Source organism: Schistosoma haematobium, chromosome ZW (assembly GCF_000699445.3).
Source record: "Schistosoma haematobium chromosome ZW, whole genome shotgun sequence".
Classification (NCBI taxonomy): domain Eukaryota; kingdom Metazoa; phylum Platyhelminthes; class Trematoda; order Strigeidida; family Schistosomatidae; genus Schistosoma; species Schistosoma haematobium.
This window is the reverse complement of record NC_067195.1, coordinates 61,954,773-62,088,433: the sequence shown is the minus strand read 5'-3', so window position 1 is coordinate 62,088,433 and position 133,661 is coordinate 61,954,773. Positions and strand designations below refer to the sequence as shown.

At 31.7% G+C, this 133,661-nt stretch overlaps 1 protein-coding gene across 1 annotated transcript; it reads left to right on the top strand.

Annotated features, from left to right (window-relative positions):
- Positions 1–35,039: 35,039 nt before the first annotated feature.
- On the top strand, positions 35,040–114,493 carry SYDE2 (Rho GTPase-activating protein syde2). Its single transcript, XM_051211983.1, has 5 exons — positions 35,040–38,399; positions 57,060–58,268; positions 93,161–93,321; positions 110,639–111,113; positions 113,739–114,493. Exons 1-5 carry the CDS (start codon positions 36,071–36,073, stop codon positions 114,239–114,241), a joined length of 4,677 nt encoding a protein of 1,558 aa, XP_051072114.1. The 5' UTR covers positions 35,040–36,070; the 3' UTR covers positions 114,242–114,493.
- The last annotated feature ends 19,168 nt before the right edge of the window (positions 114,494–133,661 follow it).

The following is a 133,661-nucleotide window of genomic DNA, read 5'->3' as shown; positions in this document are numbered from 1 at the left end:
AGAAAATTCAGCTAGCTTTGATGTCTCGAAGAACATTCTCGTTGTTACTCCACTCCGTCTGAGTCACATTTATAGTTTGGAGGCTGATGATAATGTCTGATTGAATGGATCAAAGTACATTAAGCAGGTACGTATACAATTTACAATGGTTAGAAGGCGGTTATTTGCTGCTCTGAGCCAGAACTCTTCGTTAAGTTACAGGACTACATTTCCAGTTGCGAAAGAACAAGTAACTCTGTTAAGTGTTGCTTTATGGTTTATCATAGCAGCACTGTATTAGGTAATCGTAAATTTTAATATACTTTTCAAAACTACGCTCATATACTAAAGTGATAATAAATAAATTTTACATGAAAGCCTTCTGTATAGAACCTTTGATACTGTTAAGGCGTTGTTTCTTTCCTAATGAAACAAGTTGAGACTAAGAATATACATTTTCTTTTAAGTAGGACCTTTCTGTTTTTATTTAAAAAGTAGCATATCCTGAAATTTAGTAATGATTAGATCAACACGGCAAACTGGTCTAAACAGTGCATAAAATACCGTTTTATCCCAATAAAAATACGTAAGTTTTGTTGATGTTTCAGTGGAAAAATTAAGAGTAATAAGAACATACCGATCTAATGAATACTAAATAGGGTTGAACATTTGTTTTATACATCACTATTAATCGTCAAAAATAACGAAAATCAAACAAAATCTCGATATTTTATCTCAATCATCTTAAAGAGATCAGGGTTAATATCCATATAATTTTCACCAAAGATTATCAATTCCTTTCGTGAAATGGTGGAGAAAATATAGTCATAATATTAAATTATCTCATAAAACAGTCGTTTTCAATTTTTCATTTTCATATATTTTACTAGAAAACAGATCTGAAAATTGAACGGGTTTCTTTTGGATTAATCAATAATAGTATTAGATTGAAGAAAGAAATTATAGCATAGTTACTTCATTCACTAATTTGAATAGGTTTTAATTAGTTTCGAATGAATTCTTTAAATACGCATCTTTTGCCGATATGATTTGTTTACTACAACTAGATTTATTCAGTGAACGACAAATGCTTAGTATTATATGAATAAGAACTAGAATAATTAAAATAGAGTATACATAAGGTTAATAAAAGAAATGAATTCATTTAATTCATGAATATTGATACTAAATCCTATATGGTGCAACAAATATCAGCTGATTGACACAACTAAACTACATACAACAGATACATAGCAAAATCTAAAAAGAAAACTCAACGTCCGTTTACCTAAATTTATTAGATTATTATTAACTTAAATTTGATAAACATTGTTAGGTCGAGATAGTGGAGAATATTTATAACTCAAGTGAATTTGAACTTCGAACGGTTCACTTTTACTTAAAGTTTATGCTGATGATGCTGTTCAGAAGAATGGTGAAACTTTCACGACCAAACCAACCGGCTCAGTGAACAAAACACCATTAAAAATTTATAAGTCGGAGCAAGTGGACAATCTGTCGAACATTGGATTTCTACTGCTCAAGATTAGTGATTTCATTCACCAGATATGATAGAAAAGCGAGATCACATATTTGCTTAATTCAATATGTTTCTTGTTCAACATTACTTCTTTTTTTAATTCAACATGATGATTATTCAGTGTAATATTTGTTTAATTTTCAATGTGTCATTTTATTTAGTATGATATTCTTTATATTAAAATAACTTGAAGCATGTACAGTATGACATGCAGCATGCGACTTCGGTATAATTCTGCTCATTCTTTATAAATGTACCTTTAAAAAAAACTAATAATCAAGTGGATGTATAAATCAATATATAAGTTAGTGTAGCTTTCAACTAGAGTCGTCATGTCTTATAAGTGAATAAATCCTTACTTGTACTACTCTTTTGTGTTCTCATTCCACGTCATAAGAATTGTAATGCTTCTTTTTTTTTTGAACAAGCACTACAGCAGATCTATTTCTAACCTATTGAATGACTTAAAAAAAATCAAATATCAAAAGTTTCCATTATTCTTTTTCAAGAAATATCACGTTTTAATAAGCTTTTAATGCATCTAAGCATTCAACATGAAAATAAGTTTGAATTTTATTCTCTATTTTTCTGTCAAAATATTAATTTTGTAATTTTTTTTTTACTGATCTTTATCGAATGTTCATAAGTTAACTTTCTTCTTCTTTGATCTTTGTTTCATTTTCAATGCCAAAATGTTTATTTTCTTTACAATAATAGTAAATTATTGATTATTCAAATAAATAAAAAAACAACCTTATTTTGAAAAGTACAAATCATGCAGTTAGGTTGAATATTCTTTTGTTGTTGTTGTTTGTTTGATGTAATCAGTTATCTTTAACTTTATCTTCTATTTCTAAACTTTTTCATGTTATATGATCATGATCATGATCGTCATCATTCACAAACCATCCGTCATATTTGGTTGTAAGATAAGAGAACAGGAAAATAAAAGGCATAAAGATATATATATAATTATATGTAAGAACTCATGCATACTTTCACATCTACAAACTTTCACTCACTCATTCACTCATTCACTCACGCATACATATACACATATGAAAATAAGAGCAAATGGTACATAAAAGGAAAACAAAAGTTTGAGCTTAAAAAAATGTCTTATTTTCTGCCTTTTTCAACCTTTTATTATATATTTCAGAAAGTCATAGAGAGCTCACACCCCATTTCATGTTACAACATATTTGCTGAGTGTATCAATCAGGAAATAAGCAAGTTAAACAACTGATGAATAAGTATTAGGATGATACATAAGATAAAAAAGTGAAATAAGTGCATATGAATAATAAATTTCATTCAATTGCACCAATTAATTCAACATCAGATTTCTTTTCGTTTCTTTATTTTGTTCAAAAACTATGCATTCAGTAAATGATCATAGTTGAAAAAAATAATAAAATATACGTTTGGTTGAAATTTATATTTATTTAGAAATCAAAAATTAATTTTGCACTTTTAAATTTGTATAGTCGATAGTGGTAGTTACCAAGGTGTTTAGTGAATCTTTCAAGATCTTAGTGAATATAGTTGTGGATAGTCATTTAAAATGTTGCAAACTCCTAGTAAGTTTTATCTTATAAGTTGCTAACCATCCACTTTGTTTACATTTTCCTCCTTCTGATAGAATGAGACGTCGTTACATTAAAATCCATGAGTACAGGCAAAAGTGTAAAAGCCTTGCAATACCATATCTAGCATATTTATTATACGATAAACAGGTTGTAAGAGTTAACCTAGTCAAAATCTTATATTCTTCAACAAGTTACTAATACACAGTTATATAGATTTCCATACTCTCGAAATTATTCCTTTTACTTTTAGATCATTCATTTACTTGGTTCACGTATATATGTATGGAGCTGTCGATCGCTTTTTGTTTTGTGAAAGAAACCTGTTGAAATACTGTGTGCCGAGAATTCTACATTGTACTAAACATATATTAAATAAAGCCATTAAAAATACTTTTCCAGTAAAATAACAGGAAAACGCTTTCTTGTAAAATTAATTTTATGACGGGAAAGTTCTTATGTGTTGTCAGTGTATCATAGATAGATTATCCAAACTGCGAATATTTATTTTCCTAAAATATTTGGTGGTTATCTAAATACATATACGTATAACATCATGTATTACAATTTAAGAAAATCAAGACAGTTCTACTGTACGGAGCTGAAAATTTGGAGAATTACTACAACCACCATAAAAAAAGTACAAGTATTTATAAACAATCGTCTTCCCGAAATACTCCAGATCTGCTAGTGGATATCATCAGCAACAACCTTCTGTGGCAGAGAACAAGCCAGCTCCCACATGATGAGGAAATTAGGAAAAGACTGGATGTGGATAGAGCATTCGTTGTGGAAAACAACAAGCTGCATCACGGGCAAGTCGTAACTTGGAATCCTGAAGGCAAGAAAATTAAGGAAAAGAGGAAGGCCAAAAAACACATTTTATTAGGAATCGGAAGCAAACATCAAGAGAATGAGTGCCAGTTAGAAAGAAGTAGAAAGGACAGCCCAGTACAGAGTTGACTGGAGAACTGTGGTGAGCTGCATATGATTCTCCACTAGGGGTAACAGGCGTAAGTAAGCAAGTAATCAGCTAGTAACTAAGTCGATGTTAATGAGTAAAATTATGGAAATTATATCTTATTTATATGGACACAAAATTCATTTATCTTATAGTGAAAATGAATTTAAACCGTTTAGAAGGTAAAGAATTTGGAGTTGATGGCAATTTGAACTCAGGAGCGTTTCCTAAATACCAGAAATTCACTTTTGACTAACTGAGATTCCAAAACACGATTCTGCAATTGACAATGACATTCGTCATTGACGATTATGACAGAAAAATGACTGTTTTTCCTTATCGAACAGTGCTTCTGAGAATTTCGCTGGAGAAAACCGAATAACAATCGATAAGAAGTGAATAACTTCCTAGTTGCTTGAAACATTTATTTCTGCTTCTGCTGATCGTTCTTTAATACGATCAACCAGGTTGAGATCCACACGGACATATATTCAGGGTCCAGTTAGCTTGTGTGAATTTTTTGGTATTAGGTTTCTTTCCTCAAACAAAGCAGAAGTAACCATTAAGAGGCGGCTTGCCTGCATACTTTCGGAATTCTCTCTTTATCTTATTTTGTAGAGCTTATATATACTAAGTCTTGTAACTGTTTCCGGCAGCAGCTTGCTTATTGAAGACTGTGTATCACTTAGGTCGCCTTCAAACATTGTCGTTGTTCCTTTACTGAAGAGTCTCTTAATTTATGGGAGATTTATTTTGAATTGCTTTTATGTTTTCTTTCCTAATTTCATTTCATTCTCACAGTTCAATTCGGTTGCAGACTTTTAGGTTTTACTTCTTTGATTAGTTTTTTAGATGCTACTGTAAGCCGATCATTGACTTTATTTTGTTTCATAATTAAGTCTTTTACAGCGTTCAGACTTTACTTCTCCATAGGCTATTTTGAGTTGGATTAGGTCTACGTAGCTGAGAACTTTGACTCATATTTTAGAGCTGTCAGTAATTTATTTCTCCTCTATGTGCTTTCTCTATTTCCTTGAAATCTTCCCTACATCTATTCATTTCTCATCCACTACTTTTTGAGGGTTTACTTTGATGGTTTCACTGAGATTTTAAGCTGGATTCATAATGATACTTATTGATTCCTCAAGATCTAACAGCTGCTCATCTACTGCTGGCTGTCTATCTGAACTCATCTTTCTAGTTGTGTTTAGCAGTTCAATCGCCTCAAGAATCAGCAGAGACTATTGAGCAGCATGCTTTTTACATCCAACCTGATAGTGGCTTGCAAAAGCTTTAACAATGGATGAGTAACATAAACGTTAGGTGCAAAATATTTATAATATCTAATAAATATGCCAAATGAAAAGGTTCCACTGTATTTAAAATAAGTGTTCTGGTCATTTACACAGTAGTAACAGTTAAAATGTGAAGAGATTAGTAAAAAACGATCAGTAAAAATTGAATAGTTACTTTTCTAAAACACTCATAGGGTTGATAATACATTTTTCATTATAAATATAGCTGATTTCAGACTATAGCTGATAAAACTGGAATAATATGATAAGATGGATCTTCAAACACTTTGTCTTCAGAGTTGTTTTTACCATTCTGAAATTATTGAGCATGACAACTTGAATCATTTTACATTTCCACTATCTTCTTAATTGATTAATCTAATTAATCTATTTTATAATAAGTAGTTTTTGTTCCTAAAACTACAATCAACGATTGACAAATGAACAATATTGAATGGTCCAAATAAAAAATGAAATTATCAATCAATATATTTCTACAATTATTTAATGAAAATATAAAAAAGTAAGTGAGTAGAATCTGAGACTTACATATCCCATGATTTAGTCTAGAAGCTAACTGTAATAAATGTAAATATAGTCTTCCATAAATTACTGACATCACTTTAATGCATAATGACATCTATTTCAGAAATCTCAATGATGGGTAGTGAAAAAATCTAGTAATAATGTTCTGAATTTATAGTATCGACATATTACTGATGTTCAGAACGTGAGTTTTATTCTGTTTATAGTTTAATAAACGGATGTTTTCGCTTTTTAAATTGCAGTAAAAACCAATGAATAGTGACTGGAAATCGCAGTCTGATGCAAAAAAGACTATGTTAGGCGGCTACACGAAATAAGTAGTTGTCATGGCACATCTATAAATTACTTCAGAATCTATTCCTTATATATGTGATTGTCAAGAAATAGTAGACATTAGTTAATTTAAAACATTTGGTTTAGTAAAAAAAACTGACCAAAACTATGTCCAGGGTATCTTACATATATATCAGATAATCATTCAAAATCAAAGTACCACCCCGTTAATAAGATACATAAAACTTGTTGAAAGTTACTGTAAATTGAATAACAAGTAAAACAATATTTTATAGACAATATAATCCATTGAAAATTTACGGTGACTATCAGTTCTCATTAGAATATTAATTTACAATTGATATGGAGGAAAACTTTCTAATTTTCAAAGTCTTATAAATAATAACTAGCCTAATTTTGAAAGCTTTATTTATTTGATGTGTTTTCAGAAAAATAGGGTGACAGTAATTCCACTAGTATAGAGGATATTTTTACCTCAGAATGAGAATGTGGGAGTTGTGGTCTGTGAACTGGATATTTTGGTTAGTAAGCTTTCATCAATAAGTCGTTTGAACGACATCATCAGCACGTACTATCACAATTAACACATAAAACACTTTTAAGTAAAGAAGAATTTAAGTTCATAACTTAGTTTGGATACATATATGTATTCAGATTGTGGAGGTTACAATCTCGCGAGGGAGACTCTAAAAGTCTCATGTTCTCCGGGCTAGATAATTCAATCTTGTTATCTAGGAAATATGATGGCTAACTAGGTTACAGTTTATGTCGAGGAATGAAGCATTTATGGAGAAAACGTAAACAGTGGCAGGGAATTCAATGAAAGCATCCAGTCATGTTCGATATACCTATAACTAGCTATTAACCATTTGTGGAGAAATTTTATTACCTCACATTTTTTTGTACTCTGAGTTGATGATATTACCTGGAAAGATTATGTTAACCCTATGATTAAACTATAAAGGTCAAAGCATGCAATACTTCGAGTATGTGCAGTCGAGGAACTTACCAATTTAAACAGTCTGACAAAGATTTACATATAGTTTTTAGCTTCTTCTTCTGAATAATTTTGTTCAGTCTAACTAATAGAAACTTTATAAGATAGCATTATCTGAATTAAAGAGGTTATTAACAATCAAATGAACACTTCCACTTCCTTTTTATCTGACTTTCAATCCATCAATATTATGAAAACAAAATACACTGTCTGAATAGTTATTATAATGAACTGTTTGTCTTCATCCTGTTTTCTAGGTTGATAGATTCATGACGTAATCCATTTATAGAGTCTTACTGAATGAGGAGTTTTGCTAGATACTTCTTATTTCCATAACACAAAAAGTAATCTAGTTTTTCGTTTATGTTAAAATATACTAAACACAACTATTCATTGTAAAATAATGAATTCAAGTGTATAGTTAATAAGTAATGTATGTTGAATGAAGTTGATTTGTTATTGTTCTGAAAACACACGTGACTAATTATAGGTAACATTTTACTTCTTATCATTTCACTTTGATAATAAACTATCTCTTGTTATATATTATCGATAATGAAGCTCTTACAAGTATTTTCAAGAGTTAATTTCTATTTGGGCGTTGACTTTTCTCAAATTATAGAATTTATCCATGTCTTTTGTTACCTTTTTTTTAAAAATATCGAAATTAATTATTCAACTGTTATTACTTACTTACGCCTGTTACGCCTCGTGGAGGAGTATAGGTCACCCACCAGAATTGTCCATAGAACTCTGTCCTGGACAATCCTTTCCAGCTATTTTCAGTTGCTATTCATTCGCTTGATGTCTGCTTCCAATTATTGACGCAGTATGTTCGTTGGCCTTCCTCTTTTCTGTTTCCCTTTAGGATTTCAAGCAAGCGTTTACTTCATGATGCAGTTTGTCCTATCCACTTCCAATGTCTTTTCCTAATTTCTTCTTCAGTTGGAAGCTCGTTCGTCCTCTCCCATAGTAAGCTGTTACTGATGTTATCCGAGCAACAAACGTTGTGTATCTTGGATAAACAATTGTTTATAAATACTTGTACCTTTTTGATGATGGTTGTAATAGTTCACGAAGTTTGAGCTCCTTACAATAGAACTGTCTTGACGTTTGTATTGAAGATTCTGACTTTGATATTGATTGTTTTGATTCCTATATGTCCTTCAACTATAGGAATGCTGTCCTTGTTTTGCCAAATCTTGCCTTTATGTCTACGTCAGATTCTCCTTGTTCACCGATGATGCTGCTGCCCAGCTACGCGAACGTTTCCACCTCTTCCAGAGTTTCTCCAACAAGTGATATTGGGTTGGTGTTCTCCATGTTGACTTTGGGGATCTTGCTTTTTCACTTGGGTATGTTGAGCCTCAATAATGCAGAGGGTTCTGTTACACTGGTTGTACAGACCTTTATTTATTCATGTGTACGGGATAGAAGGGTTAGTTCACCTGCAAAGTCCGAATCGTCTAGTTGCATCCAAGCTGTCCATTGTATTCCGGGCCTGCCTTCAGATGTCGAGGGGTTCATAACACAGTCGACCAACAGAAGGTAGGGGATGGGTGAGAGTAAGCAGCCTTGTGTGACTCCGGTCCTCACATGGAATATGTCTGTCAGCTGTCCTTCATGCACTACTTTGCACTGTAGTCCGTCGTATGAATTCCGGATGATATTTTCTCATCTACTCACTCCATAATGTCGAAGAAGTTTCCATAATGTTCTCCTATCTACACTGTCAAACGCCTTTTCATAATCAATGAAGTTGATGCATAGTGGCGAGTTACATTCAGTTGATTGTTCAACAATGATCCATAGTGTGGTGATTTGGTCTGTGCAATACCGATCCTTACGGAATCCGGTCTATTGATCTCGAAGTAGAGCGTCTACTGAATCCTTCATTTGGTTCAGCAACACTCTGTTGTAAACTTTTATGATACCGTAGTGTGATACCTCTGTAGTTTGCATATTTGCTCAGATCTCCTTTCTTTGCTATCTTGATGAGATATCCCTCTTTCCAGTCCATCGTCACTTGTTCCTCCTCTCAAATCTTTTGTATCGGACGTGTAGCATGTCTGCGGTCGCTTCTATGTCTGACTTCGGCGATTCCGCTGGAATGATGTCAGGTCCTGCTACTTTCTCACTGTTGATTTGTCCAATGACCGTCCTGATTTCTCAAATCGTTGATGAAGTGACGGCTATAAGAGGGTCTGTAGGTGCTGCTTCGATATCCAGTAGGTTCAGTAGACCTGGCCCATCTGTCCCTTTGTCCTTGAATTTCAGTGATTGGCTTGCCTTTTTTGTCCTTGACTGGTTGCTCTGGTTTACTATATTTCCCTGTTAGTTTGTTCATTGTATCATATAGTTGTCTCGTATTTTCTTTCCGTGCAGCTTTTTTCCTCTATCGTTGCTAGCTTTTCCATGTATTTCTGATATCGGCTCCAATGCTCCTCTTTACTTGCTTGTTTGCTTCTGTGTATTCTGCCTTTGCCTTAACTTTCTCTACTCTTGTTTACTTGTTGTTAATTGTTGTCTCTCTATCTTTCCATTCTTGAATCTTACCATGGGAATCAATAGAGATTCATTCTCTATGATGGTGCTTGTTGCGACTCAGAACCTCCTAACATGAAGTTAGTGCTTCTTTGATCCCTTTCCAGTTGTTCTTCATAGTAGTTTCCTCCTCTTTGATTAGATATTGTAAGGCTTGGAACCTGTTGTTGACAGCTATCTCGAATTTGTTAAGTTTGTCGGTATCTCGAAGGAAAGTTGTATTAAACCTACGTAATGCTGTTTCCCATGTCGTCCAGTGTATTTTTTAGCTTATTTCAGCCTGGTCACAAACAGGTGGTGATCTGAAGCTATGTCAGCTCCTCTCCTGGTCCTCACGTCTTTCATTGTTCTTCTGAATTTCCTAGTGATGCAAATATGATCGATCTGGTTTTGTGTACTATGATTCGGTGAAACCCATGTAGCTTTGTGTATGCGTTTGTGGAAGAATATTATGTCGCTTATAGCCATTTTGTTGAATGCACACAAATTTGCAAATATCTCCATTCTGATTCCAATATCCCAATCAGTCCATATCGTCCCATGATATCTTCATACCCGGTGTTGTCCATCCCGACTTTGGCGTTTAGGTCTCCCGTCATGATGGTCAGGTCGTTTTCTGATCACTTCGCCGTAATTGATTGCAGCCCCTCGTAAAACTGATCTTTCTCGTCGTCATTTCTATTATTGGTGGGTGCACAGCGCTGGATAATATTCATTGCGATTTACACTCTCTTTGTTTTAAAAGATGCTTTGATGATCCAAAGTCCATGGGATTCCCATTCTGTATGTCCCTTTGTGCTTCTTCGGACAGCAACAGAGCAACTTCCTTAATGTGAGGAGTATTGTCTGTCCCGTTTCTATCCTTTTCTAATTGGTTTCGCCGATTCCGAGCACCACTAAGTTTTATCTCCTCATTTTACTGGTCCTCCTGGTCTCTCACATTGTCTGAAAATTCCAAGTACCCATGTTATTTGTTGATCTGGTTTTCAGAAAACGTGACTTCCGAAGAATCTTGGCTTTCACCATGAGGCGTTATAATTTTTTCTTGAACTCAGGAGGCAGATTTTAAATAGTTTAAATTGTTTATTCTGGTCAGTGATTTTTTAGCAAGGTTGTTTTCTAAGCATGGGAATACAGCACCCACACCCAACCCTGCTTCTAAGTATGCTCTTAAGACCGGCAGTAGCTATAGAAGAGTTACAGGTGGGTTTATTTAACCATTATGCTATTACATATATAAATAACTCCTTTGTTTCATATTCATGATTATACAGTCTTATTAGCTATTCGTCTCTTTATTTCAACCATAGAAATATTTTTGAGACTTTGTACAGTAAAAGAAACATAAGAAATTTTGTATCAGTTGACATTTTTATTACTAAATTTTTTATTGTAATTTGCATTTTATGAGATTTATTTTCAACAAACACAGTATTGAATGGAATTTCATCTGTTACATATTTATTTCACAGATAGTTATCAAGAAACGTACTCCAATTCTTTATTCATTAATTTTATGACATTTTAAAGCTGAACGGATTTAATTTTTGTTTCTTATATTTTTCTTGTTAATGTTAAATTGCAGAACAGTTGTTTCTTTCAATGATTTTTTAAATCAAGTGCTTTTGTGGATAATATAGTAATTTTAATAGTTGAGATCATGAGTCGATTGAAACTAGACCGTCACAGAAAACCTGGAAGAAATGGACGTCCATTTCGTCCTATTGTGGGACTCCCAGAAGTGCACATCCACAATCCCGCCCCGCGAGATTCGAACCCACGACCTATCGGTCTCGCATGGGAACGCTTAACCTTTAGACCACTGAGCCGGTGAACGTGTCGCCCAATTTTGTAGATCATTTGAAGTTAGACAATAATACCTTTGGATGCCGGCTCAGTGGTTTAGAGGTTAAGTGTTCGCATGCGAGATCGATAGGTCATTGGTTCGAATCTCGCGGGGCGGGATTGTGGATATGCACTGCTAGGGAGTCCCACAATAGGACGAAATGGACGTCCATTTCTTCCAGGTTTTCTATGATGGTCTATTTCCAATCGACTCATGATCTCAACTATTAAGATTATTTAAATGTTTCTTTACACAACTAATTAATTGAAAGTCATCTGTTGTTATTTTAGTCTTAAAAATTTTGTAACGCAGTAATATACATATGAAATCTTTATAGTTATATTACAATTTAATTTTATTTGAGTAACTCATTACATTATTATCGTAAGATATATAGAGAAGAAATGTTTATTTACCACAAGATATTCAGAATAACTTCAGTACATCATAAAACTGTGAAGGAATGAAAAGAAGCCATTATAAAGGAATATTAAAAGGCAAAATTGTTTAAGAGTAAAGTGACCAAAAAATATATCATAATATGCCGAATTATATTTCATGGCCTCTCTAGTTAATGGTTTACACTGTCTCAGGAATCACATTCTGGAAGCCTTGATAGATCAACTGATAATAATTCGCCACAAGCTATTATGCATCTTAAGGTGAGACTTCTATGCTACTCTCCTCCCCATATCTTTCTTATCCAGTTTATGCGTTAGAGAAATAATACGAAATGTGAAAGATTATGAGAATAAATGTTTAAAACGTAACTGAGTAGCTGGTATCGGCATATTAAAATGAATTACCTTAATAAAATGTCATCTCCACTATGATGAAACAACCTTTTTCAGTCTAATTATTTCTGTGGGGTTTCTGATAATCAAATACGAGAATTCGTTCAACATTTCCTCCTTGGAGAAGCCAATCATAATCCCCAACTGTCCATACTAAAGTTATATGGATGCAACTCATTATAGAGAAACTAACGTCTTGACGCTACCAAAACTGACTCTGATTGGGATAAATAAAAACAGGTTCCCTCTAAATCTAGATTGATCTCATGAAGTTGATGGGTACAAATGTTTATCTTCGTTGTCCTCCTTAGTTACTTGACTGTTTGTTTATTTAGATTTTACTAAGGGTATAAAATAAACAAGAACATAAAACGAAAATCTCTTTTGATTTATTGTATTTTGTTCACTTTTTTTTCTCTTAAAAACATTGTTTTTATAATGGTGATGGTATCTTTCTAAGTGATATTACAAAATTTACGAAATGACTTTAACTTCACTTCCTACTATTACTATTATTACTTAAAGTATAATTGTACATTATCTTATTTCTTTTACCACTATTTCTTCTTTAATACATTAGAATAAATAATGATATAATGTGTTTACATAGGGGAAATCAAACAAACAAACAAACAAACCATAAATAAAGGTTCACAGAGATGAAATGGCCTTGTTTTTTTTTCTTCTTGTAAGATAATTATGGTTTTCATCTTATTGTTGTCCACATATCACTTTATTTGAGCATCTTTTTAACAAGAAAATTAACGCTTACGTGCGCTTAAATAATTTAAAGTTATTTTGATTAATATACTGATTTAGTTTAATAATTTATTTGCAGTTAGAATATATTGAAGAATTTCTTTCTTTGAAATGTTTTGTTGGTCAATATTCCTAATCATCTTTTGATGTTACATCAAATCTAGTTGATGTAATCTATTCATTTTAATCTTTAATGATTTATGTAGTCCTGTAAAATGTTTTTCTTCCTTCTAGTTTCTGTAGTAAATTGAGTGAATAAAATTGTGACTACAGAATTAAATATGGTAGAGTTTCGATTATGATTTTAGTTTTTTCTTCTACAGAAAGTAAAAAAAAGTTTCTTCTTAAGACTAATATTAGTCTGACTTTATCGCTAGATACAGAATTGAACAGAGTTTTTGTTGCCCTAGTTGATGGAGGTAATGAAACCACAGTCGAAGTCGTAAGCTACTAGTATTTGACCACAAATGTCTTAGAAATATTGCTCGCATCTGCTAGAATCACCGGGTAAGTAATAGTGATGTTAGACGTTGGGTATTAAGGAATGGTGGTAAATTGCTTGATGATGATGTGAATCTTCATCGAATGAGATGGTTGGGCCATGTGTGACGTATACCTGAACACCGATTACCACGACGTGCAATGATAACAAGTGTCGGGGATGGTTGGAAGAAAGTTAGGGACGGCCAAACCAAAACGTGGCGTCAGTCCTTGAAGTTACTAACTTCTGGTCTGAGCCATGTTGGTAGATGCAGACTACTTGGTTGGGGTCGTTGTGACTATCGTAACCAATGGTTGGAGACTCTTGGTGACATGACTCAGAATCCATCACAATGGCGTCGGTGTATACACTCTCTGTCTTCCCTTAAACTATGATATTAAAATCGCTTCATATCTTTCTTTATACCAACTAATTCTTCTTTCCCATACTATATCCTTATATTCAACCTTTCTTTTATATATTACTACCACTGAAGTAACTTTCTGTGAATTTGGTGTTCATCTTGCTGTGCTAATGCGGTATGGCAACTTGGACCGATGCATATATGTGCCTGGTCCTACGTTGTAGCTGACTGACTGACTGACGAGCACATCTGAATTGACAGCTGAACATTGTTTTTTTTTGAAACTTTAAGGTTGGTTATTATGGTCTATTAATTTTTGCTTTTATTATTTTTCTAGCGTATGGCGGTCAGTGATATTAATTACATTTAAATTTTTCAAAATACCTAACAACATACTTTCTCAATTGAGAATAGAATGATTAATGCCTAGATGACGTATAAATAAGTGTTATTCATTTTCCAAATACGATTAAATGTACTTAGATCGGATCCATCCTGTACGACAGTCAAATTCAAACAAGAAGCGTACTATCATATATATTTTTACTGATTTATAAATGATATTTGTGTATTACAAGTCTGATGAAGAACTAAATGAGTTTTCATCGAGTCCAGCAAAAACGAACAATCTTGTGACAAGAAAATATAAGCTATATTCCTAAAAATAATGCCCTTTTAATAAAAGAAAATATTTGAGAAAACCATTTATTGTCCTTTCAGTTTATAAAGGATTATTAATGCAAGATTTACTGACTGTTTTGTAATCAGTAAATCAAACCAGTTTGTTTTATAATAAACTAAGTCATTTAGCTACCTTTTCTTAATTGTTAATTATACTAATAACTGAGTAGTAAGCATTTCTCATTACATTGATTGACTGATTGATAAGACTATACTTTGGTTAATTTATACGAAATAACAGAAATATTAAAGAGAATTATAGAGATTGGAATAAATTTTAGGCTGTCTTATACTTATCTATCAAATAATCTAGAAATGATGTCAATGTATACTAAACAGCTACATTTTAAATTTATTGTTATTAACTATGAAATAATTACGAAGACAAAATTTAGTTATGGATGAAAATATGTCATAAATGAATTCGAAAGTACTACCTAGTGTTGGGAACACTAAGTTATAAGAAGAATACTTATCAAATTCTATAACATAGATTTTTTGATTGTCCTATCTGTGTATGTCAATTTACTTGTACAGACAAAATGAATACAAATGTAGATTATATTCATAGATAACTTTTTATTACATTTTATGCATTCAGTTACCATGGCAAATGTTTTTTGAAAGCCAAGCAAAAAGCAGTATATTATGAGAAGAATTTACTTTATTCTGTGTTCTTTGAGTTTTTCATATGTTCACAAACAAATACTATTTAATTTTGATGGAGTTTTGTTCTCTGAGCTGAATGGTTTGGTCGTGGGGCTTTCACCGTCATTCTGAACGACATCATCAGCACAAACTTCAGATAGAAGTCTGAATCTGTTTAATGTGTACTAAGCTTTCCATGGTATGGTTTTTCAAAATATTTTCACTTCATAGACACTTCAACCTTATTTTTCAATTACTATTAAATAAACAAGACTCCTAATAATCGTAAATATTTTTCAGTCACAAAAAAAGACTATCCACCAGCCAAAAGACGGAGGACTTACTTGAAAGCACATTTTGTGTAACTATATATAATATAACTAATGCTGGTAAGTGACCTATGCTCCTTCATGAAGGGTAACAGGAGTAAGTAAGTAAATAAGTAACTAAACTCTCGGTTTCTTTTACACTCCATACTCCCTTTTTAAACTTATTGCTTATCAATGCAGGTTCACTTCTGAATAAAATTTCAGCCTTGAAAACCTTAGCTTTTCTAACTAAGCCTCCTTTCATACTTATCACTGAAAAACGGTGCTCTCAATCAGTATCTGATTCTGATTCAGTCGTGTAATGATGAATTATCGACAACAATTAACATGCACTGATGGTCATAGTGGGTTCGTACCCCAACAAAGGGTGATAATATACTTGATCTAATATTTAGTAGAGATGTCATCCCACTATCTGTACATGTATATAATGGAATTGAAAGCAGTGACCATAAAATAATAGTTTGTGATCTCCCTATCTCATGTAATGGTCTCGTGGATTCCATCGACATTTTCTATCTGATCATTGACTCTTGTCTAAATTCCTGTGCACCTCATAAAACGTACATGTTTAGTAAACCTTACGAATCATATATACCAGCTAAATATCATAATAAACAAAGAAGCCTATAGAAACTTTGTTTTAAGACAAATGATTTCATGGCAGTTGCACAAATAATGATTTTTAGCCAAATTAAAGAGAAACACAGGTTAAAAACCGTTAATGACTAGCTGTTAGCACTTAATACTAGTTCAAAAATACAAAACATAATTCTCCTTTTCAATAAAAGCGATAAAGCAACTCAAAATTTTGATACACCATGCATACTGCATAACAGCAGTTTTACATGCGACTCTAAAACTATAGCAGACCTTTTCAGTGGTATTTTTGCGAATAGTAAAGAATTCTTGAATAGCACTGTTTGGAGAGTCATGTGCGTGACTGGTAACTTAATAAAATCTATCTTCTTCACGTGCTTGAAAATTAGTCAGTCTTTAAATACCCTTAAGGTTTCAAGTGGTCATGGAGTAGATGGAATTTTATCCTTTCTCTTCAAATATGGTGGTCCAGATATTCCATTTCCTCTTCTAAAGTTGTTTACTCTCTCTATGGAATCAGGTACTTACCCTTACTGTTGGAAAACCACGTATATCATACCACCTTACAAATCTGAAGATAATACTGTTATGAACAATCACTCCAGCTATCTCTGGAATAATGGAAAATTTGTTAGTGACGAACTCTCCAACTATTTACTAGATGGAAAATTCATCAATGATTCTCAACAGGGATTTCTTAAAAATCGATCTTGTATGATATACCACTTTGACTTTTGTGTTTTAACCTTTTCTCAACGTAACCAAGGATATCTAGTCTTAGTGCTGTACTTTGACATTTCTAAAACCTTCGACATGGTTAACCACCGACTTCTTATAGATAAACACGCATCTTACGGGGTCCAAAACCCTCTGCTTACTTAATCTGATTATTTCTTAAGCCACCGGCATCAAATAGTTAAAATTGACGCTTCATTGTTGAACACTGTCCTTTTCAGAAGTGGTATAATACAAGGTAGTGTCTTAGTCCCCTTGCTTTTTTTAGTTACTATTAATGATATCTTTGAATGTTTTTGTGTGGGTTATTCCCTTTTGTATGCAGATGATCCTAAAGTAGTGTATTCATTTTTTCCTCATGACCTTAACATTGTGCAAAATTACACCAGAATGAAGCTTAACAGGGTAGCGCAGCGGTGTTCAAAATGGCGGCTGGAGCTTTACGCAGCTAAGTGTGGATGGATATACTTCAGCAATACATCACTCAACTTGAATCTTACCATAAATGGTGAAGTGTTATCTAGGTTACATGCGGTAGTAGACTTGGGACTTAGGTACTCCTAGGATTTGTCGTTTACAGAACAGGTTACATAACTTGAAACCATTGTAACATTGAGTCACGTATTTTGATGTACTAAGTTTATGTTCGACCACTCCTAGAATACTGCACTTTTAGTTTTAGTAGTATGCGCATAAAGGATAGATTAAAATTGGAATCGGTACAGAGACGATTTACACTTCGTATTCTTGGAACTGATTGTACCTTGAATTATAATTCCAGATATAATAAACTTGAAGTCGACCCTTTATGGAAGAAGAGACTCAAACTAAATCATATCTTTTTCTTCAAACTACTTAATAAACTATCCTTTAAATCCATTCACATGATTCAATATTCAGAAACTTCTTATTACGACATCTATAACTCCTTGTCATTAGTGAATCAAATCCATTCTAAATCGTCTGTTTATATGAATTACTTTACCATTAAATTTTCCAGACTCTGGATTAATCCACCATAATATATCCTTAAAATAAAATTACTCCCATTCTTTGTTCACTGCATTGTTACTTACTGCTCCTTTAAAGATGCACTAAATGTTCTATCACCTGTAAATGTGTCTCATTCCACAAGTGAAATTATGGGGACTTTAAGTGTTTAACCATTCTTATTACTGAATCTACCAAGTAAAGCCACCTGTCTACTGTTAATTTACATTATCACTGTCCCTGGCAACCCTAACTAATTTGGATAATATCTAACACGAATAGTAGATCAGAATAGAACCTGACATATGTATTATGGTAAACCTAACTAACCTATCGTAATAATTATTGCCCATTTTGTTCCGTGCTATCTGTTTCTGCTTTATTTTCTCTAGTTACAGATGGTTATAATAAATTCGTTATGGCACAGGAAATGGCTTTAAATGCATCGTTCATACATTAACAGGATGTTCACTTAAAAAGAATTAAAAGTTCCCGTCTAATGCATTTCATTGATGTAATACATGTCATGAATGTACTGCCTAAACAGTTTTTGAGTTAGTAAACCTAAAACAATGTTATATCGCATGTTTGTTCTCTATACTTAGTGTTACTGTTTATATCAAGCTGATCATGCCTGTAAATTGGCATTAATTCCGTAATTATCATCTTCAGAATATATTATCATTATTATAACTAGCTAAATCTCAGTGTCTTCCTGCTGTTCCCATAGCAATATATTAATCATAAGAGTGCTGAATATATCTTAGTGTATGCATCATGTTCATTTATGACAAAAATTTCAATTTCTTAAATAAATCATTCAGTTATCAGGATAATAAGCAACTTTTTGGTTACTACTAGTGAGCAATAAACACCGTTCGACTTCTATTCAATGACCAAACGAAGCATAAGTTCCCTCAAAACCTCCAGTAAAACTTGCCGAGAAAATTTAACGAATTTGTTTTATAAGACAGAAGTTATTTATTGGATTCCATTGTTAACGTCACTGGTTGATTGTAATTAAGCAATCAATATATATATATATATATATATATATATATATATATATATATATATGCATACATACTTATCGAAATTACCACTATTGTTCTTAGTATAAATTGAAATGGGATGTTTCATTTACCCATGTTCTAGTGAGAACATTTATTGAGATAAAAACCATTGGGATTTACAGGATCAAATAATTAAATAAAACGTTTTTATCATAAAAATTTATCATCTAATATTTAAGTAATATCAAACTGTGAATTGCAACTTAAAATATTTGAGTAACTTGATCAATACATCTAGAGAGGTCATCACTTAAAATTAATTTTTGTGTGACAAATGTTAATATTGGTAATATTTCTGTGGTGTGTGCTACTGATGTCGATAGATGTAATTAGTATATATCACCAATGGAATGTGAAATACCTGGCCGCATAAGGTTAATAAGATCGAAGAAAAGAGGACCAAAACAGAATTATTGTTGTGGAAACGAAAGAACAGTGAAGTTTGAGGCGATTGATTAATATTTGCAAAAGGAACAGTCAAGTTTGAGACAATTGATTGACATTTAACAAATTAAGTATTTATTGTATGGTTCTCAGATTTTACTATGATATTTTGTAATTTTGTACTCAAATACACTCAACTGTACCCACTTGTGTTCTCGTTCACTACTACTAACTCTTATCTAGAGTTATATTACTTTAAGTTTCTGTTTTCTTCCGTACATCACCAGTGCGTATAAAAAAGATAAATTTGAAAAGGCTACTTTGGTGGTTTTGCTTTAAGGTTGGTTGGCTTCTGTTGATAACTCATTTCAAACAACGTTATCAGATAATATTGATTTAACACTTGAAAAAATTCTAATAAAAACGTTTTTTTCTGAAGCAACTACTAAGTATATTGTTCAAAATGACAATCTATAACGTTACAGCCATTGTTATCGTCGTTTGATTTATTACTGCTCTGTTGATTAGGTCACGAAACTCTTGGATCATTGACTAGTTCTTTATAAAATTGACATTGTATGTTAACTAGATATTTTTGGTATATTAACTACACGGTAAAGCAAATGTTGTTTCTTCAAAGTTCGATGAAAGATGAGATGGGAGGAATAAAAAGATATAAGAGTTATTTGATTAAATAAAAATTATTGTTCAACAATTTAATCATTATATAAGAGATCATTTTATAATTTATAAGTGCACTTACCACTTATTATTGCTAGAGTCCCCTGTGTATTAAACTAATATATATATATATATATTTTCATTTCTACCACAAGATCATCTGCCTAATTATTTTCCTAGTCTTAATTGTATTAGTTTACTCAAGTATTTAACTCTTGGGATACAATAAGAGTATTAAGTGAAACGTTACATGTTACTCAAGCAAAATCTCTTTATGAAAATTATTTGTTCTAATTAAGATTTTATTGTTATAGATAATCAAACCTGATAAGTGATATGTTCTTTTTCATTTTGAATAGCTAATGTTATTGTTTACCATATAACAATGTGGAATTCAACACTTCTAACTAAAAAAGAGAAATGATGTGGGGTTTTTTTCTGAGTTATAGCCTTTTTGCCGTTTGTAGTTGCTAGTCTAATGCATAATCCGAACATCCTGAAAGAATAATCAAAATTAAATAATAATAATAATAATAATAACACCTTTGTTCCACCTCATCTTCAAAAATATTTATGCAGAAATATATAAATCTAATTCAAGTACTCTTTGTTTCATGTGTATAGTTTCGATTTATCAATGTTTTAATCATCAACAAAAAAGTATGCGTTTTGTAATTTCTACTCATCTGTTGAGAATATCTACTTAAGTCATCTTTAACCAACAAAGTTATCATAAAATATAACAGAATATATTACTTATTTCTGTTAACATTTTAATAAAATAATTTAAAACAGAACCTCTTTTTTTTATATTTGATATTATCTATTTATGAATCAGAATTATTTATTGTGAATTCCCAATGGCTTCAAAATGTTTAACATATAAACTAGGGAATTTAAAGTTTAGAAAAAAAACTATCGAAGAGAATATGTGACTAAGAAGAAAAATAGTTTGAGATTTGCTGAAATGCTTGTTATTAAAAAGCTTTGCTAGGCAATTTTGATTAATTATTTTGGTTTATAATTACTGATTACTTTGAAATGAATTTTTAAAAATTTTGATTAGTTTAAATTCACTTGGTGTTGTTTTACTTGTATCTTGTATCATTGTTATTTAGGACTGCAATTGGTCAGTCTCATGTTGGTATATGTGCATCCTGTCAGGATTGCCTCGCCCTAGATTTCACTGCTAGCCACTATCCATCTTTACTTACGAGTCCTAGAGTGAACATCAACTTTGGGATGTAGATACATCCAGCTCATGAGCTCTAAATAGGACGAAACGCGCGTCCTGGATTCCACTGCTAGCCATTATCCATCTTTGTTTAAAAAGCCTGTAACTTAAGACCATATCGAGGCAATCTGCACAGGGTGCACATAAGCCAACATGAGACTGATCAACTGCAGTCCTAAATAACAGTGAGAAGATACAGGTAAAACAACACCAAGTGACTATACTTCACCCTATTGCACAAGTAGGTAGCTATCAGAACTCAATAGATGAGTGGATAACGCGATGGCGTTTGAAGCGAACGGTATTGGGTTGGAGTTCCAGATCGAACATTAACTCTGAGATGTAGGTACATCCAGCTGACGAGTCCCGAATGGGACGAAACGCGCGTCCTGGATTCCACTGCTAGCCACTATCCATCTTTGCTCTGAATACTTCATTCTAACATATAATTATGATTGAAATGAATGGTGAATACTTCTCTAATATTCTATAACATTAAAGTTTAGATGATTTGACTCAGTTCTGATTAAAATGGATTATAATATTATTTTTACTCTTCAGAAAAGTCTATGCAAATTATCATTGAACACTGTAATCGAGGAGAACATAACTAATTAGTTGTTTTTACACAATGTATTATCTGTTATAATGGATAAGTCGTTCTAGTCAACAAATAGATGACAGTAAAGCAATCAAATCGAAAGGCAGTTTCCAAGGCAAAGTTCCTATAACCATTTTATCTTTATATAAACAATGGTTTATTTGAACCTTTGCGAACTTAATTTCACGAGTAAAGTTCAGTAACTTTGTCTTTTAGTATATACTTATTATTTTGAAATTGATTTAAAAGATTTAGTAAATCTAGAAAGTGCAACCTTTTTTTGGTGGAGTTTTGTTCTCTGAGCTGGATGGTTTGGTCGTGGAGCTTTCATCGTTCTTCTGAACGACATCATCAGCACAAACTTCAGATAGAAGTGAAGTGTTCGAATTTCTCCATATGTGTTTCACAGCTTGTTCTGTGCACCTCGATGTTGATTGGTTCTTGTTGACCTTAAATTTATCATTGTTTACTTCTTTGTTTTGGTTATGTCTCCCATTGGTTTGATTTTTGTTCCTATATTTATGCATGATTTTCCTGATTGGTTGATAAATTGGATTGATTTCAATATGTTTGTTGATTGCTGATTGACATGAGTGCCAAGCTTCTAAAAATTCTCTGGTGTTTTTAGAGTTTCCTCTGTCTAAGATTTCTACATTTTCCCAATCGAATGAATGTCCGTAGTTATCCACGTGTATTGATATAAGTGAAGAGATATCATGGCGTTTGACTGCTAATTGATGTTCATGTAGGCGTAGGTGGAGGGGGCGTCCGCTTTGTCCGATGTAGTGTTTGTCGCAGTTGGTACAATTTATTTTGTAGATGATGTTTGATTTGTTTTCCTTTGTTATTTCATCTTTTGGTTTGCATAGAATTGATTGTAATGATTTTGTTGGTTTGTGTGCCACACCTATCCCGAAGGTTTTCAGCAGTCTCGTTGCGGTTTCTGATATTCCTTGTATGTACGGTAGGGTGATCCTTTTGTTGATTTTTGTGCTTGATTTGGGTTCTGATGCTGTGTGCCGTTGGTGCTTTTTGATGAAGTTGATTGGGTAGCCGTTCTTTTGAAATATGTCCTTCAGGTATTTCTCTTCATTTTTCGTGCTGCCAGTGTGCTGCAGTGTCCTCGCCCTCTTGAACAATGTGTGTACGCAGTTGATATTGATCACTAGAACCGATACAGGAAAACTGGAAACTCAAGTATATAGGAAACCGACCCATACAGATCAAATCCTCAATTACAACAGCAACAACCCAAGAGCTCACAAAATCAACTGCGTACACACATTGTTCAAGAGGGCGAGGACACACTGCAGCACACTGGCAGCACGAAAAATGAAGAGAAATACCTGAAGGACATATTTCAAAAGAACGGCTACCCAATCAACTTCATCAAAAAGCACCAACGGCACACAGCATCAGAACCCAAATCAAGCACAAAAATCAACAAAAGGATCACCCTACCGTACATACAAGGAATATCAGAAACCGCAACGAGACTGCTGAAAACCTTCGGGATAGGTGTGGCACACAAACCAACAAAATCATTACAATCAATTCTATGCAAACCAAAAGATGAAATAACAAAGGAAAACAAATCAAACATCATCTACAAAATAAATTGTACCAACTGCGACAAACACTACATCGGACAAAGCGGACGCCCCCTCCACCTACGCCTACATGAACATCAATTAGCAGTCAAACGCCATGATATCTCTTCACTTATATCAATACACGTGGATAACTACGGACATTCATTCGATTGGGAAAATGTAGAAATCTTAGACAGAGGAAACTCTAAAAACACCAGAGAATTTTTAGAAGCTTGGCACTCATGTCAATCAGCAATCAACAAACATATTGAAATCAATCCAATTTATCAACCAATCAGGAAAATCATGCATAAATATAGGAACAAAAATCAAACCAATGGGAGACATAACCAAAACAAAGAAGTAAACAATGATAAATTTAAGGTCAACAAGAACCAATCAACATCGAGGTGCACAGAACAAGCTGTGAAACACATATGGAGAAATTCGAACACTTCACTTCTATCTGAAGTTTGTGCTGATGATGTCGTTCAGAAGAACGATGAAAGCTCCACGACCAAACCATCCAGCTCAGAGAACAAAACTCCACCAAAATCATCCACCTGAGCTACAAATCTTCTCCACCAAGTGCAACCCTTGAATATGACCATGTTTTGACTATGACAGTAGCCTCTGTGAAACTAATTGATCGTTCCGCTATATTCAAAACAAACTGAAATTAAAAATGAGGGCGATCGGAGTCCTACTAGTGATCTAGAAGTGTCATGTTTGTTGTGAAGCTGTAGTGTCTTGCTGTCGAGAACGTACGGGTTCGTGGGTGTGTATTGTGTGGAGCTTAAATTAAAGGTGAAACGCCCCTTCAATTTCATATATTACCAGTGGTTTGTTAGTCTACAACAAGCCAAAAATACAATGATTTTTCATTTCAGTAATTAGCTGCGAATTGCCTCTACTTCTGATAATCCTGAATTTTCATTGATTACTCCTTGACTTTAATACTTCTGGAATAATAAATAGCGACTCAAACTGGCCTTTTTGGTTAATGGACTAGTGATTAAAACATTTTAACCACTGTTTTACTCGAGTTTCTTTCCTATAAAGTGACATCACTTGTTCATTCCGTTCTTAAATCAAGGAAGTTATAGTAGGTTTTATGTAAATATGGTAATTTAAATGTTTTCATTTGCCTTTTGGCAATACAAGAGTTGAGATGAATATAACTACAGCACTATATCTGAAATTATATATCACTCAGGTACTAAATCTAATTGTTTACTTTAAATGGCTCCTGGAACAAAACTTCATAAAGAACTTACGAAAACTCTATCAATATCTTTGCACTGTTGACCTTTTTGTTATAACTGAACATCATTTGTATATAATGTAAACTATTATCTTCATTAATTTTCAATAACCGAGATCATTAAGACCTGCTAAATTATGTGGAATATTTAGTTTATAGTTAAACTTGTAAACTAATAATGATTATTATATGATATCAATAGTTTCACTAGAATCTGATCACAATTTAGATAACACAAGATAAGTAGCAATTTTTCCAAACTATGAATCACTAGATTTTCATGATAAATTATCAACTGATACATCAATATATGCAAAATGATCAGTTTAGTATTGACATAATAAGTCTCAAGATGAATATGAATTTTATATTAACCGTAAATGATTGACAGATGTGACCTTTTTTTGTTGATATAGTTATAAATTAGTTAGATAAAGCATTTGTTATATTTAGTTTTAACAATTAAAATTGAAATAGTTTCAAGCTTTCTACCCGACTGCATATTCCAAAGTGTTTCATTCTGTTTTGTCATGAGATTATTTCTGTTAAAGTGGCTAACATATGAAACGTGATAAATTCATATTCACAGTTAATGTTATGAATGTTAAGATGTTTTCTTTAGGCATAATTATTGAGTAACTCTAAGTAGTAGTGTATGCAAAATTATACAAGATTTTTATCAACCAGAAGTAAACTGTAAGTACAGTGTTGGGGAGATTGTTGAATTTCGTTGAAATCATGAACCAATCAGTGTTAGACCACCACTGAAAACCTGGAAGAGCTGGACGGCCTTTTTGTTCTAGTATGGGACTCCTCAAAGTAAACTGTATTTTTAAACTTTCCAACGGAAATATAAAAATGAATCAATTTATTCATTGATTACGCCCATTTATTTTTCTGCACATGGCTAGTAACCATAGACTGGTTATATATAGCGAAATTATCTAACAGAAAAGATTGGTTCTTCCAAATGACATCCACCTTCCTAACAAATTTTACTATCACCAATCCTTCAGATTAAGACCGTTTATATTCCTATATAAATTTTCCTAAATAAATAGCACTGTGTATTTTTGTACATTGTAATATATTATGTATTTTTTGTAGGTATCGTTACCAAGGTTCAACTTGGTAATTTTAAATAAACTAAGGATTGAGCAGGTTGCCATTTACAAAAATAATATATTTGTAGTATCAATATGAGTGAAAAAAACAAACTTTCTGAAGTTTCGTGATTCTTTGTTAGTCATTTCTTCAGAGATTAAATGAATAAACTAATCAGACCAACCTAAGCTTAAATAGTACAAAAGAACGATCAATCAAGAATGTGATCTGATCAAGTCTTTGTCATTTCACTCCGGTCAGAAAGATTTATGTGAGATATGCTTGCGTATTCGTGTATTAATGGGTATGTAAAATGTGACTTTCGTAATGTGAATGGGCAGAGTTGAATTCATACTTGTGATAATAGTGTGAGATATGAACAGAGTCGGATGTGGTAGTTCGAAATGATGTTGTAAGTCAGATGAACTGTAAGACCTTCTTTCCCATGGGGGGCACTAGGATTCAGCAATATATGGGAAGCTTTAGCTATTCACTTTTCTTTATCGTTGGAAAAGCTTTTTAGTATCATTTTGATATTATTATCGACTTGGTGATTATAGATGTTTTGCACTGGTTTGACAATATAATTTGGATTTTTCCAAGTTCTCTAGGATTATTAGGTGATTTTATGTATAGTAAAAAGAGACGTCACAATCAACACATTCTAATTTGTAGACATAATTCTGTTTTGACATAAGGGGATGCTATCTTCTATACATATGTCCATATGTATCCTTTAACGTAATGAAATAGTATTTCAGTGTGTGTTAAAGAAATTAGGACTCCAACCTATTAGCACTTTAAAGTTTACAACATAAGTGTAAACCAGTTGATCTTATTCATCTGCTCTGATATATGTTAATAAAAAGTAATAACAATGAAACCTTGCCCTCAGCTAAAAAAAGAAGTACAGCTCATTTACCTATTAATCCCAAATCTACTTTAAAAATCTGGGATACGATGATTAAATAACATCTTATATTCCGTCCCTTGCTTCATAAATACACAATATGAGTTAGTTCTGTCTTATTTTAATGGAAATTGATCAATTTACTGTTGTTTCCAAATTTTGTTTATATCTGAAATCAGTGAGTAATAAAAAAATAATAACTTTTGACAAAATAATCTAGCATCATTCGTTATCTTGTTTCAATTCTCTTGTAAATCACTCAAAAATCTTATTTCTGACAATATTTTGAACTATTTCCTTTTATTCTTCATGTAATGCAATAGGTTTAAGTGTTTGATTTCTAATTATTTAATCCCTGTTTTGAACCTGTTTCCATCTAACACAACTTGGTTTTGTAACTGAAATGTTTCTGAAATTAAAGTACATAAAACATTCACTATTAGGTACATCAGTTAAAATTTAAACTATAGTCTAATTATTTATGTAACGTTTGTTCAATGTCAGTGACTCATTAGTAGTGTTTACACGTTTTAGGAGATTGTTGTTTACATTTCTGTGTTTTATAACTAAATAAAAAAACAAAATATATAAGCGAACAATATTGTTTTCTATTAAATCTTCATCAGGCTTTACTCTAATATACAGTAATATTTATATGCATACAATAACGGCGGCCTGCTTAAGCATCTGGGCTACCTGTTCCTGCCATCTAGATATTTCAACAAGTTATCTATTTTTATTTGTTTTAATATATCATTATGTTTATTATTCACACAACCTATTCTGCTGCGTTTCTGAAAAGTGTACAACCTTTCGTTGTCAAAGTTACAAAAAACTCAATTAGAGCCAATGTGGTTGCTGGCAATATACAGCGAAGAGAATGCACATTATTCAGATGTTCATTTAGTGAACTGCTAACATCTAACTGGAGATCACTCAATATTTATCGCCAGGACCGACGAAGAAGAAAGAAACGGAAACTTGTTGAAATACTTTACGCTGAGAATTCTATATTGTACCAAAAATATAATATTGAATAAAGCTGATAATAATAATAGTAATAATAATAATAATAATATACCAATCAAGGTAGTTTATGCGTCAATGATAACTATGAAAACGATTACACAATAAGTGAAAAGTGAAAAGTACAAATTGGTAGTGGGATAACAGATGCATTAGTTTTTGACAAGAATAATAAAGGCTCAAATCAATGTTACATAATCGGAAATAGGTCAATGATCAGAAAAATATAGACAGTGAGATAACATTTATAAAATTATAAGATGACGTAATAAGAAATGTTCAGATAATTGGACCGTGAAACGTATATTTGAGAGAAAATAAAATAAAATGGTAAGAGGGGGTGAAGAAAAATAATAAACGAAGAGAAAGTTTGAAAAATTAATAAATAAATTCATTTATTAAGGCCAAGGGAGAAATAAGGGTGTTACAAAGTTCTTCTGAATACAAAGACTTGGCTTGTTGGCTCGAATTCCTATGGCTTCTGCTATGCGTAAAAGACGAGATCGAACACCATAAGGGAAACTAGTGGGAATACGATAAATAACTTTAAATGACTTGTTTCTGTCCACTACATGACCGCTATCGATCAAGTGTGATTGAAGCGAGCTGCTTATTGTCTTGTACTTTTCACTTATTATGTAATCGTTTTCATAGTTATCATTGACTCATAAACTACCTTGATTGGTATAATAATTTCATATATTCATATAAATATTACTGTATATTAGAGTAAAGCCTGATGAAGATTTAATCGAAAATAATATGGTTCGCTTATATATGTTATTCTAAATTTACATGGGAATATTTCAAAAAAAATAAAAAACAACAATTAAGATCATGACAGTATGTGGTTCACTAGAAAAATTATATATGTCACCATCACATAGAGATATCCACTGAAGGTTAGCATTTAGGTAAATATGTTTAATAAACTCACCAAAGAGTATAGATAATTCAGTAAATCAAACTTTAGTTGATATGACTAGATCAAAGAGGTAAAATTAAATGTTTTTTCCTACTCATTATGATTTTTATTCAGTATTACTTTTATTGTTCATTCAATATGATAGTTACTCAGTGTAATATTTGTCTTATTTTCCAGGGTGATGGTTGTTGAAGATACGATATTCTTGTATTAAGTAAACGTAAACTATATTCGGCAGGATTTTCAGCATGTGATTTGTTACAACCCTTGGTATTGTTCATATGTGATTTTACTCCAATTAATAATAAAAATGGATGTACAATCAATATATAATGAGTGTATCTTCGAATCGGGTCGTCGTCCTACTCAGGGGTTAATGAATCCTCACTTGTACCAGTATTGGTGTTCCTAACTTGTGTCTTGGAAACTGTAGTGATTCCTCCCTTTTTATTTAAGTATAAGTAATAAGCAACGAGGATTTAACATTAGTCTTTATAATCATATTTTTTACTACATCGAATACGTCTTTAATTAAGTACTTAACAAAGTCTTAGTGTAATGGTTATAATAATTGTACCAACCATTTGGCTGTTGAATGGAGTGTTGAGTTTGACATATCTAAAATCTGATGTGTTAGAGCCATTGGTTTATGAAACTTATGTAAACTATAGAGTCGAGGAGTATGTGTTTCAGAAGGCTTAAGCTCTATAAAAATATACTCAGGGATGTACTGCTATTATTTTATAAATTTTAATGCAGTAGTTACTTGACGTTTAGTCTTTTCATCGAGGTGTTTACATAACTTAAGATTTTGGGGTTTAGTTTGATTACTCAGCAGAGTATTCATCTTATGTACGTGATCCGCCTTGTTTGTTTGATCGTTTATCTAGTTTGGCGATAATAATTTGCTCATCCGATTTTTGTTTATAGATGGCTTTTCGATATTTATCAATCAACATACTCTTTACGTAGTGCTTGTTGGCTTTAAATTGTTTACAGCAATCAACCAGTGTAGTTATGAATCTTTCATGTCCAATCTTTGTCGAGGGTATCAAGTCATATATCTAGTTAAATAGATCCCCAAACTGAGTATCAGTCTTCAAGTGATCCACATATTCACTTTTATCACAAAACATAGATCCTAACAATGAATTTTCTATTTGAATCCTATCTAGGTTAACAGAAGAGTATTCATAAATACACAGGTCACAGTCGTCTGGAAAATCAGGTTTAAATACTTATTTGTCTAATCATTTAATTAAATAGATCTCTTTATGTTTCCTCTTGTGTTTTACAGTTCTTGGTCATATGCCATGCATAAATTCTTTAGATTTTGAGGAATATCTTCAATTACATACAGCATATATATTCTTAGTACATAAACACCAAAAACTGTTTTATGATAAATATTTTCCTAATAAATTCTTTACCATTTAGAAGTTCACTGTGGGGAAATATGGTAGATACAACTCATTAGGTATTTAGAACAAGATATCTTTCGGATCTGTTTTGTTATCTTATGTGAATGTCTATTAACAGTATAAAATAGAAGCCATCAGAATCTGTACAATTTTGAATGCATTGAAAATGTAAATGTTTGGTCAACTGTTAAAATTTTAGTCACTAGTATGAATTAACCAAACAATGTACATTCTACTCAAAATACTAAGGACAATCAGATTTTAAATATTCAGTGAAATGATATATATTTCCTCACTAAATTGACCTTATTTCCAATCTTTGAGTTAAGATGTTGATTTGTTTTTAAAACAATTTCATCAATTCATTTAAATTCAAAAAAAATTTTAATTTTAATAGTTGACATCATGAGTCATTTGAAGCTAGACCACCATGGAAAACCTGGAAGCAATGGACGGTCGATTCGTCCTACTGTAAGATTCCTCATCAGTGTACATCCACGATCCTGCCTCGAGAGATTCGAACCCAGGACCTATCAGTCACTGCTGAGTAGTCCCACAGTAGAACGAGACGGCCGTCCACTGCTTTCAGGTTTTCTATGGTGGTCTAGCTTCAAATGGCTCATGATCTCAACTAATAAAATTACTATAATATCCACAAAACTTTTTCTGATGTTATTTTAATGTTTGATATTCGTCTTGATTCTTATTCGGAAGTTGAAATACTGTTACTATATGCATGCTAATGTAAGTTTACGTGAGAGTGGTTATAGTTATTAGGCGTTTTTATTTTTTATATTCTTGCAAATTAATATAGAATTAATACTGATAGAATATACGGAAGATTACAGAATTCTCAAACAATAAATGATCAAGCTGTTAAAACGTATGATCTATTAAATATTTAACCGTTAAACAATTCGATCTTTGCATGTTTCCAAAAAACGGAAGAGATTAATTGTGTCAATGAAGGAAGAAGAAGGAAATTCAAATGAAGGGAATTTTCTTTTTGAAAACTTTCATTACTTAAGCTGTACAATCGTATTTATAGTTAATTTTATTTGTTTAAATAGTAATCTATAGTAAGATAGAATGGTGCTGAATATTAAAAATAACTTGAAGTGGTATCTTGTCATAAATTTAAAATAAGATATTGAAAGGAATCTATGTAATAATTGGCTAGTGAAGCTAGTGGTAAGCTGAAGATAATTGTCTACTAGATAGCAATTAGGAACAGAGTAATTAAAAGTTTTAATAATTGTGTAGTGAGCACGAACACCCGTGGGGACAATCGAATGCACTTAATGCAAACTTACAGGACTGGTTAATAAAATCTAACAATCAAATAGTAAATACGTAATTTGCAAAATGTCCATCAACTGTCTCATGATGACTCAGACTTAATTGTTCTTGCATTTTCATACAAATTGCATTATGTTTCCACTCTTTACTGTTCGATCATCTTGTCTCTCTGCTGCCAGACATTCTGTTCCTGACCAACATCATATACTACTTATGTCGATATAAGTAGCACACACCACAGTTGCTAATTAATAGTTGTAAAAATAATTGGAAGGGATTAGAAATAATAAAATGAAAAACAATAGATTATGGAAGATAGAAAGGGTTGTTAAGACCATGGAAGAATGAGGGACTGAACATGTTGCTTTTGTGCTCAAAGGTCAGGTTTAAGCTAATGTATAGTAATAGCCTCTGCTTTACACAAGTTTTTCATTTTCATTTCTATTGAACCAAATCTTCCGACGATATGTATGGTTTGAACGATGCTTCTGGTGAAGCAGAGTGAAGAGGATTGACTGGACACCCCATGATTAAGCTTTGATTGACTTTTGTGGTCTTTTGCAAAGCCAGATGGGTTATTGTTCAGAGTGCATTTCTAAACAGCTCGCTTTATACGACTAATATAACCTACTCCACATGAGCAAGTAAACCGTTGGTTTATAGCTATTTATTAACTTTACATATTTCTGAAGTTATTTGTTGCTGTTTTGTGGTACTTCATATATGATATTTGTTTTTCGTATATTGTTCAAAACATTGATTTATTCCGAAATTTTTGAAGTTTAAATCTATAACGTCATCCCGAATTTTTTTCTTATAAACGATGGGTTCTAAAACTTAAGGACCAAATGTTCACACACTAATAATGTCATGTATAAAGCAAATGTTCTCAACTTTCTAATTAAATATTTCAATGAGATTAACTCTGAAAAAATAGTAATAAGTAGAAAAGACCATTTTACCTGTGCAGTCAGCTCTAGCTTGTGTATTAATGTATATTTAAATTATTCGAAATGATTCATTTTGCAACCAATTCTAGACTGATAGCATATACCTTACTCATGCAGAGTGAAATTGAATATGACCTATTCATTAAGTAATAATTTAGTGATTTAAATACAACCTACCCTTTACTGAACTTCGATTCAGATGCTGAAAGATAAAATAGTCTTATGAAGATTATTTCTGATTGTTGGTTGATGGATTGATCTCAATCAAAATCAACCAAAAAAAATCAATAGACTCACTAATCAATTCATTCGATTATTAATTAAATAATTGACCGTATTTGTAAAGGTTAAAAATTAAAAATCAGATTTTCATCATATCAATGTTCATTACGTGACATTATTATTGGTAAACTGAAAATAATTATACAACATTCTTTAGATCATTCATATTTTACCTGATCTAATTTGAGTCTTTTAAAAAGAAGAAACAATTGGATTGGTTGAAGATAGACATTAACATCATTAGATGCCGGCTCAGTGGTCTAGAGGTTAAGCGATCGCGCGTAAGACCCCGATAGATCCCGGGTTTGAACCCCATCGGACGTGGTCCTCGGTGTGCATTGCCGAGGAGTCCTATACTAGGACGAAACAGCCATCTAGTGCTTTCAGGTTTCCCATGGTGGTCTAGCTTTAACTGAATTATGGATTCAACTATCAAATTACTAAAATTTTCACAAAACCATCTTTTGATAATTTGTTATCCATTTGTTACTTGCATCAGTAAATTGTCTTCTAATTTATTTTTAATTTAATAAATGTCAAAAAAGAATCTTATTGCTCTTAAACTAATAGACAATTATTATGAGGAAGTGACGACATTGAAAAATATATTCAAAGTTTTTGTTCTTTTCTGTGTATTAATGTGCATGTGTATGCATTCATGGATTGATGTGTATACATGGGCGGATATGCTAATATATATATACGATTACATATATTCAAATACCTATATACTAATATATAGATGTTGAATGCATCCATATCTTGTTTGACATTATCATCATCTTAATTAAATATATTTATTTAAGTATATATTTTGTAATTAGAGCATTGCATGACAATGTTAGGTTGTGCTTTCATTTTGCTATACTTTTGTTTTATGATGGTGAATTCATTTTAATCGATAATATTAGTTGTACTTGTTTAACAATAGTGAATAAATTAAAGCGATATTATTAATATCAGTTCAATGTAATGCAAGTGTATCAATATATATACACATCAGTAATTATTTGATATTTCTTTCAAATTTATAAATATTTAGTAATTAAACTAAACAGAAATACTAAAACATTGATTTTAGTTGAAGAATCATTTAATTTCAAGAAACACTAAATCGTTATGAGATGGTGAAGAAGATTTGTAGCTCAGGTGGATGATTTTGGTGGAGAACAAAACTCCACCAAAAATCAAATCGTTATTTCATCTCAATTTAAGGTTATTTACCTGTCACCATAGACAACATTCCTAAGGATCGAATTCGAAACATGAATTTAAGTTTATTTCTATATTAAAAGTTAGATATTGAATTTATCAACAAAACTAATATCAAGTATTTTATTGACAGATAATTTATGTTATAACCTGACATCAATTAGTTACGTAATCTATTTCATTGTTATCATTTACTTACAAATTACATTGATTATTTTGATATTTTTCATAGATGTATATAAACTTAACTGTATATTAATGTTGAATTAGGATCCAATTATGATGTCCTATTTGTTACCGAGTAGATAAATATCATTATAACTATTCCGTTCGTTTAAATTTCTTATATCTTTGTAGTACATAGTAAAAATAATCATAATGATTACCATGATATTCTTTAAATTATTTTACTATTTTATTTCAATTATATTCAAATTTAATTTTCTATGATTATCTTTATAATCCCATGAGTATATATAATTACAAAAAAATATTCTAATAAACTAGTCAAAGAAAAAAAAAAAGAAAATTACTGAAACAAGACTTCTTCATATTGTATCTCATTTCTCTTGTATCATTGACTTTACTTTTTTTCTGACAAAGAAATATTTACTTGCTTATTGTATAATTTGATATCAATACATGAGTGTGTAGTTATCATGTTTCACGTGTGTAAATATGGATACAATATGAGTATTGGATTATCGAATAGATTATTGTTAATCAGTCAATCTCTAATATATATATATATATATATATATATATATATATATATATATATATATAAGCGATTGGGTGTGTGTATTACCTGAGAATGAAACTAGTTTTGGTCTAAATTCAACTTTTTAGTTTGTGTGTTTTTTAGAAATTTCAGTGCTCAATAAAATTGACGAGGTATTCATAAAATTTCTACCCGTGTTCATATTTATTGTTGTTACAAACAGCAACATACAGTATTTTCATTGGACTTACTCCCTGTTTGACTGTACATATATATATATATATATATATATATATATATATATATGAAGGTATCTTCACATTGTATTCCTATATTTACTCAGATATGACTAGTTTATCTGAACATAATGCCAAATTTTGTGGATAAAAATTTCCTACTCCAAGCATACATGTATACTGTATGTATATATTTGTGTAATATGATGTGTATGTTTGTCTGCATACATAGATGAATGACAAGTGAGAATAGTAAATTTAAAAATAACAGACAGACATGTTTGTATGCATTTATTGATCTAAAAGATTCCTACTCACCCACTTACTCAGTTTATCCAGCTCTACCCTTCAACTAGATTGGCTGTCAACCCTACTACAAAATAAATCGATTAATTATAGTCTCAGTGAATGCCCACTAAAAGTTACTACTACCACCACTATGATTATTACTTCTATTGCATCAAATATTAGGAATTATTATTACAATCATTTTATTTAATGTTACCGGAAGAGCAGTAAAACAACAACATGGAAAAATAAACATGGATCAATTTACACGTGTATTACCTGTCTATGAATGACAGAGTATTTTATAAAGCAGTAAACGACAGCTGTAACAGTTAACATAAGCGAAATCCTAAATCTTCTTATCTATATATTGAATTTTCATTTATGATCAATGAAATTATATTTCCAATTCAATCTAATTATAATAAGCAAAAACTTCATTCATGCATGGAATTAATATATTAATATCTTAATCATTTTATTCTAATTTAGAAAAAGAGAAAAGCACTATACAATCCAAAATCAAACTTATGTTCTGTGGATCCTTCTAGAAAAGAGAAAAAAGACCATTACTACTTTTGTCAAATAGAGAAAGATCATATTTTCAAAAAACAGAAAAAAAGAAAAAAAAAACATGATTTGAATGTCTTATAACTTATCAATAACCATGACAACAAATCATATAAGTAATCAAAGTGAAGAATAAAATTTTTTTTTACAAAAAAATTCTTTTTAAGATCAATTGAAATTTAATGGCTAAATGTTTGTCAATTTTCTACAAAATAACCTTTCGTTGTGATGATAATAATAAGAATAAAAATAATCATAAATGGATTAGACATGAAAAAAGAACAATAAACTTATTCATAAACAAGAAAGACTTCATTTACTTAATAGAATGTTTAAGTTGGTATTTATTCAGTGTTATTATTTATCTCAGTGGTCTGTATCTATCTCCATCTATTCATTTTATTGTGATTATTATTTTAATTGTTCTTATTGTTATCAATATTTCATTGATTATTTTCAAATAGAAATTGTTCAGAATTTAAAATTAAGTATAAATACATTTTACTATCAAATCAATAATTACTACAATCATAATTCATTCATAATTGAATCTATAAAACGACACTTGCAAAGCATTTCTAATCAATCAAAAAATTATTGGAATTTTAAAAATTGCACGTACAAATTTCTTAAATTATTGAATATTGGAAATAGAAATATCAATATAATCGATCAATTATCATTGAATAACAATCTTCATAACATTGTTAAATATAGTAATATTTTCTTGATAGATCAAATAATACAATATAATACAAGTAAGTTTATTATACATAATCAGCTCCATTTGGAGCATCAGATGGCTGAAGAATCTGTAGACAGTGGAATTTCAAGCGAACTATACACTATAAAATCTGATCAAACCTCTTGTAACTTAAATATTGAGTTACAACAATTAGAGGGGAATAAAAATATTCACAATTTAGCATTAGTTCAATCAGTGGACAATTTTATTCATAATCCTTATCATAATCAATTCTATATAGAATGTACCAAAACAAACAGTCATGTAGGATTATTTCAAAATGCACTTTATAAAAATTCAAACTTAGATTATGATCGTTTCTTACATTCTGTTGATCAAAATTATACAATTAATAATCCTAAATTAAATAAAAAGCAAATATTAAGTAAATTTAAAAAAATCAATACTAGTTCATTTGATTCTGCCTTTGAAACAAGCTCTGAATCAACATTATCACTTGTATCAAATTTGTCTGGATCTTATCAAAAATTGAATTGTTCAATAAAACCTAAATATTCTTCAAATTTCAAAAATTTTAATAACTTCATTGAACAAGTGAATAAAAATATGACAGAAGATCCTAATAAATCAATTATTCAAGATTTTTATACATGTGATAAACAAACAAATAGATATAATATGAATGAAGGTAAAACTTTAAATCCTCGTGTACATTTTGTCCCAGAAGAAGGAGTAAATACATCTAATTTACCTGGACCAAGTCGACCAACTTCAGATTATACTTTAGATTCAACAGGGAATATAAGTGATCAAAACAAAATGTTATCTCATTTACTTTCATCACGTGATTATGTGTATATGCCAACTAATCGTATTGCAACAAGTGGTACATGTAACATTCGTGGTGGACAACTTTTATCTAACTGGCAACGTCAACAACAACCGAATCGGCAACAAGCTCACCTTTATGATGCACATCCTGAAAGTTTGATTCATAATTTAAATCACTTGACTGACAACAGAAGTAGAAATACACCTTATTTTCTACAACAACAACAACAAACAAGTCAAAATCGCATTCAGGGTGACCAAATATACGATCCTGGAAAGGTATCAAATCAATCACAGCAAACACGACTTCAAAACCAACCAAATCAACAGCAAGCAAATTATCAACAGTTAATTTCAGCATTATTAGCCGCTGCTTCTGCTAGTAAATCTCGACTAGAGTCGCAGTCATCACAAACTTCTAATCTTTCACCTATGGGTATAGATACAGTACTGAACCAACAGAAATTTAACACATCTAATCGTTGGTCTGATTCTGAACTAGCAATTAATAATGCTAAAGACATACAATATCAAGTTCAAACGCAACAGATTAGACAACAACAGCAACAACAAGCAACGGCAGCTGCGGCAGCAGCAGCAGCAGCGGCTGCCGCGATGGCTGCATTGCAATGTTCTGCTAAATCTTCAGCTAATATTCCATTAAACATGCAAAGACAAGTTCCTTTTCTGTTTGGGAGTGGTAGCAGTAGTAATACGATTCAAAGAAATCCAGCACAATTACGTTCATCTTATTCTTCAGGAGATGAATCATCAACAATGCGAATTATGAATCCAGCATCATTAGTCACACCAATGCAAACATTACGCAGATTTTGTACCCCTGATATGAATATAAATGAATCAAATCTATCTCAGACTTTATTATTACCTCAACAACCGTTGAGTACAATGTCTGAAAGTGTCCCACTTTCTGAACAAAACAATAAATTACAACGAGCAACTCAACAGTTGATCACACAATTAAATAAATTTCAAGATTTATCTGTTTCTGGAGATGATTATGCAAATTATCAATGTTTAGAATCTTTATTAGGACAAGCTTCTAGGCAGCCACTAGCACCAGCTCCTTCAGTTCAAATGGAAAATGTTCTTTGTACAGGTAGTTAAGTTGGTTTTTTTTGATGTTTGGAATTCAACAAAGGTTCATTTTATATTTTATCTTTAACAAAAGCATGTTACATTAATTTGATTCGGAATTTGTATGGAGCAACCAACGCGTTCTTCTGTGTGGTCAAAAAGTACGGATGTACCCGTTGTCAATACTTCTCTGCTTGATATTAGTTAGTTACGGAAATTATCTCTTAAGCACTCGGTATACCATGGCTTTTATAGAATAATTCTCATTTTAAAAGAGACTTACTATGAAGAATAGAATTATTTAGGAAATGTAGATAATAATTAAGAGTCTTTCATTGTCATGCTAGATAGTATCATTAATATAACCTTCAAATAAAGGTTAACCATCAAAATTTCTCTACAAATTACTGACAGCCTGTATTGTAAATATTAAGTCTGAATGGTTTTGTTCCTTTCGTTAGCATAGAAATGACTGAAGTGACTTTTTAACTCAACCCCAAAGCCTATTCTGAACGCTTCCAATACTCTAGTTTTGTTTGCTGGTATAGAGGAATAATCCGTTTACTGTATGTCATATTTGATCTCGACCTTGTTGCCAATTTTACATCAGGTTTCAGATCAACTCCTACTAATGATGTCAAGAAAGTCCACACTAATCGCTATCGTGATCTGAATATCTTCTCTACCATCTGGAAATCAGTTATTTTGCTTTGATCCCTTACTTTCTGTTATTTCCTTCAAAACAGGGATAAATAACGTCTGTTGACATTTGAGTTCACTGTATACGTTCTTGTGAAACATTTTCAAAAGGTCATTGTAATTCTTAAAATTCGGATTGATAAAGCAAATTTGGAAATATTGACGTATTATAAATCAGACGAGTACTTTGGAGTCGGTAGTTTATCATTCCACCTTTTTATTCATTCGTTTACACAAACCGGTTACAGGGTAGTTGCTGGTGTCTTTTTGTTTAGTATTTAGTTCTGACTAAATTCTAGCAAATGATTTACAATTTTATTATTAACTAGGTTAAACAACAAGACATCGAATCATATTGCTCGAAGTGTTTCAGTACTCTCAATATTCTAGAAAACTTGAATGATGTCTCTCAGAACGTTGGAAAATATTGGTTTAAGGTTTCCTGTCCACTAGTCAAAAAATATAAAATTACGAATCCATGTAAATTCATAGACAATACAAAGACAGCTACTGATACTGCTATTTATCTTGTTTAAACCAATAATTACCCTGTGTATAAAAAAACTAGATTTTAATATGATGCATTTAAGCCTACATTATTACTCTTTTTATTTCAATATGTTTTAAGGTAGGCTTAAGGGTGGTAGCTCAACCCTACCATTTTGCTTAAAAACAAGCCACAGAAGGTTCGTGTTACGGATCCCCGAAGAGTTATTACATTTTTAAAACTACATAGTAGAATTTTATTGTAATTGGCTCAGTAGTCAGATTATTTCCATTTTAAACTGAGTTGGACGGTTGTTAGTAGTGAAATACATGAAACGCGTTTCTTCCTATTTAGAACTTATATGATGGATTTGCCTGTACCTCAGTGTTATTGTTTACATCGGAACTCGTTAAGTCACAGTGCATAAAATCAACGGTTGATTCAAACAAACAAAACAAATTAGTTAAAATACACACCGTACCACAGGCGATTGACTATCTGGACTCTGAAGGTAAATGAATAATTCATTGTGCATTTGAAGCGATGAGTACTGGGTCCGAGTCCAGGTGTGAGCATCATCACATACAGGCACGCCCAGCTGAAGAGTCCCAAATGCGGTGAAATACGTATCGTGAATTTTTCTGCTAGCCATCGTCCTACTTTGTGTGTGGTCATTTTGGTGGTGAGCTATTAGAAGTAGCCGAAAGTTTTGTGTCTGGATAGCTGTGTAAATGGTGGTGATAGTGTGAGTGATGCAACGAAATGGCCTACAGATTTGGTTGTGACAAAATATCAAACCGAAATAGGCTTAAAGCTACCTAACGACTCAGCGAAACTTCGGGTCTCCGTGTTGGGGATAATAAAAAACTCTTTTTGTTCAATTATCGTTTTTGCAGAAGGATTGATGATATCTGGTAGCAACACTGTGTTAGTAATGCGGACATTCAGAAGTGTTCGGGCACTGTAATAATAATCTGACCGGTATCATCATCTTAAAACACCAGCCTCGGTGGCTTGGATAAGCTCTAGGAATGTTATCCTAGCGACTTTTATGTGGTGCTTTAACTGCTGACTCTTGAACTGGTTGGAAAGGCGAAAAGATGGTCAGTTTGTGACAAGATGTCGGAGTATGAAAGAAAACTGTACTGGACTAGGATCTGTTGCTCCTTCATGACTCCCTGATTGAATTCTGAAAAACAGTAAAAATTAGTGGCGTGAAATGCTACCACACGTAACTCTTCAGAACGTGATAAAAACTTTAACTGAGATATTTCTTCCTGGTTGTATTAGTTCGTAAGAACCTCCTCTCCTACCATTAACTACGATTTTTTATTCACCATTCGATTATTATTATTGCCCGATTCAAGCTATTTACTCCTGCAATTATTATTACAACTATTGGAAAAATACGAATAAATAGTGACAATAATAACTATAAGTTATAGTTTAAACTAGGCCTGTTAGAACTTGGCTAATTTTATCATGTCTTTGACATCATTATATAAGCATTTGCAAACATAATGTATTTTTTGTAATGGAGAAAGTACGAAGTTGATTTTATGCTAAATGTTTTATAGTGTATTGTGTTTTGTGAAGATTGTTTAATTTTCATAATGAGATAATGAACTGATTTTAATTAAACAACCAATGAAAACTAGGGAGCACTGAAAATCTGTTTTGTTCTAATATGAGACTTTTCACCAGTTCTCATTCACGACCCTCTAGGAGACTGGACACAGGTCTACAGTCTCACGTACAAACACTTAATCTCTATACTACTGAATGTGCCATCCAATGATTTGACTTTCAATTTTATGAGAAATGTTTTCATCTGAAAAAAACGTGATGTAAAGTGTTAATTGATTTTTATTTCTTCTCTAAAGTAATAAAGCAATTATTGTGTCCTTATTTGTTTTTTTCCTGGAAATAAATGTAGTTTACGTTGTTTCAATAATCAGATCACATGAGGACACGATGAATAATGTTTTTAAATAAACAATTTTTACTTTTATTTAAAAAAAACTAGTTTGAGGCATATACGACTGTGAAATTAATGATCATAGAAAATATACATTATACAATGAATTAAACGGTTCTGTTGTAAAAAAGAAAGATTTTTCACAGGTTGAAATCATGAGTCAATTGAAGCTAGATCACCATGGAAAACCTGGAAGCACTGGACAGTCGTTTCGTCCTAGTATGGGACTCCTCAGCAGTGCACACCCACGATCCCGCACCTCGCGAGATTCGAACCCAGGGCCTATCAGTCACGCGCCAGGCGCTTAACCAACTAGACCACTGAGCCGGCATCCAATGGTGTTAATGTCTAACTTCAACCAATCCACGAAGTTGCGCCACCGTATACCATTGTCTTCAGTGAGCTGGTATCTCACGATAGACCTAGTTGAACTCCACTGGTAACGGCTTCTCACTAGAACTCTAGGAGTATCTCTTGAAGTCAGTCACTAGTGAGCAGACGATTATTATCACAAGAGGTTTGTGGAGATTTTAGAAATTTCACAGATTGAAATCATGAGTCAGTTGAAGCTAGACCACCATTGAAAACCTGGAAGCACTGGACGGCCGTTTCGTCCTAGTATGGGACTCCTCAGCATTTTCATTTGTGTTTTTTATACAAATGTCTCATTTATTTATCTCTATAAGTATGATAATGTTTTATATTACTCATAACGATTATGAATAAAATACAAAGAATTAACGATAATTACAAATTATGAGTCAGTTGAAGCTAGACCACCATTGAAAACCTGGAAGCACTGGTCTAGCTTCAATTAACTCATGATCTCAACTGTTGAAATTACTACAATCTCCACAGAACCCCTTCTGATGTTAATTACAAATTAGTTAAATGTTGCATTATGTCTATAGATTAAATTCTACCAATCAATTTGTAAGAGTTTTACCTACTACATTCAAATAATTATAATCTAAAACATATGACTTCAAGTTATTTAGACTAGTGGTTATAGTACAACTTAATCTATAGAATTTTATTTTTCTTAAGAACTAGATAATCATGATATTGGTCACTACTCAGTAATCAATTAATATAGAATGGCATATAATTCCATATAAATTGAACTTTGTATGTATGAAATTGAGTTAACGCATAACAATTTGATGTTTAAATGTGTTTTGACATATCTACATCAAAAGAATCTCTATTATTCAATATATGATTCAACCGTGAATAAACTATAAATAAACTAAAGTTGCGTTTTTCGTTATTCATTTTAAGTTAACAACACTATTCACATAAGATTCATTGGTCTTGAAATCTCTATAATACCATATCTACATCTTGATGATATATCGGATCCATTTTTCTCCTTTTAAATCCGTCCTATATGTCTTAAAATACCTTCATTTTTGAAATAACTCATTAGTTAACTGATAAGTGACAGTATTTTCTGAATTCCACTTCACGAGTTAAAATCCTCAATTTAGAACCACATTTCTTGGATAGCGTGGTATATTTTTATCGGCTAGTGGATCATAACATTAATGAATTTATACCTGCAAACTATCATACAAAACATTTGAAAAAATAAACATTCAGATCTCAGATCTTTGTAAATTTATCCAAATGAAAATGATCCATTTTTCTATCTTTTGAAATAATAGCGAATTTCTGCTGACCTACCCTGATACTGACATTTCTTATCATTTATTAACTGTAATTTATTTTTGCGACAGAAAAAAGTAAACAATGAAGTACATATGAGTAGAAATATAATCAATTTCTTTAAAGAATAAATAATATCGTATTTTCAGAAGGGGTTTGTGGAGATTTTTAGAAATTTTCACAGATTGAAATCATGAGTCAGTTGAAGCTAGACCACCATTGAAAACCTGGAAGCACTGGACGGCCGTTTCGTCCTAGTATGGGACTCCTCAGCAGTGCGCATCCACGATCCCGCACCACGCGGGAAAAGTAAACAATGAAGTACATATGAGTAGAAATATAATCAATTTCTGTAAAGAATAAATAATATCGTATTTGTTTATTATAGAATCAAAACTGTTTGTTGTGTGTTAAAGTAAAAGCGTGCAGAAATAAATTTCTATGAAACACTATTTTACGTTTTCACGTCTAAAACAAGAGACTCGAGGGTATTTTGGTGATAGTAAAGAAAATATACACTTAAAAGTTAAGTATCATACTATCTGAATGTTTTCTTCAATTCAACATTACAGTTCCATACATTCCTTTCTGCAATCATCGTGAATTAGAAAGGAATATAACTGAATGGTTAGGTATAACAATTAAATAAAAATTAAAACGAACCAAAAACACTATCGGAATCAAATAATCTATGGTGTAGTAAGAACATCTTTTTTTTAAATTAAATTTCATTAATCATACGCGTTCTCTCATAGATCTACACTTTGCATAAAATTCGCATTTGGTTTATATAAATTCTTAACTATATATTCTGCATCAAACAGGACCGTTAAGCATCATCGATTATCATAACACTGCATACATTACTTATTCTATTTTTTTTATTTGTACACTCTTTTTTAGCTTTATTCATCTGTAAATTCTAGCACAGTGTTGTACAGATAATTTTACCCTATCAAGTTCATGACTAATTCATAGTTTTAAGTGATTAGTAGTTACGATAGTAGTCTTGATTGCAGTAATTGTTACATTAGATTCAACTATCCTACAAAATAAACTACTCGAAGAGTTTCTTACATTCTATTTTACTAATTCCTTTACTAGACAGCTTAATAGAATTTTCAAAAAATAAAGATCTGTAGGCTTCTATCTTTAATCTTTTACATAAGTACAAAACATATTTTTATTAATAAGACATACAACTAAAGAATTTCTTGTGATGATTAGTTGACATGTAACTTCTACTGAAAAAAAAGGAAAAAAACGGTGAATACTGAGAACAGTTATATTGACAAAACCTAAAACGAATATACACGTATACATAGAAAAAAAAGATAAATATAAAACTATCGGCCTTATTTAGCTCCTTTTTTTATTTAATGAATCATTTTTCGCTTAATGAGTAGAAATATAGGTCATCCGGAATAGAAAAAATTATGATCAGCACGCCTATAGTTCACACTCTCTGTGTCTCTTACTTTATTTAACTAAACCTCTCTAGTTTTTCACTGTTATACTCTTCAATTCAATTGTCAATTTCGCTTTACTAATTCTCATCATATTTACCTGGTTATGTTGTTGACAGTAACGATAGATTTATGTACTATTATCTTCTTCATCTACCTTTCCACTATTATTCTCATACTTTTATCCTGTTTTTAAAGAAAATAAACAAATTTTTCTGATTGAATCTAAGCAATATGCTTAAGCAATAAATTAGTAAGACATATTATAAGTTAACGACTAAAGAAGAGTAAACAAATGAGAATAACCAATATGACAGGAAAAAAAGGAGAGAATAATAAACAAAAACATCATTAATCTATGTTTACAACTTTCTTATTTTTATTTGTTGATCATTTGTATGTTAGTTGACGAAATCTCGAAATGCTCTAAAATGTCTTGCTAACTAACCTCTATCTATATTATAGTCAGGTAATGGTAAAAATCCATAAATTAACCCAATCTACAAATAAAACCCTTTATTAATAATTTCTGAGTCGACAAATATTTGTATCCATCCGTTTTACAATGGTCAACAAAGAATTTTCAAGCAATTTTCTATTCGTTGTATATTAGAGAACAATTTCCACATGGGACCACATTTCAATCATCTAAAGCTGTCTACATCCGTTTTTTATAAAAGAGCCCCTGTAGTTCATCCCAGCTTATTAGAAAAAAGGTAAATAAAGGGAAAGGAAGAGCTTTGAATGAAATTCTCAGTAGAAATTATACTCTTATATTCAACACTCACCCACTAAATAAACAGGAATTTGTCTGAAAATGCTTGATATCGCACACACATTGATCGTTGAAAAACGGGTGAATTATAAGTTCACGGACCCATATCCTTTAACTGATGCTTTGTCAAACAAAACTGAAAACTTACAACTATTTTTCCTAACAATCCCAGTCTCACATATTTATTTTTTAAAATTGAATTCACCTGTAAATTTTAATTACTGAACATGTGATGCCGGGTTCCACGCTGCATATAACTGACTGACTGATGGACTAACCATAGCAAAACATTATCCAGGTCCTACTGCTAACAAATAGTGTTTAAAATGTGTAGATCTAACAAACGTTTGGCCACGGTACGTAGATGACGTTTTTATCATTAAGAAACGAAATGGTGAAAAAAATTGAAAATGTTGACAACATATCGGATAATATAAAGCTTACCAAAGACATAGAGTCCATTGACCGAAAACTGGTGTTTTTCGACTGCTTGGTTGAAAGAAGGTATAATAATAATAATTTCAAAATTAATGTATTCGGGATATCAACACATTCCGAGAGATACTTCGATTACAGTTCAGCTTATCCATTCTGTACAAAGGTCACAGTACTGAAAACGTTTATTAGCAGAAATCGTAATTCCATTATAGAGATGGAAGACCAACAGATTGAAGTTAACGTAATATTGTCTACACTTAGAATAAAAAATTACTCTAGGTTTTTAGAGAAGATTGTTGAAAATTAAATAAAAACTAAATTAGAATGTAAACCAAAGGAATAAAAGAACACCGCGGTCATCCCACACTGTAAACAAACATGGGAAGAAATCAAGAGGATTCTGAACAAACATAATAGAAGAGTGTATTTTTGGTTTATTGATGTTATAAGACCAGCGTCAGTGAAAGTTAAGGATAGGTTTCCAAAGGAAGAATAGCAGAATATTGCCTATGAGATTAACTGTCATGAATGATACATAAACAGTGTTTGGAACATGTTCTCGAATCCTCGGTTGATCTAACTAAACTTGAGTATAGGTCAGTGATAGCGTTACATGTATTAAAAACAAGACACAAAATCAACTTCGAAGAGGCAATAATACTTAAGAAATGGTTTGGCACGCATAAGGAAAGATTGACAACAGAAGTGCTGTATATATGGGCTAATCAGAACCTACCCTGGTAATACTGATTTATTATCCGAAGTGGTAATAACATTGTTTTTGCGTACTTTATTATTCTTATTATTTCTTTATTACGGCTTACCTTTAATCTGTCTAGTTGACCTTTTAATTTTCATATAAAAATGTCTTAGCAAGTATATGTGTGATCAGATTGTTCGAAATGTATTGCTCAAATATATCACTTAATTCTGATGAACTTTGTTTTCTCATTTTATTATCGAAACTAATCAGAACAGCCTGGACAGAAGAGATTATATTCGGCTAGTTACCCCTTGTCAAATGATCATTAACAAGTAACTGAACCCTATATTTATCCAACCTATTTATTTCCCATACACTGTTCTTCTGACAGGAATTAACTTGTACATTTTATCATTACAATGGTGGTTCTAACGTTATAAACCCATCGACCTTTCAAAAACATTTCGCTTTCAAATTCTATTTTTATTTTTACTTCTTATAAAAAAATTAACACGTAATATAGAATGTTAATAAGCTAAAATTACACAGTCACTTATTCATATATTTTCAAATGATTCGCATCTAACCCACTCATATTATCCTAATTACTAAAGTCAACATCTGAACATGATTGAATAAGCACAGTACATATTTGTTTTTAAATAAAGCCAGAATGGACATGGTAGCAGAATAATATGGGTTCATTATATTTCGTGGTTTCTAATCAGCTGCTTGCAATCAAATATATATTAAAATTTTACATTTTGAGGTAAGATAAAGTATGGAACAATTAGCATAAGTGAATGTAAAGAATTGTAATGATATAGGTTATCAATAATAAATATACAAATATATTCCCTAGATCAATCCTTAGTATACAATTCATAATTTACACAAAACATTTGAATTCTAAAGAAACTTATTCACTATCATTAGTAGAATCGGGGACGTGCGTTTCGTCCTATTCGAGACTTGTCATCTGGATGTACCTGCATCCCAGAATTGATAGCAGGTGGCTCTCAGGACTCAGTAGGTAGGTGGATAATGCGATGGCATTTCAAGTGAATGGTACTGGGTTCGAGCCCCGGAGTGAACATCAACTCTGAGATGTAGGTACGTCCAGATGACGAGTCTCGAATAGAACGAAACGTGCGTCTTAGATTCCACTGCTAGCCACTATCCATGTTTGCTTAAAAATACTTATGTTTTATTTTGTCCCTATCAATTAAAATTTTCTACTTTGTTTTCTACACCTAAATTGTCATTGTAAATATTATTGTTATTATTATATGTACTTGAAAAGTACATATTGTGTTATCAATTCAATTAGATACTAAGATTAGTTAAAAGTTGATTGAATACTTACATTATTGATTTTTTAAATTTTCCTATAAAGAAATTTTATCAGATATCCACAACTTAAATTATATTTCTATTTATTATTACTTTTAATAATTATTGATTATCAGAAAGGGTTTTATAGAGATTTTTAATAATTTCACTAGTTGAAATCATGAATCAATTAATGTTAGACCATTATGGAAAAACTGATAGCACTGAATAACCCATTTCGTCCTAATACTTAATTGAATAAATATTTAGTATTTATTAAGAGTTAATAGTTCAAATTTGATTATCATTTAGGTTTTATTTTCAATTTCATTAATTATTCTCATTTCAATTAATTATTTATTCGTTTATTTGAGTAGAAGTTTTGACCTTTCAAATAGTTAAGGGGAAAAAAAAGGTATTTTCAATATACATTTAAATTAGTTTAGACATTTACTTAGAAATTGTCACTAATTAGGTCAAATGGTAACGTTTTCAAAACCATGATTTTCATATCATTAATTCACAATTTCTCTTTTTTTTTAATCGTTTTCGTATTTATTTTAGTCAAATTTTAGTTAATTAAGGGTAATGAATAAAAATGGATCAATGCTATTAAAAAAAACTTCATTTTATAAATGATTTTTAAAGGACTTAAATTGTAACTCCTATAGAAGTGTATAATGAAAAGAAAGTTAATTTTGATTAATGAATAATGTAAATTATCACTTGAATCACTTGAAAATACAGAATTTATCAATGACTTATTCGGTAGGTAATCAATATTACGTGGAGTAAGATATTGATCGAATCATATATGCGATACGTAATTTTATCTAAAGTGTAAATCAATTTATGTTGATTTCAATATGAAGTTCCGGTTTCGAAAAGTAATTTTTAATGATTCATGGCAATATACACATAAACAGAATCTAAATGTATTTGGTGTTGACCAGATAAAATGTGCGCTGATATTGTTTTTATTAATTTCATCATCGTATTATAAATGGATTAATTAGAGTCGAGTTATAGTAAATGCTTAATCTATGAGTGGTCAGCTGCTCTTCTACTTAGGTCATGAAGAAGTGACATTGTATCCTGGTTATGGAGACGTTACAAACGAAGAATATTGAAACATTAGCTATCAATAGTTTTAAAAGCTTTACGTAATTTAGTTTCTACTGGCTTTAATAAATTAGTTTACTGAATACCTATGTTACAAAATAGAAGCAATGTAGGTTGTTGCTCGTAAGACTTTAAACGTCAACAATAATGTGTCTTTTGTCAGACTTATAATATTCGGTTGTTCAATTTTTAAAGTGAAATCATTAACGACGTAACATATATCCCTACAATAATGGATTGTCATCATTTTTTAACGAACTACAGGCTAAAGCCGTTTGCTAGACGGTCAGTGATGTGTGGGATATCAGGTTATCTTATCAGATTAATCAACAATGGATAATTATGAACATTATTCACTATCAATAAACCTTCCAAAAATAGTGGTTTATAAGGTTGACATCATTTGATTATCAAAGTGATATTAGTGAGTTAAAGTCGCATCGTAAAACATAAACTGTTTTATCTGAATGCATGCAGGTAAGAGACTTCACTAAAAGAATTTAAATCTTTCAGGTTCAGGAAATAGAGTTAAATTATCTATCAAATGTTAGGTGTTTCTATATAATAATATGATTGCCTGTATCTATAAACACCTGATAACAGAGCTTATACCCTCAGAACAGGCTTAACCCTCATTTATTTCTAAACAACCACTTGGCTGATGGACTTTCTTTCCTAGTCAACTGGAGCTACAATTGAAAATTATTTCCCTTATTGAATGTCCAGATCTATTTCCATAACGTGGAAGATCAAAGTTAAGAGTTTTTTTGGTAAAAGTAACTGGTGAAATTTACTTAAATGAAAATGTGACAGCTTCTTATCAAGTACATGAAAACAACTGAGAAGTATTTTCAAGTAAACTAGTGTTCTAAAATAACTAGGCAAGTTTTTGTATTATGATCATATTAAGCCCATGAAAGTCTTGAAATAGATCTTTTATGAGGTCGTGTTGTATACCGTAAATAAATCATTCTGAAATGAAACAGGAGACTAGAGATTTCCAAGTTCTGATAGTACTTCATATATTGTAAATCAGTTGAGAAAATTCGATTTTGATCTTGAAAACTTTCTGTAAAACCACTTGTGTAAGACCTAGGACCTACCGGACTTGCCCGTGAACACTTAACGTCTGGACCACTGGGCCGGTACCAAACGGTATTAATGTCTAACTTCAACCAATCCATGAAATCGCGCCATCGTCCACCATTGTCTTCAGTGAGTTATTATCTCACAACAGACCTGGTTGATCTCCACTGGTCACAGCTTCTCACTAGTCTGAAACTTTCCTGTAATTTCTCTTGACATAGGTAATTATTCAATATTATTTCTGTTGATTGAATTGAGGTAAATAAAATTTTTATTGAATTGAATTTTCTAACAGTAAAACTACAGTGTTATACATTATGATTTTATTCATAAAATGAACAAGAAAACTCTGTGTTCTTGATGCATTTGAGATCTTCCGTTATTTATATATGCTCTTTTATAGGTATTTAAAAAAAATTAAAATGGAATACCTGGAAATGTATCAAAGTGATTAACTAATGATAACAATGATCACTAAGTAACTATTGACCTAACATTTAGTCACCACTATATTATCTCGTTTATGGAAGTTCAGAAACAGTGTCTATTTAGTCAATGAAGTTTATTAACTACTTACGCTAAAATGAAAGGTACTCAAAATGATACATTATCAATATCTGTAGCTTCCTGTAATCGATTGACTTCACTTTAGTGACTTCTATTATTATGTTCTGATCAAATGTTATAATAGATGAATTCATTACTTTTACTCTATCTGATCAACTAGTACTGTGTGACAGCTTATTGCTTGTGATGATCGAACATTATCAACTAAGGTACTTTACTTCTTAGTCAACTATGTGTTTTTTATATTAGGTAGTTGAAGGTAAACAACAGAAAGGTTTAAATCTTGCTAACATTATCTATGAAATTTAAAACTGTCATTTAATATCGAAACCTGTATGTTACCAGCCTGTTCAATATACTTACATATTAGAATTACAGTAGTGAATAAAATCATGTTGAAAATTCGAACTGTAACTTTGAATTAAAAAGTTATCATCTAAACAAAACAAAATAATTCTGTTAATTAATAAACAATCATTTGGTTAATTGAAATAACCCATAGTGTCACTGAATAAGGAAAAGTGAATTCACTGAAGAAAATTTTCGTTTCGACGAAATCACTTACTTAAGCTGTACATTTGATTATTGATCAACTGTTCATCAATTAACTAATACTATTGTGAATAAACTGAAGCGTTTTAAAAATACTAGTTAATGGTAATAAATGAATGTCACAAGTGCAATTAATACTTCTGGTTTTTCACAACTTTTGAACATTGTATATCATCTTTCTATATTATCTATAAATATGATCTTAAAATACACACAGAGACCTTTAAACACCGAGGATACTTTGATCAAATGTTTTTTTACACTTCACTTGGCATACTTCGGATCCAATTTTAAACTAACTAATATTTGTTGTTCTTGTATGGATTAAATTTATTCTTCTTTATCATTTTCTCTCAGCCAACTTTCTATCATTGTACTTGCTTATCTCACACATACATATGTACCCAAATTTCTAATTCGACATAATAATCACAATTTTACAATAATGATGTTAATGATTATTTCCCTGTCTGTCTTTCATTTAAGTCAGTATTCTAACAGGATCTGTATTGATTTATTGTAGCGATGAAAATTTGAGCATTGCGTACCAAATCTTTTATTTGATATTAAGTTAGATAGTTATTACTATTATCATAATTTACACCAGTGTAGACAGAATGGTAAAAAGCACAGTTAGAAGAGAAAAGCTGTAATACATTTTTTTCAAAAGTGAGAGATTATTGTCATTATTAAAAGACATAGAAACATTGAACTATTATTGTCATTTAGGGCTGTAACCAATCGTTGTTGCCATAACAACAGCAAATATAACTGTATATGTCTTTTTTTGTAAATCGTCAACTGTTAAAATATGAACGGCGAGTTTTATTTTTTTGTATTACAAATCTGTGTTTGTATAAAATTTGAACTTAGTGAAACTAATATACAGAAGAGAATAATAAAGTTTTTGAGTGAATGTATAAAGGTAGTATCTTTTCAATTAGCTATATTAGCAAAGTGAATTGATTAAAAATCTTTTACTTTCCTATTTAATAACCAAAGCTAACTGATGTCATCGTCGTGTGATGCAACTAGGGTGGGAGGCATAATCATAGTGATTGACTAATACTTGTCCTAATTAAATCTCCTTTACATAAAGTAATCGTTATAAATCAATATTCAATATATGGTGCTTTAATACACATCTAATAGCTTACTCAGTGAATGTATTTCAATTTATATAAATGTACTGTAAGTCATATGTTGGTAAATAAGAACTGATATGAATCTAAGGATATTTGTCATTATCACTGTATACATATACAAATGTAACGAAACCTAATTTAGCACTTACGGTACTGAATAAATTTATTCCAATAATTTGTGGTTAATAAAGGCATAGATATTTTAAATTCTTTGATTTCTAAATCTAATGTAAACCGATATCGTGTAAACATGTCATCCAATATATAAGATTACTATCAGATTGGGGGTTTTTTGCAGAGATTGTAGTAATAGCATTACTGAAGAGTCTCATACCAGGACGAAACAACCATCCAGTGCTTCCAGGTTTTCTATGGTGGTTTAGCTTTAATCAACTCAGTAATTCGACTATTATGTAAGATTAAATTAAGTTTTGACATTCTTGTAAGAACATTAAAATTATATTATTCTGATTTTTTCCCATTTATTTATGAAATAATTGAGTCTAATTATTAACTTACTATTTTGAAAAATTCTGTTGGCTAAGTATTTATCTTAAAATCAACTAAAAAAAAAAACTTATAATGTTGAATTTTCATGCCCACTTTTCAGTTCAGTTCAACACATATTGACTACTAGGACTAAACAGCAATCCATTGGTTTTTCGTTTTAAATAGTTGTCGAGATACAATCAGTCAATGATGTAGACTATGAAAATGTATTGATTACTAAATTATGCATGAGTATGATTAAATTTAACGTCAGTTTTTTTATTCATTTCGATGGCAGTACGGAAAGTAAAAGTATAAAATACTAGGAAGACAAAAGAGCTTGTTTATTTATAAATCTTTTTTTAAAAAAATATTTTAAGTAAGAGAATCTTGAGTGATATGCAATAGAGTTTTACATTCATTTTTATAACTGTCAGTCTTTTATTTCTTCCGCTAAACATAAACAAAAGGAAATCTTTATTAGTTTCTTTCTAGACGCCTTTCCTAGTAATTCAGATTTTTCTAATTCTACTAAGAAATAAAGTCATGGTATGTAAATATATATAATTGTTTATGATTGACTGAACGAACTGATGAGTAAATAAATATGAATCTGAATAATCTAATTGTTGAGAAATTTAGTTGCGTTGGTCACAAATTAAATATTAATCAGGAAGGATAGATGTTATATTATAGTTAAGTAATACTAAACATTTTGGGTTTATTCACGGAACATTTTATAAGATTTATCGGTAATCAATAAAGGAAATAATATCAATGACTTAAAGCGTTAAATTGAAGTGCAATAATGGACTTTCATCCAACTTTATATAATTCACTCACATAGTTGATATTCATGTTAAACGCGATTATTGTAACTTAAAAATAGTTACTGATTAATTTTAATAACTAATCCATATAAACGTAATCTTCTGATCATAAAAATAAATCTCCACTAATTGTGTTATGCAGAATTTATTCAAACAACACAAATGTCATATACTTCTTAGTTTTGAATACTTTTCTAAAATAGATTTATCACTAAAAGTTACATTTTATAGATGCCAGATACAGTAAGTCTTTTTATGAGGTATATACAGTAGTCTGAATAAAGTATTTAAGTAGCATGTTTCCTGTATGTAATGTCAGTGGTAAATAGTGTTAGCTTATAACTCAACGTATTCTCAAACGTTAAGCCCCTCCAGCGAGCGCAGAAGCTGGTTGTTGAATTCGTCTAAGAGAACTTAAATGTTGTTATTAAATAATTTTTAATCATTGTGAAGGAAGTTGGTGAATGCCAGTTATTTTAAACTTTGAATCAAGGTTCTCTGTCGACCAGCTATCGTTATCAAAATGTATGTACGGTTTAGTGTATCTTTGTAGATATCGAAGTTTTCATCCATTACTAACATCATTGAACGAAATGTTAAAGATTGGAAGATAATATATACTTAGCTGGAGACTCATTAACATTATGCACTCACAAGGTCATAGGGGGTTACATCTAAAACATTTTGTTATCAAAGCAATGAAATTACTTCTAGGCCACTCGACAGGAATCTACTGTTCCATATTTTTGACTTCAGTCAATTTATGATACAGCTTAATTTTTATTAATTATTCTACGGAGCTTTTCTACAAACTAGAACTTTGTTTAATTACTATCTCTAATCTGTGCACGAATACGAGTATGATTAGAAATAAGTGCTTATGTGAAAATTTATCTACAGTAAACCAGAAAATTTTACATTCAATTTCACGAATTTACGTGCTAAAAAGATTTTTCAAGTTGAGTAAGTTTGTGTTATGTTTCTTGGTTTAACAAGTAGATTTAATTCACCAACAGAAAATTTAACGTTTACTTCACATCAGTTTACTTACATTCGCTATCCCTCGTGTAGGAGTATATACAGCCTAACACAATTCCCCAATCAACTCTGTAGTGGGCTCTACTTTACACTTTTTTCCTACTGACACTCATTCTCTTGATATCTGCTTCCGATTCCCAACAAAATGTATTCCTTGGTCTTCATCTTTTCCTTACTTCCCTTGCCTTCAGGATTTCAAATTAGGACTTGCCCGTGATGCAGTTTGTTGACTTCCACAATATTTGTTTTTGTTTAATTGGGTCATGGTCAACAGTGGTATTCAATACGAACGCTTAACATCTTTTGAAACACGTAAGCAAGATCTACCGAGATTCTAATGTTGATGTTTACTCTGAGATTACTCAATTTCAGTCAACAGCGAGATAACTAAAACTCATACATTTATATCTTATCACTCGACTCATTAGCTTGGTTGACAACGTGTTGGTGTTCGTAGAAATAAGTTCTCGATCTCAGTCACAAAGTGAACATCAACATTGAGCTGAAGTCACATCTAGCTAACCAGTCCTCGATGTGGCGAAAAACGAGCCCTGGATTATATAACAGCAAATATATCATGCCCAACACGTGGTTTATAATAAAACTCTAAAATCAATGCCAGATTATATGGGGATACATTGATAGATATGGAGCATGAAATAGCTATTCTTGTTTCTGACTCATCATGAATGTACAAGCTGAGTAGATATCAGGGTACCTAGGACTAGCAGCGATTGTGATCCTTCCAGGTGTACAATTGGTAATTATGCTTATCATTATTAGAATGAAAATGGTTACGAACATAATGTGTGTTTATTAGACAATACGAATACTTGTATTTTAAATGTAAAAATATATCTGTAAAGCTTTCACTGAATGTATTTGTATAGTTCTATCAGATTATACAACTTATGAGTAATATGGATGTTCAGATTAGATTAATGAGAGTAACGTTAGAACTATGTAATTTTACTCATCCAAAGTTTTATCTCTATTATCTTCACTAAATATGATGTCTAATTTCTCTGAAACTAAGACTCCAAATCTCAAACAAATATGAATATATATTCATGTGTGTATGTCTGTTACTTGTGTTTTACAATACATTCAAGTGTTTATACATTTGAAGAATTGTATGTATGTATTTTCACTTGGTTTTCCAAGTCTCATTAAACAATTACATAATTTCTTGTAAATGTTTACTACTTCGACTGATTCGTTATTTATTTATCAAACAAATATAAGTTTAGTAATTGACTTATTTATCCACACGCTATATTCATTTAATTTCAATTCATCATTTAGGGATAGTAACCCATATACTATCTTATATAGATCTCTCTTTTTTTGGAATTGATTTTCTCAACAACAACAACAAAAAGTTTCTTATTTTTTAACTTCACTCACTATTTTCATCTCTTTTCCTTTAACCGAATAATTTCTAATCAATAAAAATCAAATGATGGATGAGTTTTCCATGGAATATAAATATATTTTTTGTTTCTTTGTTTTGAAACAAAAATAGTTGACAAAAACTAAATAAACTTGGTAATACGAGAGAAAATTAGTGGAAACAAAAGAGAGAGAGATATATATAGATAGATAGATTATAAAATCATCTTGTAAACATTGTTTTTCATTCAATATTATCATTTTATTCACAAATTAATCCAGGTGACTTTTTCTTTTTCATTCTTGTTTGTTTTGAGCATTTATTGTTTATAAAAAAAAAATAGTTAGAATGTATAATTATTGAATAACTGATTATGTAGTTGGAGATATGTGCTAACCATATTTATATTGGATATAGAATTATTAGAATAGACTTACCAATAAATAATCTAACAACTATTGTTGGGTGACTGGTTTATGTAGTTCTTTTTATTTCTTACTTATTTTTCTGTCTAGATGAACTTTTTGATATGTCAAGCAGTTCAATAAATGAGCGATGAACATCTTAACTTTGTAACCCAGATTATTAAACAGTTTAAATAACTGAGTATGGTATTGCTAGCTTAGTTTCATTCAGTTAACAAAGAAAAGGTTATAAAATAAAGCAACTGTGTGATGGACTACTAATTCAGCAACCTATTGAAGGTTGGTTTAATAAGAATTAAAGACATAAGTTTCACTTCAGTTTACGACTGATTTTTTTTTATTATAATTTATGTCAAATCTGTCTTTGAAATAATTCATATATTAAACAATAATTGTGATTTTTAATAGTACATAGAGTAACTTGATTCGATAACGTAGTTGTACCATGAAATATTCTAAAGGCTTATTTTGTATAAAATATTTATACAGATCCTTCTGGAACCAGATCATCTTTTCCAAATGAATCCCTGTATATGTCTTCTAAACTTCCTGCCCAAATTCTTGGAAATACTCGAACTTCTACTGCACCAACTAGTCTTTCTGGTCAAGCTGAATTCGAAACGGCCTATTCAAATTTAGATTCATATTCTTTTGGAACGTCAAAAACGTTATCAGATCGCTTTGGAGATTTTCTAACTTTACCAAGTGAAAGATGTTTATCGACCTCTCAGGCTCCAAGTCATCCTTCACAATCTTCTACATACGATTGGGATAATTCGAATACTCCGTCTAGAACAGTGAATTTGCAAAATGTTGATCGTATCCCAAAATCTGGTAACCTTAATGGATTATTCATTTTGCATGTTATTGCAGGCAAAGGTTTAAATTCTACACACATTATTGTCAGAGATCTTTACTGTGTCATCGAAATGGACTCTGTACGTAAGGCACGTTCCATGATACGTACTAGTACAAGTTATTTTGAATGGAATGAGGTATTTGAACTTGATATGGAAGATAATAGATTTTTAGCTGTCTTACTTTATCAGTGGGACCCACGTACCAAGCATCGTTTATGCTTTTATGGCGGAATTGATTTGAAAAATTTGCTTGGTAAATTAACATCAAGTAATATAGAATCAACATCCCATACTTCAACAAGTGAACTTATTCTCAGCCCTTCTGTATCAATTTCACCCAAAAATGTTTATAAAATTGCCCTACAGCTTGAACCAAGAGGTGTATTATACCTGGAACTTGCACATATACCATTGGAAAAATTATTTCATCGTAATCAACATTTGTTAAGCACAAGTGCGTTGAGCTCAACTAGTGCTGATCGATTGTTATTTGGTGTATCGATCGATGAATTGATTGAGCGTGAACGTGTTATATGCCAAATTACTGAATTGTATTCCCCAAAACAATTAGTTTATCAAAATACATCTGATTACATGTTTATACCATTATTTATTAAGAAATGTGTTGAAGAAATTGACAAACGTGGATCAGACGTTGTTGGTGTTTATCGTTTAGCCGGTTCTGTATGGATGAAATTACAAGTACGTGAATTATTTAATCGTGTTACAAAGTCTACACTGAAAGCTATAGTTCATGAAGATGCTAAAGCTATTAGGGATATTATACAATTAGTGGATTTATCAGCCCAGCGTATTCCAGATATTCATGCTATTACTGGTAAGTTATTTTTCAAACAAAACTTTTTTAAATTAATTTCTTTAATATTTATGAATTTATATGATTTTTTATGTTATATATAACCAAAAAAGTCAACCATGAAAAATAAAATAACCACTGGATCATCTTTATGCTTATTGAAGTCTTCGAAAAATCTCGATCCTTACAATGAAGTCATTAAATACTTTATTATTGAGTAACAGTTACCAGATTTACACAAACACTATTCTGTTGTATTAAGCTCATGAACTCATAATTTACTACTTACTGAATTATATTCAATAACTGACCATTAATCTTTTAAAGTCGTTTATTTTTATTTTCATCTATAATTTCCTTTGGAACTTATAAATATCACGTAAAATGTAAGACTGCTAAGTTATATTGTAACTTACTGGTTTTATTCACCATTATTATTACTGTTATTATTATTATTATTATATACTTCGAGTTTATACTAATATTTTAACGTGAACATTCAGTGACCCACAAACCAGAGTTAAAAGCTTTAACATTTCTATATTCTCAAATAGTTCCCCTTATTTTACTGAAAAAAATTGTCACTAACATCATATACAGACTGGAGTTAACCATTTCCGATGGTAGCAAAAATCTTTGCACGCAGTAAAAAAAACATTCATGTTCATAAATTAGTTTATTATTTTCGGTTTATCAAAATATTTTATTTGTAGCCAAGTTAAAATATAAATAAAATAATCTAATCTTTTAGCTTGATGTGTATAATTCAATTGCTAATCTTCACGTTTCAAAATCCATACAACATTCACTATTATGTTCATTAAAATTACTTAGATTTAACAATTAAAAATAATTATAAATTGTTGAATTTTTCTAACTAAATATAGTTTGTAAATGCATTACATATCTAACAAATAGATCGTCTTATTAAGATTTTAGTACACAGTGATTTTAGCATAATTTTACGTAAGAATACTCAGAAAACTTGTAATTTCAATAGTAGAGATCATGAGTCAATTGAAGCTAGACCACCATGGAAAACCTGTAAACACTGGACGGCCGTTTTGTCCTATTGTGGTGCTGGCCATCCGTGCTCACCCATGACCCTGCCTTGCGGGATTTGTACCCAGGACCTGTTAGTCTCGAGAGCGAGCGCCTAACCACTAGACCACTGAGGTAGCCAACATTCAACAATATTAATGTCTAACTTCAACTGACCCACTAAATCTAGCGACATATCTACCATTGTCATCAGTGAGTTACTCACTGACAACTGACTCGGTTGAACTCCAGTGATCACTGCTTCTCACTAGAACTCCAGGATATATCTCTTGAAGCTAGTCACTAGTGAGCATATATTGATTAGTACCAGAAGGTCCTGGGTTCAAATCCCGCGAGCAAGGTCGTGGATACGCACTACTGAGGAGTCCCATAATGGGCCAAAACGGCCGCCCAGTGCTTCCAGGTTTTTCATGGTGGTCTAGCTTCAATGGAATCATGATCCCAACTATTGAAATTACTGTGATCTTCACAACACCCCTTCTGATACGAACTTGTAATTATTAGTAGAAAACTGTACAGTGTAAATCACACCAGATGATTTATACCTCTTCAACCATTGTTAATAAAATTAATACAAAATTTCAATGAGTTTAAAATTGTTGAATTACAACCTATACACTAAAGATCAAGCGAGTTTACCAGAGACAGTACTTTAAGTTGGATTTACCTTGTATAATATAAAGAGTTTATAATAGTTTTTACAGTCATTCTTAAAGCAATCTAATTTACATGCCTTATATAGTTATAACAAGTGTTTTATATCCACACAGAAATCAGTGTTTAAGATGGCACATTTATACTCCAAAGTTCCACGAATTGACCTTACTTCTTTAGAAATTTTGAAAGAATGAATAGAACATGATATGTTTAATTATCATATTATAAAAAGAAATTATCACTGAATTAATAAATCTGCAATTACAGATGAGTTTTGTGTATATTATAGTTGAATTCATGAGTTAATTGAATCTAGACCACTATGGAAAACTTGGTAGCACTGAACGACCATTTCATCCTACAATTGATTAGATCTTGTTATACTTAATTCATAAAACATTTTCTACTGATTTCATTTGTTACTATGGTCAAAAATTTCAAAAATTCGATGAAACTTTATTTATTTTGAAAAAAAATTCCAAGACCCCATTGTGTTTTATTATTTATATAGATTATTTATTTAAATATTAAGCAATATAATTTAAGCTAAACAAGAAAGACTTTCAATTTCTTGAAAATGACTTACATCAGAAAAAGAAAATACGGAAATACAAACGGAAACAATAACACATTGGTACTATTTCTTTTTCATTTGCTTTCATCAATAAATTTTTATATATTTAAAGGAAGACATAAAAATGAACACTCACACATTGTTTCTCTACTAAAGAATCTATTTTACAAAAGTCACATCTTATTATATAAGTTTATTTGAAATGAAAGAAAAATTTGAAAAAGAAAACACCCTACAGTGTGAAAGAAGGAAGAAGAAAAAGGCGAAAAGAATGAAAAACGAGATATAAAAACTGTGATGGTAAAAGAAGAATAAAAAAATTTTGGCCACTTCATAATTAAAAAAAAATTACAATTTGAAGCACAGTAAAAAATAAGGAAAATAGAAAAAAAAAGAAGGAAACAGACGACTAATTCTCCAGAGTCTCATGATATTATAATCAAATAAGTCAGGACACTGAATAATAATGAAAACTAAACAAACACAAAGTCATTGATATGAATTGAAAATGTTTCTTTTTAAGTGTACACTTATATATCTATACATACATAAATATTTACCGAACGAGTGTGGTAGGGTATATATTTATAGTCTGTTACTTATTTATATTGCATTTTATGGGTCTTATATTTGCATTTATTCTAATAGTACAAAATGAAACAAACCAACTGGATAAGGTATACAGAACACTTGGAAATAAATTGTTTCAAGCGATCGATTTTTTATGGTTTTGCTCCTGTTTAGTAGTCTATTTGTATTGTTCCACTTCGTTTCATTTTATTTGATTTCTTATAAAAATCTATTCACTAACTTGGTATTAAATATGCAATAATAATAATAATAATAACAGCAAAACAGCCAAATAAGGATGATGAAACTTAAAAAGACTAAAATGCTCCATAGTAAAATCTAACTGAATACTAGATTCTTGTTATTATGATGAGATTTAAGGGTAGGTTAGATAAATATTTACAGACTATCACAAAAAGGTAATTTATTAATTTTCAACAATATTTCTCATCAAGTTCTACAATTATAAATCTAAATTGCTATTACCATTGTCCTTATTATTATTATTATTATTATTATTATTACACTTGATAACCTTTTTTAGAAATTGATTCAGCATCCAACCCTATCTGCTAATTCTTGACTAATTCGTATTCTCTCTCTCTCTCACTCCATGTTGACCATATTTATTCCGATCATTTATCTCACAATTTCATTTCACTTATAAACTAATTCAAGTTAGCACTTCATATTAGTCAGCCCCAACATTAACGATTTAATTTGATTTTATATGACAAACAACAATTCTTGATTCAATTGACAGATAATTCCCATTTAAACATTAAAATTAAAACACGAAGTTCAGCGAAGGGATCTCTTTTCAACGAATTTATTATCAAGCTGTACAATCGTATATATATGAAAATCTTGTTTTTGTAAAAGTACTAATTCCGTGAGGAAATGTGAACACAATTAACCATGACGTAATAAAGAGATTATAATACTGGATTACGTAATACGAATAACAGCAATAGATTTAGTGAATATAATAGGAGTGAAAGGAAAGCAGTTAGGAGTTCTATACTTGAACACTTAATCGACTGTAACCATTCTACAGATCCACAATTTGATTTTAAGGTTGTTTATATGATTCGTTCAAATCTACCTCGATTTCTTCGTATCGAACTCTTACCATCCAGGAGCTTAAACCAGAACTATGCGTACAAAAGAAGTACGTTTTATCGTTATCGTTACCTTGGCCTTAATTATTTTGATTATCCTATTATTATTATTATTATTACTGCATTCTCCCCTTTACTTATGTCTTATATTCTCATTGTTTTATTCGTAAATGCTCATCATATCACCTTATTTATTTTTTTACATCTCTATGACCTTTAATTATTACGACAAAAGCATTTTAATCATCTTATTATATTCACTAAATCTATTATTATTATTCGTATTACGTAATCTAGTATTATAACCTTTTTTATTAACTGTGTTCACATTTCCTCACGGAATTAGTACTTTTACAAAAACAAGATTTTCATATATATACGATTGTACAGCTTGATAATAAATTCGTTGAAAAGAGATCCCTTCGCTGAACTTCGTGTTTTAATTCTTGATTCACATATTACAACTTCCAAATGATGTACTCTGCCTTAAATCTGATCAATTTTATGGAATATTAATTTACATATGAGATAATTGTAGAGTATCTGATGAGAAATTATTGAGAAGAATATTTTTCGTTCATATAATTGTGTTTGAATATAATGGGAAGTTTTCAGCGACTTCAATAATATATATCAGTGGTAATTAATTAATTTACTTTGGAAGTTGGTAATTTTTTTTTTACAAAAAGTTGATGGTTACGTAACTGTATATGAATTAGTGAAATTTGTTTAGATTCGAATATTTCAGTTTGATCTTTCAGTGATCCAATGTAACAAGTTCAGAATTCATAGTAAAACAAAATCTTCAACTGATCATTGATTTAGAAATCTTAAATTTACTATCATATTTACAAAACTGTACATTAAATTCAGTACTTTAATTTACTTGAATCAAATCTCGAAATTCATAACAAAGCTTCTAATGAATGATAATGATCGTTCTGTATCTTTGGATTGAAAAGGTATAAAAGCGAGTCTGAAATCAATTACAGTAAACCAATTTTATATATCTCCTGAAGTATTTCAGATATTTTCCGAAATACTTGTCAGAGTTTAATTTAAAAAACTTTGCTTCACCGATCCTATCTTGAAAATATGATATTTAAAGGATGCTATACGTATAAACCAAAACACTTTAGCCGGTATTAGATGACCACCATGACGTTTTTGATAGCATGAAACAATGACATTGTTGGGATGCACTCACAAAGACAGAAAATCTGTTACTGATTGAAATCAACCACCACAGTTAGTAGCAAATTCATTTTTACTCATACTCTTAAGATTTAGCATTCGTATGCGATGTATGACATATTACATTTTGATTTATTTAAATATTGGCTTGATTCAATGTTTGGTTCTACCACTTCATTCAATCTCAACTGGAGTTAAAAATTTTCAGCTACCGTGATTATTATTAAACAGCTCATTTAACTAGGTTACAGATGTACAGTCACAAAAGTAATTCTTTCCACTTTCATTCAGAAACTATATAAACGAACCATATATAATAACCACATAAGATCCGAAAACGCCTGTTGGTTACACGGTGTTTTTAAAAAAGAAGAAGGTTCATAGCCTTAGTTCCGCACAGTAGAACTGTCTGACAGTTATTTTGAGTTCCATACGTTCTTCAGTTGTAGGAATGCTGTCATTGCCTTCACATATGTATCAGATTCTCCTTGTTCGTCGATGATGCTGTACAGTTACGTGAAGGTTTCCACCTCCTCGAGAATTTCTCCATTAAATGTGATTCGGTTGGTGTTACCCTTCATTCGGAATCTTGATGAGGTATCCTTCTTCCCAGTCTGTTGTCACTTATTTCTCTCCTCAAATCTTAATAATAACGATGCGGAGCATATTTGCAGCTACTTCTATGTCTTACTTCAGTGTTTCTGCTGGTGTATTGTCAGGTACTGCTGCTTCCCCAAACTTGATTTGTCTGATGGTCATGCTAATTTTTTCGATTGTTAGTGGTATTACATTTATAGGAATGTCTGTAGATGCTGCTTTGATGCCTGATGAGTTCAGTGGGGCTAGTCTATTCAACAGTTCTTCAAAGTGCTCACTCATCGGCTCTGTAGTTCTTAAATCTCAGTGACAGGCTTGCCTTCTTTGTCCTTGACTGGTGGCTCTGCTCTACTTTACTTTATTTCACTGCTAGTTTCTTCGTTGTATCATATAGTTGTCTCATACTTCTTTCTGTTGCAACGTTTCGCCACTGTCATTGCTAGGTCTTCTACGTATTTCCGCTTGATGGCTCTAATGTTCCTCTTTACTCTCTCGTTTGCTTCTATATGTTCAACCAGTGTGTTGATTTTCCCTACTGTTGTCCGACTGTTGTTAATTGATGTCTTCTTCTTCTTCTCCTCTTTTGCCCAAGCTTGGGGCGGGCATTAACCCTAGAAGATCTACATTCGGAATTTGATTAATTAAAGTTGACAGTTAAACATTATATTTCTACTGTTAGAATTGGCGTAAACTTTTCTTTTCTACCTATGTACCATTCTTTATGAAAGCATACTTGGCAGGATATACTTCTACCACTAAAAGTGGTTTAAATTATAGTAGCAAAAATTTTTCTTTACCAGTCAATTATGTTAATAACTATGTTATAAACGCAATAACCAACTAAAACGATTACAAAATTTTTTTCTATTGCAGTAAATCTCAATAAGAATAATAAAATGACCTGATTAATTAACACTGTCTTGTCCATTTTCATTATCCCTTTTGTTTTTATTTGTATGAATGTACGTATGTGTATCCAGGTAGGCATGTATTCAAATCCCCTTAGGCACAATTTATATTATTATTATTATTTATGATGTTCCTATAAAAATGAAATAGAGTTGCTGTGTGATTTTTTTTAGTAATAACAACGTTAAAATATCAAACAAACAAACAATCCCATAATGATGTGAAGTATTATGGGGAGTATTTTGTTCGTTGTATTGTCAGGACTGAACATTTAGGAATAAATATTAATTAGATTCGTTTAATGGTACTTCAGAATTATATAAACAAATGCTCCAATATTCACACAGTGGTACTCTAGCTGACATCAACTGTTGATAAAAACTATAAAATCTGATCGAATCATTGAAATTTACTTTGTATTTTATTCTATTTTATAAGTATAATAATGATTAACAATAGAATGTAAAGCAAATAAGTCTATTCAAATAGATGTTTTCACCATATCTGTATTATTTAAACAGTGTCCTAGATTCGAACAATAAAACATACATAATATTAATTTAATATCTTATTAACAATAAAAAAACGACTTGAAACATCTTAACTAAACAGTTATTTGACGTGAATCACAACATTTTGTTACTTTATTAAAGCAATTTTCTGTAGATTCAAGATAACTTACTCTTAACTGACTGAGCTGATATGTGTATGTACATCGATTCATTTTTGTTCTTCAATTCCTTTATAAGTGTCGCACACGATTGTATGTAAATGTATGGTGAGTAAAAATATTCATAGTTAAAGCCAGATCTTAGTTATTTACATCATGAAATGAGATCAGCTAGAAACGAGTGAAAACTAAAGACTATTGAGGAAGCATTTGTTTCATTGATGATGAAAACGAATGGAATTTCCAGGTCTCGTGATTGGTGAGTATACCATAATAATCCATGATTTTAACTTAAATTCGTCATGTTGAAAATAGGATTTTTAAATTATACCGATTTTTTCTTCCCCATCAAACCGTCAAATCTAATTACAGATTTTCATTCACATTCTTCATCTCATTTCCTATCATACCCATTAACCTATGAAACAAAGTGTACAAATATGTTACCATTATAATAATCATTACCCGTGTAATCACTATTTTGCATTATAATAATATGATTCATAAAAATATTGTAGTATTACTATTACTAGTAACAGTAGTAGTACTAATAGAGCGAAATATAAATAAACAAATTTTCATAATTATTGATTCCGTTTATATTGGAATACATTTTATTTTCCTCCTTTTCTTTTCGTTTGTCCAACTGATCATGACTTTAAAGAAGAAGAATAAGAAGAAAGGGAGCAATTATTAATGTTACATAATTGCGTTAAATTCTTAAGCATTCACTTGGTCAGTTTGTTTAATATTCTACTTGCTGTCTTTTATATACACTCACCCACACACGCACATACCATTTTTTCTCCTTCATTTCTATCCTTCTATCACTCTAATCCACATTAAAAATTACAAATTTTCCGCCTTTTTAACAAAAACAAACAAGTGAGAGGAAGATAGGGAACGTTCTATTCGTATGACTTCTTGATAGTTTATGAGTAAATTATTAAGAAATATTAATTGTGAACGTTTAGTTTAATTTCAACAACTAACTGTAGTAATGAATTATTTATGGAACCTGATATCTCAATAACAAATGGAATATAATTGAATCAACTAGAAGGACAGATACATTTCGAATGAAAAACTTATACACTTTCAAACTACAATTTTAACTAGGTGAAAAATATATTTGTTCTCTGCTATATACCCAACTAATTCTACGCATTCTGTACGTTAGCTAACCAGTTGTTATTCACTGTAAACTCTAACCGATTGATAAAACCTTAAGATTAATAAGTCAGTAATTGTATGTGTCTCTAACTATGATATTAAGGTAAATAATATCACTAACTCTGTAGATAATATATTCCATCAAATATACCTTAGTGAAAATTGATAAAATGACTTATCATAAAATGCTCACTACTAAGTCAATGTGATATGGTATTTGTTACTTATTCTTTTATGAAGAATTTCCATGTAACTTCGGTGTCTTATATAAGTGTATTATAGTAACAAATGTAGGGTTTACAAAAAGTTTATGATTGAAACAGTCTGGTTCACAAACTGAAAAAGCAAATTTTTATAGTACCAACAAACAAAATGATGGTAAAATTAATAATAAACTGATGTTCAAACTAGAATTTTATGAACATTGAAAACTGATCCAAATACTTCGATCTTCTGGCGGTTATTAATAAGATATGGTTACAACTGCTGACTAGCTCAAAACCTATGTTGTGTGGCTTTATATTAAGTGATTTTTAATCACTAAATATCACAAAAATCGTAGCTTGATGTTGAGGTTTCCGACATAGTGACTGAATTTTGAATCGAATGATAAAGGATGAATACCATAAAGGACGGTACTATGTGACATTAATTACCATTTATTAACGTCATGATACATAGGAAAAGATTAGTGAGCGGGCATATTAAGTAACACAATTCAAACAGCATAGGCAAAACATAGGTTCGCACAGATGAATAAGATAACCTCAAGCTGTAAACTCCTTAATTAAAATAATAAGAGAAAACAAATTAAATAACTAGGCTTATAAAGATTCAGGTAGCATTATTCAGAAGTTTAAAGATGGTAGTGAGTATTTTCAGTTCATGCGGATGATTCTGGTGGAGATTTGTTCTCTGAGAATTATGTTTAGTTCAGGAAGTTTTCATTATTCTTCTCAACAACACACTTCTAATGAAATTAAGATATTCTAATTTTTCTCCACGTACGACTTACAAGAAACACACCATAATCTACCCAGTTCATCAGCCAGTTAGGAAAATTAATGACCTATATAAGATTAAGAATCAGGCTGAAGGGAGAAAACAAGTAAAATGAATACGCAGAGAAAATTTGAAAACCTCACATTTGCTTGCAATTTGTGCTGACTGTAATGTTAAGGGAAATAATAGAATCTCCATGAATAAACTATCTAGTTCGACCATCGAAACTCCACCGAAATCATTCAGAAATGTTGCTAAGATCTTCACATCCGACATTTCACAAACCGATATACATATATACATATCGGCGATGAAATAATTACATCAAGCACTCCTGTTCATCGATTAATGTAATAGTTTTTCGTTAGTAATCAAAACGACCTTCTTTGAACGTAATAAATATATGCATAAAACTGTACTCCAATTTTTGAAGCATATCAAAATATTAAAAAGAGGGAGGGGTTGTTGTAGTTAGTTGTACATAGTTGAGTTAACCCCATTTACCCCGACACAGAAAACGTTGTTATAATTTTTGTAAATATTTATTAACACTGGTTAAACAAATAAATTGTTTATAAAGCTATTCAATTAATACATGACAAAGATCTTAAATTCAGATTTTAAAATGTTTGGATTTACTTCACTTTTATTTGACGTGGTTTTTGTCATTAACTGTTATCAGATGGAGAACCCTTAAATGTCTTGTTATCAGAGTTTGCTGTTTTTGTTAAAAATAATGTCTATTCAAGAGTAAACATTGGCAAATAAAAAGATAATGGAATACGGAACTATCTGAACTTCTAATTAAGTCAAACAAATTAAACTAAAAATGATTTTATTCACTTCCCTGTATTGTTTGTCCTTAATACTGAGGTTGGATTTAAAGAAGAGAATTCGACCTCAATTAATATTTTTAAGGTAGTATTACTTACTTTTGCTTTTATTTCAAGGGGGGTCACAAATATTATGACTTATTGTCGACTAAATTTTCGCAAAATTATTCCATAGATCTATTAATTAACAAAATAAATTCATCGTATAATTAAGTTTTTCATCAAATAAAGTTTTCTTTTCGCCTATGCAATTCATTTAAGCTGTACAATGCTAAGCCATCATTAAAAACCTGGAAGTGATGGACGGCTGTTTCGTCCTTGTATGGGACACCTTGACGTTAGGTATTCACGATCCTCTACTCAAAACTCACACAGCATCATTGATTGGTTAAAGTTAGACAATAACACCGTTGGATACCGGCTCACTGTTCTAGAGGTTAAGCGTTTGCGAGAGATTGGAGGTCCTGGGTTTGAGTCCCGCGTGAGGAATCATGGATGAGTCCTATGTTGGGATGAAATGGCCTTCTAGCCCTTCCAGGTTTTTAACCGTGGTTTAGCATCGAAAGGTCCGTGATTTCAATAAAGTAATGAAATATTGAAGAAAAAACCTAACATCGCGTTATACTAAAAATTGTTTTAAGAGAAAAACGAATATTGAGATAAATTTATGTAATAGTTCAATGGCTGACGAAAAAGTTCAAAAATTAGTTTACAGGCAAGTGATAAAGGTTTTCCTCGCTGAGTCCCTTTTAAGTCTTCTTAAACATTATTATTTGTTTACTGAAATAATGTTTACAAATATCTTGTTACTGAGTTCTTATACTTACTTGAAAGCAAATCGATGTATTGCAAAATATAATAGACTTTTTAATAATAATACTGTTTTGGTGAATATATTTTTATAAAAGAATAGAGAAGATTGTATCATTAAGTGGTTTGAAACTCTAAATATAAAAATGAGGTTGCGTAATAATCAGGGGATTACAGAGGAATACAGAGGTGAAAGTAATTTACGGATCACAATTACGAAGGATAATTGTCCGCTTGACAAATATGAAGAAAAAAAAGAAAAACATAAAGGTCATAATAATGACCGAATAATAATCATGAAAATTGTTAAAGGATAATAATAACCTCCTGATTATTACTCAATCTCATTTAATACTTGGAGTCACGAATCACTTTAAAAATAGCTATTTCTTTAAAAATTATTTTAGTCATATTTCGTCTCTCTGTTTAATTTAATGCATTTCTAAGTGAAGTGGACTAATAATAACTCGGATTAATTAATTGAATATTTCTTTTTAATATCTTCATAAAACCTTGAAAATATTCGTCGTTTTGCACCTTTACATTTATCCACTTTTTGGTCGTTTTTCTAGCTTGTTTACGGCCTACTTAACTAACATTCGGGTCGGTTTAAATTCTAATTATGCTATTTCTGTGTGTGTGCATCTGACAAAAAAATGCTCACGGTAATCTAATTCTGCTAGTTTACTTCTCACCTCCTAACTCACTCTCTCTCTCTCTCTCTGAAAAAAGCTCTTTTCCTTTCTATCCTCCTTTTACTGTAAACATTTATTCTTAATGACACTTTTTGTTAGCGAGACTGATCCACATAGAAATTATTGATGAAAATGTAAACGAAATCGGTGATGAAAATATATGATGAAGAAATCCATGATAAATAAAATCTACTGTAAAATTTCATGACTGAAATCTACTACTTTCTTTAATTCGTTAAATTAATTCAATAATCTGTCAGTCAATCAATCAGTCAGCTAGTTGACTTGTTATAGTTCTCCATTGTAATTGATACCAGATAATTCGTGTACGTGTATCTGTACATATTCCAATCTGCATGATTTTGAGTTATCAAGTTTTTGATAGTCTTAAATGAGTTTTGATACATGTGAATTGTACGGATTGCTTTGACATAGCTATTTTCACAAGTTCTCATGAAAAGATTGTGACTAATAATGGAACTTAAGATGTGCGTCTCTTCCTATTCGAGACTCATCATCTGGATGTACCTGTATCCCAGTGGATAACATGTACAGCGTTTGATTCAAAGGGTACTGGGTTCATGTATAAATGTGATCATCGATACTGGGATCCAGGCGAACCCAGCTGACGAGTCTCGTAATGGATGGACCGCGCTTATTGAATTTTACTGCAAACCATAATTTATGTATTCTATGAAACTGTTTGCACATATGTATAAAAGATTTTGTACTGGAAGGGATAAAGAGTGAGGATGAGAAGAGTCTCTAAAGAGCCACCTGAAGCAAATTTTATCAGACACTGACATCCGTGGATTTTCTTCACTTATTTCTGTTTATCAATAGAAATCTATGTCCATTGTCTACAGACCATTAGCATCTTAATAAACAATCATTTCATAAAAATTTACATTTTGTTGCATTCTAGACTAATGTCTTTCTTGCTTTGTTCCATTCGTAATTTTTTTGGGATTATTATTACTTTGCCTGTTAATTTTTTTCTACATATCTATTTAATACTAGACTGATCAATTCATTATGATTAGTATGATTCTTGTATGGAGACATTAGTAACATATTTAGAGGAATCTTATTTACGTTACTTCAAAATACTGAAATCCTAAACTGAATTATTTTTCTACGTTTTTTAATTTAAAATGATTAATTTGGGCTTCAAATAGAAATATCAGAAACGAGAATGTTGAGACTATAATTTGTGGACGACCTTTGAGTGACGCTAGACTGACATTAAGAGTATCCACCTACTTACTAGAGCTAAATGAGGTTTATAAACCTGTGTGAAGGATAAAGATTATGATTTACAGTTGAGGAATTAGATTTAGGGTTTTCATCACGAAATGACATCAGCTATAATGCCAGGATTTATTTAGCCGAATGAATGAGTGAATTTTGCACCAAAATCCGGCACCTGTTATCTTACACTTGATTGGTTCGTCCACAAATTATATTATCGCCATGGAAATTAGTTACAACTAATGTCATACACACTGTTTGCTACTTGAAATGTCGATGAGAAAAAATGGTATGATGTAAGTTTTTTATTTTTAGTGAATATTTTATTGATAATAAAATTAAGTTAGTATGAAAACAATAAAATAGCGAATAACCTTAAAAATGCATTACATTGTTCTTTTACAATTGTCATTATTACTCTATTCAATTTACAATAATGTAGTGGATGTTTATATAACTTAGCGGATTCTGTAAACAATATTTTCTGTGTCAAGTAACTCAAGAAAATTAAATGCTTCTTACTAGCTACTAATATTCAGATTACAACAAGGCTTCTGAATGAACTAATCATGTTACACTGACATTTAACTAATTAGATATCAGTGACAGCTATTCAAGAATATAAAGTGTGTTATCAGCATCCAACTTACTGATAAATTTATCTAAAAAGTAGTCAACATAGTGCTTTTTCGAAGACATAAATGAAATCATACAGACTGTGAGTTCAAAAACTCGCACCTTAAAACGTAGGGGATAAGCACTGTCCATTTTCAATTGTACACCATCACGTCCTAATAATTCACAAAATATAAGTCTAGCACATTTATCCATATTTCTGACTTTTATTCCTTTTTCATAAATAATGCTATATTTCACGACGTGCTGTAGTGTACTCTACTTATGCTGACAAATATAAGTAGTATGTAGCACCAATAGGAAGCGAAATGCATGCCAGCAAAAGATTGAGAAGATCCGACTGAAAAGAATAGAAAGGGAAGCAGAGAGTTATTGTAATAACAACAGAATTGAAAGAATCATGAAGTATGTGAAGGATAAGTGATGAAATATGTACAAATTATATATTTAATATATAGTTTTCATATTTTACGAAAGCACTTTGTAATTTCACATTAAACAGTAAATTGATCTGTCCGCCTGAGTTATTCGGCACTACAGTGCTACTTTACGTTTATCTCTTGTACATGTTCATCATTGCCAGTTTAGCCTTATTACTATAATTTTTGTTCACATAAGTATAATTGTTGTCGATAGCATTATTTTCGGGTAGATCTTAAAACATGAAGCATTTAACATCATAGCTTATATTAAATATTAAACTCACTCAGCTCCAGTCAATATTGGTAGACTGTTTGAAAAAATTTCCTGATAACAATGAGATATTCGTTTTTTTAATGATAACATTAAAGGATTGTGTTAAGCTGGAAGTGGCTTTCGTCAGAAAGTCCTATTAGTAACGAAATCGTTGAGCATCATGTCGTAGTTTGGCATATTGAAACAGGGTAACGGAATTACTAGTATTTATCAAATATTTTTTACAGTTATCTTCAAAGTGTACAATAGTAAAAATACTCAAATATTTAAACTGCCTTCACTGATGGTTTGTGTACATTTGTTGTATATGCAATTTTCAATATAACCAAACGATCCTACATATGAGACCATTTTCACCGAATAACAAACTACTTTATATATGTACTAATGACAATTACTGAAAGGGATACAACATAGATTTATAATAGAGTTGAAATATTCTCTCACATGTGTAATTATATTAAATTGAGCATATATTTGCTTTCTTTTTTTATACTGTCTATATATCATTGAAATAAAGGTTAGTTAAAATTTCTGATTAAACTATTTCATATAGAATTAGGTGATGATACTATCCAAAACAACCTATTTCAGTGAACTCACTAATTCCATTAGAGTCTCAAATCTGCATCACTTCATTAAATTTTTTTTAAGAATTAATTTGGACGTCTGAAAAGAAAAATACTCTGAAATCGAAATCTCCTTACATCAGTCTGATGAAAATGTTATACCTCTGAAATATACCAGTCCAAGATAAAATCTTCAAAGCGGCTTAAAATAAGTGGAACTAAATAACTGTTAAGTGTTCTGTAGTCATCAATAATTTTTAAGTAAATTTACATTTTATCACATTATTTTCTTTTATTTCAATAAACTGTTTTGGGAGATGTAAATTCTTGAATTTTCGTACACAACGACCTGCATTACTTCAAACACACCAACCATATAAGGAGTTTCATTTATATTGATACACTTATAGTAGACTTAAAATAAAGTGACTGTTAACTTGATAGTGATTCATTCGTATAACGTTTTGTGAACTGTTTCATCAGATCTAAATAATAACTAATGATCATAGATTTATACGGTGTAGATATAAATATGAAAAAATATCGGCACACACTAAAAAACATCTTGTAAAGATTAATTTCATAACTCCGACATCGAGCGTAATAATATTAAGCGAGTCTCGTAGTAAACTTTTATTATATTACCGGGAAAATTAACAATTTAATCAATTATTTTACTCTTAGTTCTCAGTATTAGCAAACATATGAGACATCCATTATAAATGAATTCAACAATCCTAATATGAGTCTAAGGATTGTGGAGATTGTTAAGCTTTTGATTGAAATCAGTCTCGCGAGACTGCTAGGTCCTGGGTTCGAATCTCGCGGGGTGCGAGATCGTGGATGCGCACTGCTGAGGAGTCCCATACTAGGACGAAACGGCTATCCGATGCTTCCAGGTTTTCCATGGTGGTTTAGGTTCAATGTACTCATGATTTCAATCAAAAATCCTAATATGCTCAAGAGCTATCTTTCACATTATTCAGATAACGATCTATCTGGTTTCTGATATGAATAATGAAGAAAACAATGTTTCTTATTATCCTTAAGCTTTACTTCTTTTTTTCAAATTTTCTAAATATATGCTTAAACAGGAAATCTTTATCAATTCAGTTATATATTTTTACATCTAAAAAAATTTCTTCTAAATCTAACTTTACTTGTAATTGAGTTTTGTATCATTTAAAATGTATATGAGTGAATAAAAGTTTGTCTATATAAGATTTTCATATATTTCTATATGTATCCATATAGACTGAAAGTTTTAGGTTAATTCATTTTTTCCCGTTTTTAAAAAAAATTATTATTACCATAAACACTGTGTAATGTCAGTTATATAAAGAAATTTTAACATTAGAGATATGTTATTTCTATTACTTCATTATTATATGTACTTTCATTTGTTTAACTTAATTAAAATGTCCTTTGTCCTTTATTCCACTATAGTTGTTATAACAACCAATATATTATCATTACATTTATATTTGTTTATATGTATTAAAAATATTCTAGGTTATCAGAATAGATTAAAACAAAATGTTTACATTTGAATTGTATCTATTTTGAAATCAACTAGGGGATGGCAATTCAAAAGAATGGATAATCATTACAATAGGAGAACATAATAAATTAACTAACTATAGTATAGAAAATCATCTAGACAATAAATTGATTTTTAAAGAATTTATGTAAATGAGATAAATAATAGTAGGAATGTTTTATGAATATCCATGCAGAGTGAAAAAGGGAGTATTTCTATTATATATATATATATATATATATGTTAGTTACTAAGTTCACTTGTCCTATTTTATATTATTTTTTAATTCATCGATTATTTTCAAAACATTTTATTGATTTAAAAAGATAAATAAGTATATTTCTTCTGACTAAAAACTACAAACAAAACTTTGGTAGAAAATTCCCTTTTTTTTAAAAAATGAAAGAAAAACAATCAATATGGCTGAAATCAGACTTAAATTTCTTCTTGGTGGAATTTTGTTCTCTGAGCTAGATGGTTTGGTCGTGGAGCTTTTCTTATCTTAATTTCTAAGAAAAGGAAAAAGAATAAATAAAATAATATTTTTAAGTTCACTTTGTGTTGTTTTACTTGTATCTTCCCATTTGTTATTTAGGACTGCAATTGATCCGTCTCATGTTGGTATATGTTCATCTTGTGCGGAATGCCTCGATACAGTCTTAAGTCGCAAGGTTTTGAAGCTAACGATACTGGATTCGAGTCCCGGAGCGAATGTCAACTCTAGGATGCACGTACATCTAGCTGACGAGTCCCAAATAGGACGAAACGCACGTCCTAGATTTCACTGCTAGCCACTCTCCATCTTTGCCTAAGATTTTTAAGATTTTGATTAAAATAAAAAAAATTATAAGAAAAGTTTACTGTTTAAAAAAAATTAAGCTAATTTTTATAAAATTGGAAGTTGTCTCCCTTACTAAAATCAGTTTAATAATTTAATTATATTTAAATGTTAAATTCATGGTATTTTTCTGATATTTTATTATTTATGTATTAAAAGAAAAACTATCAATTTATCGGAAATATATAAAATAATATTAGATTAATGCCTAAGTTTCTTGTAAAAAAAAAGAAGTTATATGCTTTAATTTGAGACTACTCAAGTATGTATAATGATGGTTTCCTACAAGATTAAATTTAAACCTTCACAATTCGATAACAGTATGTTATCATTAGGTCAGATTTTAAAGATCTTCATTCAGTTTTATTGTTCTTTGTTAATACTCTTCAAAGTATCTTGATAAAACTGAACAACATTACAAATCATGTCTACGTCCTAAAACAATTCCCTTTGAAACTACTTAATAGAAATGATAGAATTATTGTTTAATTTTATGATTTGTGATAAAAACCTTTCAACTTTCTAAGCAAACGAAATAGTTGTCTGTGTTTTAATAGTTCTTTAGTTTATGTCAATCAGTGACTAAAACTATTTGTAAATAAATTCAAATCAACAAGTTAATCAGTCAAATATTCATGAGCAACGTACAACCTAGTACGTAGGTCGATTTGTTGAAATCATCACTCTCCATTAGCATGGTGAGATGAGATTGTAAAAAACAAATCCCCGAGTGTTAGAAGTAGTAACAGTACAAATGCTAATCAAAAGATTAGACATTAAAGATTCGTTCCAGGAAAATGTAAATTAGTAAAAGTATATACGAAGAATTAGGAAACTTAGGATCCAAGAGAAGATAAATAGCTAATGGACCCGTGCCACTGTGAAGGGTTTTTAGTTATGTTATTAACAATTTCTAACCATTATTTGCAATAACCATGAGAACCGCAATCAGGTAGTCTTCACTTACATGCGTGGTTCAGTCCAACAGTCTTCATGGAGTGATGTTATGTCTTGACTTAGCCACTCTTCGCATTCTTTTGACCTGCTCGTACACAAGTCTCTATCGTGAAGTCGTAGATAATACATATCCAAATTACCTCAGCAAATAATGAACCATTACCTCACAAATCGGTTTGCCATTCTTACTTAATACTCAGCGTTTAACATCCGGATTCTTAACTCTATGGTCCTAAAATGCACTAGCAGTGTTTCGAAGGCACGTACGATCGAATACTAGTAGCCTACGAATATGCTTTAATTTTAGAGACCACATTTCACACTGGTAAAGGAGAACAGAGAGAACTGCTGTACAGTATACTCGCCCTGTTGTGGCAGTTGGGCATCTTGTTTGTCCCACAAGTGATGTAAGTTGGAGAACACTAACCAGGCTTTCTGAGTTTGTGCCGATATTTCGCCGCAGATCAATTCGCCAGAACTGTCCTGAATCCCAAGTTAGGTTAAGTGATCTGCACGTTCATCTATTTCACTCCCTACCATCGCTTGAAGCATTTACTCAGCTCAGTCTTACCTTGAGCCCGAAAAATACAACTGTTTGAGAGTCAGTAGACATATTTGTGAGCCAGAACCTGGCGAAGTGTGGATATTTGTATAACAGACTCACGTACAGATCCGATTTTAATCCTCATGGGCCCTATTTAAACGTGGATGATTATTAAAGCTGATATTTTAGACACTATACTAATTAAACTGATTCCTGTGTGATTATCACATATGAACTTTTTCCCTTCCTTATAGACTGGGACGATCAGCGATCAAAACCATATCAATTATATCTAGTCTATAGACTTTAGCTAATATCCCAGTCAATCTAACAACCAAAACTAGACCACCATATTTAAAGATTTTAAGGTTTTCTCCATTATTTTTGCTGTTTTCCCCTTGTTTAGATTATCATCTTCAATGAGATTCAAGGGACATCTCACTCAGGTCACTCGGTAAAAATAGGAAAATAAAAGATAGGTAGGGAGTAGTTTATCTGTTCTTCAAATCATTCTGCTCATCATTCCAGTCTGGTTGGTTTGGAGCTAACTATTAAGTCTGTATAGTTGTCTATTATTCAATATGTCTGCCACCTTTTCCACTATTTTTGCTTTCGTTTATCATCACTCTTGGCGATCGTTGCTCAAACCTTTGTCAGTCTATTTTTTCTCTACTTTCACTTCTCATCGTATTCCGAACCCAATGGTATGAGTTACCGAGCACTTATCTATTCTCTAGACGCTACTGGATTTTTTAACCATTTGGTTACAGCCACTAGCAGATATCACTGATGCTTTCACAACAGTCTGGATATCATGCCAATCCACATCGTTGTGAACAATAATCTGGCAAATCCCAAGCTCCTTCGCTAACAGTTCTTGAAATATATTCACGTTTTCGTCGTTAAGTTGAACTTTAAGTAGTTCGCTAGCTATGGCTTTTCTCTGACCAGTAAGACTAAAACAAACACGCGCTTTTACCACTGGATGATAAACAAATCATCAGAATGTCAGTAATATTTGACTTTCCGAATTGACGTCTAACTTTTAGTTAGCTGCGGACAAGCCTGTAGTAGGCATAAACTAATACAGGCTGTTTTTATAATATCGATTACCTCCATATATTATTTATTAAAAAGTGAACTTTAAAGACCACTCATTTACTAAATAATTTTACAGTTATTCACATAAAGGCTAGGCTATCAGTTTTCTTTCTTACAATCACACTTTAGATTGAACCCAGCCACACTAATAGCATCTTCCCAACTTTCTGAAGAATTGGGAAGAAGCTATACAAAGACACTTGTACGTAAAGCTACAAATAGTTCATATCCTGAAGTGTACCAAGACGTCAATTCAGTTAGCTGAAATATTGGAATGGTTACCGAGTATCTGGTTACTGTACAGCTTCTCATATTTAGTTAAACAATATCATCAATTAAAACATCATTAATAAATTGACTTTTCTGCAGCTTTGATGAACGAAAAATTATTAGGCGGATCAGTTTGTTTCTTGAAACCCGATATTTTTCTTCATATCATTATTTTACAGCAGTAATCAACCTACAGTTTAATCGCCTTTGGTATTTGAAAACGTAAAATCATTTTTCATCAAACGTAGTTATATAGTCTTAAACTTCTGCCACTAAATAAACAGCCTTCTTACAACATTTCGACCTTATTACTGAATGATGCAGAACGAACTCTCAAAAACAAAATAAATATTCCTTCTGTTTGTAGATACACCTAAAAGATTAGTACTAATAATCAATAAATATGTGGCAAATCAAGATGTATCCCAATCAGCTTCACTCATATTATCTTATCATTCACCTCATTGACAACCCTGAAAAGTCGATGAATAAAATTAGACTAACACTTTCAGTCTAAAAGCATCCTGTTATCAACGATTTTTATCTAAATTATATTAATTGATTAATTGAATAGGATAAAATTCCTAACCTGTTTTAAATTATATAATATTTGATCTGAATGCATTATTGTGACTACTATCATTATTAATGTAAAAATACTTGATAAAATCTTCAATAATTCATTCTGTAAAAAGTACATACCTATATACCATACAAAAACGTCCATAAATTATATGCGGACAATATGCCAACTACATATTTTCATCTGTATTAATTTTCAGAAAATGAGATGATTTCAGATTTTGGAATAAAGGCGTTAGTGACTAACTGTTTAATAATTTGTCAGGTTATTGGAACTTTCTGGTCAAGTCGTTATTGTATAACTAACTATTTGGATAATTAGTGCTTGTTCTTTCCTATCAATAAGTCGCATAATATTCAGTTTGTTAATCATCAGAGAGATGTTCTCGTCTCAACTGCTATACAAGATGAAGCTGTTTCTAAATACACTACACAAGATGAGCGGTGAAAATATCCTTTTAAACAATTAACATTGAGTATAATATCTTTAAACATAACTATCAAAGCAAAATGTCCCGCTTAAGAAAGTAATTACCTTAATTTTCGTTACTATGAAACACGATGTTAAGTGAATAGAAGCAATAGACAGTAAGATTTTGTTATTGTATTTCGAGAATTATTGAAATCATGTCAAAAAAATTTAAGCTACATAACTAGTGATTACCGTGGCTCAACAAAATTTCACACCTTACACCACTCAAATGTAATTACAATATTGTATTCATGTGTCATTTGGTAAAATGTGAGACAGTAAATGGTAGTGGAAATAAGCCAGCCACTAGATAACTACTAAATAATTTAACAGTAAAATGATCTTAAGGAAACATTGAAGTTGGTTGTTTATTTTCTAAAGTAAATGATTTTTGTTCTTTTAAATTATTTAAAATTAAAACGAACCCCCTACCAGTATATCTCTGTTGGGAATTCCACTAGATAAAGCAGTTTATGACCTTATTAAACAAATCAAACATATTTATCGTCCTTTTAAAAGATAGCCTGAAGCATTTGCTATTTTGTGAAATCTTTCTAAAAAGTCATCTAAACCTAATTTTTATCAAACTTAATTTCTGTATATCAAGTAATATGATAACAGTTTACTGAGTTATACAAACATATCAATTGGAAGCTTTCTATGAGAAACCCAGTTCTGTTACATAGAATCTTTGAAAGTGGAATGTTGGAAATAGTTATGTTTATATGAATATGTATGGTCAAAATGTTTATAAATATGATTATCACGGTTCGACTTGATAGTATCAGATAAATTAAACAGAGGATAGATTGTCTATTAAAAAGAAAATATTCTTATAAAACCCTACATATGTTTTGCGACACTGTGTACGTCTATTTCTATCTTATTTAAGAAGTTTGAAAACTTTTGTTAAGTTGGTTTCGTTAGTTATCCTCTTACGAATTAACTTATACTAAAATGAGAAGCATCAAAATTACGATTATCTACTCATTAAGATATTACAAATATATTACTATAAAAGGTAATAATGATGTATTTCACAGTGTAATGGTCATTCAGTTTTTAAACTGGATAAAAATTCTAATACTGTAAACGTGATGTTACTTGGAATAAGTCGGAATAAATTTTGAAAAATTTTGATAAATATACATGAATATAAAAATCGCTATAATGATCTTATAGTTTACATATTTCTGTTAGGCATGTACTCTTAGCATGAAATCAGAACTTAGAATAAGGCCAGCCTTACAGACCTTTGCTCTTTATTCAAAGCAACTTCGTACAAGTTAAACACTAATTATGGATTTATATTGTAAGACAATTATTACATTCATGTTTCTTGTATATAATTTTACTCGATGGTGATTTTATTTATCATGTGAGCTATCAAGTAGAACACGTTAACAAAATACCATAAACCTTGATCATAAGTTGAGCACTTAAGTAGATAACATACAATAAAACATATCAGACTATGGGAATTAATCACTATTTCAATCAAGAATATCATGATTATCATAGAAACTATTAATCTATTCTGTTGCACAACTGATCCATTAAATCTCAAATACTTTTACTATCACTTTCTTCAAATTTCTAATCGTCACAGGAACTGTGTTAATTGAATGAAGAAAACTGTATTTCTTTTTTTCTGTTTACAATACAATAAGAATACTTTTCTCTCTTTTATTTTTGTTGTTGTTGTTATAATATTTCCCAAGTACATTTTGAAAATTCAAAAAATCGATTTTTTTTCTTACTCAAATATGAGTAAAATATCTAATCAAATACATAGTTGTATGGGAAAAAAATTTATCGATTGAACATAGTTGGGTTATTTGTAAATAAACGTTCTTAAATAAGATAAACATTTTTATTTGTATTTGCTTGTAATTTATTTCGATAAACAACATTTTTTTCTTCTTACATCTCTTCGATAACGATTAGTAGCCTATATATATATATATATATGTATATATATATATATACAACAGACATGGATACACAAACATCAGGACAATCAGGAAATAAACGTATGACATGAAAAAAAAGAAATAGAGAAGTGAAAAGAATAATATTATTGAACGATAATCAGGTCAAAATCTAAGGTCATATAAACATAAATCTTATGAATAAATATGTTTTCAATTAAAATTTTGTTAAAATGAATTTCTTTAAAAAATAAAAAAAAACGAGCAAAAGGAAAAGGTAACTAAAATAAGGTGGGACATTCATTAAAGGGAGAAATAGGATGTATTCAATGTCCATTTCAAATAAATAGTTTATTGTCAAAATCTCTTCTTTTTTTAAAAAAAAAATTAAAATACATGAAAAATTAGGAATTACATTTACTGTGATGTTCAATTCAAATTGTGATCTTATATTAAGAATGATCAATATGGGTGATCATTTACTAAAATGAAATTATCAGTATTATCATTAATTATTATAGCTCAAAGGGTTAAACGAGTATGTTTTACAGATTTTTTTAAAAAATCTGAGTAAAATTAATGCTACTTGAAAACTTTGCAAATGTTTATAAAGTGTAATATAATTCTGATTTTTCAACTGTAATGTTACACCTGAGTGTTTTGTGATTTTATATCTTGAAAGTAATTCGCAAGTGAAACCAGACAACTGTGAATACCCCGTATTTCCTATTGTATCTTCAAAACATAAACTATCTACTTAGAACGCAATTGACTGGTAAATAATCTTAGTATTACTAGTGATCATCTGCTAAGAGATACTCGCAAAAATCTAGTAGGCGTGCATGTGCCAAAGCACATACATGGAAGGAAAAAGAGTACACGTTGATACTTTTTAGGAGAATTTCAGACTAAAAGGTCATAAAAGTCCATATATATATGGTTATTACTTATAATTGTTATTCCGATTTCTTCTATTACCAATGTCCATCACTCCATATTATATCATAGTCAAGTGTTACACATTAATACGAGTACGGTTTCAGACAGCTAAAGACAAAATATTGTGGTAAAATGAATTCATACTATTTTGCCGTAGCTGTTATTTTGGCCTTATTCTGGTAGGCACCTGAGATCGAATGAAATTTACTCTTGAACAGCATGAGAACTCTTCAAAGAAGTTTATAAATAACTCAAGGCAGTTGGAAATTTCTCTGGAATTTATTTATTATTTCCCCTCGAAATCATCACAAAATAAACAAATCACCAGCTACTTTATATCATATTCACTCCAACATATACGAGATCTTCAGGTCTTAATGAGATTACGTTAATGTTCTTGAAGGTTATTTATGGTCCAATGCCTGTTAGTTGGATAAACCGGACGAATCATGACCAGTATCGATTAGATCAGATATTCACACTCCCATTCAGAGCGTCAAAATATTACTTTTAACACGAATATTCGTCAAGATTAGATCGAATAGTTTGACAGAAATCGGGCGCCAAGTATGGAGAAGACATTTTTATGTGAAAATTATACCGAAAACAGGTTGAAATACTTTAGGAAGAATAGTTCAATGGAAAAAATTCATGATCTCAATGAAACTAAACAATCTCCACAACCTTATACTAATAATCACTATTTGCTCACTAATTACTAACTTCGAGAGGTGATTCCTCGAGTTCTAGTTAGAAGTTGTGACCAATGGAGTTCAGTCGTGTGGGATGTGAGCAAAGACTCACCGAAGACAATAAATGATAGCCACATAGATTGATTGGTGTTATACATTGACATCGTTGAATGCCAACTCGGTACTTACTATCATAATAAACATCAAATGTGAAAAAATATGTTGCTTGATAAAAAAAAGGTAAAATAAACTGTTTAAGTTTCAATTACTATTGTACGAATTATAAATTAGATCAGAAAACGTTCCATTATTCCGCTGAATCTATGTTAAAAGAGTTAACAAATAAATTTCATTAATCTAATATAGATAAATTCATTATCTATTAGGATGGTGGTGAAAACGAGTTCATGTTTTAACTCAATGTGGTAACTGACCAGCGTAACATTATTTTGTTCAGTGTAACAATGATGTTATTTCAGTGTGATATTTATTAAGTATAGTTTTCTTTATATTAGTTTAATTCAGAATGATATTCAGTATGTGTTTTTGTGGTAACTCTATATGATGTGAGACTTGTTAACTAATTATCCAGTATGTATGTATATACAATACATAAACGAGTGTATTATTTAAAGTGGTTGATATTTTTTGAAGAGTGAATAAATTTTATATTGCGAACAATTTGTGTTATGTAGATCATAGTGATTCTCCGTTGAAAGTAATTAGTCCTTCTAAATAGCAGTGATTTCTTTGTTCCAAGTATTTAACAGTTATTCGCGGTCACAACACTATCCAATCACAAATCTTACATAATTTTGAAAATAACTAATTCATTTCACACTACTTCAAGGTTTTTAGTTCCTTACGAGAAACACTAAACAAATGCTTTACTTTCTACTAGAACTCTTAAACTGTGCAATACCATAATACAGTTAGAATCTAATGATCTGCACATCTAAATACAACTCACAATATACCATTGATAGTAATTTAATAACGTTAGTGAATAACCCCCTAGATTGATACGCATATATGTATATGGACGATTGACTTTTCTATTTTTAAAAATTAATGTATGAGGTGATATATCCGTCTACCAACCGTGCAACAAATATACTAGACAGCAGTATCCTCAGTTTTATCTTTGAGCTAGGTCTACCTCAAAGCTTGGTGATATCCGATATAGGTGTAGATTAGAAGGAAACTGGAGGCGTCCGGGGCTAAAGTTAGCATCAGTCCATGAGGTATTCGATAAAATGAATGGTAATGTACATAGGTGCAGAGTATCTAATTAGAGACCAAGGTTATCATAACTAATGCTTAGAGAGTTTCGATGACAAGAATCAGAATAGTTCTCTCTTTCTTTATCTATCCTTCGATACTAAGTTTCCTAATTCTTTTAGATCATTTTACTCCACGAATCCATTCTTCTTCTAGAATCACAGCTTTTATCCCTAGTCTTTTCTACTAACATTATTACTTTTACTACTTATACTACTCTGAAACCTTACCATTCTGATGAGTTTTAGCAACTTGAACTGATGCAGATATATACCAGGTTCTACTCTGTCTATGAATAATTGACTGATACCATGAAAACTGGTTAGTAATTTTGTCTTCTATATTTAACGGATTTTTATAAAAATTTTGTCCAAAATATTACAATCATCAGTTGAGGTGGCTGAGACACGTGTTACGTATGCCCAACCATCGACTGCCCCGACGTGCGATGTTTTCTGGTGTAGGAGTAGGTTGGGAGAAAGCTAGGGGCGGCCAGACCAAAACGTGGCACAAATCTATAAAGTCACTGACAAGTGAACTGAGTCATGTTAATAGGTGTCGACTACCTGGTTGGGATCAGTGAGATGATAGCAACCGATGGTTAGAGACCCTGAATGACATGGCTCAAAATCGTTTGCAATGGCGCAGGTGCGTTCACTCTTTATGTTCTCCCAAATTATAATCTTCTGAATTCTTCATGTCCCTTTTTTCCTCTTTCCAAATTTATTTCACTAGATTATACTCCTTGAATAGCATCTTCAAACCCTAGTCTTTTCAATTACTGCTAATACTCATAATACCTCTACCACTACGGAATTTGAGTCGACAACTGCATCTCTGTGCTAATGTGGTGTGGCAACTCGAACTGATGTATGTATGTACGAAGTTCTACGTTATTACTGACTGACTGACTGATTACAATCTTTTTATCCTACATGTAGTTTTCTTTGTAGTAAAGTAATTTGACAACTAAACTGAGTGAAAGATAGCCAGATATCAAGTCTGCTTAGGAACAGAATATGTCAGTTGACGACACTACTCTTCATTGGTAGTTATTTATCATTATTTTAATATCTAAGTAGTGGCTTGATGATTAAATTCTTGACTTTCAATAAGTTAATTCTACTTTAGTCATGATAACAGGTTATTATACCTATATTTCGCACACAGTTTAGTTCATTGCCAAGTATATAAACCTGTACTTGATCCCCGAGTTAAATATAAGTCAGACATTTGCTCTATTTCAAAACATCGTCATTTAGCAAATCAAATTCTCAGGTCATACAACAAAATGCGTGTTATTGGGTTAAATTTCCATGATATATTGCATTTTTAAGGAAAGTTATTTACCCGGTGATCAATTCTTTTACATTCATATATACAAATATAAAACTTATCCCTTCACTGACAGTGCAATAGACTAAACACTGCTAGTAAGCATTTTTCGACATAAAAAATAAACATGTTTTCATTATCAGTTTGAATCAATCAATTTTGATACATACGTTTGCTTTTTTCTTACTTCATTAAAAACAAATCTTTTAATGTTTGATATAGAATTGATAGATTTATTCATACACTACTGATATAATTATCTATAATCATATAAAACTTTCCTTTAAAAAACTTATCAAAATAAAACGTAGGCAATGATGGATAGTGGCTAGCAGTGGAATCCAGGACGCGCATTTCGTCCTATTTGGGACTCGTCAGCTAGATGTCCCTGCATCTCATAGTTGATGTTCACTCTGAGACTCGAACCCAGTACCATTCGCTTCAAACGCCATCACGTTATCCACTTAGCTACTGAGTCCTGATAGCCACTTGCTTGTGCAATGGGGTGAATTTGAATTCACTTGTTATCGTTTGGCTTGTATCTTCCCATTGAGGTTTAAGACTGCAATTGATCAGTCTGTTATTGGCATATGTGCATACTGTGCGTATGCCTCGATATTATTGAAACCGATATGATAACCAAAATACTTTGTTTATATCTATGTATATATATATATATATATATATATATATATCTTTTATTTTTCTTGAATCACCATGAAATACAAGACATTTTTTTTATAAAAAAATAACTGCTACTCTACTAATTAATTTATAATAAATTCAAACAAAATATGTGGTCCATAGTGAGTTGGTAATCATTTATTCAATGTCCATAATTTAGAATAATACATCAATGACATTGTTCTATATATTATTGATTATACAATTGATGTTGTATACAAATAAAGTTTCTTATTTTTTCACTACTTTTTGTTGTTGTCCTACTCAACATTAGTGTTTGTATGTTATTTGATAGAAGTTTGTTTAAATTTTATATTACAGATAATTGTATGAAGATCATTTTCAACCGAATAATTTATTTTTTTTTACAAAAATGTATTCTATTTGTATTTAACAATATACAAACAAATAGCAATTCAATAAATGAGAAGTATAACATTATTGCTAATGTTTTAATAACATTAAAATAATGTTAATTTAATTAGTAATTAGGGGAAAGGTATATATTACTCTCATTATTGACAAAATGTACATTTTCAATGATTGTACTGCCGTTACTTTGAAATGATGACAAAACTTGTTTGTCTTCTTTTCTTTCTTTTTTTAGTTTTTTATTTTATTTCCTCAATATAAATTCTTTTACGTGTTTAATTAATTCTATTTTTTCAATAGACTAACTAGTAACTGCTTGATTTTTATTTAAAATTTGAAAAATATGTAAATTCGAAAATATCCTATTTTTGTGTACATTAACACCCTTATCAAAAATCTAGGTAAGGTGGAAGTCAGAACTTAAAATTAAATCACCTGTAGTGCTTGTTGCTATGTTAACCCCATATAACGTTTTCGAGCTTCCTGAGTCACGTTTTGACCTTGAAAATTGTTCGCTTATCAACCTTGACGGTTTTTGTGAGCGTATATATGTGCATATCTCATCCTATTCATCACATGTCTGTAACTTCTTTTTATCGGGCTATAAATATTGATTAATGCTTGATTAAACGGAGTTGACTTACATACATTCACTGCACGTCGTTTCACTTCTTTCACTTTGTCCCTCTGATTGACTGTCCAGATCAGTGAGTATAAAAAATATATGTATTCGAAAATCCATTATCGTATTTGACTTATTTAATTCCGTTATTCACTAACGGGATTTAAGTCAATAATTATATACGAGGATTAACTATATGTATATCTCAATAATAATCAATCATACGATATTACTAGAGTCAGATAAGGGGCCACTAAACTCCGCTGAAAATCACACTTATATGTAAACTTCGCTCATTGTAAACTGCACAGGTACTGGACAATAAAAACTGTTGGATAACCTCACATTAAAATGAATTTTTTGTTTCTTTTTTAAATGACCATCCAGTGCTTCAGGTTTTCAGTGGTGGTTTAACTTAGACCGCTTTATGATTTAAATGAAATTCAATAATCTCCACAACCTCGTACTGAAAATAGTACATTCATTTTACGAATTAAGTACTCAAACTAATGGATTAATTCTCCTAACATTTTGGCGTACATTAGTTATATAGAATTCATGCCAACTGGAGAACTGTTTGGCACTGAAGAAACTGTCACTCCTTGTCTTAACACAATGTAACTACTAATCAATATCAGCAGTAAATGTCAGTCAGTTTGCATATAAAAGTCTATGTTTACCAGTAAAACCGCATAAGTAATATATCTCAATATAATTAGTTCTTATAATGATATTAATGATATTAATCACCATTTACATCTTGTTTGTTTTTCTCAATTTAACATAATGTCTTAAAAATAAATTTTTAACCAACACTGATAAATTAATTGATTATTTGGATATTGTGATGTAGAAGTGAGGAAGTGAGGCAAAAAACTATCTAGGAAGAATATAAATGATGGCCAAGATATATACAAAGAAAGCAATATATATTGAAGGACAAGGGACTAGATAAACAAGAATAAATACGACACACGTACACATGTTGACAGTAAATAAATGGAACTAGATTAAAGTAAAAAAACAAAGACATAAACGTTAAAGAGGTTTATCCCTTTTGAACCAAACAAAAATTTAGCTATATATATATATAAGTGAATAAATAAAAGCAAAGTTTATTAAGTTCATTGTTTTTTTTTAATTAAAATATTTATTCAATGTTATTCACAGTATGAAATCATACTTATCTAATTCCTATCTAATACTGTTAATATAAAACTATACATCCCTCCCTCAAATTCAATTAGACATTCTTTTTCAGATATCTCTTTCCCATCACTTGACCTGATTTACTAAATAGTTTTGAACATGTATACATGTAGAATATTTTCTTTATTTATATCTCTTGGGTATTCTTGTTTTTATTTTCAACATTTTTAACATATAAGTACTTATCAAGTAATTATATTTGCGTGTATATACATATATATATATACATTCAACACCACCATCACACCCACCCCACCTCAGTCATAAGTTTTCTTTTGTTTTTTTTCTTTTCATATTCATTTAGTTATTTACTTTTATTCTGCATAATCATCTACTTGTTTGTATTTATTTTAGTTCATCAGAGGAAAATGAAACAAGAAAGATTAATAATTATTAATACTTGTAGGTCATAATATGAAACGAAAAAAAAGTCACTTTTGAACAAGAAAATCTTTTCGTTTCTCTTCTATTCAAGTGTTATTGTCATTTATCTTTTCTCATTCATTATATATCCATTTTGAAGGAAATCCATAGGATTAAATATAATAAATCCAAGAAACAATCTTTCAACAGTCTATTTAGATTAATAACAAAGATAAATGTGTATAGAATTCGTTATAGTTATTTACTATAAGAAAGTTTTACACCATCAAATAACATTATTAAGGTTCTATTTTTAAGGTTAAACAATTTAAAATAGTTGCTTTAGTACTCGGCAAGAATATTTGGTAAGATATCTGCAAAAAAGAGGAGGCAACGGCTCAATAAGAAGTCCTATAATTGAACACCTTGTGAACATAGGCCACTCACTCAAGAGAGACTCTGCGTTCAAAGTCATCTACAAGGTAAGTAGAAGCCTTCCTAAGACAATTAGACTGCTTCTTCTTTGCATTGCCGAGGCAATAGCCATACATTTTGAAAAACCAGAATTATGTGTACAAAAGAGACTGGTACAACCTCTTCTTCTACCATGGTCTTAATGTATTAAATTTTTTTTCAATTCCTTCATATTCTTGTTCCCTTACAGCCACCTGCTTCATCTTCCATCTTCCCTTCAAATCTTCTACCCCCAACCGGTTTGTTTTTATTTCCACGATCATTCCGATCACATTTCATCACTGTTTCAACATTTTATTTTATCATGCTGAGCCATCCTTACCCAATGAATACTTCAGCCATTAACTATCAAACGATTATTAAACTTTTCTTGTTTAAAAAAAAATTTTTTAATACCTTTGTTTATTTAACCTCACTGTCACCATGTATAACAGAAGTTTATTATCAGTATTATTATCACCCTGTAAAAATAAATGTAATCTAAAGACTGAATCATAAAAAAATTCTGATCATATGTGTTGAAATTTACTATAAGTGTATTTCAATATCACATGTAAATATTCTTCAAAGAAAAGTTCAATTCAAACATAAATATGAAGACATTTTTCTTCACTAATTAATATAAGCTGGTGAATCCTACAGAAAAAAGACATTACTGAGAATTTGTTTCGCTCAAAACTGTGATTTTCCCACTATTAGGCACCTATCAGTCAACAACATAGTTGCGATAACATTAAGTGTTGAGCTTACATTTTGAACATTAATTAGTTAGAGATATAGTATAATCGTCATCAGATAAAATTGCTTGATCTATGTCGCTCCCAATATAAATGAACTAAAATGGGCATACATGAAAATTTACAATCGTCTAAAGATCCCCATCATATTTAAAGACTAATACTTAAAAGAAGAATATTCTTTACGATAAATTTTCTTCAGGTTCTATAATTATATATCCAAACTAATAATCCGAAAAATGGCTAGGTTAAGGGCAAAGAACATTGTTTAAAGCATGTGAATTTAGGATTGACAAACAAAATACCCATATTTAGTCTGATCTTGGGTCTTAGATTTTCACTTAATATATAAGCTGATTCAAGTTAATAGTTTATGAGTCATATCGACATTAACAATTTTATTCTATTTTGTATGACAATCCTAAATTGACATGCTGTAAATTTATAAACATTCAAAAATCAGAAGGGCGTTATGTGGATATTATAGTATTTAAATAGTTGAATTCATGAGTCAATTGAAGCTAGACCACCATGGAAAATCTGGAAGCACTAGATGGAAGTTTCATCCAAATGTGGGACTCCTCAACAGTGTTAACTCACCATACCACCTCACAAGATTCGAACTCAGTAGAGTTCAACCAGGTGTGTTGTGAGATAGTAACTCACTGAAGACAATGGTGAACGGTGACACGATTTCGTGGATTGATTGAAGTTAGGCATTTAAACAGTTTGGTGTTGGCTCAACGGTCTAGATATTAAGCATTCGTGCGCGAGACGGATGTGTTCTGGGTTCGAATCTCGCGAGCGGGATCATGGATGCGCACCACTGAGGAATCCCATAGTAGGACGAAATGGCCGTCCAGTGCTTCCAGGTTTTCCATGGTGGTCCAGCTTCAATTGGCTCATGAATTTAACTATTAAATTTTAAAAAAATTATTTTAATTTTTGTTACATACTAGTGGAATAAAAACTCGGTAGGTGTTGGGACATATTCAATTTATTCAATATCTATTGAAAGCAAAATGCCACATATAATTAGTGTCATTGAATTAAGTAAACTAGTTATTAGTTGAAGTGGTTTTAAGCAGTGATAGAGTTCATCCGTTTCATTTAGTTTGTTAAATTTTACAAGTCTAAGGATTGCGATATTAAGGCTAAACTATTCTCAGTAACTCAGATAAATATCTGAAATTACGTTTGGAGTTCAGTTTAGTGATTCGTTGAAAATGTTTGTCGTTTGGTTAGACTAAACTTCTTCAAAATTGCTCAACGTTTTTCTTTGAGTTTCTCAGTTTATATCTTATAAAATCTATAAATGAGCATATCAGTCATCAAAAGATACTTAGAAATCATTGGTGTAGATTGGTCTCTAATCTATCACTTTCTTTCAATAAAACATGTGCTCTAACTGGAAATGTAATACAAAATACAATACTGATAAAAATATTCAATTATTTTGATGGAATTATAAAAAATACGTATGCCATATCTAGCAGCTTTTTGTCAAGTTCAGTCATATCAAAAGTATCCATAGCTCTTCTCCAAAAACGTCACCTCTCTTCAAGTACTAAGTGACATAAAAAAACAATATCGACGAGGTATATTCACTATACACACATTATTATTCGCACTGGTTTGTATCTTTTCACTGTTGACATTTAGGTCTACGTTCGATCAAACTTTTTTGAATGAAAATGTTTATGCATTACACGCTGTCACCAGCTTATTATAATTTTAAATACTGGCTGATAATAAAGTGTAAAACATGCATCTCGTCTAATACAGATCTCATTCTCTAGCTGTGTCCGAATCCCACCGTTGTTATAATTGCAGTCATTTAAAACTGAGCACGTTTACAAATGAATGAATAATTGATCTATTAACAGTACAGATGTCAAACAATAATGATCATCCACTTGGTATTGTTTTACTTGAATCTTCCCATTGATGTTTTAGAACTGAAACTGATCAGTCTCCCCATTGCACAAGCAAGTGGCTATCAGGACTCAGTAGCTAAGTGGATAACGTGATGGCGTTTGAAGCGAACGTTACTGAGTTCGAGTCCCAGAGTGAACATCAACTATGAGATGCAGGTACATCCGGCTGACGAGTCCCAAACAGGACGAAACGCGCGTCCTGGATTCCACTGCTAGCCAATATCCATCTTTGCTAATAATGATCATCGCTCTATCATTGAAACATAATTTGCACATAATTACTAAACAGTAAACAGAAACATATATGTTCAAGTGTGAATGTGTTAATCAACAAATATGTCCAATTGGATAGCCGGAAATGCTAACAATTCAAGAAGAATAAGTGAATACCAAAAACAGTAAATCGATCGAAACTGTAAACTATATTCATCAAATATGATTCAATAATAATTCATTTTTTCAATGGTTAAGATCATGAGTCAGTTGAAGCTAGACCACCATGGAAAACCTGGAAGGACTGGACGGCCGTTTCGTTCTATTGTGGGACCCCTCAGCAGTGCGCATCCATGACCTCGCCCCCTGCGAGATTCGAACCCAGGACCTACTGGTTTTGTGCGCGAGCACCTAACCACTAGACCACTGAACCGGCATCCAACGGTGTTAATGTCTAACTTCAACCAATCCACGAAGTTGCACCACCGTACACCATTGTCTTCAGTGAGTTGATATCTCACAACAGACCTGGTTGAACTCCACTGGTCACTACTTCTCACTAGAACTCCAGGATATATCGTTTGAAGCCAGTCACTAGTGAGCATATGTTGATTAATATCAGATGGGTTTTTTGTGGATATCATAGTAATTTCAATGGTTAAGATCATGAGTCATTTCTTTTTAATAATTAAAAATAAACGTTTTTCTTATTAATACACAGCACAAAATTATTTTGTTTAAATTTTTTCATACAGCATTTCATATGTTCTATTTTGTTTATTTTTTTAAATTTATATTTAGCTGTATTTAAAGATTTTCTACGAGAATTACCAGAACCCTTATTCACTAGTGCATTATATCCAATGTTTTATGATGCCATGCAAATAGCATTGCCTGGATTTACACAAAGTGGTGCAAAACTTGTATTGAACATTTTAGACTGCCTACCAGCAAATAATCAGGTAAGCAGTTATATTTTAGATGCAGATTTTCCTGTACGTAGTTTGTTTTCTACATAATAATTAGAAAACGATGTGTTTTTAACATTAAAAAAATTAAGCTATTTGAATAACACAATAAAGATTGAATTCATGAATCAATTGAAGCTGGACCACCATGGAAAACCTGGAAGCACTGGACGGCCATTTCGTCCTACTATGGGATTCCTCAGTGGTGCGCATCCATGATCCCGCTCGCGAGATTCGAACCCAGAACACATCCGTCTCGCGCACGAATGCTTAATATCTAGACCGTTGAGCCAACACCAAACTGTTTAAATGCCTAACTTCAATCAATCCACGAAATCGTGTCACCGTTCACCATTGTCTTCAGTGAGTTACTATCTCACAACACACCTGGTTGAACTCTACTGAGTTCGAATCTTGTGAGGTGGTATGGTGAGTTAACACTGTTGAGGAGTCCCACATTTGGATGAAACTTCCATCTAGTGCTTCCAGATTTTCCATGGTGGTCTAGCTTCAATTGACTCATGAATTCAACTATTTAAATACTATAATATCCACAAATCCCCTCTCTGACAATAAAGACTTATTAAGTTTACAAGTAGTTTTTATATATCTTCTGAAGACTAATGAAGTAACAGAAAGAACGCAGTAGAACGCTGCTTTGTTTCTAGCTTTAAAAAATGTATGGCCTTAACTGTTGAGAAAAATTTAACCCACGATGATAAAAAGTGTCTAGTACATCGTAGTTTGATAATTATTCTAATACTCTTATACGGAACCCTCTTCAAATATATATTTATTTAATGACATGTGTACTTCATCAATAAATCATAACACAGTGACATTCTACTTATGATCATAGTGCCCAGTATGATAATCAAATCTTCATTAATAAATGAATTTATAAAAGACTAAATCATTTTGAGTAGGGAGTGTTTTTTTTAATAATTACAATTTACTTTTTATTTTATTTTGAATAATTGAACTGTTTACAGTTAGATTTCACAAGTAGCTAACAGTTACGTCTGATTATTGTTCAATTCAATAGTTTTCGGAAGTAGTTATATATTCTCATCAATTATTATTAGTAAAAACGATAAAGAAGAAAGTAAATTAACCAGATATTACTTTGTTCAATCGTATGAATAAGTTGATTCGTTCAAAAAACCGTTTGTGACTATGATAACGTTGTAAACTTTCAATGAAAGACACATATGATTCACAAACGAACAAACAAACAAATGTGAAAGATGAGAGTTTTTTCTGAAATCCAATTTACGAACATCGTGACTAGATATTAGACGCTTTACATATCCACTCTATGGATGAATTTTTATAATAAAAAAACATTTAATGACGATAAAGAATTCATTTTGTACTTTCTACAACTTTATCACCGGTGAACCTAAAAAAATAATCCATACAAAAAGAATTTCAAATGGTTAATGAAAGTGTTCGAAATTAAAATCCTTTATAAACAGGTAAATTTGTAGTCATATACTATTCATAGTGACTCTATGGCCAAATTACTCATAGCTTAAATACATAAAATGCTTTATGCTAAATTTTAAAAAAATATTGAAATCTGCAGGAAAACATGTAGACTATTCAAATTAGAAGTATTTGACTATCTTTCCACACAAATATGCCATTCTATTTAGAAAATATGCCAATCAGCCATCAAATCTTGGTATAACTTTTCATTTTCTGGAAAATTCAGATATTCTTTTGGTGTTTTTCATTAAATAACATCTGGTCACACTTTAAATCGTATTTGCTTCCAATTGTTAATGCACTCAACAATAAGATTATCTACGGTTTCTTGATTTTTTTAGTCTCTACATTGAATATCTAGTTATAACGAAACTTATTTTTTGGTGGGGCCCTTCATTTTGACGTCAATTAGACCACACGATGATGTCGACGAACTCACTACTTTAGTGGCCCGTGATCTGACTCCAGTTTGATCGTTTTTTATTGCTAATGGGATATATATATCGCCAATTCTCGTATATATCGTCGACTTATATCGCGTTAGTGAATAACTGAACTAAATAAGTCAAATACGAGAATGAATTTTGAATACGTATATTTCACACAATATTTGATCCAGACAAAATATCGGAGGAGAGAGAGAGCGAAGCGAAATGACGCGCAGTGAAGAAGGCTCATGAGCCAACTCCATTTAGTCAAGCGTTAATCAATATTCATAGTCACACACAAGCTACAGAAATGTGATGAATGGGATAAGAATTGCACACACATATGCGCTCATATAAAAACAATCAAGATTGATAAGCGAATAATTAATAAAGTCAAAATATGACTCAAATAGAATGAATAGATTGACCTATCCGAAAACTAGAGTTAGGTATATGGGCTTAACGTAATAACCGACACCACAATGTCATGTAATTTTTATGCAAATGCATCAAAATAAGTTTTCAGTTGGTGAAATATCATTATTAACATTAAACGGATACAAATTTATGTGAATTCATTGTGATATTTCCTAATTACTGATCTAACATTTATTTGATACTTTGGTGAAATAATTTCAATTCGAGATTAAGTTATTTCTACATAGATTGCACAACTTGAAAATTTTAAATACCAATAGCAGTGATATTACAGTACAGAGAAACTGATTTCAAAAGAATAAAATGTGTTTATGTACTTATAACGAATCGGATAAACAGGAAATTTGTAAAGACTAAAAGATCTGCCATGAATTTATATTTTAACCACCGAGAAACTACAGAATTATTGTTAACAATAAATATCATCAAACATGAAACCAAAGTCTTAGACTTTGTATTCCTTTTTAATACATCCTAAAACTGCACAACATAATCAATGAGTAAATGCGGTTCGAAATATATAATGATCTCTTTTACTATGGCTGTCTCAAAGTTTGAATCTCCGAGTTGAAATTCAGTAACCATACTGGGATCTCCATTTTGAACCATGAGCTGTCTTTCAATGAGAAAAACTGCTATAGAACTTAAATTGTGACAGGTGTATGACTGTTATAAGTTTAGTACCGAAAAAGAAAACTAAACGACTAGATTTTAGTGCCTGCTTCAACTTCAGGCTAGCTCATCATTCTCTACAAAATCTTTAAACGTCTATAGACAATATCCCGAACAAAATTATTTTAATCGAGCAGCTCAGAAAATGGATAATGTTCTGCAATGTTGGAAAAAACATTCAACCACCGTTAGTGACAACATCTATTCTATCAAAACTTCAATCGAAGCTAAACTTAAACAATCAAGTTTTTGACACATTTATTTAAACAATTGCCTTGACTTCAATGAAACATGTTCATTACTAGCAATTAATTCTAGTTTTCATGACCTTAGTGAAAAGTTGGACAGTTCAATAGTACCATCTCTATTTCGATCTCTGTACAAGATGATTTCAAGTCTAAAAGTGAGAATAAGCATACATGAACGTCAACATCAAATCTCATTTAAGTTTTCGAACCCACATAAACTTTAGCGCCAGTATATATTTCCGGATTAACGGGGTGTACGTTACATCTCTATATTAGTTTCGAATGATTAGTCACTTATTCGTAAACTTGATCGATATATCATGCCCACAGGTTTACATTTAATAGATAGGTAATGAGTATAATGATTTAATTTAATCTTCTAACCAACACTTCACGACATAACATTCAGTATTTACTCTTCATGAGCAAAAAATAAAGCGATTCTAGAATGCTAATGATAAATCCATTTTATTAACTATAATAACGTAAGTTAAAGTGTTAAATATGGAGCAAATAACTTTATCCCTTTAATTCGATACGTAACCTAAATTTTTCGCTAATGGATCCTCTTAATCCTACAAGGACAAAAAATCTATATTCAATTAATGAAGAGTTGTTGAATATGAACTACGAATTATGCATGCGTCCCATTTTACATTATATATTTTATGACTAAGAACGCTTGTCAGCTGAAAGTAGCACTAATTGCTTAGGAGTAACCATTTTAGTAATGTTTTGACATAACCCTGTATTGGTCATCAGGTAGAAATTTAATGAGCAGTGGTTGAATATTGTCGTGGTCACTCGTCATTAGTTTTTGTCTCTGTATGATGGACAGTTTTAATTGGCGCTGGTAAGAAGTCGCGAAATAGAATGAAGTAGCTACACAGTACTTCTTATCTTTTAGGATGACAACTATTTTCTGATTTATTGAGTGCCCATGAAAATACTTAATTAAACAGCAAACTTATTTGAACTGTAGACTTGAAGATGTTAATTTTATGGGTACCTTGATTATATTCAAAACCTTTTTACCTAGGTTCACTGAAAATAGCCTTCAAAGAACATTTTAAGTGATTTTACTTATCACTCTAGTTTGAACCCTATGAGGAGCCTAACACTTAACTTGGAAATTGTGCTGATATCTCACACAAATACTTTAATCAACATTTTTGATCATTTGTTCTAAAAAATTCTCATACAGACTATATGAACGTTATCAATATGATTCTGTTACTTAAGTCGTTCTCCTCTGATAATTTTCAAATCTGAACATAAGGCAAAACTTTCTTCAAACTCTAACCGATGGAGAGCCTTCCATTACTTATATAGGACCTTCCATTGAAGACGGATGGACGTAGAGACTAGTAAGAATTAAAAAATAAGGAGGTATTTCGTACGGTTTTGTTATCTTATTTAGATAAAAGTGTCAAATTCGTGTTATTGACTTTTACAGAATTTAGGTATGATTCTAGATTTGTTTAATCACCAGTTTTGTGAAATAAAATAATTATGGTAAATACTTAGCAATAGATAACTAACTACTTATCGTTTTATTGTTCTCAAAGACAATGTTATCCTAAATACAAGGGAGAGATAATCAACTGCATGTCTTCTACTGTTCGTTTGTCTCAATTTATTGGTCTTTCATCTTTTTCCTCCTTTATTTGGCATGATATTTCCTTTTCTATTGAAAAACGTTTTGTAAAACTTCCTTATGATATAAAAGTGAGTACATCAATAATTTTTCCTTAGACCGTTTTTCAAAGGATAAGTTCTTAACAAGCTTTGAATGATTGATTCTATTGGGTGACCTCAAAATCAATTCCTTTCATGTCAAATTGTTGGCTATGGCTTTGAATATCAAAGACAATTTAGAAATTTTCTTGAAGCAAATAACTATGGTAACGTGAAGAAGAATATCTAAGGCATATATTGCTTTATAATCTTTTAAATTTGCTTTTTAACAATTGATAATACATTTACTCATACCCTATTGCATAAGAAAGGAACAACAGGTTTGACAATAGACACGGTCTAATATGGTGGTTTACAACTTTCCTGTAAAAAACCTACATTTAATTGTTTTTTCACCTTACTAAGAAACTTTCTAAAAAGAAATTTACTGCTATTCTGTTAGAGAACTTGAAAGTATTTGTGCATAGATATTTGCTTCGGCACACACAGATAAGTGAACAATATTGTTTTCAGTTTGATCTTCATCGGACTCTAATGTATAGTGACATTTATCTGTATGCATGAAAAATATTGCTCAAACGTAACATCCACGTCAATTATTACTTACACTTGAAAGAACGAAGAACCACTATAATTAACACGACGCGAAGTGAGGACATGAAAGATTGGTACAAGCGAAGATCTATTAACCTAAAAACACGATAACCCTAGTTGAAAATACGCTAACTTATGTATTGGTTGTACAACCATTTTGATTAGTAATTAGAAATCACATATATGAAAAACGGCAAGAACTATAACAAATTTACAATTGATTGATTATTGGGTAATGACCAATATCATGTGTGTCAGGTACTTCTTAGTACAGAGCGAATTCTATTGACCATGTTGCAATGTGGCCACTAGTCTAGGTGACTCGATATCGTGTGCACGATTTTGCGATGTAAGGTGGTGGTTGGTAGTAGTCGACAGGAAACCATGAACTTATGTTTCGTACTATTTGACGCTTGATCAATGGAGTTTTATTTGCACTAAGAAGGACCTATTATTATTATTATTTATGGCTTTATTTAATATTATATTTTGGTACAATATAGAATTCTCAGCACAAATGACATTAATCATAACCCAGTGATTGTAAATACATCTCAGTCCTACAGGAGGTCAGTCGTGGCCCGAAAACTGGGTGTAAAGTCTCTGACTATGAAACTGGGTGATGCGGGATCGAATCCATCAGGGAGCATAAGTTCCCTTAAGGTTACAAGTGCACCTTGTTAACGAGTGCCAAATTCAACGAAACCTAGGTTCAGAATTTCTTCTCGACTACCTCCAATCAACACTAACAAATTATATGCTGTATATCATCCCGAACACAGTCAACGTTGATTTAATACAAAAATATCAAATCTTGTATGAACATTACATTGAAGTGAATCACTGCTATACTGACTAAAGTGTCACACTGAATATTGAATTAAAAACGGAAGTAATGCTGGATAATAACCATAATGGGTTAAAAATGGGATTTAGCCTTTTTATTCCATTATAACAGTAAATTAGGACAATGTGTGAGTTTACGATAATATTTAAATAGATCGCATAACTAAACATAATAAGTGAATAGTACAAAGTCAATGTAAGATGACAAGTGTACTAGTAATGATAAAAATAATAAAAGCTTGAATCAATGTTTCAACATAGGAAGTAGGTCAAAACATGAGTATTAAATCTATTAAACATTAGCAAAATTACTACGGAAGTTGATTAACTAGTGTAAATTCAAAGAATGTGATACCTCCTGGAAGCTAACATTGATACATTAAAAGTCCGACAATTTATAATTTCATTAGAGTATCTGGTACATCCAACTGAGGTCTATATGAGGAGAACACCGTTTTTAAAATTGCCTCAGCTGGACATTGCCTCGCTTCAATGTAAAAGATTATCATTTAAAACTCTTAAATATAAGAATATTTATGTAGTATTTCTATGGTCATTAGTTGTATATCAGCCATTAAGTTGTAGTTACCTATAATTGCATTGTGTGGACATGGGCATTTACTCTCGTACAAAAATAATATAATAGCATAACGCTAAGCTAATTCATATGTATGAATCAGCTTGGAACTCAACAACAAATTATTATGTCAACAATCATGCACACTGGCCATCAAACAAAACTTCCATCAACAGTTCAATACCAAATAGAATCCATAAACGAAATTTGCAGCTTCATAACTGACAATTCCATCCTATCCACTAAATAATAAGGGGAACGAAAACTGAGAAATTGTTTGAAAGTAATAGTTTTTTAGACACGTTTGTCTACAAACACATACATACATTGTATCTCTCACTCCTTTTTCGACATTGTAATACCAAACTTTTTATTACTTCCGCGTAATCCTTTGAATAGTCTTAAATAAAAAAAGTTCGTTATGTTTATCATACCACAGATAACCTGTGAAAGGCGAAAAGTCGACCCTTAAATCCAAACATTAAATTCCGAGACATTTATCCTTTTTTGGATTACAGTTAGTAAACTATTGTGCATACAGACACGTACATCCATATAAACGTTCTCAATAACACTGTACCTAAATGTATGTCTGAATTAGTTATCGAATAGTTAACTGAGAAATTTCGGTTATCGTTTCTGAGAACAATATGCATAAATTTCAACTTGTAGCATAACTTCACCTATTGAAAGTTTATTTCGACTGCATTCTTACTATTATCGTTCTCATTTTTCGGATCGATAAGCAATTTTAGTTCATTCGTTAATGTATGAATTTATGATACCTGTAAACCTACTCTTCTACAAATCGATATATATATATATATATATGATTATTGGATAATTTATTTTAGAAGTCCTTTCTTCTTATTGACTCTAAGACTTTTGAGTTTCTGTTTGCACTTGTAATACTGACACAATAACGAATATAAAGTGAGCAGACATTAGCAAGAACTTAATAGTGTCTTTGCAAATATTTATAAAACTTACTCTCAAGAGAGCTTAAGATGGTTTAATCTATTCTTAATGTTTAGAAACTGCATGAGCAACATGGAATAGCACTAAGATCCAATATTTGAGAAAGGTCGATTGTCATGTTTTCATAAAGTTGGATATGACCTTTAGGTAACTTACGCTTACTTAAGGATTCATTTTTCTGTAAATAAAATTTGCAACCGAATATTACAGCTTAGTTGATTTTCATTTAATATTCATATGTATTTTAAGTTTTTGTCAAAATCTTTGAGCAAAGATTACCTGGACAATCAGTATTTCACCTTGGATAAAGACTGAAAAATTTTACTATTACTGCTAGAAGCACACTTTATAATAGCCTGAGTTGTTTTTAAAACTGTATAACTTACCGAATTCTACTTATAAGTAACGTGATCTGAAGAGGTGGCAGACTTCATTTGATGCTACTCTGCTGGAAACAATCGACTGAAAACTTCAAACGATGACTGTCGATCATCATCAAGTTATACATGCAAACTAGAAGGAACTTGTTTACCAACAGATATTCGAACACTTGTCAAATCAAATAGTAATTGAACCCCCCCCCGTTAATCTGTTAATCTACCCCTAATAATCCATCTAGAGGATGTCATCGTAAGTCAGTTAGTTAAGCAAGCTCCATAGATCTTACAGACGTTTGTTAAGAACTACGATCATGTATATATACGTAAACTGTTCTGCTATCCTTCTCACAGTTAACAAACACAATCTAACGTCAAATTTATGATTACATTAAGAAATGTATGATTGCTATCTTATTTAATGTTACAGGTGATATCTCTTCTTAATCTATTAACCTAAAATCAGATCGATTCCATGTCATTACTGTCTATCAATCAAATACTCAACTTTTTTCCAATATTGTCCACTTCTTTTACATAAAATGTTTTCAAATTCTGTAAATAAATATTTGTTTCAGAAATTTCTAAATGTTCTATATTTTTTTTCCAATACTAATTACACCTTAATCTCTGTAGTATTTTGACCCAAACCAAGTAGAATAACGGTTTTGTCTACTAACACATTTTGTTTGCTAAACAACTTAAGACTCTTTTTTCCAAAGTACAGTTATAGGTGACTTATTGTTGATCCAAGATACATGATAAGTGTATATAATTTACAGTTACTCTGTTTTTTAACCTTTTTATTATATATATAACACTGAAACTATGAATTTACAACTGTTTCTCATGCACCCTAGAAAATATAATATGATATAATTTGGTCAGTAGACATTTGATTTTTAAATAAGTATATGTTACTGTTCATGAATTAGTTCACTACCTCATATCAATCAAGTTATAGATTGGTAACTACAAATACATAAATGAGATATGTTCATGCATATCAAGATACCGTAAACTGATTGTTTTATTGAAAAATTAATTTATTTGAATATACTGAAGTAACAAATAACGAATTTAGGTAAAGTGATAAGTTAATCACAAAAAAAAACAAACTACAAAACAATTGGCACTACATAAGTGATTTATTAATAATCATGGAGTAAATTATCAAAACATAAAACACAACAAAAGCGAATTTCAAGATATTAAAAAAAAATTTAATTGCTACAATTTACTGAAGTAGCGCAATAAAATGTAGACAGTTGATCAATCAACTTACCTTATCCTATATTCAACATTTGGTATATACAAACAAATTCGTTTTTATACAGTTAGTAGAAAGTCTAATGAAATACTAGAAGTAGCTTGAAAGGAAAATCAGATAGCATTTTATTTACTGAATACAATTAGTGAAAATTCATAGTAGATAATAACTAATTAATGATTCTTTAACATTATTATGATTACTATCGTACCGGAGACATTGACATTTTCTAGTTTATTTAACTGATATTTGTAGCCAATAAACCATGATTTCCTTCCATATTCAATAAATAATTCATTATACAATGTTCTTTAATTTTTATTCAAAATAGAAATTTCGATATCATACATACCAAAAAAAAATGTACTCAAAAATCAGATTCATCAACATTATGAATAGGGTTATGATTTAATTCTATTGGATTATTTATCCATGGAAATAAATCAATATTTAAATCAGTAAACAAGCTAACAACTAAAAATGAACACGTAAATAGATACACAATAAACAATTCAGATTAGAAATAAATTAGAGTTTTAGCTTATATATATACAAAATATATGGATACAAAATTAAGCATTTGCAATAATTGATGAAAATACCTCCATAATAAATCTATATTTTTACTAAACCGACAATAAGAAGAAATGAAACTTTACATTGAACTACTTATCAAATTCTCATATTAAATAATTGACTGGTTAGTTAAATGAATAGAAAGGTAGGTGATTGAAACAAAAAGAAATTTGTAAATCACTAATTAGTGAAATAAAATAAAGAGATAAATAAACTCCAGTGCTGATCGAATGGATAATAAAAACAAAATTCATCAAGTTTACTATTACGTCTTTTTAAATGACATTTTAAATTTATAGGACGAAATATGAACAATCGCGTTTATTTGTTTCCATGAGTAAAGAGTCTTGAAATCTGAATAAGTAAGTATATTTTATCAGTTCTAATGTAATCTACTTCATGGAACATAGCATCAAATTAAAAGAGTCAACAAATCATATATAGAGACAAATCACTAATACTTTAAATACAATAGATTTATTGAATCATATATTCTATAATGAATTTCATGAAACTTAATTGTTTTATTAGCAGGTAATTTTTAATAAAGATCTTTTAGTCTTCGTAAGTCATAATAAATAACAAACCAATGAAAGGTTTACTGTTTCTTTAGAATGTTTATTAATATTCATCCCATACAAAGATAGTTTTCATGATGAACTGACTTTAAATAATGACATATTGAAAAATAGAAAGCACTGAATGGGTGTTTTATTCTGACTTGGTACTGTTCGACAGTGTAAACACAACACTCTACGTTGTCATGCTTCAAACTTGTAGATCTTATGATCAGCACAATATCACGCAGTCGCTAAATTGATATTCATTAATTTCTATTTTATATTTAATTGAGTTAGTAATACAGTACAACAGTAACTCAGCTCTTATAAGAGTTTTTAGTTCAGTGTATCAAAAAATAATACAGCTGACACTGAATAAGTTTACTATATCAAAAAGTAGAAAATACATTTATTTGTTTAAAATTCAGTAACTGTTCATTTTGTAAGCAAAATATATCGTAGAAAGAAAAAAATGTCCTTATACTTATGATGATTTGTTCTGAACTTAAAGACTATTCATTTCCTGCATTTTCTATGATCCCTTTCAAACAACGATGAGAATTGCTCGCTAACTTCTTAACTAAATTGTATGGTATTACACTATATATATGTATACTCATTTTATATATTTGATTATTTTTAACTCATAAATGCCCATGTCTGTGCTCATACTTTACATATATGCATGTAAATATGATTGTATTTTAGAGTATAGCCTGATGATGAAAATAATATTATTTACTTATATTAACATACTTCTATCTGACATTTTAGACGAACGAATAAGTCCTCATACAGAAAAGCAATTATACAACTAAACTAGCTAAGTAAATTATGGATTACCACTGTTCATTTAACTGTTGTGCTGAAAATTTCTTCATATATTTCCTTTAAAAAATGTGAAAATTCATCACGTTCATTTCATTTATAACTCATATACACGTAATCAATCCCATGCTCTATTTCTCTTACAAGTATCTTATTTTATGCATACTTAATTACGATCATAAATAAGGAAACAATCATATATATGTGTCGTATTTTCGTCCCCATTACTGGAAATTCTTTTATTTAACAAAGAATCAGGTGAAATTTTAAGTACAAACTGGGTTTGGTAACTTTGGCAATAACATCATCAGCATCCATATCCCTTCTGACTATACCAAGAAAAAGTATATCACTAATAATCCAGACTAGAGTATAACCCCTCATAAACTTCTCTCATCGTTGTATATAAGATTACTTACTAACCATTTTTAAATCTATCCCATTTGCTGACATCTAGTTCGAACTTCTCGAATTGAACTCTTACACAGACACTGATATTAGTAGTGCTATAAACAACATAAAATTTGAGTTATAGAGCGAATGGGATAATACAGCATAATGATAAGCCAAATAGTACTATTTATACTATTTATTTTAAGATTCGTATTATAAATAATCGTTCGCCACTCTTTAGAATTAAAATATATATATATATATATATATATATATATATTTCACCAGATTATCTGCGACTACCTCTTTCTTTCACCAATAAATCAGACAAATGTATTCTTAATCTTTACATCTTTCTATAACTTATTCCTTCTGAATTGAAATGAATGTTATTTTTCGTTTACAGATTAAAATTAGCGCGAAAAAAACAGTCATGGAGACATAAATATGTATGACAGAATCGATAACGGTAGTTATTTGTTATAATCATAATTTATCACAACCTAATTAAACATTCAGGAAGATGAAATCATATACAGATTTATTCCTGATTTGAAATATTAGAAGTAATCGTTCTGTTACTTAGCAACATATCTAAATAAACAATAAGATCTCTGTAAGATTTATAATTTATTCATAAAGTTAAATAAGTATTGGGAATATGAAATCATCTTTAATCGATTTTAACATATTGATGTCAAACTAGTTTCTGTCAATTACTAAATGATTTAGTTTCTATTAACCAAATTAATTAACATACATAACAAGTATGGTTATTTCCTAAAGAGTTTATATGAAATGGTTGGAAACATCCCTATACAATAACGTAACTATCGTCATTTAGTATGAATCGACTGAAATTACATTTAATAGTAATATAATCGCCTGTTTCATAATTTAGTCATATAGAGTCAGCGGTTGCTTTCTTCTGAATACAAAAAAGATTGTTTTCAGTGGTTTCTCTATCCACTATCAATCTAGAATGAAAAGTTATAGATCAACCATTTACGTACAAATTGTGTAACCTAAAAATTAAAAATTTTAGGATTACAAAACAAACCAATAAAAAGTAATAGGAACAAATATAATGAATTAACATACTGATACAAAATCTTTTCATCATTGACTGATAATTTAGTGAACCATGAAGAAATCTGAAATAATGAACAGTGGTTTCGTTCTTGTTTGATACTCTTCACAAATGTGCACCCATAATCTTGCACAATACTGAATTTATGACCTCCAGACTATACCGTCACCAGGTGCTATTTAGATATTGTCAGTATCCACTGGTCTATATCTTTAAGCTCAATGTTTTAAGTGTACCACTCTACAATTATTCCATGGAAACGACCTCCGATACTTCAACTTTTGACTTAAGTTAAATTATATTAAACTGTGATATTTGTGATCTACTGATGCCCTTTCATCTTAGTTGACTTCACTAGCCACAGTTTTTCATTGTAACTTTAGGAAATCAATATCTATAACTTGTAGCCAAATGGAATTAACTCCCAAAAATCACACCAGTAAATATTTTTTCAACAGTCTATTCGTTAATGTTTCACGAAGACAAAAACTGTTATAATCTGTGATAGGTTGTAAGGTAAATCTCTTTAACTGATATGTATATAAGAATATTGCCTGACGATCAATTACATCAGAAATATAATAAGATATCAAAAGTCAGGCTTCAAAATCCTTATGGTTATGCATAAAAAATGTAAGACCATAATAGACCATAAATAATGAATCCTGATATGTACTAAACCAAGAAACATATGGTATAAAACTAAGTATATTTATGATTATTAACAGTGGTTTATGAACAGCAAAACAATATACAGGTAATTGGCGAGTTAAATTAAAACTTACAATTATAGAAATAAATTAATACCATGACTCAATTGTTTAGGAACATACATTAAAGATATGCATAGGAAATTTCAGAGGATATCTCTCTAGCCATCTTAACACATTTGTCTACATAACGCTGAAAAATGAATCATGAATCTTGTTCTATACTTGTTGGAACACAAGGAGAATCTGGTCATACTGTATTACAATGAGGTAGCTTTCATAAAGTATAAAAACAGGCCGATATCCAATAAAATAGGTTGACTAGTAATCAAAATGTTTATTGGTTTAGAGAGCCAAAAAGAAAAGAAGATTCATAATGCAACTTAGCTTCACTGTCTTACCCTTCAACCTTATAGAAATATTTTGGCTCTGTAAAAACTAGATTTTGTTATCAAATATCTGGAATAAATGACTAAAGTTTACACTCTTATTGAATTTATGGTACTGAACAGTATATTATTCATTGTTTCCGCTATCATGAAGCCGTTCACGGTATCAAAATTTACAACCTCCTACAGAGAATCATATGTATGTATCAATTTAAATTTACCTCAAGGGAAATGTGGCAGACTTAATCTGTAAATAAGAACTTTTCACGGATATAAAACGTTTAACCATGGTAATCCGATAATTAGAATGAACCGTTAGTAAACTCATGACTACCCCTAGTTACGAACAATAAATAGCCAAATTTAAATCTTTTAAATAAATTGGACGAAAAGGGAGACTGTTAAGTCACAATAGTTTTTCCTAGCTGATGACCTCTAGATTACAACTGATCGAGTAAGCAACATTAATAAAGTTTCTTTCCGCAGACGATTAATTATTTAGTAGCATCTTACAAAAATGATGAAACGTTAGGTTCAAACTGCTTGAGATACTACAGATAGATTGATTTTTTAAAATATCAGTCTTAGTAAGATCCTCAACAATAAATTATCATACATCTACTCTTTTTTTACTAAATATCAACAAATACTATGTGTATACACATAATGTAGCCAATATAGGTTTTGTTGGACCGAAATCGACATAATAACTTGAAGCTGTATATCAAATAGGAGAGTATGAGAGAGGTAGGGAAATAAATATAAATTATGCTTTTCCCTAAACACGCACATGTACATAATCAAAATAATTTAAAACATTCCCAGTTATTTCTTTCTAAAATAGGGAACAACGATAATAATGAAAGAGAAAACCTACAAGAAATATCACTCTATCGTCACGCTTATGATTATAACTAATGTATAAAGACATTACTACATACATTATCACTATCATCACAATTATCATGATAAATTTGAGAGCATGTTTGAGAGATCTCATCTATGTACGTAAGTTAGCAGTAACACCCTTAGTTGCACGACATTACATTTACTAATTATGGTAGTCGTGGTAATGCTGGATACTTTAAATAATATATTAAATTATTGTTCTATACAGTGTACATTGATTAAAATATGTGGTTTTATACATAAATATTTACACAGCTGCATAATTATTCTAATAAGATACCTTAATAGATTTACATAAACAGTGCTTTTTATCCCTAAAATCACTTGAAAAATAAATATAATTATTCATTTTCATCTTACTCTTAGAAGTATATAATTGTAACACTATGGCATCAATCCAATAAAATGCTTTTATTGTCTTAGATGTAACGGACGACTTACTATGAAGATAATTATCAAAATAAACGAGCCTATTTATTAAACTATCAAAACTGCCTAAAGCTTGTGCAAAATTTAATAACATTCAAATTTAAGTAAATATAGAATTTACTATCAGACAACTAAGATAGGATCAATTATTTCATAAATCCACAACTTCAGCAGGATAATTTTGAAATTATGAAATGATTTTTCAACTATAGTGATTTACCAATATCAATGACTTTTGATTAATCTATAACTTCCGAACTTCTCAACAAAAAAACGTAACCTCAGGTATTTGCAAAACAACATTCATATATCTATAAATGACAATTTATAAATAATTAGACAATAAATAAGACATTCTCTGTCAATTTTTATGTCATTTACTACAATTACGCGGGTCGTATCCTTTATTCACATAAAATTGAATCTCTCAAACATCATTTTTTCTCATAAAAATAACCAGATAAACTGTTTAATAATTTTAAAGAGAAAGAATGTATTTGAAAACTTCTGTTTGATGTTTGATTATATTTCTTTGGAAAAGCTTGAACCAGATTACCAGGTGAAACGTTGAATTTACTTCAAATCCTTTGGCTTAAATTTTACAAATATATTCTTCCTCTTTAATGTCTTACACCAACTCGGCTCTGAAATACTGTGAAACTATTCAATCAAATTTAGACGAAAGTTCTTATTTATGTTCAATAATTTGCTGATTATTATTTGAAATATATTTGATTTTTCTTAACATGAAATGTAGAACCTTTGTTTTACTTTTCAATTCGGTATTCCATTATGAGTAATATTTATCCGTAGTGACAATATAATTTGTTCGGTAAAAGAATCGACTAGACAAATATTAAATAAATCATTATATCTTTATGTAATTTATCTAAGTAAAACAAACAATTCTAGTCAATAATTTTCAGACGAAGTTTAATTATTATCTTAGTTATGCCAATTGGTCTTGGGTTCGAATCCCGTGAGGCAGGATCGTGGATGTGCACTGTTGAAGAGCCCCATGCTAGGACAAAACGGCCGTCCAGTGCTTTCAGGTTTTCCATAGTGATCTGGCTTTAATTGTCTCACGAATTCGACTATTAAATTGACAATAATTTGAGTGTTCGGTGTATACTACATATTTTAAATTAATGTAAAGTGTACCAATGATTTTGAGCACCCATAATATGGGTCAATAACATACTTCTATTTTCCTTAATGCAAATTTTATGGAATTCAGTTCTATTTACGAATTTCCATTAAGATGCGAATATAGTCTAACTAGGTGTTTTTTTCTTACTGTTGTCAGTAGTTTGTGCTTAAACTTCAGAAACAAGTCATCACAACGCGTTATGCAATATTCAAAATGAAACCTAAATGGAATACTGGTAATAAACAACTTAACCTTCGACTACTGTCGACATAATGATTTCTAGAAAATTATTTATAAAAATGAGATTTAAACACTATTTCAAAAAATAATTTTACCTTATTGAATAGTTGAAGATATTGTGCAATTCAGAAACGATTTTCATCACTAGCTGATGTCAGTTAATGGATTGTGATGAATTACAGTGAGATTCGATCCACTTAATTTTTAGAAACAAAACAGCGTATCATAAGTTACTAACTACGTGTTTATTGACTTTTATGCATAGCCAATCTACAAACGTCAACACATTATTTGACGATCTGTATATAAATGCATAAACATTCTTCGCTCTTTAGTGAATCACTCTGTTTTGGTTCTCTTAATAACTTCAAATTTATTGCTATCAAACTATTTTATATGTATTCATTTTCTTAATTCAAGGAAATCCTTTTGTATCTCTTGGATCATTTTAAACGATTGACAAATAATTGTGAAGTGAATAAAATGGATACACAAAATCTAGCAACTTGTCTTGCTCCTATCCTATTCTATCCTTCACCAAGTTCTGCAAGGAATCTTGATCCAAATATCTTAGAACCTAGAAAAATGGCCGAAATATTTAAATTTATTTTAGAAATCTGGCCAGATGACCGTTCAAAGTCGTATAAATTTAATCCTGCAGAATCTTGGACTTCACCCTATTCTTCAAATCCTCCACTGCCAGAAGATCAGCACCCAACTGGATTTCACCCCCAACAACATCATCATCATCCTAAGCATCGATACGATCAATCCAGTCATCGAGCATCAAGTGCCATTAGATCGACAATATCCGGACCAGCTGGAACTGGACTGGGCTATCGATCCCCACACACGGTACAAAGATCTAGCATTCTAGCCAGTAAGGCCGAATCAGGTAACTTCTTAGTCCTCCTTAGTGCTTTAAGAAAAATAAGTTGTTTTAGACAATTAAGCTTATTTAAACTGGGATGTGTCTGTCATTGTGGATTTTTAGTTTCATTTCTAACATTCACTGGATCTGAGTTCCCGAAAATGTTAGTTATTTGGCAGTGTGACCTCTGTGTATTATATGAAACAGTTTGTCTGTGGTTACAAGTAACCGAGAAAGCAGTATTTACATTCAACATTTATCTAACATTGCGGTTGCCTAATAACTTTTAAAAGATAGAAAGTCACCATCAAGTAGAATAATTACTACAAATTTACTGTTGTGAGTGAGAATACAAAAAACTTTGAATTTTGTGCGAACAAAATGTGTATTATTTGAGTACGTGACATCCAAAGAGCTTAATATTTGTACAATCACTAGTGTCCAACCTTTGGTCAATACATAATCATTAGACTATCTTTTAATAATTGAAGCAATAATATAACACTATTGATTATTAGTATGGGAGATTTGTGGAGATTGTATTATTTCCACAGTTGAAATCACGAACTGATCTTATCTAAACAACCACTGAAAACCTCGAAACACTGGAAGCACAAATCTTCCATACCAACAATAACCATGTGTTCACTAGTTGCTAGTTTTAAGACCTAACTCCTGAAGTTCTAATAAGAAGCCGTCACCAACGGAGTTTAATCTGTATCGGGTATGAGACAGTTATCCATCGTAGGCAGTCGACGATGGGCTGAGCAAGATCACGGATTGTTCATAGTTAGACTTTGAAACTATTGGATAACGACTAACTGATTTCGAGGTGAAGCGCCAGCGTTTGATTCCTGCATGTGAGGTCGTGGATGCGCACACCTGAGGAGTCCCATGCCAGGACGAAACGGCCACCCAGTGTTTCGAAGTTTTTAACGGTAGTCTAACTAAGATCAGTTAATGATTTTAACTGTGAAAATACTACTGCTTATTATCGAGTAGTCAACTTATGAGTAGAATTTTTCACTGCTTTTTGACCATTCTTAAACATAACAATAACAATATTTACAAACCAAATCAATAAACGTTCTGAGAAATAAATGATCCATATTTTGAGAATTCGAAAGTAATACTCCCTGTTCGATACTAAGGCATATGATTTGCTTAAATACTCATCTTAAATGATAAGTATAGGGGTTGTGGAGATTATTAAGTTTTAGATTGAGATCATGAACCGATTGATGTTAGACCACCATTGAAAACTTGGAAGCACTTCTGAGGAGTCCCACGATAGGACGAAACGGTCGACCAGTGCTTCCAGGTTTCCAATAGTGGTCTAAAATCTTTAATGAACCCACTGGCGAATTTTGATAACCAGTTTTGTCAGGTCCACTTAGTGTTGTTTATCTATATTTCTATTAACTATTTCATGTAGATTTTCATCGGGTAAATTGTTTATAAACTGATACTAACACCACTCGTAAGTGAAGCATACATATGTACTAATCATGTCATTATGAACAGATCAATTAGAATATGTAGGCTAATTTACAAATCTCAAGTTTCGTACTATGAATGTTTTACCGAAAAGCATTTTGTGTATTTCAACAGATTCGTTTGAAACAAGATCCAGGATTATACAATCCAATACCATAAACTAAACAGAAAATTAAATAATTCCTGGTGATATATATTTGAAGTAAAAGTAACAGTTTTGATCATTTCATCATAAATTACAAGGTAAATTTAAAAAAATATTCAGTGTTTTCTTGAAATTACCAGAAAGAAAAATGACCCCCCCCCCAAAAAAAAATCAAGTGTTTGCATAAAATAACATATCATCACTCGTGATTACATTTACAAGAATTTGGTATATAATTTACAAGAAAAAGCTTTTAAATTAGGTGTTAAATGATGAAATTGAAGTGCTTTTGGCAAATCGTTAAATGAAATGATTCCCGAAATGAATTTTCGTACACTATGTAGCTTTTGAAGCCATAGGAAGAACAAGCCATATCAATAGTTTGATACTTAGACATTTAACAATATGATGATAATTTCAAATTCATGAAACAATTCTCGTCGGTCCTTAATATTATTCTCATATTTCCTCTGTATGACTAAAGAGCTAGAAAATTATTCCTTACATTCTCTAGTTGTACTACGTATTCGTGAGCCAATTTCATTTATCTGTTTTAGTTCATTTGCTATTTCTGTTTGACTGATTTATCTAACCAGTTATGTAGCACTATCGTATCTTCTGTTTCTACATGTTCTTATACAGCCAAAGTGATTTATCATACTATGTAGCATTAAAGTTTACATCTCTGTACCACAATCCAGTCTTTTATTCGCTTTTAATGCTATGGTTTCTGTCTAGCTAAAATAGATGTAACCCTGTATCGTTTATCACCGTATTTACAGACGTAACGCGTGAAATATCTAAATTGCGATTTAATTCTTAATGGATTTAATTTTTGATTAACCTAACAGTATAAGGCCACTAACCATAAGAAAATTTGTATTGTATTAATGTATTCTGTGTTGATAGCATGATTTTTACTTTAATATTAAGTGATAGTGCTTAACAAATTACTGATAAATTTGTAATACTGATTACTTTATTTGTTGTTACGCTCCTCTTTGCAGATAAATCAGATTATGCAGGAATAGGTAGAAGTGGAACTGTGAAATACGGAAATGGATCTAATGGTTCATCAAGACAAGCAGTTGGTCAAGAAGGACATCGGAGAACTAGTAGAGATCCTCGACAAACTGTCAGTTTCGGTAATGCAAAAACTATACGAACACATTCAGCTCAAAGAAAGACGTTATCTCAAACAGATATAACTTTGGGTAGCGCCAGAGAGTATACAGTAGGCTTTGATTTTCGAGACCAACAGGTGATGCTTCCAAGTGATGAATCAAACATGCGTGTACATCCACGTTTTCAAGATATACCAACAACCGGATCTACCGGAACAGATAGTGGAACACGCTCAAGCTTATCAGTTGGTTCAAGACAACCCTGTCCTCCATCACATGCTAGCTCATCAGTTGATAGAAGTGAGCTCAACAGAAGCTCTAGCCAGGAACGTCAGAATTACGGGCGAACTCAAAGATTCTCTAGACGTTCACATCCTTTTAGTTAACCTTTCCCCATTCCAGTAATATTCAAAAACATGTTTGAATTAAATCTCAGTTAAGACGAAACACGCCACCCCTTGACTATTTTCGTATAACTCAAATCCCTCCAATCAATAAAGAACCTCAAATATTGAAAAACTTAATCTACATTTTATTGGAATGTAATATCTCTTCCCCTCAGAAGATGTACACAAAATGTATTCAGTTAAATTTTGTTGATCCCGCAAATATTCCTTCCTAACTTTTCCTTTTTAAGTAACTAAATATATATAAAAGTAATAATGCTGAACAAGGAGTTAGATTAACTAAACTAAACTGGTATGTCCAAACTAAAATCGATAAAGGACAAGTGCATTTATTGGCTTCGTAAATAATCTTAATACTATAATCGTGAAATATTGTCAAAAATTATTTTTATTACTTCGCCGTCATGATACTATTATCATCTTCTCATACTAAATCATGTTCTCTTACTACCTATTACATTAAATCATCTTCATTTTTTACTCACCAATAAAATTCTATTGTTTATAAAAATGTAGAGAATACGTACATCCCTTCTCTGTCAATGGTTATATGTCTTTTTAGTCTTTGTTAAATTTCCAGTACACTTCTATGACATGTTTCCTAATCATTGTTTGTTTCTATTGTTACTTGATTTGGCTTTAATTCTTCAAAAGTAAGTGTCGTGTTAATGTGAATATGAAATACAAGTACCCAAATGGAAAATTAACACTTAGAAGTTCTGTTTAAAAGAAGATCTGTAACTGATTGTCAACACCATCACCATCGTGATTTCCACGTTATGCTTGTTAAAATATGGCTTTTATTCATCTTTACGAAACACAATGATATACATATGTGCATAAAATTTATGTATGCTTGATATAGACTGAGACAACTCAGTAATCAACATTTTATTTTGCTTCGGTGATTTATTTCAATGATTTACGATATATGATTCACAAATTGATTAAGCAATCGTTTATTCTCATTTGTTGGCTGGACCAGCAATACTTCTTCAGTGCTACGCTCATGGTACAACTTTCATACATTCACATAAATATATTGAACTATATATTCTCACTTTTGGTATCGCATTGATAATCTAAATAATGATGTAGATCAGATTGGTTTTATAAATCACACAAATATACCATTTATACGCACAAATATATTAAAGATTTCAATGTACCTGGATAGAAATGTATATGTCCTACATGTATACAAACTTACGATTATTTGCAAAACCTGAGTAGAAATACCATGAGAATAAATAAGTATAGATAAATAAAGCCATATATGTACTGTTACTATAAGCACTTCTACTCATCTCTTGATAGTTTGAATATAAAAAAAACATTTCCAAATACAAAAGAACAGACGTGTTAACATACATTTACACCCAGTCACTTCCTTCTCTTTTGATTTTTTTTTCTTGCTTGCTATAATCAATCCAGCTGTATTTTCAAGTTGACAACAACAACAAAAAAAAAGTATCTATTTATATCTTAGTAATTTAGACGATAAAGATTAAATTTTATTTGACAATGTTTACATTTATTACTCTCATTATGTTGTTATCTATAAATATTGTTATTATTACAAATAATGTAACATGAATAACAATAGTGACAATATTCATAATGTTTAGATATCACGTGTGATTTATGAATAAACTACAGGTTGTACTTTCAATTTATTCTAAATCTGTGGAAATTATCTATACAATTTGTAATCAATAAAATAAATCAGTGATAATCACTATTATAATTATAATAACAATAATAAGAATTTCTTTTCTCAATTTTAAACTGTTCGATGAATTTATTAATGGTTAAATGGTCAGGAAGTCGATGAAGATGCGTGAAGGATAAATAAATTATCATTTTTTTTTACCATTTTTATTTGTGATTTAATGATGTCTAGTGGGCAAATGAATTATTGGTTGTTATCTTTTTTATACTACTAATAACAGGTAAGTAGTAAGATGATCATAGTAATACATGTCCCAGTTTTCTACGTATGGAAAGCGAGCATTTATTCAGGATTTGAGATAGCTTCCAGACAATTGTTTCATTTGTTGACTGATGATAGCTGCTTAAGGTGTTGACTTTTAAATAATTTTATTTATGTAAAATGTACATTTTTAAATTACGATCGGGCCTAGTCATATTCCCAGAATTATAGATTAATTGCGCCATCTTTTATTCTTACCTTCAGATTATCTGTAATAAGTGGCCTAAACAAAGAATTCTAACCTCTTTGATGTTTTTATCAAATGAAGTTGACAGTGATAAAATTAAAAGTCTCCATATTTAGAACTATTTGTTCAACACAACACAATGTATTGAGTAGAATTATTATTTAATAGTGTATACCTTTTTTAAATAAAATAAGTGAACGGTAAAATTGATTTCAGTTTCACGTTCCCGACTAAGCCATTTAAAAATATAGTGGTAAGTGATTGTTTTTAAATTGTAAATATTCTAATAAATGAATTATATGAAGTGTACCTACAGCTGACAGAGAACTTTCAGTGAAATGGTTTTCATATCATCAAAAAAGCAATCCCGGAAATCAAGAAGCAGATCGTCCCATCATATGTTACAAATACCTCAAAGACCACTTCAAGGATTATGAAGTTCTTTCGAATCAACTTTGCCTACAAACCAACATAATCACTTCACTTTATTATATGCAAGTCGAAAGACACATCAGAAAAAGAAGAAAAATACAAAATCATCGATAAAATAAATCTCACCAATCAAGAATATTACTTTGTACAATATGTACATCCCTTTCACCTACTCATGAGTTACCACAGATTGATAATGAGACTGCACGATATGCTGTTATTGATTCAATTCATTTTGACAACTATGAACATAAATTCTGGATCTGGGAGGCTCCAAGTATACCGGAAAACTTTTAGAATCATAACGTCCAGATCAATTAATAATGAATAGATAATGACCTACAATCAATCTATGATCCCATACGAAGATGTCAGTCAACAACAATGCTAGAGGTCAATCATCAAAGATAGACATTGTCAATACAGCGAGAAATATAGATAAATAAATCTATGGAGATAATGAACAAAATGATATAGTAACTCTGCAATAACTGGAAGCCTCAATTCTACATAAAGCATGTGTTGGAAATGCTGTCCAGAATGACAGAGCAGCTTCAAAATTAAATCATGTAGTTTATAAAACACAATGCTACTAAAAGATATTAATAATTTCTTTTTTAATTTCACAATGAGTAAATATAACCATTCTAAATGAACTGGTTGATCGTACCGCAGACTTGGTTGATTTATCTCATTCATTAGAGTCAAGGAGTCTATACTGATTTATTTATTTAAGCGTTATTTACTTAAAAGCAAATCTTCAGCACAAAATGACCTTGTTTATTAAAGTATTTCTGCTCAACTTAATTAACTGACAGGTATATTTGGTGAGGTTTTCAGAATTCCCGAATCCAAACTCTACGTTACTATACACGTATATGACTTCGAATATAATTGTTTTTTAACTTAATGGACTCTGAGCAGTTCACATATGCAGATGTATTTGCACCGAAAAACACTATTTTACATAATTCAGTTTACAATATATTGGCTGTTGACTGATTGTGTTAAAATAATTTAAAATGTTTGTTCAAGATCGAAATCTCATGGTCAACATGTGGTTGATTCAGATTATGTCCCAACTCCAATAATTTGACCCCTCGAACAATATCTGATCATGTTTGATTGCAAGAGAACAAAGGTTTTCAAGATTGATAAATTTCGGATCTAGCGCCCAGTATGTTTTCAACATACTTTAATTGATCAGAAATAACAAGTTTGAGCATACAGTATCATCAAACTAAAGTATTTTCTGATAATGTCAAAGCTTATGGAACACTATGCAGTTAGCTTCTTAAAATTGAAATAACTTATAATGCATCTGTCTATATACGTTTTGAATGGTTCCTATGAGTAATCAGTACCATTTAATTTCCAGAGTTTAATGTATCTTCATTTTTTAAATGTATAGATCGAACAAATTTATCTAGACAAAATTCAATGAAATTGTTGTGTTCAGAAAAGTCCACGTTTATTCAGATCAGCAATGTACATGAAATTCTTAGCTAAGTAATGCTAATTTCCGTAACGAAATCGTTGTTCAGCGAAAACAAAATCAACCTAACAAATAAGATTAATGTTTGCTATAGAATATTAATTCTTTGGTTACAATTATCACACCGTAGCTCTTAATTATTGTTCCAAAAGTTGGATTTAAATACAGTCCCTTGGTTTATTTGAATCATTATGTACATCCAGTAAAATTTAATGTTTTCGTAGACTATATGTTAAACCAAAGTCAATGCAACTAGTCATACTTTTATTTATCTAAAAAAAAAGTGATTAAGTGTATCATGAATTGAGAGTTCAGTTAAACAACCACTAGTAAAACAGTAAATATTAAGTAATTCTGTACTCATAGTGGTTACCCCTTTCAGAGCTTAGTCAACTGGCTTGTTATAAACTAAACTACAAAATACTTCATGTGACTCATTAAAAGAGAACTGATATATAAAATTGAATTATCAAAAATCAACTTACAAGAATCTATTTGATCCGGTGCATGAAGATTTTATCTTTAAAAGTCATAGTGACCTACAACCAATAGCTTTAGACGTAAAATTCAAACAAATCATGGATAACCAAGTCTTAAGAAGTTTTTGACTGAGAAGATCACCAATCACTAATCAATGAAATTTATTTCACTTTCTCTTGCCGTCTTATTTTTACTATCACCGTAGAATGATGACATTATTCATACACACTTTCAGTATGTCTATAGCCGATATCCTCCTCAATTTACTTCCGAACATACAATTGAAGGATTTCTCATTTATTGAAGTGAACTTACCTCCTATAAAAAAATTATCAAAGATATACACCATACTTCAAAAATTGTTCGTATACGCCAACATTTAGATATAGTAAGTTTTAGAAAATCTACCCTGAATAAATTAGAAAAATCATGTAGGCTCTAACTCTTTTATGCTCAGTGCTTTACATTGTTTTAATCGAATTCTAAGCAGATAAAAACGTCGATATAATGACATTATTTGTCAAGGAACGTAGTATCATTTCAAAAATGCAGATACAACATATAATAACTATTCAGGAAATGAATAAATAATAGCAACATCACTGGAATTAATTTTAATGTATGGGTATTAATTTAGATGCGATACAAACGAACAGGAACATTTATGCTACGTGTATATTATTCAGGCATTAGAAATTTACTAAAAGATTAGAATATGATTACTCGGGGTCAACTGCAATACAGTACATAGATTTTCCGAAAACATCAGAAAAATTAATACTCTGCTTGGTGATGTATATATATTTTGCTTTGTTATCTTGATAAAATTGATTTCTCTCTTTGCATAAAAGTGTTTGATAATAAATGTCATGATTCATAACACGTTACCCAATACAAACTATTTTTGTTAATCTTAAGTAAAAACCTACTTGTGTATCATACAGTAGACGATTGACAAATCATTAAAGGAATCACGAAAATTATTTTAAAGATTAACATATAAACAGGTAGTAAAACGTCGAGATATTACTGTTCTTATTAACTTGTAGTGACTTACTTTTATCACAAGAACACGATTGGTTTAATGAAAACAATTATTATTATTATAACCAATTGTACCTGTGCTTGTTTTAATGTGCTTTTGTTTAACTGTGCTAATGACAGACATATCGTACGACCATTACTTTCCATTACTTTTCCGCGGATTGTGACCTCGTACGTTCGTACTCTTGCCCGCTGATTTCACTTGTACTTCTTTTGGCACGATCTTGGTATTCGTTCGATACCACGAGATCGCCAACGAAATAAATCTGGTTACGTTCAATCTTCGCCTTCTTATTTGTTTGGCACGCATTTCCTTGTGGTGGTGTTCATAGTCAATCACGACTCAACTCCACGCTACAAACTAATGAGATAGTCATTTACAGTTATTTTTGCTAGTTACAGAACACTTTAAGTGAGTCATTTCTATTAATTTGGCATAGTTATCTTAAAATAACCATGAACTGGGTTATTCGTTTGATTATTATTCAAATCACGGCTTTCATCTTTATGTGAAACCACAAAAATGTGAACCTTATATTTCACACTATCATAATTAATCGTAAATTTGTATACTCCTATAGTGTTAGTTTTTTGGTATTAATAATTATTTCAAATTCACTTCCGTTCAACGTACACTACATGTCAATTAATCTAGTGTTCTTATGAACGTCTTCGTTACCTAATGAGTATCCGGCAACTTCATCAGTAGATTACACAGCTCCTCTTAGTTCGTAATTATCTGACAGATAACCAATGTAGCCGAATATGGGATGTAAATTTTGATTACGTCTGTTAAAATCTGCATCTGCTCACTCAAATTTGAGTATATTTTACCCGTTCTTAATTTGTGAAACCTGATTCGTAGTCCATACATACTATTCACATGTATTCATGATTTTTTTCACTTCTCACTTGTTAATTAGATAGTAATTGCTAATGGTAGATCTTAGAAGATCTGATGATTGGCATGCATGTATTTTAGACACAAATAATAATAACTGACTGGATGGTGTGTCACTATTTCCAGTATAATCTTGATAGATAAGCTGATAACTCGGGTCGCAGCTATTTTCAGGAGGGTTAACCTGGGGAGGATCTACTGCATGTAATTGGCAGTTGTTATAACCCTTATTTTATTTCGGAACTCTTTATATTTAGTGGGTTTGTACTGTCGAATGCGGAACATTTTTGTTCTAAGAGCAATTACGATTGTGATCCCGTGAACTAGAGATAGGGTGTAGGGTGAGAATAGATCTAGGCCCTCGTAGGTGAGCATGATATTCAATACTGTAACAACAGTTATTAGTCTGCGTGTTCAAAAGTTGATTACGCTTGTGCTCACCATCATTCTCGCTACTTAGAGAGGTTAGGGTAGGCTACATTATATCAAAGAGGTCAGTCTGTTCACTGCTGCTGTCAGAGTTGTGGAGATAGGCCTGACAAGCTTATTTTGTAAATAGTTTTCAATGTTATTTGTATTTATTTTGCCAACCTTCCACTGTATGTATATTTAACATTAAATGACTGTAACTGTTGTTTTAGTAAATGACCTTGAACACACTTTCCGTTATGATACTGACATAGCGTGACATATTCTTGCTGGCTAACAAATACACTACTACTCACACACTCCTCGTTCTATCTTCGTTTGTGATTGACTTAACTGAAGTCTAAATCAAATACTACTATTATTTATAGACTGTAATTGGAGTATATCTCATTCTAAGTTGGATTATATCACTGGAGAGTTCGTCAACCCGCTCAGAATCACCAAGCATTTATAATTGTGGATTCATAATATCGGACCCAATCAGAACACGCAACATTTGGTCAATTTAAGTAACGTCCCAAATTTTTATTGTATTTGTAACAATTAGCTGGTATACATAAATATTACTATTGATCTTTAGTAGTTTTGTTGATACTTTTCGCGTTCATATCTGTCTGGTCCACCACAATTATTTGGTGAGCCTCGATTTTTTATAGACATCCACTATATATATCTACATATTTATTATTATTATTACTTGGCACGACACACCATTTTTGTTTTTGTCATTATGAACTTTCCCGGTAAACTTATTGATATAGATAGTTCACCAACCAACCCCTTTCATTCATCACAGCCAGATGATAATGTTTTAAACTCAATCAATGCTATTTCTGTACTAAGATTACCAACCTACGGTGTCAACAACCCTAGAATTTGGTTTGCACAAGTTGAGGTACTATTTTTGGTGAGGGGTATACGTTCGCAAGCGACCAAATATGCCCACGTCGTCGGTGCACTACCTATAGAAGTAGCAACGGAAGTCGGTGACCTGATCGACAATGTACCAGAAACTGACCCTTATGACAAGATAAAAGCTGCAGTAATCTAACGCACACCGCTGTCAGACGAAAAACGTTTACAACAACTGCTTACCTCGTGCGAGCTAGGGGATAAGAGACCTTCACAGTTGCTCCGACACATGCGACAGCTAGCCGGCCCATACAAATTAAACGAGACGCTACTTAAGCAAATGTGGTTACAAAGGTTACCACATAGTGTTAGACAAATTCTCAGTATTTCAGGGACCTCTGTCACCCTCGACGATCTAGCTGACATGGCTGATGAGATGACGGAAATATATCCCGATAGTCGCGGAATCAACGCGGTACAAACCTTTAGTAGAGATGCTATAAACCCCCCTCTGGACATTCAGCAGCAAATAGCACACTTAACTCAGCAAGTAGCATCGTTGCAGGCGACCATTGCCACGATCCACTCTCGTCCTGCAAGATCGATCTCGAGAAAGCGATCAAGGTCCAGACCTCGCCCTAGGTCATCCAAACGGGCAGCGGACACTTGCTGGTATCATGCGACTTTCGGGGAGAAGGCACGTCGTTGCACTAAACCGTGCAACTTTACGACAAACAAGCCAGATTATCAGGGAAACGAGCCGGCCAGACAGTAATGGCGGCGTCTGTTACTGGCCAACAAGTTAGCCGCCTCTTTCACATCAGGGATCGCATTTCTGGCTCAGACTTTTTAGTCGATACAGAAGCATAAATCAGCATTATCCCACTTCACCTCTCTCGAAGACAACAAACAACAAGCACCAAGCTGTCTCTCATCGCGGCTAACGAATCAATTATCAAAACATACGGAGAGCAATCTCTTATATTAGACCTCGGACTCCGAAGACGATTCACATGGGTTTTCATAGTTGCCCAAGTCAAACGACCCATCCTCGGAGCCGATTTTCTCAGTGCCTACAATTTGTTAGTAGATATGACCAAGAAGAGATTAATCGACGCAAATACACGTTTACAGGTAGATGGTACACCTTCCAACGACTATGAAATCCATGGTGTACGAATAATGAAGCCTGCAAACAACGTTTTCAACGACATACTGACAGAGTACGAATGCATCACGAAACTAGACTACCAAAAAGAATGCGATCCACACCATGTGCAACATCACATCACTACCACCGGACCACCCATTCGCGCCAGAGCGAGGAGACTACCACCAACAAAGTTGCAGACAGCTAAGAGAGAATTTGAACACATGATGCAACTTGGTATCATCAGACCATCTAATAGTCCTTGGGCCTCGCCGTTACACATGGTACCAAAGAAAGACCAAGATTGGCGTCTGTGTGGTGACTACCGCCGTCTGAATAATCAAACCATCCCTGATAGGTACCCTATCCTTCATATACATGACTTCTCGTTAAATTTACATGGTAAATGCATTTTTTCGAAACTCGACCTCGTGCGCGCATACCATCAAATTCCAATGGCACCAGGAGACATCGAGAAAAAAGCCATCATCACACCCTTTGGTCTGTTTGAGTTTCTAAGAATGCTATTCGGATTGAAAAATGCCGCCCAGACATTCCAACGATTCATGGGCGATGTTACAAGAGGTTTAGACTTCGTATTCGCCTACATAGACGATGTTTTGATCGCCAGCTCATCAATAGAGGAGTAGCTCAGCATGCTCGGATCTTCTTTGAACGTTTCAAGAAACATGGCGTTGTTATCAATCCTTCTAAATGTATATTCGCCGTCCCAGCCGTAGAGTTTTTAGGACATTACATTGGCTCTCAAGGCATCGAACCACTCCCAACAAAAGTTGAAGCTATTACCAGTTACCCTGAACCAACCTCTATAAAGCCATTACGCCGTTTTCTCGGGACGTGCAGTTTCTACCGCCGATTCCTACCACGATGTGCGGATGTGTTACAGCCGTTAACTGATTTACTGAAAAGTGACAAAAAAGGTACGAGGAAAGAAAAGAATCAAACATTCAGGCTACCTCCTGATGCTAAAATCGCATTTGAAAAAGCAAAGTCCCTGATAGCCAACGCTACCATGTTACAACACCTCAATACAGACCCCACCACCCATTTGATCCTATGTACGGATGCCTCACATAAAGCTGTCGGGGCTGTATTGCAACAACAGGTAAATAACATGACTACTCCCGTAGCGTTTTATTCTAAGAGATTATCACCAGCACAAGAACGTTATAGTACCTTTGGACGCGAACTTCTAGCTATGTATTTAACAGTAAAACATTTCAACTTCTTGCTAAAGGGTCGTGATTTCATCATTATGACAGATCACAAACCCCTTTGCCATTCTTTTAGCACATCGTATGACAAACACTCCCCACGAGAAGCAAGACAACTTGATTACATCTCCCAATTTACCACAGACATCAGGTTTATCAAAGGTCACACGAACATTGTTACAGATGCACTATCTAGGAGGGATATCAATACGATGGTACTCAATCATGACATCAGCCTTGAAACCTTGGCTAAATTACAAGCAGATGATGCAGAATTAAAAGTCTGCAAAGAAAAGTCTAGCTTAGATCTCAAACCTGTACCAATTCCTCTTTCAGATGCATTCATTATGTGCGACACTTCAACAGGCAACAATCTTCCGTTTGTCCCACACACTTGCCGACGAAAAATATTTCAGCACTTGCACGGTCTTTCACATCCAGGCATCAGAGCAACAACAAAGCTCATTACCGAACGTTTTGTGTGGCCTAAAATCAACTCGGATGTTAAACGATGGACACGTAGCTGCCTCCAGTGCCAACGCAGTAAAACGCAGAAACACACCTCCAGTCCAATTGGGAAGTTCCCTATCCCTGACAAACGCTTCCAGCACGTGCATTTAGATTTAGTTGGGCCTCTGCCACCATCAAACTCTTTCACACATATCCTCACAGCAATAGATAGGTTCACAAGATGGGCCATAGCATGCCCCATTAAAGACACATCCGCAGAGACAGTGGCTTCAGTTTTCCTCGACCACTGGATATCCAACTTTGGCGAACCATCAACAATCACAACAGATCGCGGTCCCTAATTACAATCCGTCCTATTTCACGAGTTCACCAAACTTCTTGGAGTAAATCGTGTTAAAACGACAGCTTATCATCCGGCAGCTAATGGCATGGTCGAAAGATTCCATCGCCAACTTAAAAGCTCTCTGATGGCACAACCGGACTCTTCAAAATGGAGCGATGCCTCACCACTCGTTCTCCTTGGGATTCGCTCGTCAGTAAAGGAAGACATCGGATGCACGGCCGCTGAACTAGTCTATGGCACGACAGTGACGTTACCAGGACAACTGGTCAAGAATGAACCCACAACGCCAGGAGACCCTTCTCGTTTTGTAAGCAGATTACTACAAATGATGCAGAACATCAGATCAATACCACCTCGAGAATACAACAACCGAGTCCATCTCGATAAACATTTAGAAACGTGCAAATTTGTTTTTGTTCGAGTAGACGCGGTGAAAAAGCCACTGACACCACCATATGAAGGCCCTTATAAAGTAATAAAACGCACTCACAAATATTTCATTATCAACAAAAATGGGAACAATGAGACAATTTCCATAGACCGAATAAAACCAGCTTTCTACGAAGTCCCTCAAGTCACAGAAGACAATACTGCGAACAAACAATCACTTCCATCAATTGCTAAGAAACAAGAGGAAGAGGAAAACCTTAGCAATACACCCTCTTGTTAAACACGTTCTGGGAGACTTATAAAAAAACCAAAGCGTTACGTACATTTTGCCATATAAAAAAAAACCAAAACAATCAAAGCAAACAATTATCGAGGACCCACACTATCAATCCCATCTAAAAAATTTTTTTTCCTTTTCACAGTGTACATAATCACATTTTTCCACAATTATTCGTTTTGTCACATTTATTTTTATTAAAAAAATTGTTACAATAATAAACGAGTAAACTCTATTTAATTACTCATTTATTGTACACAAAAATAAACAGTGCAATTTTTTTGGGGGGTCATTAGCAGTTTTGCACATTATTATCATTGTTAGCCAACCAAGACATTAAATGAGTGTCTGCACTTTTTTGTGTGTGTGTTTATTATGCTATGCTACATCTCTGCTACATGTCATACTCATCTCCACATTTTTGTTAGTTATAACTAAATATTATTTTTGTATACATGTATATATCATATCCTTACACTTTTTTGTTATTATAACCAGTGTTACCTCCGGACACTCTGGGGGGAGCTATGTGGAGATAGGCCTGACAAGCTTATTTTGTAAATAGTTTTCAATGTTATTTGTATTTATTTTGCCAACCTTCCACTGTATGTATATTTAACATTAAATGACTGTAACTGTTGTTTTAGTAAATGACCTTGAACACACTTTCCGTTATGATACTGACATAGTGTGACATATTCTTGCTGGCTAACAAATACACTACTACTCACACACTCCTCGTTCTATCTTCGTTTGTGATTGACTTAACTGAAGTCTAAATCAAATACTACTATTATTTATAGACTGTAATTGGAGTATATCTCATTCTAAGTTGGATTATATCACTGGAGAGTTCGTCAACCCGCTCAGAATCACCAAGCATTTATAATTGTGGATTCATAATATCGGACCCAATCAGAACACGCAACATTTGGTCAATTTAAGTAACGTCCCAAATTTTTATTGTATTTGTAACAATTAGCTGGTATACATAAATATTACTATTGATCTTTAGTAGTTTTGTTGATACTTTTCGCGTTCATATCTGTCTGGTCCACCACAGAGTCATCGAATAGTTTGGTTGAGCCGTACCTAATCCCCACCCTTCTTTTCTGGTTTGAAGAGTTTAGTGGTATTTCAGAAGTGTTCTGTGAGATGAATTCATGTCAATTCAGGTCATCTCGTTCAACACCTTTAGGAGAACCAATACTTAATTAATTCAGTTTTATTGGTTTTTTATCGTCATATGTCTTTTATTCCAATTCCTTGCTACGAGAGCAACCTAGGTTAGAATTGTAAATGTTGCTCTTTTTCTGGTGTCATTTGGAATCCGTATCTTTTTTGGATATTTCTGATATACAGATACATCTAGATATACAGAGTGATCTGTCATTTATGTATTCGTATCATGAGCATGATAGATGTGTCTATTATTTTTTACAGTATTGGAATTTGTATCTAGTTTGGTTATTTGCTGTAACATGACTGTACGATCCTATCAATCCATGTCTTCCTACACGATGTTAGCAGGGTATTAGGTCTGAAGTGACTTTTATGATTTTGTTTGGAGCCAACTAGCTAATAACTCTGCTCGTATTAACAAATTGTTTAGCATCGCTACAATAGCTAAATACAAATAGGAGGGGACATTTTGGTTAATCCGATTTTTTTTCTTAGGCGGGTAAATTGGCAGCTGACATTCAGCATACTACGTGTTCGAGGGCAAATGTCTCTTAGATTAATTAGAGCTGTGAGGTCCGAGGTATAGTAATCAGCCTCATCTTAAGAAGACTTAAGTCTTTTCGTAGTTTCTTCAGCTACAGATGCTAAGAAACTCTTGGCTTTAGGGAGTTGTCCCAAGTTTTTATCATTATTCAGTGGCCATGTTTTAGTTAGCGGTGCTAAATGGTTAAGTTTATCTTAGTGTAGCGGTAAATAAATCCCCAAGATAAATAGCTCTGTAAGTCCTTGACATTAGATGCTGACCACATTAGTTTTAATGGACTCACCTAGATGAAGGCGCTCGGCCATGCATCCGCACCAGATCACGAGTGGGAACACCGTGCTCGACATCCTCTGCAATCGCTAACCTGATTGGATTAGTCGACCCACGATATATTGATAGTCTATCAAATATATCTTCGAACCTCCTCGCTTCTGTCTTTTGATTTCATTTAGTGAGTACGATTCACATTAGTTGTTACTGGTTAAGGCATTGTCAAGCTCCGAATACCTGTGGCATCTTCAGTAGATTTCAGAAAGAACGTCTTGCAGCTGCCGTATATCGCAACTATAGCGTTCAGTATTTTGATTTAAGACTAACAGAACGTTAGACATCTTGATTTATGAAATTTCGGTTGTTGGCCCAAGTAAATCGCACTAATAGGCACATTGTGTTGATTTTTCGGTATATGTGGGTGTTATACGTTTAATATCAACCAGTCTTACTCTTGGGGTACGACATGAAGAACTGAAGACGTTATGGCACAGATAATCGGGTGGTGATAGTGATATTTGTAGATAAGAAAGTCAGAGTTCGAAAGACGATTCATCAGACATTAGTAATAAATATTTCGATGTTTTGGTTGATTTGGAAGTTGTCGATGGCACTATTTCACTGAAAATTACCACAATTGAAAGCTGAGTAGAGAGCTCGTTTAACTGAATTGAATGTATTGGTATATGGTGATTGTTAAGTATTGGCGAGGTTTTACGTGCCTGTAGTCAACTCTCGTTCTATTGATAGAAGAAGCCAGAGTAGTCGTGAATAGGTCTTTATTTTGGTCGTCATAGTGGAGCAGGCTTTCGCCTTTTCAAACACAGAAAGCTTTCCAGCATTCAATGTAAGATAATACGAAATATAATGTCTGTAAGAAATAAGGAAGTGAATGAATAATTGAGATCTATTGTTGTTTGAGGTCAAATTGTAACTAATCAATCTAAGCTGTTATAGGTTGTTACTAAAATCAGTGAATGTGTGTATGGGAGGAATTTTAGAGGTAATCTGTTCATTTATTAAGTGATATAGTGCCGTTCAATTGGGTTTTTTATTTCATTTAGTACAATCAGGAGATAAAAACCTGTCAGTATTAACCGTTAAGGACTTGTATGGAATATTTTGAAAAGAGGTGGATGATAGGTATATGTTAACTGGTGAATGCCAGCTAAAATGTATCTCACAGAGGTAGAATGTACCCTTTACACAAGGTTGTATGATAACTTCAGCATCATATAATGCTGTATTACACCCTACAAATGAACTAGTCGAAAGAACATCAAGACCTCATGTAAAGGTAAAAAGACTACAGGCAGCAATCAGTTGAAAACTTGTGCCAGATAACTATTCTCATTCTGATTTGTCTGCTATTACAAGTTCTCCGTGGTCCCTCACGTTCACGTGGTCAGATCATTGCCAATTGAATCATTTGTGTGAATGGTTGGTGCCATTGGTATTCACTTTACGCAATACATTATCATTTGTGTCAATGTGTCACGATTCCATAATACAATAAAAGATTGCTGACTTCAAATTCTCTGTTGACGGACTAATTTCGTCACTTATTCGAAACTATGATCCCGTCTCATTTCGAGTATATATAGTAGTAAGTACCATTCCATCTGATAACTTCCTATATACGATTTTGAAATGTGTCCTTCCCTCTTCGTTCTTCGGATTACACAGTAGCAAAGGGCGTTTTAGACATCGTGCGGACACTTTAAAAAGTTTTTATCCATACTCCCTTACACTGATCTACTGAAGACGCTTTATGTATAGTCCCTTGTATAATTACCGAAGACTTGATACGTCTTAAGCTGACACATCGTTGGTGGACACGATGTGGAATTTAAAACGGAAACCCTATGGTTACTCTTATTCGGGTATGACGCGTAGCTCGGGTTTATGACTTCATCTGTGTATTCAATCAATATAGGATCTAAAAATTACGATTTAGGTTTTAACAACCGAAATACCAATAATCAGTTTGAACGCATAACTAACGGACGCAAATTTATTCTATTAGACGAGACTACGTTTCTTTGTATGATATACGTAGCTTTCTTGAGTTGCTCTTATTAAATTATCTCGAAACACAAACTCTGTGTTTAATTTAAACGTCTCCAAATTGACTATGTGAGTGAATTCTGTCAAGAGCGCGAAATACCTCGAACAGTACAGTCTGTGCTGTACAGTCAAGGGTTTCACTAACAAGAGTTAACGTATCAAACAGCAAAGGGAATATTTAATAAAAAAGAGTTTGATACATGGGAATTAGCAAAAATATTCCCTACAATATGGGACCAAATAACTATCTGCACGGATTTCGGCAACCTTTTCAAGCAGACGGTCGGAGGATAACAGCCATTCAATGAACCACGCCTCAACCTTGAGGTTAGTTAAACGCGACCTTGTAGTCAATAGCTCAGAAAAACGAAGTAGTAAAATTAGGTAACAAAGGTATGTCTTTAACCAAGGTCACATGGTAAAAGATCAAACTAGAAAGACTAAAGAACATAACGTGTGACTAAAACAGAACTGAATAAGGTTTGAAATACACAACAAGGAGAAGTAACAAATAAGTGACAGTGGTGTGTCATAAAATACTCTGGAGGGATTTACAGTGCGTTCTTTCCTCACACAAGTAGTTGTTAGCTGCTTCTTTCATATGGTGCGATAAAGTACATATGATAACTATGTTAAACAATTTTCCTTCACAAGAATTTCCCGATAAGTGTTTTAGATTTATGTAGATGCATTGAAGTCCCTCTAGATTAAGTATCAATCGCTAGGAGACTGAGTGTCAATTTCGCCTAGAAAGATATCATTCAACTCGCAGTTTGGATTATGTCAAAACAAGCCTATCTGCCATTTTTGTTTCTTGCATTTCAGGCAATTACTAACTACTTCACACAATTTATTTTCAAGTAATTTGTCATCCATAACAGGAAAAATTATTTTTGAGGAATAAGGCTTCTCGTTCATGCTTCTGAGTATTATTGGCTCTAAAGAACCCACAACTTACGCAATAATGTTCCCTATTATCTAGGGAATTAGTCAGCCACTTTCCACCTTGGAACTTACATTTGGGTTGGTGGAGTCTAGAATAAAGCCAATATAACGTTTATAACGAGTTATGGGCTCAGAAATCTTGCTCTTCTGTAGTCTGTGAACGAGAACTTGCTTGGTGCCGCTAACAACCTTTGGCTTCCCGACTATGGTTAAGGAGTTCAGTCTTTCTCTCGTGAATTTAGATCCTTATTCTCATTTTTACTATGAGCCCGTACCTAATCCTAGGTTATCTCCGGAGTTTCAATCAGCGTTTGGTCCCATCCAGTTTGAGAATTAAGGAAAGACCTGGATATTCAGGCTTTACCTTTTGTCAATCTTACTGTCAAAAACAGACCTAACCTTACGATAGGGCTTGCTAGGTTTTTTCCCGACTGCTGCAATTTAGGGGACAAAGCACTGGAGAAATCTGCTTCGTTATCTGCTTTATTGAGTTTTTATTTCTGATAAACCTTTTCACAGACGGTTCTTCATCCCACGTGATCTAATCCTCTTTTAGCTTGCACTTCGCTTTTTGTACAGATGTAGCAAGTACCATCATATGCGTCCTAATTATGGGGCAGCAAATTAGCGCCCAGCACAATATGTTACGTTCAAGTTTTTGCTCTCCCTTCCGTTATTGAAGTATGATATATCGATCTATTTGCAGTTTACGAACCCAAATTAACAATAGAACAAAGCTCCTATCTAGGTACCAAAGTGTATTCGCAATTTACCGACAGTCAACCTAATAATTATTATAACAATTACAAAACAAACCTTCAATTTTGTAGGTTCCTGAAGCAAAACCTCTCAAATACCAAACCAGAGACAAAGAGAAAACGAAATATCCAAAAATACTGATATATAAAAACACGTTCAGTTGAGTAAAACAAATACATCGCAAAATAACAGTGAAATCATTATTATTCCATAGGGATGTTTTAATCAGTCGAACATCTTCAGTTTTCCTGTAACACAATTTTCTATAGCTACATTCACCAACACAATAGCTACTGGTAACAAGCTTATTGGATCCGAGAAGCTTAGCGGAGATAACCACATAAATCTTGTTAGACTAGTGAGGACTTCCTAGTACCACCTTTTGCACTCGTCACTCTGTATACCACTACTCACAGAGTAACGAATACTCGACCGTTGGAACTCACTTTTTTGCGCTGTCCATTTATCAGTCAAATAACTTTGAAAAAACAGACAGAGGCAAAGGCTGACCCAAGAATTGGATTAAAAAACAAAGCCGAACCGACAACCACTAAATTTAAAATGCACAACGACCGGAAAAACTATCGTTCCAAAAAAGAATACAAGCGTAAGACCTCTCGTGAGATACGACACTGTTTTTAATACTTTATAATTACTGAATTGAAAGTAATCTTATTGCAGTGAAAACGGTAATCCTGATCAAAACCGATCAAAGCGATAAAATTCAACTCACCGAGGTTAGGTACAACCACACTCGTTTGAACAGAAGTCTAAATAGAGCTCCTGTGCACTGAGTTACTCAGTAAATAACAACAAGGTATCTGGTGAGATCACTGAAGTCTAGACACCTCGTTGGAGGGTGATCCAGCACAGCATCTATGGGCTTAAAAACTGAATGCCATAGGATGAATTAATTCGACGCCAAAATCCAAGACCTGTTATCCTAAATCTGACTGATTCGTCCATAACATATAGTCTTGCCCAACTGGCTATAATTTACCATGGTTATAAACGGTACTGAACCACATTCGTCGGTGTTGAATAAAATAAGACACCTCAAGGCTGAGTGAACATGTTGTTATTGCTCACAGATTTATAGAGCTGAGAAGTTGACATAAAAGCAGAAGAGATAACTAGGTTTGCTTATGGTTCTTTATGAATTTCAGCAGATCAACACTGGAAACACTGGTCAGATGATGAGGGTTTGATTCTTCAGCAGACATGGTATGGGTTGTTGTTGTTCTTACCGTTATTATTGATTTGTCGTTGAACTATTTTGTCGATGCCCATTCTCATTGTGGGAGGTACGCTTGATAAATCAAACACAATCATTTTGAGAGATGGACGTTAATCTGTAATCATTATCTAGGGGTTTGGTAGTTTGCGATATATCCCGAGGGGAATTATGAATGGCAACTTTTGAGAACTATTTGTGGACAAATATTATACGTATATTCTTATTGTATGGCTACTGAGTAACTTGATTATGCAAATATATATTCCACTTATTATAATCTTCATTTCGACTTATAGACTGTTTTTATACGATTTACCATTCTTACGTTATGTCTAGTCTGTTAACTACAGTCCCCCACATTCACAGTCACTTTCGGTTAGAACTTGTACAAATGTTGTTCCCTATTTTGTGATTCGATGTAGTCTGTTTGGTTTTCATATTAACCCAGTGTGTTTGAAATACATGATTCATATCGCGGATGCTTAGATTTATGTTTTGGACTCAACAGGCAGGGCTATGCATGAAGAACGACTGATAAAGTCTCTAGATTGTTCGTACTGGTTTGTGCGTTATTGGTCTGGTCGACAAGTCACTATTCTCTAATATATTAATAAAGGACATGGCCACAAGTTATAACAGTTTGGCTCAAGGAGTTTGTGATTATTTATTGACAAACTTCTGTGTCTATGATCCAAATAGACTTTTTTCTCAATTTA

What these genes read in the sequence shown, in the direction of transcription:
- SYDE2 (XM_051211983.1), top strand. Translation starts at nt 36,071, where the DNA reads ATGTTTAAGTTGGTATTTATTCAGTGTTATTATTTATCTCAGTGGTCT. An exon ending in AGATATTCATGCTATTACTG is followed by an intron (nt 58,269 to 93,160) that starts GTAAGTTATTTT and finishes ATTTATATTTAG; the next exon opens with CTGTATTTAAAGATTTTCTA. An exon ending in GCCTACCAGCAAATAATCAG is followed by an intron (nt 93,322 to 110,638) that starts GTAAGCAGTTAT and finishes TCTTAATTCAAG; the next exon opens with GAAATCCTTTTGTATCTCTT.